Source organism: Lytechinus pictus, chromosome 13 (genome assembly GCF_037042905.1).
Source record: "Lytechinus pictus isolate F3 Inbred chromosome 13, Lp3.0, whole genome shotgun sequence".
NCBI lineage: Eukaryota > Metazoa > Echinodermata > Echinoidea > Temnopleuroida > Toxopneustidae > Lytechinus > Lytechinus pictus.
Window position 1 is genome coordinate 28,551,381 of NC_087257.1, and position 144,179 is coordinate 28,695,559.

General features: G+C 36.1%; 3 protein-coding genes across 3 annotated transcripts; 1 reads left to right on the forward strand and 2 right to left on the reverse strand.

Annotated features, from left to right (window-relative positions):
* Nucleotides 1-12,335: 12,335 nt before the first annotated feature.
* LOC129274215 (sentrin-specific protease 1-like) lies at nt 12,336-38,765 on the forward strand. Its single transcript, XM_064108423.1, has 17 exons — nt 12,336-12,507; nt 17,116-17,186; nt 17,990-18,165; nt 18,559-18,637; nt 19,621-19,774; nt 20,228-20,402; nt 21,132-21,271; nt 21,759-21,988; nt 23,580-23,697; nt 25,283-25,367; nt 26,740-26,772; nt 27,493-27,813; nt 28,498-28,545; nt 29,294-29,449; nt 30,668-30,747; nt 32,905-33,079; nt 35,612-38,765. The coding sequence occupies exons 1-17, from the start codon at nt 12,416-12,418 to the stop codon at nt 35,672-35,674; spliced, it is 2,196 nt and encodes a 731-aa protein (XP_063964493.1). The 5' UTR covers nt 12,336-12,415; the 3' UTR covers nt 35,675-38,765.
* A 2,388-nt stretch (nt 38,766-41,153) lies between these two features.
* On the reverse strand, nt 41,154-45,661 carry LOC129274663 (alpha-2Db adrenergic receptor-like). The gene has a single exon (XM_054911437.2). The coding sequence runs from the start codon at nt 44,232-44,234 to the stop codon at nt 42,849-42,851; it is 1,386 nt and encodes a 461-aa protein (XP_054767412.2). The 5' UTR covers nt 44,235-45,661; the 3' UTR covers nt 41,154-42,848.
* Nucleotides 45,662-46,278: 617 nt separating this feature from the next.
* Nucleotides 46,279-66,162, reverse strand: LOC129274662 (uncharacterized). Its single transcript, XM_054911436.2, has 13 exons — nt 65,886-66,162; nt 63,937-64,141; nt 62,288-62,438; nt 61,866-61,999; nt 56,734-56,872; nt 55,766-55,861; nt 53,696-53,826; nt 52,863-52,948; nt 51,970-52,123; nt 51,304-51,402; nt 50,703-50,861; nt 49,036-49,131; nt 46,279-48,630 (listed from the first exon to the last, which is right to left on the reverse strand). The coding sequence occupies exons 1-13, from the start codon at nt 65,996-65,998 to the stop codon at nt 48,568-48,570; spliced, it is 1,626 nt and encodes a 541-aa protein (XP_054767411.2). The 5' UTR covers nt 65,999-66,162; the 3' UTR covers nt 46,279-48,567.
* Between the last annotated feature and the right edge of the window lie 78,017 nt (nt 66,163-144,179).

The following is a 144,179-nucleotide window of genomic DNA, read 5'->3' on the forward strand; positions in this document are numbered from 1 at the left end:
AATTTGACCGAATTCGATCTGTCAATTTTCTCTGTACTTTACATCGTCAGTTTCTTGTCGGCTTTTGATTTAATTTTCATTTTCACTGCTCACGGATTCTTATTTTCAACGTTTTTTTGTAATTCATATCTTGCGTATTTTTAATTTAATAGATATAACATGATGATTAGAAAGAAAAAAAAAACAACATTATATTCTTTGAATATCAACGTTAAGATTTAAAAAAATGTCTTTAGATTGAAAGGTTGCCACGTTTTCTTTTTAATAATAATAATAATAATATAGAGTATTTCTAAAGCGCCAAATCCACATTGATTATGTGCTCAAGGCGCTGAAATATACTTGGTATATTATTATTACCCCGGCTGTAGCTGAGCGGCCATATAGGCGCTAAGGAATTAAAGGAATAAATCCTACCGGGTACCCATTCACCTCACCTGGGTCGAGTGCAGCACAGTGTGGATAAATTTCTTGCTGAAGGAAATTACGCCATGGCTGGGATTCGAACCCACGATCCTCTGTTTCAAAGTCCAAAGACTAATCCACTGGGCCACAACGCTCCACGTTTTTAATCAAATGGCACTCGAGGTGAATCCGGTGTATTTCTATAGGTATTTCAATAAAGGGTAGGGGCAAGACTTTCTAATTGTCGTGTCATTTTATCTCAGATGAATAAAATGAGATTGGATTGTCGGAGTTGTTGTGGGTAGTATAGTAGTTGTATAGTAGTAGTAGTAGTAGTAGTAGTAGTAGAAGTAGTCGTAGTGGAAGTAGCAGCAGTAGAAGTAGTAGTAGTAGTAGTAGTAGTAGTAGTAGTAGTAGTAGTAGTAGTAGTAGTAGTAGTAGTAGTAATTGTAGTAGTAGTAGTAGTAGTAGTAGTAGTAGTAGTAGTAGTAGTAGTAGCAGCAGCAGCAGCAGCAGTAGTAGTACTTATTTCTTTATTCATAATCATGATGACATACAAAACAAGGCAGTGTAAAAATATATTTACAGTAAAATATACAACGATATACAAACAAAATGTCAAAATGATATTGATATTAACATTGTAATAACAGTTAAAAGTTATGTTATGCATGGCCCGCTAGAAATCAGCTAAATGCAGAACTGGCTACCATGATGGTTAAATAAGAGATATTATCATAATCATTAAACAAAGTATTAAAGATTTATACAGCGTTTATCCCTTTTCTTTCTCCCCCCCCCCTACTTGAAACAAAGTCATATGTAGCGATCAGCCCATATCCCCCTAAGTGACGCCCCCTCTGATTTGCACCATTTACCACGCACCTATACTTTTTATCAGGTTTATTACCCCTTAATTTACATCATTTTTTAATTAATCTCTTCAACTTATCTTCCTCATCTCTTTCTTCCCCCTAAACTGTTATCACTAAATAAAAGCATTTCTTATGTCATTTCATTCTTCATGTTCTTGTGTTAAAACTCTAAAACAATGTTGTAACTCCATTACATCTCCTTTTATCTTACCTTTTAGTCCTCGTACAATAAGGAAATGTAATACTTTCTTGATAAATAAACAGGTTAAATATTTACATGTTCAATTACATTGCAGGAACACGGTACATTCGCATCATGAATATTCTTTGATCATGTTGATGTAGCAGATGTAGACTGAGATTAACCTTGCCTCCGTCAGGACGAGTTTCTAGAGTATCTCATCTGTGTCACCTCCTTCGTATTCAGCTAACTCCCAATTGTAACATGCAATTAATATTATTCATTTTCTTTTAAGGTTTCATAATGGCCTGCTCCGGACTGTAAAGTGCTTGCTGAATAACGGTCTTAGAGTCTGACAATACCTTTTACACGATGCATCCCTAATCATACACCTTTCCCCAATCCTTCGATGACATGCTATATTCCTGCAGTATCAGAAAGCTTACCGCTATCATAGTCAACGTAAGCGCGTGCATGCAGGGCCAAATAATGAACGATGACCTAGTGTGGTATATTTAGGTCCTCTATGCGCAAGAATGTGTGCATTGTTTGTTTTATACTACCCCCTCCCCCATGTTAATGAGTTGCCCCGATTGCTATATTTGCTCTAAACTCTAGATAGTTCTTGATAATTCCAGACCTCGCACTATAGTGCAGGATAGTGCATTTGGTATGACGTCAGAGTGCAGGATAGTGCATTTTGGATGCCTTAGTGCAATTCGCTGAATATCATGTGATCCGATTTGGACCAATCAGATAACAGAACATTCTTGGGAGTTGTATAATTTGGTCTGTTTTGCCATTCCAAACCGGAAAAAATATAAGTGAATGTGAATGTTAATACTATCATGATAATACCACAGTATGAGCTCATACAATGTCACTTAAGGAAGATAATTAAACTATGATGGTTTGACCATGCAGACACCCTAGCATTATGTAGAATGTGGGGAAAGAAGTTTATAACATGCAGTTAATTTATATGTTAGAATAAAAATCTTCCAACATGAATGAACAAATTGAAAACACACTTTACGGACATAGTGCCACACATCCGATGCTTGTTTTGCCTTAAAGACGAGCAGCTACCAGCTTGAAGCTTAATTCAATAACTTCGGGGCGTTATGCAGCTGAACAAGAAAACCCCATGATTGATCCATTTTCTTGATTTGAAACACTCTTTAAAGATTTTGACAAGCCTGATGATGACGAGACAGAGTGGGTGTGTGCGAGTGAGAGAGAGAGAGAGAGAGAAAATGGGAAAGAGAGAGAGGGGGCGGTGGGATGGAACGGGAGTGGGGTGGTGCTTATTTCGTCTTTTAGTAGCCATACGTTTGTCGTTGCCCTTTGCTTTGTGATATTTATGGTGTGATAATTATAGATGAGGTGTAACTTATAGCTGGTGATTGCCCTTTCTAAAACTCGTTAAAAAAACATGGGGCCTCCTCATTGATATCTGGGAATAATCGATCGGCTCTTGATTTTGTTACTTTCTTCCTAATTGTAGCCCTCTTCTTGATTGATTGCTTGAATTTATTCTAACTTCTTCAACATGTTCATTTTTCTTCATTTTAAACAAATAGGAACAAATCAGAATATGAATAACAGAAATGAAAAAAAGTGAACTCACTGGAAAGCATCGCTTGTTTATGTGAATCCCCTGAAATGAATAACTGATTAAATTTATCAAATACAAATAGAAATTAACAATGTTCAATGGAATTAAAAAAACACTAATGGGGTCAGGCTTAGTATCCTCATGCACTATACAAAAATTAATACAATCATGACAATGTAATCATACCCATGGTATGATTTCAGGCACTGTTCCTATCACCCCATTTGAAATGAAGAAAAAAAGGAGTAATTGGTCGTAAAAAAGAAGAATATATAAGATGATGTATTACAAAAAAGAGGAAAAGGGAAGAAGAATTCCTTCATAAAATTACATGGAATTTCACCTGCTCGTCAATGCAACTAAATTGCATGATGTCACCTTTTGTTAGTTCATTCAACATGTTCGAGGGGTGCAATTAACATTTTACGAGGAGCATGCTCAATTCCATGAAAGAGAGAAATTCAAAAGGAAAACACTTCATGTATATTTTATCATGTCAATATCCAATCTTAAAACCTCTTGCAACATAGCGAACATGCGTTCAGGGGGCATCCTCCATTGTTTTAACAGATACTCTTCTCCACGGTTATAAAAAACAGTGTCAATAAAAGATTTTCCTCGATTTTAATTAAATCTGAGTAAGCGTACAGCGCGGAGACTCGTCATTAATTAGAAGTAAAAACAACAGACCAAAAAGAAAGGGCGTCTTGAAAATGTGGGAGACTTTGATGGTAATTTGAATTTCAATTCTTTCCTCATTTTCTCTCGATTTGGACAGAATTGGGACACTGGGAGAAAGTCTTTCTGGAGGACATTGTCATGGGGTCGACATTTCTCATTTGGGCGCCTACCCTATGGGTTGATTTCATTAAAGTGCGTTCACATAACTACTACTGTAGAACGATGGAGGGATCTTGTCAAGAAGATTTTCCCCTTTTTTACTAAATATCGATGGGCTTGGTGCTGAGCTGCTTGCTTCTTACATATAAAAAGGTGCACAAAATTGCGTTGTCTAAAGCATCTAGACTTTTATTCGATATTGAAGTAACAAATATATATATATATATATATATATATCGGCCAGCGGGTACAATTAAACTTTTTTTTCTAAATGTACAACAAATTCATTTGATAGGTTGGTCGTCTTTAATCATAGATAATAGGCCCATATCAACCATAATCATTACAACCGAACTGATTTAATTCGTGATTATTATTTTCTTAATCTGTATTATCCCTATTGATAGGTTCATCCATTTATTAATTCATCCATTTATTCATTCAATCATTCGTTCATGTATTCCTTCATTCAAATATATTTTTCTTCCATTTTCACAAAATATTACTTTTCAATATAAATTATACAAAATCGTTTGTCATAAAAGAATATAAATATACATTATTTGTATTGCAAACTATTTATGTGGATATTTAATTCTACGAAAACAATATGAGGAGTGAAGTAGTTTATCCGTGATTATCACTCGAAAATTTTCTCTCAGTAGCTGATGTCTATTTGTTTCATGGAATGCTCCCCTTTTTTCGGGCTCCGGTGAATTTTATATCCCACAATTTTTACACTGTAAAAAAATAGCACATTGTTTAAGCATGTCACTCTAACAACAAGTTGTTTAAACTATGTTGTAATTGTTTAAACTTTTTAAACAACTTATTTAAAAAGTTTAAACAATAATTGTTAGAGTGATAGGCTTAAACAACGTGCTTAAAATTTTAAACAGCGTTTTTACAGTGTAGCAAAATTAAAATGGTGATACTTGATGTTGATACACAGAAAAGTAAGATATTATGGACACCAACAAACTTCGAAACAAAGAAAAAACTTAGGATAAAGACATGAAAAGAGGGGACAGACTCTTACTTGTGCACCCAACCTGGCAATGGAAACGTGAGGGGCATGCTAGTGGAGGAAACGTGAAAATTTTCAAGTCGAGATTCAATATACAGCTGTCCCTAGAAGAAAAGAGCGGAAAGACAAATATCCTGAGCGTGGAGTTTATTCATTCTCCTTATTTTATCTGTCTTATGTTTTTGATTAAGTATTCTGCCCCCTTGTCGTGTTTATTGGTGACGGGCCTCTATGCACACCTTGTCAATCAAGTGTAATGCTTGTCAATTTAGTCGTGTTTTTCATTCACGCTACCCTGCTATAGTTCACCATATGGACCCTAAAGTTCACGCAGCCAATATATCATTATTGGGCATAGATTGTTAGGTTTGAGCACTGTACGTATACATATGCCCCTCCAAACCTTGTCCAATTTTCATGATTTTGTCCCCAATGGCTCCTTTTACCCATTATGCCATACCAGTTACTCTATCGCTAGGGAAGACCTTACCTTACCGCTGTTCCTTCTCTTTGAAGAGGTTGGATGTCATGGTTTTCCATCTGTCTCTATCCAGTGCTATATTGCAGCATTCGTTTATCTTTCTGCCTGTCATCTCTTTAATATTTTCAAGCCAGCTTTTTCTTTTACGTCCCCTTCCTCTTTTGCCTTCAATTTTTCCCTCCATGATTTTCTTTGACAAAGATTCACGTCTTCTAGTATGGCCATAATATGAGAGTTTGTGTTCTTTTATTGATATCAATAGTTATTTCCGTGTGAAATCCATTAGTTTCAGGACATCATCGTTTGATTTCCTTTCCTTCCATGATATCCGGCACATTCTGAGATAGGACCACATTTCGAAGGCCTCTATTTTCTTTTCCATACATGAGTTTAATGTCCATGTCTCGCTGTCGTACATGAAGATGTGCCATACATAGCTTTTGATGAGACGTAATCGTGTGTTACTATTCCGGTTGGTAAGAAGTTTGATAAGTTTTGAGAAAGTGGTCTTTGCAAGGCAGATCCTTAGTCTAATTTCTTGTTCACATTTTCCATGCTCTGTTATTTGCTGACCCAGGTATGTAAAACGTTTGACTTGTTCCACCATCTTTCCCTCTATTACAATATCTGCTTTCGGTATTTCTGTTTGCCTTGAGATAACCATCGTTTTGTCTTCTTGATGTCTATTTTCAGGCCAAATTTATTCACTTTCATCTTTAATATAGGTTACGAGTGACTGTAGATCTTCTTTGCATTCAGCCAAAAGGACTGCATAGCGAAGGTTATTTACTCTAATCCCGCCTACCTTTAAACCTGGCATATTATCTATATCTTTGAAGATGAAGTCTGTGTAGGCGTTGAAAAGGGATGGAGATAATACACAGCCCTGTGTAACACCTCCCTGTATATTTACTTACCTTACCTTACCTTACCGCAAATACTGGAAGAATGCTGAATTAGCAGTCGAGCTTCCAGGTCTATCTTCTAATTTTGTCTGCTTCCTTCATGCTTCAAAAATTTTAAGGAGGCAGTGGGGCAAGTTGGTGAAAATTGACTTCTCATATCTAATTAAGAGTATAGTGGGAATCATAATGTTTATCTTTCCAGTGTCGGTCTAGCCTTATTTTGAAGGTGTCTACTGTGGGAGCTTCAACTACCTCAGCTGGGAGAGAGTTCCAATCATTGACTACTCGGTGACTAAAAGCTTGCCTTCTCACATTTGTTCTGCATCTTGGCTTTACAAGTTTGAACCTATGACCTCTTGTAGTACTGTCAGCTAGTTGAAAAAAGTGGTCTGGGTTAAGCCTGTCGACTTCATGAGTGATCTTGTACACTTGAAACATGTCACCTCTCTTTCTTCTGTACTCCAAGGATGGTAAGTTCAGGTGTTTAAGCCTTTCCTTGTATGGAAGATGTTTGATCCTGGAGATTACTTTTGTTGCTCTCTTCTGAACTCTCTCGACAGCCTTAGCATCAGCAATGTACTGTGGTGACCAGATGTCATTTCCATATTCCAGGAGTGGCCGCACTAACCCTTTAAATAGTTTGGGGATAGTGGTCGAATCAAGACACTGGAAAGTGCGTCTGATGCTGATCAGTACCCTGTTTGCCTTATTGACAGCATTTGACGCTTGCTTGTGGAATTTTAGATCGTCGTCAATGATGATCCCTAAATCCTTTTCTTCTCTAACTGCATTCAGTGCTGTACTCCCGATGTTGTAGTGCTCTCTTTGGTCACCTGATCCAAGATGCAGAACACTGCACTTGTCAGTGTTGAATTGAAGCTGCCACTTTGAGGACCAGTCCATCAGTGAGTGCAAACTTGCTTGGAAAAGTTCACATTGAATTGGAGAGGAGACAGAAGAAAAGGCCTTAGTGTCATCTGCATAGATCCTTACAGTGGATTCCATAACATTAGGAAGATCATTGATGTACAACACAAACAATGTCGGGCCGAGCACGCTACCCTTGGGCACCCCACTCTTTACCGTGCACCACTGAGATCTGGCATTGTTTACTACTACCCTCTGGGTTCGGCCACTGAGAAAAATCAGCAATCCAAGTTTTGAAGCTCCCTTGGATGTTGTATGCATCTAGTTTTGCCACAAGACGTTGATGGGGTACACTGTCAAAGGCCTTTCTAAAATCTAGGTAGACAACATCAACCTTTTCACCTTGATCCAGTATGGACGTCCAGTCCTCTAGTGTCTGGAGCAGCGGTGTAACAGTTGATCTTCCTGGGACAAATCCATGTTGGGAATCGCTGATAAGTTCATTCTCCATCAGATGATCGACGATCTTGTCTCTGATCAGCGACTCCATGATCTTACAAGGTACTGAAGTCAAACTTATTGGTCGATAATTAGTGGCTTCAGACTTGTTTCCCTTCTTGTGAACTGGAACAACGTGACTTGCTTTCCATGCTGAAGGAAGCTTGCCTTCTTTGAACGACTTAGTGTAGATGATGGCCAATGGTGTACACACTGAAGGTGCCGTTTCCCGTAAAATGCAAGGATGGATACCATCCGGTCCAGCACTCTTGAATTTGGAAAGCAGATCAAGTTTGCGATGTACATCCTCTGGGGTTATGTCAAGAGCAGATAAGCATGTAGCTGACTGTCTGCGTTCAAGCTGTGGGGTGGAAGAAGTGTCCTCTTCAGTAAATGTTGCCTCAAAGAAAGCATTCAAGATTTCGGCTTTCTCTTCATCTGTTGAAGTGAAAGTACCAGCTGTCTTTTTGAGATCAGGATGCCCCTTTCTGTTTTTTTTTAGATTATCAGATGCATATCTTCAGAATGCTTTTGGATCCGTCTTCACATTCTTCGCAAGCAGTGGCGTAACAGGCGGGGGGGCAGGGGGGGCAAGCTGCCACCCCTGGTGGAGCTCACCGGGAAAATAAAAAAAACGGGAAAAAGAAAAAAAGGGGGGGGGGGAAGAAAGGGAAAGGGAAAGGAAAGAAAAAAGGGGAAAGGAAAAGGAAAATTAAGAAAAAACATAAAAAAGGGAAAACGGAAAGATAACGGGAAAAGGAAGGACGTGCCCCTCCTCCAATCGGCTGGCCAAAAAAAAAAACGGGAAAAGGAGAAAAAGAGGGAGAAAGGAAGAGAAACGTAGTGGGGAAAGAAGAAATTCCTGTTCATTATAATGTTATAATTTGTTGTATTACATAAGAAGCATTTTTTCATAACTTTATGAAACATTATTTGCTCAGGGCCTATGTATTCATTGTTCCTGGTACTCGCACAGACTGATTGACGAGATATATAATGGTGTTGTACTAAAACCTCCCGTTTTCAAATCAATATACTGTACACCAAATGTATTTCCTCGCAATTCGAGTTATTACTGTTTTATGTAATGACATTCGCTTCTTTTTCATGACTACTTAAAGTGATTGCCCTGTTTTAAGGTCTTAATATAAATAATTTCCTGTCCGTGCTAACGTTCGCATTAGTTTATTGGTGAGGTGTCTGCTCTTCATTAATTCCTAAAATCAGTCTTTAAAATGTCAATTTTTCTGATCTCAATATCAAAAAATTTCAGCTCGTGCTTCGCGCTCATCATTTGGTTAGTGAAACAGGTACGGTCTTTGTGAATTCCTGTAAACAGGCCTTAAAATGCACCTCTTCAGGTCTGAATTTCCTAAATTATCAGCTCGCGCTTCGTGCTCGCATTATTTAATTAGTTAGATACATATCCGTTTAATGGCACTGCATGTCCTTAAAATGTCTCTATTAGGTCAGTATACCTTGCAACTGAGCGCGCTCCCTAAGTGACTCGAAATTTTTGCTGGTGCCCCCCCCCCCCCCCAATGCCGTGACTCACGGTACGCCACTGAGTGGGGGCTCTTTATCTGTAACCTTTAATGGGTTCTATAATGGGCCCCTATATGGACCCTTCCTGCATTAAGATTTACGTTGAAGCACTGGCGTACCGGGGGTTGGTTCCACAGCCAAGGGGAAATAAAAGAAAATAAAGGAGGCAGCGAAATTAGATGAATGAAACAAATATATATGACATGATATGTGCTATAATGATGTAAAAATCTATCACATAATTAGAAATTCATTTTAACAGGCCATTTCTTTTCTGGCTCGCTTCGCTCGCTGGCGAATTTCTACAAATGTTCCCACATTTGCTTTGGCGTGCCCCTCACAATATTTGGATGATTACGATACACAACTGCATTGAATTTATGTGTTGTGTGAAAGCTATATAAATATACACGCAATTTGATTAAAATAAGTGGCCATCTGTGAGGTCTAAAATGGCTTTGATATCAAAAGGTTCCGGGGCTCTGCCCTGGACCCCACCCATAAAGCACTGTTATATGGATGAGTTTGGACCATGGCCCCCAAAAGTTCTACAATCAAACGAAAAAATGAGGAAAGAAAGGAAAGTGTATTATATTTTTCTGAATATCACGTTAAAATCTATCTTCATGTTAGATTCTCATGAAAAGGTGATTTTTTATCTCGCTCGCTTCGCTCGCTCGGGACCTATATTAAGCTACTTCTTGCCACAAGCGCCATACTCGCCCCCTCGAGCATATAGAGCTTCGCCCTGATACTCACAATCATAACAAAAATCTTGTTCACCTTGGCGTACAAAAAAAGAGAGAAAAAAGGGAAAGAGAGGAGTGTGAAATATGATATCATCTTTTCAACATTATGTCAAAATCTATCACAAAATTGGATTTTTGCAATAAAAACGTCAACAATTTTTGCTCGCTCGCTTCGCTCGCTTTTATATATATCTATATATATTTGCCGATATGCCATATCGCCCCCTCAAAATTGTTGCCTTATGACGCCATTGCCTGTTCCATGATATGACCGGGAAATTTTTGGCTCTTGCCCCCCCCCCCCCCCTGGCCACCGACCCCTGTTACGCCGCTGTTCGCAAGGTCCTTTTCGAAGTTACTTCGCAGTTCTCTCGTGAGGCATTGAAGAGCCTTTGCTAGTCTCCTAGCTCTAGCAATGTCAGTTGGGTGTTTAGTGACTTGGGATTGTTGCCATGCACGATGCTTTTGTCCATGCAGTCTGAGTGCTTGATTGTTCATCCATCTATGCTTTTGCTTACGTCGCCGTGATTCTTCATAATGTCTGTCAAAATTGTATGGAAGAATGACCAGGACTGTTCAGTATCCATGTCCTTCATTGACTGTTCCCACTCAACTGTATCAAGCTCCTCACATATGTCATTGGTTCTGATAGTCCTGTCTCAAAACGTATCCTTGTTTTTTTTTCCAATACAAGTTCGCTATGACTGCTATATATCATTCCCATCAATTCCTATATTTATAAGAGTCTCAATTAATCTCTCGTGATTGACAGTGCCAAAAGCCTTTAAATAGTCAATAAAACATGCATATATGTCCTTGTTCATTTCAATATAATTTTCAGCAAGTATTTTGAGATTGAAAATGGCTTCCCTGGTGCCACTATTCTTTCTGAAGCCAGCTTGTTCTTCTCCTACCTCCCTCTCAATCTTACTGGATCTTACTGGATAGGGAAGACACAGTCGCCTAAAACTTTTAGGGGTTTGGGAATCTATTGAGGAGGAGATGGGCCGGGGGGTCCTATGATTTTACTGTTTTCATAAGGCTTCCTCCAATGCGTACAGGTAGGATTTATTTTTCAACGCTTTATCGCCTATATACATTAGCTGCTCAGCTACAGCTGGGGTATACTAGTATGATATCAAGTGTGAAGCGCAGTCGAGTACTGATAGGCCTAGGCAGTTTGTAACTGCGCTTATATAAACATTGACCATTATTGTTCTTATTATAATTATTTTATTATCATTATTATTGTTGTTGTTGTTATTATCACTCCATCGTTCCAAAAAATACAATTGACAACAGCAACGAAAATTCATGAGCTGACGTCATCTTATACTCCATATCAAGCAGGGGCCGATTGCACGAAAGGGTCTTTCCAAGGACCGTCTTTCGTGTCGCCCATCTTTTATGATACGCCATGTGAAACGCATTTCAAATAAATTATCTGCAAATATATTTTATTTGTCCGTTAAAATAAACAAAATATTTGTTTATAAAATGATATAATATCTCATGAAATTGTATAAAATTTGATTTAAAAGCAAGCTTACGAATTTTATTTGTTTATCATAAATTTCAGAAACACCCCGCTTATAGCGCATCATAAAAGATGGGCGACACGAAAGACGGTCCTTGGAAAGACCCTTTCGTGCAATCGGCCCCCGAGTGCTGCCACCCTGACGGCTCTATAACCATCCATAGCGCTGTTACTTCTACCTAGATCTACAGTTTTGATCTATATTTGTCTTGACAATAAGGCCTTTTTTACGTTTTTACATTAATGATAGGAATAATAATAACTTGGATTCAGCATGGTTAGGGTATCAAGGTTTTTTTTTAATGCTATTTTCTTATCTAAGGAATCTTAGATAACTGGAAAATAATCATTATCATATGATAATAATTATCTTATTTACTCCATACCAGACCTGCCAAATATAGTCCGACAATACACCAGTCGGTGGACTGTACTTTCTCAGAATAAGAAGAAGAGGGATATTGGGAATGGAGGGATGGGGGTATATCATCAGTAAACCCCGCTGTGAATGGTGCTCTTTGAACGCTGGAGTCCCAATATGGCACCCAATTGTGCCTTGGCGAGACGTCTCTTTGACATGCATTCATCGAAGTGCACGTACTAACTTAGTCCAATAGAATCGTGTTCGGTGGTTGTTTCTGAGGTTACCTGTTATATTATATTAATATTATTTACTTAGTAATAAAAAATGCATTTTCAAAACAGAATGAAATAAATATAAAATAGAAATACAATCATATTTGATATTTAATAATCACAAATAAAAATGCTCTTGTTTACGTTAGCAGTAACCAAATTTTCGAATTCATGGAACGAGGTTCTATTGTAAGCCCGCGACATTTTGTACGAAAAGTCAAGTTCCTGTGAGATAAAATACGATATTTCCAATGGTTTCTAAACTTAACGCAGTATTTCGCCATTTCATAGGGTCTGAGAGACATCAGTCCAGTACGGGGTCCAGAAAACGTCCCTCAGAAAGGTAAGATTATTTCTAATATTTCATGACATTTGGGGTTAATTTATCGTCATCGGTCCCATGTGTAGTTATACGCGTTAGTGATTGTATTTTTATTTTTATTTTTTTATGAGGAACGCTGAATAGTTGGGTCAGCAAAATGTCGTTGGGAGACACATTCACGCTAACGTAGTTAAGAGAGTAGCGCAACGTGATTATAAATAATTAGTTTATAGTATACTACTAATTATTTATAATATAATCACGTAGGGATATTAAATTTTAATAGGGAGGCCTAGCCCCTATTTGTGAAATAATAATTTTTATCTAGGCCTAGGCCTAGTACTATTAGTATGATGGTTGGCCCCAAGTCTGCGCACCTAACAATTTGAGTTAAGATTTAACATGAATTTCTTCTTATTTCACAAAATCTTTTGGTTAATAGTGTTCCTTATATTATTAAGAGTAAGTGTACCAAATTTCTCATTAAAAAATGAAAGAAAATATAAGATTTTCTTGAAAAACCTTTGGGCAGTCATTTTCAGATTGAAAAAAAAAATGGTACCCCATATCTGCGCACTCATTCACTTTGCACACGATTCGGGGATTTTGATGACAAAGGCTGCATTTTGAGGCCGTCACATGAAATGCCCTGAATTCATTATTTTTCCACCATTTTGAGTCAGATTTTTTAATGAATACCTGTCTATGTAATGCATGTGTAAAGTTCGTGCTCGTTGCGTATCTTCTTTTACTAGAATCGCGCAGATACGCGGGTGCGCAGACTTGGGAGACCGCGCAGACATGGGGGAACTGACCATATTACTATTAGGCCTAGTACTATTATAATTACTTATTTAGTATATAAATTAATTGTTCTTCAAAACGGCATCGCTAGTCGAAAGTACGTCATCACGTAGACAGGAATAACCGTCGTTTCTGGGGATTTATTCAACAATTTTTGACATTTCACTATCAATATCATCCCCATTCACCGACGGTAGTGTGTCACTGTTTTAGACTTAGTGTGAGCTCGCATATGTTATCTGATCTCATCCTCCCTTTTGCCGATTAACTGTCCACACTTCGATATGCTTTTTTACATCGAATTTACACTCTAAGGATTAATAAACTACAAGATATCAATCTTTCATATATAATCAATGAATAACTTTAAACGAAATACTAGATTAAAAGGTACGAAAATGGTACTTTATGCTTTACCGATGTTTACTTGCTACTTGGACACCAGGGGCCCGTTTCTCAACACCGTCATAAGTCTAACTTCTTGACTAAATCGGAGATAGTGAGCTACTTGTCCGCTAACCGTTTCACGAAGCCCTCTTTACCAAGATCGGGTAAAACAACCTCACTAAATATTTATGACACCTCCGAACCTGTCTTAACTTCTTTCTTAATGACGTAGTGGCATCACGTGGGTAGACTATGACATGCGAAAGTGCCTAGAAATTTTAAAATTATAATCTTACGTAATCAATCATAGAGGTTGAAATTACATCACAAAACAAGTGGGTTAATGCATTCAATGATAATTGTAATACAATGAAACTATAAAAACTGTTGCCAAACGCCACAAAACCATTAATTTTGAAATAGTAAAATGATTTAATCGATAAAGATTCTACCACGTCAGGCCATCCATAACTGAACTCGTATTTGTTGTTTTCAGACCCCTATTAACAGTTGGATGAATTCTATCTCTAATTTATGCATATAATTTGTCCAATATCTTATCTTTCGGTATCAATGATTAAAAATGTTTCGTTAAACTATATTTTGATGACGTTTGGAATCGTAAAAGTCCGTATAATTATCATCATTTTACAAAGAAAACCGTTATGGTTTACTTTCGTAAACTATTAAAATTGGGTCTCCCGGGGGTACCCATCTCAACGTCCACAAGTGATTTTTTAGTCATGAAATGAATTATTCATAATCTAATTTTCTCTGCAATTGAATGCTCCAGTCTTCATGGTCTAAGTATGTATGATGCATAATTCACCTGTGCTATTATTTTGAAAAGATTTATTTCCCAATTCATCATAATATTTGCAATTTTGTAATAATTTTTCTTTTTGAAAATTATGCTATTTTGTGACTAAGGCTACGTCTCGTCTGTTCTTTTTACCGATAGTATCGATATCAAGGTATTCTAGTTAGGAAGCCTTTCGAGAAACAGGTTTAGTAAGATTGGAACTAACTCCGTGGTTGGTGGATAAAGATATGACTAACTTGTCCATGTGTTGAGAAACGGGCCCCAGAATCACTCCCAAAATGGCAGCCAAAATATGAGATATTTACAAACGAACGGAGAGTGCATCAACAATTTACGAATGTGATATCGATATTGCTTTCGATATTAATTATTATGCGATCTGCTCCACATGCGAGCTAAACAGCTACGATCACAGGTAGCAGACGACATTCGATATATCGAGACATTAAAAAGGTAATAACAATAATGACGTCATTCAAGATGGCAACTTGCAAGAAAAACCATCAGCTCAGGTGAAAATGTCTTAGATGAAAGATTTCTCGATCATCCAGAGGATTTTATCAATAACTCCGGTCCAAGGTACGCAATTACTTAAAGTGATTTATATTTCCCTGATAATGGAAACCATGAAACTGTAAATTTCGCTTAAAAACAGTTTTAAATCGCGACCTATAACACGTTAGTTCACTTATACGTTGGCTGTACGTACGGGCCTCCAAGCTCTTCAGTCTATGTATTGGTGAGTGGAGCCAACGTAGTTCAGCGGAACAACCAAAATACAGAGACTGAAGCTTTTGGTCTAGTGGGTCTGGTAAGAAACGTCTCATTTTTACCATTTATAGTGAAATAAGTTGTATCCCTTTATACGCATTAGGCACCTGAAGGTTCATAGATAAATAAAATTTGGACAATACAAACCGATTTCACCCTCTAACTAGTATGGATTTCCTAGGGAAATCCATCTTTGTGTACATGTGGCTCTTATAGATATACTGTATGGACGGGGATTCAAGACTCCATGATGAAGAAAATATATGTCAAAATATTTTTTAAAAACATCATCATCAGTTAGAGGCGCACGGCCAATATGGGAGACTCTCCAATAGGGGAGACAATCTCCCACATTGGAGACTTGCTTTGCAAAAGGACAAAAGAAACAACACCAACAAAAGCATGATTTTTTTCCACCCAAAATTTTGTCTCACTGAGGTCAGAAGCCCATTTGTTTTGTGTGTGATTGACAACAAAAATCCTTTTCAAAACAAAAGTAAACTGTGAATTTTTAAAGTAGACAGTGAAAAGGGGTAATTTTTCATGAGGAATCTGCTTATCACATTTTTATTTGCCGCCAAGGTATTTGCCTCCCTGGTTTATCCAAACTTAATACACAAACATATGGCCATTGAGTCCCTGTACAGATCGAGTTAGAACTTTGGTCTCTGTAATTGGTGAGTGGAGCCAATGGAGTTCAGCGAAACAACCAATAATATATGAGAGACTGAAGCTTTTGATCTAAGACTAGACTAGACTGCAGCGGATTTTAAAGGGCCACATTTACTTTTTTTTAAGAAAAGGAAAGAAAGAAGGAGAAATAAAAATGAAATGAAAGGAAAGAAGGAAAAAAAATAGTAACAAGTTGGCGGTATATATAACCAGGAGACTCCTAGAGATTTAAGTAGTTCGCTAATGTGCTAGATCTCCACGGAGCCAGGGATTCCCTCCCATTCATGTGCGTATACCGTCGATATAACGACACCTTTACCCCCCCTAGCCAGGACAGTGACGCGCTCAATCTCCCCGGAGCCAGGGACGGCTATTCCCACGATTAAACCTCAAAATCCCAACTTCTCTTTAAGATTTATAGCCCTAAGTTATGTAAATTGGCTACAACTCAATTCCCCCCTTTTGGGAAATAATGAACTACTTTTTCCACGAAAATGAATATAGATAGTCAAACATGACTAGTTGCCATTAATACCAAACAGCCAACCACACGGATGGACATATCCTCGGAGGAATGCCTGCAACAGGAGCATTAATAATTATAATGATAATAATGTTTTATTTACCCAAGGTAGACACTTCAGTTAGGAAACTGCTCTACCAGTACTAGCAGGCCCTGTATTATAGTAATACATGTATTTACCAATCTGAATACTGAGCGCCTAGCAAGAATGCAGAAGGTCCACTTATATAAGTCTTTGGCATGTGACTTGGCTGAGGATCGAATCCATGACCTCCTGTTCATGAGGCAGACACTACCACTGAGCCACAAAGGCATAGGAAAGGAGAGAGAGAGAGAGAGGGCAGAGGGGAACAAAGTCTAGTCTAGTTTGATTCAATGTGTAAAGTTTCGCTATTTCAATTTATTGTTTTAAAAACTGCTTATTGATTTACAAGGAGACAAGGAGTGGAATGATAAATACCAGAATATAACCTATCAGTATAATCAGTTAAAATCTACCATGGGTGGGTGAACTCTCTTCCTTTGCCAGGATGTGTACTTTTAGAACTCTTTTTTTTTCTCAAATTGCTGTGTCTTATGCCTGTACAGTAATATACATGTGGACTACCCTTTACACATTTGAGAATTTTTTCTTTGTCTATCTTTGCAGCCTCGATGATGTGAGTGATGATATTCTGGAGACTCCTCAGCCAAAGAGGGCTAGAACTTCCAATCACTCTGGTAAGAATAATCACTTCCTTTTGATAGGCAAACATATTAATTTCTGGGTGATGTTTCCCTTTCGCTGTTAGTGAAGTTTCATACATGTATGACTTTTGCACGACTGGAACATGTTCTTAGGTGTTAAGTCTGCTACACAGGGATATCTCATGCAGCAGAAGAAAGGATCACCAGTCACGACTGGAACATGTTCTTAGGTGTTAAGTCTGCTACACATGGATATCTCATGCAGCAGAAGAAAGGATCACCAGTCACGACTGGAACATGTTCTTAGGTGTTAAGTCTGCTACACATGGATATCTCATGCAGCAGAAGAAAGGATCACCAGTCACGACTGGAACATGTTCTTAGGTGTTAAGTCTGCTACACAGGGATATCTCATGCAGCAGAAGAAAGGATCATCAGTTGTGCATAAAGTCATTCAATACGTATCTTACAAACAGCTTTATGAAACACCCACTAGTTGAAATGTAAAGAACATCATTTCGAGTGGCTGATTTGTATTTACAGGGTTCCCAGCCCATCAGGGAAGTCAGGGCAAATTAGTTTACTTTTTTTCCAATCAGGGAAAAATCAGGGAAATTCTTTAATACTTCAGAAAATGACATGTTGTCATTACTATTGACCCTTTTTCTTCTAAAATTTGATAGTTTTGAGCTCTAAGAAATACTCAATTCTGGTGACTAGACTATATGTGAAATAAAAGATTCTTTCGGTGTGCATGTCGTGAGCTCAACAGTTTCAGATTTCAAATTCAAAAGTAGTTTTACATGTATAAGCGTTATTGTTTGTTGATGAAATAGATGACTTAAATCGGCCCCGAGCAACCACTCCCCTTGTGAAAGTAGCCAATTGGATTCATCGGAAGGCTTCTACTTTTGGAGAAACCTACTTCTTCCGTCCGTTGGATAACCTGGTACAGAACAACTATCCTTCACCAATTCCAGGAACATCAGACAGAAATAATCATCGTTCACAGGTTTGTCAACACACAAATGTACCTCTCCCTCTGTAATTTATTTCAATATTATAATTGTGTTCCTTATTTTTGTAACAGTAATTTGGTGGATTCTATTTACTGCATCAAACCTAAATATAGGACACGGCTAATGTGTTGGAGAGAAAAGGAATCTGTGTTAGGAGTTAAGAAGTTAGAAGAAAATACTCCCATGAATGCAATTTTGGCTACATGGATGCCTGTTATTGCATAGTTTATTAAGATGATAATGGCAAGGAAATGTAATTAAATTTCTGTATGAATTCCAATCTATCAGTTCGGAAGATCTCACCTTTTCCTTGTAGTTATGAATTGCTGCAATTGTTATTTTCAAAAGAGCAACAACAACATATCCTGTTGTTTTCTTGTATACAGGTCATGAGTGATACACCAGGCCCATCAGTAAGAAATAAAACCACAAATCAACCTCCCAAAGTAAACTTCAAACAACCAGGTAATTAATACAACAAGCAACATCCTTGTTGATTTTATTTAAGACAACAAAATCATCTGTTTGTTAAGTTGAATATTGCAGAAGTATGCATTAATACAAAATATTACAAGTACACAAACTGTGGTTGCACTTTCAATATTGTTTGTGTACAATGTACTTGTATGATTACAAAATTCTGCAATATTGATATATGCTATGTATACTTAAGAAAATTCAGGTGGATATGCAGTGGTCCTATGTTTATACACAAGTTGAATACCTGTATTCCTATGACTTAAAAACAAACTTCTATCTACTTTTTAGTAACAATTATTTCCCCTTGAAACAATATCTGTTTACTCTTTAAAGCTCACACTAGTATTGATTTTTCATTTAATGTTGATTTTAGTTAGATTTTTCTTATTGTTATTATAAATTTGTTGCCTACTTAATTCAGATGGTCCCTGTGTGTAGCTTCTGAAAATTACAGATTTTAGTATTATTGGGGGGTTTTCGGTTTAATTTGAAATATAAATCTGTTTTGTAGATAAAATAAATGTTGTGCTACATAAGCACTTGCCCGATTGCCGGGGCAAGTAAAAGTTAGAGTCAGGCAAGTGTTTTGAAGTAAAGACCAAAACTACTTGCCCAAATTGGGCAAGCCAAATTCTCAGTAGTATGAACAAAATTAGGGTCAATATGATATGATATTGACCCTAATTTTGGTCATGGGAGGCAAGATAAAGTCACTTTGGAAAAAGAAATGCAATAAGAAGGTAGATCAGTTCATGTCAAAAGAGAAAAATGTCAATGGTTTATAAAACTGCAAAACTTTCTTTTCAAGAGGTAAAACTTTTTTTTCAAGGATTTTTTGGGGCAAGTGAAATAGATTTTTGGGCAAGTATCTTCCAACTATTTAAAAATTTACTTGCCCGACTGAGCAAGTGCTTCTAAAAAGTTATGTAGCACCCTGATGATTGTACCTGCTTCTTCTATCCTGGTAGATGGAAGACCTCACCATAAGTCAACATCTAACCCAGGTCATCAGCAGGTCAAGCAATCTCACTCTCATAACAATGAACGACAGCTAGAAAGAGAAAGTACTCAGAGGGCCGCAGGAACAAGAACAGGACCAAAAGAACAACTCGCCAATAAAAGGTTTGTGGTTGCATTTATTACGGGTTGGTGTATAAGGTTGTTTTTGTGAAGATTATTTTGATGGGAAAAGTTACGTTGGTACAAGATATATGGCACATCGTATCTAAAGTCTGTATGTTATTCTAGTTTCCATGGACCATCTTGAGCCTACTGCTTGTGACCAACAGACTGTGTAATATTGTAATATAAATATTACAATATTATTCATTCATTCTTGTTGTTATGTGGTTTTTGTGAAATAGACACCACAGAATAGAATCTGGCCAACTGAATTCTAATGAATGTTTATTATTTTAATGATTTTTATTATGAGCACATGTTCATATTTTTAGGTGATCCAAATTTCTCAGCATTGTAATGAATTCCAAATGACTTCATGGTAAATTTATCTTATTTGATACAATTTTTGTATACTGGTATGTGATGTGCGTCTCATTTTGTCTGTATACACAGCTCTGTATCTCACCCTGTGAATTCATCGATGGGAGCCACTAGTGTCTCCAAGCATGATGGCTATACCCCTGTCAGAGATAAACTATTCCCACATCCAAAGAGAAGAGTTGTTGTCTCATACGCCTCTAGAGGGCGCTCCCAACATGTACCAACAAAAAGCCAAACAATAAACGAGGTACGATTGTCTCTATTTCGTTGTAAGAAGTTCTTTGGGGTAATTTTTTTTATGTTGCACATTAAATGCATTGGGAGATAGCCTTGAGTGGGAGCAAAATGGTCACATTCAACATGGAATTTGATTTTTCCCTTTGATTTATTTTGAATAGATTTTATCTGTTATTATATGCTTGTCTCATGCTTTATTAATCATCAAAACACAAAGACTTGTGCAGTAGAAGTTGTTGGAATATAGACTATTAGATAAAATTATTTTATAAAGTAGCAGTTAAGGCCTGTATTCATTAAGTATTTGCTTCTCAGCTTTTACTTGATTATGGACTGAGCTGGACGATTTGGGCAGGAATGGGGGGTGGGGGGGGGCGACTTTCATTTTCTGTCAGCTAGATGGTTTGATAAAAAAACAAATTTTTCAAATATTACATGTACATGTAAATCTTCTGTGCTGATGACATACATCTCATTTTTTTTTTTTTAATATCCATGTGTCGATTTTATATAATCAAAAAGTTGAAAGATGTCTTCAGCTGATTCAATTTCCAGCTCATTGTCATCTTTTTAAAAACGACAAAATAAATACTTTTCTGGAAGATGTTACATGCATATGAAATGAATCATTAGAAAGTAAGGAATAGTTGATAAAAAGTAAACATTTTTGGTCTTTCAAAGACCCATGACGGGAATGGATACGCTTATACTTAAGAAATAATTTTATCTCATTTGACAGTGTGTAAGGTTGAAGGAGAGACAGCAGTACAAGCAGTTATTAGAGCAGTTTACCATGGGGCATGGTATGGGTTGTTTAGGACCCTCTCCTACTGCTGATGCCACTGTAGATGAGAGCAAACCTGAACCTTCTGTGTCGAGGTAAGCCATAGCCATATTAACCCTTTAGCATAGCTGTCAACCATTACATTTTTGATGTAATTATTATGTTTTTGCTACCAAATATATGGCAGAATTTTTTTTAATAGAAAATTGTATTTTATTGGGAAAAATCACCCCTATGTCCTGTTTCATAAAATTAACAGAATTATTTGTAATTGAATGAAGTTTGTTTCAGGTAACTAGTTTATCGATAGTCAAATAAAATACAGAGTTCACCTATAAGATATTTTAATATACTAAAACCTGATGGAAAATGATCTCAGCATTACCAATTACGAATTGGGTCTCATTGAAAATAAAATGCCACAATGATTTTATTAATTTTACCTGAAAAGTGAATAATACTGTTGGAAGCTCTGTTAGAAAATCTGGTTTTGTGTACGAGTGAAAGCAGAAGTTTTAGATAACAATATAAACTGTTACCTCAAAACTATCACTCAACTACTAGTATTCCATCATCTAATAGACCGAGTGCAACGGTGCCCGAAACCAGCATAGCCAGCAGCCGTCTAGAAGCACCAACCAATCAAAGGAGTGTTCAGGAGAGGATGGGGCTCCGTGTTCTACCCCATGAGTACTCCAGTCAACGTGAGGTCAGGGAGGCTGTTCGTCAAAGACTCCATGCTCCTACTAGTAACCTGAGTCCAGTGATGACTGAGGGAGAGAGATCTGTTCCTCCTACTCCTGCTCAACCCGGTACGTGTCTTGGTCCATTTATGCCCCTTTTCAATAGTCAGGGCATCGGCTTTCCTGTAGGAATCCTGCATGCAGCTTTTCATTACAAATAATCACAGTCAACATAGAGCAAATAATGCAGACTGCAGGAAAGCTGCGATGAAAAGACGCACGTCGTCCTTATAGAGTACAGAAGTGTGGCGTTATCAATTTTCACTTTTTGCATTTCAGCATTTTCTATACCATATTTTGGTAGAGCATGATGAAATCCCCCACAACCCAAATTTGGTGAGAATTGGTCCATGGGGCCCCATTAGGAACCAGGCCAGTAATACACTGACTTCAATGGGGCTAATTATGAATTCATGAGGTCATATCCCAGGCCCCCATGGACTGATTCTCACCCAAGTTTGGTAGTGGTTTTTTTTTTATCATGCTCTCCCAAACTATGATATAAAAAACGCTGAGTGAAATGCAAAAACATTTTTTTGTGATGTCATCACTTCTGTACTCCATAGCGAGATTCCTGCTGAAAGACAAGGCACAGACTTTTGACAAGTTGCCTAACAATAAGGAACTTTCGTTATGGATGACAGATTAATGTTTGTACATGGTGTAATAAAATTATTTCTGTGCCATCGGGTGGAACAAGTGTTTCCGCCATGTGAATAAACCTTGTTGATTTTCAAGATGAAGGCGTACTCGCGTTTACCTAGTGAAATGTATCAACTGACCAATTTGATGAAGGTAATATCATTTTCTGTACTGTGATGATTTGCCCTAAAAACAGTCATAGAATAACTGGATGACAGACAAAACTCAAGGTGACATATACATGTAGGTGGTTCATTGTCAATTTGATCGTTGTAGAAGCATTTGTAATCCAAAACAATATGCTGTCTACAGGCGCTCTGGCATTCACCTCACCTGGGTTGAGTGCAGCACAATGTGGGTAAATTTCTTGCTGAAGGAAAGCATGCTATGGATGGAAATTGAACCAACATCCCTCAGAGATTGAAAGACGAGAGTCATAACCACTAGACCTCGACTCCCCCATAATCCTGCATGATTAATTCCTTTAATGCTCTAAGTACTTGAAACTGGATCTAGGGGCCTGTTGCATAAAACTTTTTACCTGAGAAAACTCAGGTATTTTTACCTGCGTTTTTGCCCTGTGTTAAAGTCAATGGCAGAAATCAGACTAACCTTAGTTTTCAGTTTTTACCGGAGTTTTCTCAGGTAAAAAGGTTTTATGCATTGAACTTCCATCCGATTTCAATTTACAAAGTTTTGACTTCAATCATTGCAATGTGAAACATTGACCACTAAGTAATTCCATGAGTTCTCCGACCAGACCCCTGTATCATAAGTAATTGATCGTGGGCCTGATATATACCATTGATGGCATTCATCATTGTGTATGATCAATTATAAACATCACTTCCATGCTCAATCTCTAAGCTTTATGATAAGGGTCCCTGTTTTCAAAATGTGAGTGTTGTGATTTTTTAAATTTTGGAGATCAAACACAACAGCACAAGACTTCCAACACTTTGATTTTATCCTCAACTATTATTTTATCATTTTTTTCTCAATTTTCCCTTGCCATCAGACTTTAATGAGACGAGCCCACCACCTACCATCATAGCAACCACCAAGCCTGGATTGAATGCCTTTCAGAAGAGTTTAATGTCAACACCGTACCTGTCTGAAGATTGGGTACATGATTTGTAAGTTTACCACAGTCATATCAAGTGACAATGAACTGCTATATTTTTGTTTCTATCTTGTTGATAGACTGTTAGAACCCTGGGGCGGTATTTTGAACATTGTCTTTTCTCCATATTTTATCTTATCTCAGAGATATGACAAAATCGGTATTCTGGTGGATGTCATAACTTTTGTCACAAAATCGTCATGAATTTCGTCTCTTCTCTTTAACGCGCACCAAAAATACGCGTAATCCTTTTATACAAGCAAAAGTTATGACGGGGGTAGCAGTCATAAATTTTGTCATATCTTTTGGTACCAAATATCTTGATACCCTGTCGACTGAATGTCAAGCATATGATATTATTTATATTAGATTGTGGTATTAGTTTCACTCGTCATCTATGACAATTTTCAAAATTATTTTTTCATGCTACAATTAGTTAGGCCCCAAATGTTAATTCCCCCTTTTATTCTCTGTTTTCCTTCTTTTTCTACTTCTCCTCTAAAATCCTTTGCAGCTCCCTGTCTCTCTTTGTAATTAAGTGCATCATTATTCGGGTAGTTGTGCTATGCCAGCAACTGTTTTGGGGATACGCCCAACCTGTCACGGGGCCTTCCTATTGGCTAGAAGGGCTCTCTCTGGGAACTAACGATGATCTTGATTGGATTACTTCCGAAAAGATGGGCGGTAACTTTGAGAGATATGACGGAAAAGACAATGTTCAGAATACCGATTTGTGACAATCATAGCGGTGTCACATCTCGGAGAGAAATGACAAAAGTTATGACAGTGTTCCAGAATACTACCCCTGTATTGCAAAATTTTTGAAGAGCACTCTTCTTAGGCAAACGTTGGTTGCCTTATATGTATTTTTCTGAACTATTTTCAAAACTTCATTTAGAAAAATGAGATTTTAACACCCACAAATGTGATTTTCATGTTCATAGAATAAGGGTCATATTAGTCATCTCAATGTTTCAAATTCAAGAGCAGATCAGATCTTGTAAATATGTTAAGATTTCATCAGAATTGAAAATATGTCGTAACATTCACATTTAAGTTTTTATTGCTTCAAGAAAGTAAATGAAGATAGACATTGCCCTATCTTAAGTTTGTATTAGTGGAAATCTGAAAAAAAGAAAAAAAAAGAATGGTAGCATAAAAAATTACATTTTATATTGTGTTACCACTTTTGTTTCCTTAATTCAAATTAAAAAGCTTCATTAAACACCGAGACCTGTATTCTGAACTCAGGTTTAAATTAAACCATGGTTGGAAGATGTGGTTTAACTATGGATAGCCAATGGGGCACAAATCTCTATTAGTACATGTTCAATTTACTAACTCACATGACACTAAAAAATCATTCATAACTGCTTGGAATGATAACTGAAGTAGTTTTCTTCATAATGAAAGCAAATGGAAACAAAACAGTAAGCATATGAAATATACAATGTAAACAGAATTTGTGAATTTTTGGCTCCCCATAATTTTAGCACAGAGTTAGACCGTGGTCTAAGTTAAACCTGACTTCAGAATACGGGCTGTAGTCTACATTCTGTCATGCATTAGAAAGTTTTCAAACTCTCCTTACCATACAGAAAAGCTCGCTTTGAATCCAGTGTACGTATAAGACAAAGAGAGATTGAGGAAGAAAAGTCCAAACTACAAAGCTATGAAGAAAGGGTAAGATATCCCGATCATAAAGTTTTATTGAATGTGAAATGTTTGGAGACAACTCAAGTTAGACAATTGTGTTTCCGGATGCTGATGGCCTCTTACCAGTCAGAATCTGGTTATAAACCGAGAAATGGATGTTTAAAGGCATTGGCTAACGTTGATTTGACTTTGAAAAAAATTCCAGCTGCAAGGTCCCACTTGTCACCAGTGTCTGTGATATATTACAAAAATAAATCCCAGAAAAAAAATCGCGTCCGAAAATCATTATTTATTGCTTTAAAAAAAGTGAAATATAAAGTGACCGGAAAGACTATCTTAATTTCATCACATACACTTGTGTGTTCTATTATTATCGGCACAATAAAAATTAAAAATCTTAAATTATAACGTTCTAAAAGTATTTCTTTTTATTTTTTTGTTGGTTTCAGAGTTTTAGGTTGATAGAAAGGCATCCATGTACATATTTCATCTCTCCTTTGTTTGTTTTTTAAATTACATGTCTTTAACGTTAACTTATGGCTTTAAACATATTTCAAAACGTCAAGAAATCATGGATTTTCATGTTCCCAACAACACATCTGTTGAAGTAGAGATTATACCTCGGTCACATTTACTCTACGGCGGCCGTATGGTGAGTCGGAAACAGCCATTTTAACATTTTTTGTACCAGCTATAATATGGTTTGAATAAAAATGAATAAAACGGCTGTTTTCGACTCGCCGTACGGCCGCCGTAGAGCAAATGTGACCGAGGTATTAACATTAAGTTCAAAAATTTAATCAGTGATATTGATCCATTCAACTAAGATAAGAACGATGTAATTCTTTATTTCATTTTGTCTGAAATTGTTGTCTACTTCATATACAGTACATGTATGTCTGCCATAAACATACGTTGTCATACAAAAGGCACTTGCGATCTGCGTCTTGCAAGTTGAAAAATGAGCTACTTGCTGGAAGTCTTAATCCCATCAGGATTATGTAGCGCATAAAACCTGTGGAGTAAATTCAATATGAATGCATTTCAAGCAGTAGGTATGATATTACGTTGCTGAATAAGAAGCGACTTTATTACAAAACTGGGGGAGGGGTGTTTTACAAAGATAAAGTATGACTTAGAGTCACACTTTAATGCCGACGCGTGCAAGATATGCTACGCGTAATCTTATCGTTTAATACAGAGTAGTACGTGCCCTCTTGGCATGATCTGATCAATGCACTCATGCCTTTTATACCGCACTCAACTAGGCATTTAAATGCATCTCTAAGTCATACTTAAATCTTTGTGACACATCCCCTGGTCGATTCTGTCCATTTTTGTTCGTATTCCTGTAACTCATTACCACGGCTACACCTTGTGATTTCATTTTATTTTGCAGAGAGCAAAGGGACAAGCTGAAGCGAAGGAACTGGTGAGTTTTTTGTTTTTCAAATTCTTCATGGCATTGAAAATTTCTTCCGATGATTAGTAAATTGATAGGAGTGAATAAAATGTTGTTTTCTAAGTGGTTAATCAACTGTGGATGTGTCAGTATTAGTGATACATCTTTCATTAGTGTAAAATTTTATGCTTTTTTAATAATTTCAATGATTGCTCAAATGGTTGTATGTAGCGACTAATTTCATAAGCTGTGATCGGGACAATGATAAAATGATATTTCAAATTTAAGCTTGTTTTCCACAGTCTCATAAAAAGCATTTTATAAATATTAAATTTACCTCAAAATCAGAGATGATATATCACATGCAAGTTCATAAGCTGAAATGGCTTGTATGAATGTCTCTTACGGCGTGTTTCTACAGAGAATTGTTAAATGGTATTACTTGCGTAAGTATCCAGAATTCTGGAAAACTTCTCTGTAGAAACAGACGCAATACAGTTTATTGATAAACTGCATCGCGCAAAATTAGGTTTCTGAGTTTGTGAGTTAATCAGATTATTTGCCCTGTAGAAAAAGGTTGGTTTAAGGGCGATACGGTTTTTCGATTCCGGAAAAGATAAACCATTTTTAATGATTCTCTGTAGAAACACGCCGTTATTCTTTGTAAGTAAGACAGCCTATAGGAATTTCTTTGTTCCTTATATTGAACCAAGATTATCACCGTGACTTTATGGATCTGTGCTTCTGTAGATAAATCAAAGAATAAAGAGAGCCTCAGGATTGCCTGGTGCTGTGGAAGACATCATCTACCGACCAGAAGAGAAGGAACCTGAGGACACAATCACCTTGGTCGAGGATGAGCTTGAAGAGGTTGACGAAGAGGAGGAGGATGATGGGATGGAAGAGGAGGATGAGGAGGAGCTACCGGAGCTGACAGATGAGATGGAAGCTGAGATTAGCGGAGCTCTTAATCCTAATCCATCGAGTGAGGGATTATCTAGTGCATTCCGATTGACCATTACAAGGAGAGACATGCAGACTCTTGCTGGTCTAAATTGGCTCAATGATGAGGTATGATAATCTTCTTGATCTTCTGATCTGTGACTACCATTCCCAAAATGAACAATAAGTCCCAGGTCACCCTCCCCTACCTCCAGAAATCACCTGAAAAAAACTCCTTTGATAAGTGCATAAGACAAGCAAATGAATGTGAAGAGGTGCATTTACTGGATAAAATCATTTTATGTGATGAAATTTCGAAGGACAAAATTATTTAAAAAACATGAATCCACCTTCAGCTACCACATCCTCCAATTGAAATTCCAGCAGGAGTATCTTAAAGGATCAGCTACCAAGTCAACTACCAATAATTCTTTATATCGCCATAAGTTGAAAAAGTATCAATTTCTCTTAGTTATCGAATACAGAAGAATACTCTCTATATAGTTTATCATCGATATGCTTATTAATCTTTTACTTATTTTCTATTTTTGGCTTAGATATTTGTTATATTCAAGAATCATAATTTACAATTTGCCTTTAAAGCTAAGTTTTCATGAGTGAATTCTGTCACCATGCATATATTTAGTGATTGTAAGTTTCTATGGCAGTGGTTGAGATTTTGTGTCCTCTCTTCATATGTTTTCTTAATTGCTTTCCATACTTTTTTTTCGTTTTACATGTTATGCAAATGTACTTTCAAATAGTGAATACACTAAAATTCTGTTTGATCTTTGTTCTTTTGTTATCATACAGATCATGAACTTTTACTTTGAAATGTTGATGTCAAGGAGTAAAGGAGAGGTGGGTGATTAATTGTTGTATTTTGTGACTTCAATGTATAAAGAAAATCAATACAAAACATAGTATTTAGTAATAAATGAGGAACGTAATGTACAAGCAATTACTGTTTTGAAAGTGAAATGGGATAAACTATTAATCTCGAAGCAATTTGGATGTTTCAGAAACAGTGGTGTATCTTGAAAACCTTGTCAGGAGGGGAAAGCTTAAAAAAGAAAATTTGGCAGCTCTGGGACTCATCTCATACAGACTTTTCACTTGTAACTATGGTAACTTTGCCATTATTGTAAAGCCCATGGCAACCTTGATAAGATTGGCTGTTGAGCCCTGTTACCATGGTAATTATCAGAATAGCAATCCCTAGTTGTAAGTCTTTATGAAACAAGCTGCATGTCATTTTCCAAGACAATGACTATTTTTACAAATCTTCACTGAGTCTAATAAGAGCCCCGTCCTTACCTATTATCCTTATCACTTACTTGAACATGCACCTTTAACTTCATTCACTATCACATGTATGTGGCTGGGGATTCATGATTGTGGTATGGTATGGAATTATGCTCAACCCAGGTGAGGTAATGTGATACCTGGCAAAATTAATTTCTTGAATGCACTAAGCGCTGGAAGGCAGCTCTTACTAAAGCCTGGGTCATTTATAGTCCATCATTGAATAGGCAGCTAGATAATCTCATAAATGCTATATTATTATTATTATTAATGACTTATTTCATGCTTTCTCTTCAACATCCAGGACTACCCAAGCATACATTCTTTCAACACATTCTTCTACCCGAAGCTGATCAACTCTGGCTATTCCAGCCTGCGTCGCTGGACCAAGAGAGTGGACGTCTTCACTAAAGACCTTCTTCTAGTACCTGTCCATCTAGGAATGCATTGGTGTCTAGCGGTCAGTTCATGCTTAGACCTTATGCATGTAACTTCATAATCTCTTTAATAGCGCCCTCCCTCAGAGGATATAGGAATATGTGTAAACAGAGTTGTCAGAGATGTGCCAGCTGCAGATTACTAATGCATGCAAGGCGATGGCTTCAGCCACCAAAGGGCAGTGCGATGATTTTAATGCATAACGTGTATACTTCCCTTGTGTACTCTGTTAATGTGTGACATGTTTGATTATATGACACCTAGATAGATCCTTGTGATTTGATTGGTTGTTTGATATCGTTCATTTAGCCCATTTTGCAATGATGTCATCAATATTGCAATTTTTGATCCATTCATCGTGCAATTTTGGATCCATACGATTTTTTCCATTGCATGCGCGCACCGAGACTGCAGCTGCAGGCACCAGCAGTAATGACTTAACAATCAACAGACCGAACTCGCACTGCATGAGCATGTTTTGCATGGAAATTCATAAATTTCATATGAAAAAAATAAATAATTTTTCGGTGTCATATAAACCAAGTAATGAATGTTTTTTCATTCGTGCAATGGACAGAATACTTCATTCGGTGAAAGATGAAATATATGATCCATTTAACGAGGCGTGAGGCGAGGCGTGAATGGATCATTTCATATTTCACCTCATGAAGTATTCTGTCCATTGCACTCATAAACCTTCATTATTTGTATAATGTCTGGCTGGCATGGAGGTGCAATGACTGAAGCACCTTGTTAGAAGTTAGAACTACTTCTTTCTCGCAGGAATCTTGCAAGCAGCTTTTTATAACCAACCATTAAATATCATTTACAAAGTATTGGGTATAATGCAGGGATAGTTGCCATAACAAGACACATTACACCTTTATTATGATAGAACATTTCCAGACCTGCTAGAAGACACTGCAAAGACTTTTGACAAGTGCTTTTCAGAAGCACAATGGTTTCAAGAATATTGGCATCGTTCTGCCAATTATATTTATTGAATATTAAAAACTTTTTTTTAAATCCATGGACACTTTCATATGTATTTGGAGCATTTTTATAATGTATAAGTAATCATTTGTTTCTCACGCCTAAACATCACATGTATAAAAGATGGAGAAAATTCTATCTTGCACATCTCTTTGGTATACCACTCTTGCCAAGTCCTTCCAAACTATTTTAAAGCAATTTTTTTCCCTTCATTGATGTTTTCCACCTTCACTTTTCTACTTGATAGGTTATTGACTTCAGGAATAAAACCATTATTTTCTATGACTCAATGGGTAGCCACAATCAACAGTGTTTAGATGCACTCAGGTGAGTTTTTAACCCATTCATTCCAAGATTCTGAAAATCTCCAGTGACCTTCTACAGTGTCCTTTTGGTTCCAACAGCCAGTAGGTTAATGGTCAATGAATTTCATATGAGCTACACATAGATTATATTACATCATATATTCATTACGTCTTACCCCCGTTTGAAAACGGACCGCAGATCAGATGGCAAACTGCGGTATTTCACCCCATTTTGCATTTGAAAATCTAAAACATCATTTCCAAGCCCTGGGGGTCGTTTCATAAAGCTGTTCGTAAGTTAAGAGCGACTTTAACAACGACTGGTGATCATCGCCAATGGTTTGTACCATTTACCGCAAGACATGATCACCATGCAGTCGCTCTTAACTCACGAACAGCTTTATGAAACACCCGCCTGATCAACCCCGCTTGGCCAGGTAATCCCCACAGGCCAGATTATGAGCGTTGAGCCAAGGACGAAATGATAAACAACAGCTGTGTATTACGTAAGTCTTCTCTGCCTGTAGAAGGACCTTCGGAATTAAATTATTGTATTCGATATTTAATCATGTTTTCAAAGGCATATTGTATTCAGAAATTCAATGCTAGACCATTTTCAATTTCGAACGAAGAAAATCAACCTCGAAATAAGGAAAGTAAGTGAATAAAAAATGGCGACATGTTTTTTCGGACCGCACTCGGGCTGTTGTGTTATCTTCGGACCGAGGTCAAGAAACAGGTGTTTTGATAATTACATTGCATGCCTGTGGCAGTATGGTTTTCGTATTCGGAGAAGAGAATTCATTGAGAAAAAATGGGGTATAGTGTCATCAAATGGAGGTATTTCGTCATGTTATATGACATGTATGCATACATGTATGTGATTAGAACAAAGTGAAAGGAAACTCATCTTCTAGTTCATAATATGTTTTCTTGAGAACTTCTTGGGAGCATTTCATCAACATTTTAGTCCGACTAGTTGTCAGATTTGACTATTTTCCTTGACTCTGATTTGCGGAGAAGCACTGCTACTATGGTAACTGTTGAATAAAACAGGACTTTTCGGATAAAATGTCCAACAAGTCCTTTCATGAAATGCTCCCCTGATATACTTGAAAGATAGTTATGTCATGTTCACCCATAATAGAGACCTGATCCCTGTCTTTACAGAGAGTTGCAGTTGATTTGATCAACCACAACTATGGAAAGACAGTGATGCCAACATGTAGGATGCATTTCAGAGTGTTTTCTTAAAGGACAAGTCCACCCCATCAGAAAGTTGATTTGAATGAAAATAGAAAAATCCAACAAGCATAACACTGAAAATTTCATCAAAATCGGATGTAAAATAAGAAAGTTATGACATTTTGAGGTTTTGCTTAATTTCACAAAACAGTTATATGCACATCCCTGTCTGTAATCAAATGAGGGAACTGATGACAACACTGACTCACTATTTCTTTTGTATTTTGTTATATGAAATATGAACAATGGATTACCATTTTTTAACACTTTATGGTTCAGTCAAGTTGGTTCTTATTGTCAAATCTGTAAAAATCAAAATATTGTATAATTCAAATAATAAAAAAACAAAAGAAATCGTGAGTGAGGGACATCACTGACTCTCTCATTTGCACATCAGTGAGCTGTGCATATAACTAGTGAAAATAAGTGAAACTTTCAAATGTCATGACTTATAATTATTTTACATCCGATTTTGATGAAATTTTCAGCATTGTGATTTTTCTATATTGATTCATATCAACATTTTTCTGGGGTAGACTTGATAATATGATGTACATGTATACTCATACATGCATTGTTAAGCCTTATCAGTATGCTTCTCTTTGTTTCAAGAGGGACATTTTGTGCCTTTCCCGAAAGAAGAATTAGGACGTTGATGGACCTCCACAGTTGAAATTGTTGGATCTATCGCAACTCTTTGTAAGACATTGCCCTGTAATCAAGAAGAGTATAATTTAGAGGTTTTCTTCCATAATTTGACATTCCATTAGTGGAATATTCTCCCTAGTTGAAGTATTGTTTAGAACAGATTTTGCAAAACATTTGGCTTATACCTCTTGGAAGTAAGTCAAAATTCTCCTAAATCAAACAGATTTTTGTGGTTTCAAAAGACTTGACTAAGGCAACGGTACTTCTATTAATTTGTTTATTTCAGAGATTACATTGTATCTGAGCATGCGGATAAGAAGAAGCAGGAGTATAGTTTGGATGGTTGGTCGTATTACTCAGAGAAGGGGATTCCCCAGCAGCTGAATGGGTCAGATTGTGGTATGTTTGCTTGTAAATACGCTGAATATATCTCCAGGGATGCTCCTATCACCTTCACACAGGTAACTATTTTTTATCGATTTGAAACCCTATTCCACAGAGAGCAAGAGAGTTGAAAAACCTCTAAAACAGGGATTCTCAAATGGTGGCGCGCGCGCCACTTGTGGCGCACCGAGCCTTGCGGAGTGGCGCTTGGGAGCCGGTATAAAAAAAGAGAGTAAAAATAAGGAAAAATTGGTGAGAAAAAATGTATCTACCAGTAACCTGGCAATAAGGATTTGGTGATCATTAATAAAACAAAGAGAAAACAAAACTCTTTACTTGACACTTAATTGCAAATTGATTTCCTCAAATTTTGTCCAATTTAGCACTCGATAACCCCTATTATGGAGGATCGATGGTGTTCTCCTTTTTATTTATTCTTTGCTGTACAAAGTTTATGTGCCACACGCGTGATTTGAAAACCCCGTTTGTAGGATTTCTCTTTCAACGAGAAATTTAGCATTCCCAGAGTATACGTTTTGGTTAAGAGTTAAACATAAAATAATATGATATTCAAAGTACATCCTGATCATAAAAGATTATGAATTTGGGACATAACAAGCAGAAACTTTGTTTCCGGAGTCGATTAAAAACCGAAGTTGTAAAAGTGAAATACATGTATGCTCAGATGTATTGCCTGCCGTGATTGCCTGCATGCACTCTTGCTTAACACGAGTTGTAGAGAGAGAGAGGGGCAGTTTGGGGCGTTAGTGCAGTGCAACGCCTAATTTTCAGCCCTTGCAAAATCAGGGAACGTAACTTCTGCCACTGGCGTACAGATGGGGGTGGGTATTGGAGGCCCCCCTCTCCCAGTGTTTCATGGGCCAAGAAAAAAAGGAGAAAGGAAAGGGAAAGAGTGGAACATTGTATTATTTTCTTAATATTATGTCAAAATATAGATTTTTGTATTGAAAAGTTCAATATTTTTGCTTCAGCTACCATATCTAGCCCACCTCATTTTATTTTTACTCATTACGCCACTTGCTTCAGCCAATAGATCTGGTGCAAAACAGTTTGAGCTAGTGGTATCATTGGTATGTTGTGAAAAAGTCACTGGTAATTTTTCTTTTAATATTAATATTGTGTAGTTTGTTGGCATTTGTATTTCTTCTGTTGATATTAATTAGAGCCCCTCTGGGCAATTTAAAAGGCCTCATATTCCAAAACTTCTGGGGCTCTGCACCCTCGACCCCCACCAGGGGCCTCTGGACCCCCTCCGCTGATACATTGCTGGTTTGCGTAATGGATAGTGGAGCATTACAGATTCTCAACAAGAAATGTGGCGCTTCAAAAAAAGTAATTGAGAATGGCTGCTCTAAAAGATCTTTCTTGAACTTTCAATTATCTCTGAGGTAGTAATTCCTGGCCAATGTTCTTAGGGATGCCACTTATACTAAATTCTGAATTTAGACATTTAATTTTAAAACATATTTTCAGCCATGGAAGACACCCTTTTCATGTAGGGAAGGTGTCATTCTAGATGATTTCCAGACTTTGTCGTTATGCCTAAGTGGCATCCGTATATTCTATGGAATGCAGGCCTTAAATACTTCTTCCAAATCCTTTGCAGTTATCATGAGGATCATGTCTTGCAAAGCTGATGCTACCAAAAAATTGTCCAGCTGTAATAAAATAGTTTTTGGTCCCATGCTCATTTTGGGATTTCAAGTTTTGTGTTGGTGATGTTAATGTTGCTCGAGTTTGTGTTGTGTCTTCCAAGGCACCATGAATCTAATCTTAGTTATCAAAATGGTTCATATCCCATTATTATTAGCTCAACACCAATTAAGACTGTCTTAAGGCGACCGCACACCTTACGATTGGTCTGCGACCTGATTTTGGAATAAAATGTAGTAGAATTTGATGCTAATATTGAGACTTGGAATATATTACTGTGTAATGTTCTAAATCATTGTGCGAATACCTATGTTCAAATCTGTGACTATGCTATCATCCTTCTTAGAATAAAAGCGAATTTAATATCTAGTCGTAATGACGTCATAGCAGTCGTACGATTGGCTATGATTTGAAACTAATTTGACCTTTACTCCAAAATAAAGGCTTGCAATCTTTCAAAATGGTTATATTAGTATTCTTTCAATTACTTTTAACCTCAAATAAAATGATATGTTCCATTCACATTTTCAGAAAATGAGCAAAATGCGATTTGTTCACACATAATTGTTCACACATAATTATTTAGCGTTCAGGGGTATCAAGTGTGTGTAGCACATTTCTTATGTTTTATGAAGAGTTTGATAAGAATTTTTGCTCTTATTGTAAACTGTTTTTAATGATGGAGGTGTCAAGGGAGATAGATGATGTTTATTTCTGATTGTAATGCGATAAGGAGGAGAATAAAGAGTATTTTAAAATGTTTTATTAAAAAGTTCCAAATCACACAAAATTTTTTTTGAATTTATAGTAACAATCCGCCAAATAGTTCCTTGGTTGTCACAAAATGAACCACTTTCAGGTATTTTTCATGCCACATTTGATATTCCATCATTTTTTTTCTAAAAACAAAACTTGATTTTTTTTTTCCTTCATAGCATGACATGCCCTACTTCAGGAGGAGGATGGTTTGGGAAATACTGCACACGACCTTGTTGTGACCTTCACTGTACACAGACATGAATCAAACCAAAGTCAGGTAGTGCGTCCTCACTGGGACAGTGACTTTCATCCTGATCTTCATAGAAACTTACAGTGATGTCCATTGTAATTGTCAGAGTAATACTTAACAGTAGCCACCATGGTGAAACAGTGTCATTTCCTGCAGAGCTCACCATGACCTCTTCACAGTGATGCTAGGAGTCACCTTCGCAATGACCTTCACAGTGATGCTAGGAATCACCTTCACAATGACCTTCACAGTGATATTGCACAGTGACATTCCAGCAACCTTCATTGTGATGTTTGTAGTGATGTTAGAGTCACCTTCACACTGACCTTCACAGTGATGTTAGGAGTCACCTTCACAATGACCTTCACAGTGATATTGCACAGTGACATTTCCAGCAACCTTCATTGTGATGTTTGCAGTGATGTTAGAGTCACCTTCACACTGACCTTCACAGTGATGTTAGGAGTCACCTTCACAATGACCTTCACAGTTATATTGCACAGTGACATTTCCAGCAACCTTCATTGTGATTTTAGCAGGGATGTAAAGCAGTCACCTGCACGTCGACCTTCATGGTGACTTTGCACAACGGCCTTCACAACGACCTTCACAGTGAGTCGTTTATCACTATGGATCTCTGTGATAGGAACCCAAATGCTGCAGACATTAGGTGACGTCAAGTAATGTCTATCGTTGACCATCCTTGATTATGATTTGAATGATACAGGAACAGTGAAGCTCAAGCAGGACTGGACAGCGGAAGGAGATCAAGTAGTCATATGAGATTATTTCTTGCATGAAATTTGTATATAATGTAAATCTTGAGTCCAGATATCAAAGAAGTAGTTATCAGATGAAGTATTGAGGCCATAAGCTAAAGCTTATTTGACTCGTTCTCTTTGTCTCTCTCCTACTCATTTAGCATATTCTGTAATGTTCCGTTGTTTCTCTTTTCCTCTCTCTTTCTTCCTCTCCCCAACCTGTCTCTCTTTCTTTGTCCTGGGGCCCGTAACACAAAGATTAACAATGATTGTAGTTCATTTTTTAATGATTGATTGCATTGACTACAATGTACAATCAATCATGAACATCAAGCATATGATTAATCTCAAATTTTTGTGTTACGGGCCCTTATCTATCTATCTGTATCTGTGTCTTTTCTTATTTCATAGGATAGAAATATTGAAGAAAAACAAAATTCTGCTTAACCCTATCTAGCCCGGGGTGGTTTGTGGGTAAAAACAGCCCCCCCCCCCCATTGACAATTTTCACAATCTGTAACGCAAAAAGATTGCGCCACAACATTGCATAACTTTTTTGCTTTAAGGACGTTCCACAGTAATATTTGTGCGCATTATGATCTGCGCATAGTTTACACTCTGCGCGCTGACGTCACAATGGATGAACAGGTATTAATTAGCTGCGGATATGAGCTGATTTTTCTCATCTTCTGCACTTTAACTGCAGATCCGATGCGTTATTTCATGAAGCTAAAAATTGAATTATTCCATGGACCATTCAAAAAAATATTTTCTACAATTTCAAAATACTTTACTCTGCAGTGCTGCCAAGAATCACGAATATTAGCCCGAGTTTGAATAAATGGTAGAGTGGTTTTGATTTTTTCTTCACATAGATACTAAGCATTCGGCCCATTTTTGGTGTTTTAAAAAGCACATTTGCTCTAATAAAAATGCTGATAGTTTAAAAACAAGCACATGAACCCCTATTTTTTAATGTTTCTACCTCTTAGGTATACCTTCCTCTACAACTCTGCAAATTTTGGTGAAAATGACATGGATTTTGAATAAAGTGCAGCATTTATTGTACGTTTGTATTTTGTTACTGAAATTTTACATTTTTCAGATTGGGATTTTGTTATCTTTTACGCCATTTTTAAGAACTGACAGTGCTGTTAAACTTAAAATTGCAAACAAATAGCACTATCTATAGATTCTCCATTCTAACGATACAATTATTAACTCTCTTGCGAAATTTGATGACTTTTTCATGTATTTTGAATGAGTAATGGAGGTTTAAACTCATTGTAGTAATCTTGGGCGGTCTAAAAATGCCAAATTCTTTTGAATGCGCAATTCTTAAGAACATCAATTTGGGTGAACTTTGAAGCTCTATAGCAAAAAATCAAGCACATGGACCTATGTTAATTTTTGCATATTTCGAATATTAAGGTTCTAAAGTATCTATGTGCAAAGTTTGGTGAAAATGACATGGATTTCACTTTAACTGTGGAACATCCTTAAGTCTTGCACAACTTTTAAGATCTAATTCGCAACGTGGAGGTACGCAGTTCCGAAGTTACGTAACATTTTGTAAGTGCATGTGAGAGCAAATATTGCTCAAAAATATTGTACAAATCCAATGCAAATTTTGTGAAGCCAATTTTCATAAATGTATCATTTTTATTTTTACTGATAAAAAGGAATAGATTTCATGTCATTTATGACTGAAATAGTGTTGCCGATGATTTTCATTGAAAAAACAGTGAAAAACAAAGTAAAAATATAAATTAAAAAAAACAATGAAATGCATAAGAAAAAAATTGATATTGCCATTTTTTAAATATACATTTGATGATAATCCCAAGAAGAGTGTCCAGACCAAATTCTAGCACTATTGGGGCTATATTTAAAGATTTACAGCCAAATTATGATTTTATGCATTAATTAATCAGAAATAAATTTGAATAATTTTGGCACAGTTGAATTCTGGAGTTTACATCATGGGTGACGTGCGTGCCAATTTTCGTTCAGTGGCTGAGATCTGAGGGTGGGGGGCTGTTTTTGCCCCCCCCCCCGGACTATATAGTGTTAAATGCATTTACATATGGAGAGTCAAATCAAACATGATAATCATCTTTAACATAATGAATCAACAGTATATATGTTCTCTCATTTCTCAAATGCATATCAGTCAAGCACACATCATTATTTTCAATGTTAAAGATATTGCATGGACAATTAAAAGGAATTTGTGGTCACAGTTCAACAAATCCGGTATGTTTACCTACATGTGTACAGTACAGTTCATTAAATTTGATGTAAGAACTTGCCATGGAATTTTACTTGAATAATTGTGTCCTCAATTTTTGTAAACATTATGCCCTTGAACAGTTGGTTAAAGAGACATGACATGTGTTTTTCTTTAGGGGTTAAAAAAAGCATGTACCCATTGTCTTAAAAAACAGAACTCACTCAATCTTGTGTGTTAAGTAATGGATCATATATTTGATTAAAGTAACAGCTCATATATCCAATTAAAGTAACTGACCATACCTCAATGGGCATCTATACCTAAGAGAGAGGAAGGGTTGTAGGTGTTCACTTGTGTCAAGTTTCAGCTTAATGAAATAATCCTTTTATAATGTGATTATGCTCTGAACATTAACCTATGTCTCTAAAGCTTGAATGATCTGACTCTTTTAGACCAATTGGCTTGTCTATATCCAGTCTGCTAGCACAGACCCTGATTGAAACTAATCAACAGGGAAGAAAAACATCAATTCACAAATGTCAGACTCGGGGCTTTAGACTTCAAATTCAGACCACTCTTCAATTAAGGCATCTTGAATTCTGCTATACATTTCAATCGTACACTGACAATACATGTTGCTTGCGTCAATTAAGAAGTCATCGTGCATTTGAATGTCATATGTCCTCTATGTCGATCTTCCTAGGATTTATGAACTTGCCTCATTAGTATATGTCTCATTGAGAACTGCGTAACATTCATATAAAAATCAGAGAAACTTTTCTTTCATGGCCACAACAGCTATTTCTGCAGATTTTATTGTCTACTGTCTGAGATTAATACCCTATTTCTTGAATTTTTATTTTTTTAAAATACCCTTAGCAAACAAACGTGTATCCTTGAGTATAATCCATACCTGCCAACCATTCCGATTTTGGCGGAATTATACCGATTTTATACCTCCATTCCGAATTCCGAATTTTGAAACCAAAATTCTGATTTTTGGGTTAATCAATATAGTGTTGAAATTATTGAAACGGCTGTATGATGCGACTAACGCATGCACGGCTCATATCAAGATGCGACTAACGCATAAACGACTGGAAATTAAAGTTTTTGAGAGCTCTGCCTCTGGTGAACAAGAAAAATTCATAGATTTAAATGAAAACAAATCACACCTGCATGAAACTGGGTGTGTTTTTGTCACAAAAGTGATATTTAAAGACCTTCTTTTAATTGACAAATGATATTAAATTACATAAAGGTAGATTATGAGGGTATATTTGCTTTAAAAAGTGTAGGGAAATGCGCTACTCTTACATGCTGAAAATGCAAAGAGCCCCTAGGCCTACCGTTAAAACGGGCCGGACACCCACTCGGTGCCCTCGTAGTATTGATACTGATTTTTTATTATCAAAGGTTGGCAGGTATGGTATATGCCTATTGCTGAAAAGGTTTCATTATTTTTATGCATATCGATGCTATACTAGTCTCAACAACACATAGCCCCGACTTATCGTCATGTGTTTATTTCAATTAAATGTACTGTCATATTCTATGAGTCTGATTTTAAAAGTTCAAGTACAATTCATTGAAATAAGTTGATAGAGTCTCCTCAATCAACTATGACAAAGACATGTTTTGGCCAAAGCATGAGCGTAATAGTGTCACTATTGATGATGTGGAAGATGATGTCACTATTGTCGACAAGCAATTTGGCCCATGACATTCTTTGTCTGAGCTGATAGTGGATATATGCTCTTGTAAATGGAGGGAGTATTGACTTTCATTGAGTTTGCGTTCCATGTCAAATGAGTGGGTGTTTGCACATGAAGAGGGTAAGATTTAGATGATTGGGCAATGTAAATAGTCCTGATGGCCCTGAGTGTCATTATGATTGGTGGAGATGACAATGACAGAGGAGGCAATGAAAGGAATGTTCTTATACTCCCCTGACCTCATTTCTTTTCACATTCTAACTACCATGCTATTTTCACACCAACGGCACCGACTCCAGACCAAAAAAGCTTTTACGTTAATTCCAATGCAGAAATAAAATAACATGGGGGCTGGGGGCAAATTAGCCCCCAAAATGCTCAAAGAAGCCCTGGAAACTAAAAAAAGGATCCCTGTGAATCCACATTCTTCTTAGTGTTAAAGCTTATTCAATGTTGCAGATTTAAACAATAAGATCGTTAAGTAGGCCCCCCCCAAAAAAAAAAAAAATAAAATAAAATAAAATAAAATACAGAAATAAATAAATAAAATGAAATGAAAATAATAATAATGAAATAAACAAATTAAAAAACAAACAAAAAAAGTTTTGCCTGCCGCAATGCCATACCATTGGTCGATTTGGAGTAGGTTTTTTCAGTGCAAATGTGGCATTTCATTTACCAGTAACTTTGCTACCATACACAATACAATCAGGTACTACAAAAATATGGATCTCTGATTCTCATGAAGAAAAAGTGGTATTACGATATTGATGAAATTATATTTAGTTTAAGTTCGAATTACCTCATACAGTTTCCACTGTACATGTACACACAATATTGGAAAAGAAATCACAAATAATGAATGATAATGGAAAGGGTAACCATGATTTCTCTATGATAATGTGCTATATATAATTCATGAAATCAAATATATTGTCGTCCCAATGACCCATTCATTTATCTACTGCACATGTATATTGGATGAAACATAATTGTCATTGTTGAATGATAATGGGATGGTTACCATGATTTCTTGTATAAACCTAGCCCCATGTATGAATCTGTTCATTAACTGATAGTCTTACTATCATTTGCTTTCATTGGAGAGTTGGAATCATAATGAAATAATAATAATACGACATTGCTTGTATAGCACATATCACTACCCATGGGCATCTCTATGCGCTTAATAGGAAAAAAGACAGAAAAAGAGAGGATTAAAGCTATTACATGTAGGTGTACACCTAGTATAAACAGGTATTGTCCATTATTACCTTGAGTGGAATGAGTTTCTAGTGACCAATAAACTTTATATTCCACCTCTTGCTTCGATACACAGTAAGAAAACAAATGCTACCATTTATTTAACATAACTTTGCAGACTGTTATTCAGACAATTACATGACACATTGTATTGGTAGTGTTGATAAACCTCAATCAATCTGGCCATCGATTCATAATGGTAAAGTCATAAGGTCACTATGCTAGTAACTGATTTTAAAAATATCCATGGTGGAAGATAGGTACCTCTAGAAATTGGTTTTGAAATGCTCAGATATTTTGATCTCATAAACTGTCAAATTTAAAAAGAACATGTGGTGCTAGTTGATTTTGACAAAGAGCAGAGACCCTGTATTCCTATCTCAAACCATGTGTACATACATTCACTCATGTGATATAATTTGCTAAGTATGAGAGAGTAAATAGATACTGTAAAAATAAATGCATAAACTGATAACATTTATGTTTACACATTCCCTTTTTTCGTACTAGACGTTGATTTTTATTTGCAACAGTTGAATACCATGGACCACAACATAAAACTTAGTGTTGAATTGATCATGCCACTGAAATTTATAATTGATCATACACAATAATCGATGCAATTGAATCAATCATGGCAATCAGTCACATGATTAATCGCTAAGTTTTGTGTAACAGGGCCCAGGGGGGTGTTTCACAAAGATTTAAGTATGACTTAGAGTCGCATGACACGTACATGCAATGCGCAATCTTATTGATCAATACACAGTTGTACTGAGTGTCCTCTTGGCATGATCTGACCAATGCGGTGATTAGGAATTACTCTCAAGTCATATTCAAATCTTTGTGAAACACCCCCCCCCCCCCCCGAGTACTAAGTACCAATATCACTTCTTAATATATACAGTTGTGCTTAAAAGATAGTGAACCCCACCACGAAATGAACTCCTTCATGATGAGTCTTGAATGTAGACAACAACACTACAATGTTTGGCGAGCCCAGAGAAACAAACTTTGTAGAATGTGATATTTTATCACCTGACTTCACATTTAAATATCTAAAACATGGCAGAACTTTAACACTTCAAATATGTTAAATTTTCTGGTGGGTTTCACCAAGTTTTGAACACCACTGCATGCATGTACAGTTTCCAAGAGATGTTATTATTGTCTCTTGCTAAAAGGATGAGGTTAATTTCTCTTGTTGCTCATAGAATAGCGCAGGTATATCAAGAATGATGACTGTTCAGGAATGTCTATGTACCTGCATTTAACCATGCAAATGAGGACCTCCCTAAAGGTAGGATGCCTCAAAGCATATATGATGGGATTGACACAAACATTACAGAGGAACAGAATTGTAAACCAAGGAACAGCTGGATCACTGCTAGGTATGAGATATATTACAGCTGGTGGCATTACGCATAGGGTATACACACAAATGATGATGAATATATTGATGGTTAGCTTGCGTTGCAGCTTGAAGCGAAGTTTCTGTTGTTCTGTTGCGAGGTTATCACAAGTGAGGGTTTGAGTATTGTTTTCCGTCCTACCTGAAGGGGGTATCTCTCTAAACATTGAGCTGTCTTGATCTGTAGGTTCACAAGGTATTATTGAATGTTCACCGTTTCCCGGTTGGTTGTCATCATTATGATCAGCATCTGAAGGTTCCTTTAAGACTTCCTGATCTGCAGCAGGTGCAGATTTGAAGCCATCGCTTTCATCAAAACCAGGATTGACGATACCAATTGATGCAGCATCTGATTGTTCCTTTGACGAATCATCAGTGATCGTTATTCTGACCTCACTCTTCTTGTTCTCATTCCTGACCGAAGGAGTCATGATAGCGTTCATCTCGTGTTGATGACGTCTTAGCATTTTGAAGATGTTGATATAACAAACAATGATGACGACAAAGGCAGGAAACTGAACAAGGAGACATACTGCAAGGGTCAAGAAGTCTGAATTGTCATTTTCAGTGTTCTGTGCACACACCTTGTACTGGAGAGCATAACCCAAGGATCCAACATTTAGAGGAAGTATGATGAACATGAGAACGATGGGGTAGAGCCACGTGAATAAAACCATGATCAAGATATTGCGGGTGCGAAATACATTGTTGAATTTGGGTTTAGGTTTCATGATGCCATAAAGGACAGTGAAGCGATGAAAGGCGATTGCAGCCAAAGTGACAACGCTGCACCCGAGGGTTGTCAAGGTGGCTGCTGCCACAAACTTGCAGAGTAGATCAGGAATATAGCAACTTGATTTACTTAAAAGCGTGGAAGCATGAACGGGTAAGAACAATGCTGTCAAGAAGTCAGAGACAGCCAGGTTTACAATGAAAACATTTGTAGTAGTTTGTAAACGTTTGGATAAGATGACGGCAACAATGACAAACAGGTTTCCAAGGGTTCCGACCAGGAAAATGGCAAGGACAAAAAGAGCTAATATGACACGAGGAGCGTAGTCATGCAGGATGTACTCTCCAGGTTCAATGTTAAATGTCATGTTGCAGACGGTGATGGTGTCCTGCTCTACACCTTCGTCGTAACTTGAATAATCATAGAGTGGCATGGTTGTAGATATCCGTCATCTGCTACCAAATGAGTTATTTATCCAGATCAACGAAGGGGTTTAAAGAGGGTGGCTTTGTGATGGAGGGTTTTGATGCTCACTGCAGATATTGATTCTGAAGTTCTTATATGACTAAGTTTGTGACAGAGAGTTTGGTCTTGACTCTTTTAAGTACAAAGGGAAGACGTGAGATATTGGTTTTGGCTTTGACTGCTGATATGCCAAAGTAAAAGACCTTCAGTGGTGATGATGGTGTCTGTCAAATCTGTCTATGTTCAAATTAGTCTCGTCCTACATAAGGATTATCTGTGATGCGTACTGCAGAAATTGATTCTGAAATTCTTCTCTGACCGTTGACTTTATGACAAAGAGTTTGGTCTTGATTCCAAAAAAAGGTGGATTCTGAAGACCTATGCTGTTGGTTTTTGCTTTGACTGTAGAGATGCCAAAAAATGTCAGTGGTAATGGTTTCCTTTTCAAATTGTTGAAATTAGTCTCAATGGAGAATATAAAAAACTCCTGTCCATGACCATCGGAGGTAATCGTCCTGTGAAGCAATTAAGTGAGATCCGATTAGAGTGGTAGGTGAGAATAGCATTGTACATATAGGCCTACATTATGGACTGCTGCAAAAACAATAGACAAACCTAATCCTAACAGGACTTTGGCATTTTAAATCTGATGATATTCCATTCAGCTCTGTTCCATTTATTTATTTTCTATTGTTGATAGACTAAACCATAAATTGTCACGTGTGACGATGTAGTCCGTTTCCCATGGAGGTAATGCAGGAATAATACTCCGCAAACATGCCATTAAATTCCGGACACTATTGGCAATTATAAAAACGAGATATTAATTGAAGAATCAGTGGCACATTGGTTTACTCTACAGTCCATCGAACCATTGTAGGCAGAGACGTCGGTCATCAAACATATTCCGGAGACATGCAACATAGAAGAGTTGTTCGGAAAAAAAACAACACACACATTCACAGAACTATCCTGTCCAAACTATACCTAGCCCTCGTTCCTTTTTGTTCTCTGAATGCTACCACGTCCCATGACTTACATATAAATTCCCCTTCAGCTCCGGTTGCCTTCTGAAGATAGTGTTCACTCTGTTCGCTTCGCTTCAGGAAATATTAATGTGACACAAATAAAAGAATGATTGTATTCGGGAGCATCAATGCAAAAAAAACGTGCATTGAATTTCTGTTTATTATAGAAACCCCGAAAACCAAATCACAAATGGAATTCCATCTCGCCTCGCTAACCTCAATCTATTATTCTGCTGTGTTGAAGCTTTGTAGTCAGCCACTACCCAAGGGGGCGGATAATTTGATGACCATTTTTTTCAGTTGTCTAATATCTGTCCCTCCCGACTAGGGTTCCCCCGCCAGGTCATTGATGTCAGCGCACGTAATTCGAATGACTGATTGCTAAGAAACGAATTATTATGAATCCAATAATTCTAAATACATAGATGATGCATTGACATTAAAGGATAATTAAACCTTTAAAACAAGTTGGCTTTTGTGGAAACAGAAAAATCAAAGAATAAGATCAAAGAAAATTTGAGAAAAATTTGACAAATAATGAGAAAGTTATGAGCATTTGAATATGCTATTGAGATCCTTTCATTGGCAATGTGACAAATATTTGTGATGTAACATGTGAACAACTTTCCCTTTGATGGATTCTAAAATTTTCCCTTTCTTAACTAGGGTCAGTTATTACGCAATGTTGCAATCGATTACGACATTGCATAATAACTGAAACAAATTTTTGCGAAGCGCGAGTTTGTTTAATACCTCTCTCATTTTTATCATGCCATTTTTTGCTGTCGTGTTCACATGGAACACGTTATAAGTGACATGAAACAAATGCATACGCAGTAGTATGTTGATTTAAAACAAAACTGTGGGTTGGTTAACTATTTTACTTCTAGAGTTTGAAAAAAAAACGACTGTCGCAATCTTACATAAATGTTTGATAAGGTAATAATCACATCCGACATGCCCAGGCAGCATGCACGCTCTAGATTTGTCAGAGAAATATTTCATTTCATTTATTAGTTTCCGATGAAATATTCATACATAATGTACAGACAAACAAGTGATATAAAATAATATCTCTGGTGGGACGATCATAAATCACCAGTTTTAATGACTTCTTAAAAATAATCATCCCCAAAAACTTATATAAAAAACCCTGAGATGAACCACATAGATATATCAAAATGGGGAAACAATATACTGGACAACTACACAAGACATTGAACCTTTATAAATACCAAATGAATGTAGAAATTCAGAATATCAACGTTAAAATCAACTGAAACTGTTTCTCGCAATTCTCTGTTTTTTTTAAATAAAAACTTACTAATTAATCCCAGCGTTGATTTTCCTGTTTGATTCAGAATAGCTAGAATTAAATGCAAAATGTACTCGTAATAATGCTTTCCTCTGGCAGGACAGTTCTATCGGGAGGCACCCCCGCCCCCCGTGATTTTTTTCCTTCAAAAAGTGAAGAAAAAGAGAGAAAAACTACGCATAAAAGAACAATAAAAAATAAGATCCAAAAAAGCAAGGGCAATGTTATCGATCTACATGACCCATGTATTTCAACTGCTGTTAAAATGACATCCCAAATAATAATTTCTCTTTGCACACCCCCCTCCACCACCCTGTTAATAGACGGGCGCCGTCCGTCGGTATAGTTTTCCATGTTTTGGTCGCAACTGCACCATTATACAATTATATACAAACAACTGCCTCAAGCTGGAATCTAGCATGTAAAAAGTGATTGACAAATGCGTTTATACAGCCATTACATAAAATAAGTTAAATAGATATAAATGTTATTAATGCTTAATATATTGTTGAAATATTATACAAGTAAAAAAAAATGGGACACCTTAATAAATGCATAAATATGTCAATGACAAGCAAACACGGATGATCTAAATCTAATACAAGAACTTGGTAAAAAAGCGAATGATTGTACATGAAATGATATGCCTGAATTTCGATGGTTCTGTAGATCTTTTATCTATACGGGTGATAATATGGAGGACATTTCAGATCCAATTCAAAATAACACAAACGATTACGACACACCGTGTTGTATGTGCATGATTGTGATATAAAGAAATATGCTTAATATATATTAAATAATTACAAAATATGAAAAATAAAAATAAGAAACATTTGTCTGGGTGTCATTATCTTGCCATTTTTATTTAATGTTTTCCAATGACTCGGACCCATAATCATGCTCTGTACTCGATATTTGACAAAAGATCGAATTTTAAAAATAAATATCTACAAGCAAAATATAACAATTCCATACGTCATTAACTCATATTTACAGTAAACGTCAGATTAAATGAAGATAAATATTAACTATTGATTGACACCTTGTTATGGCACATTTTTGTCAATTTACTATAATTATTGCAAAGACAACGCAGAGCCTGACACACTCGAAACAATGATCATGTTCGTTTTAAACCTGCAACGGCAGGTTATATCCTAAAAAAGACTTATTTTCGATGTGGAAAAAAATCCGGCGTTATTGGACGGATAAGGCCGCAAGTACAAACACATAAAAATCGACACTATAATAGCAGTACGAGATTAGAATTTGTAAAAATGTCACATTGGTCAAAGATTTTAACTGATTACTTCTTAAATATTAATGTCTTATCCTGTTCCTCTCATCCTCCTCTTACTTTCTTTTCTCATTTTTTCCTTTTTTCTTTTTCTTGTTTTGTTTTCCCTATTTTCTTTATCTTCTTGTTCTTATTCTTTATATTCTTCTTTCTCTTCTCTTTCCCATATCTCCTTTTCTTCTCTTCCTCCTCCTAATTCTTCTCATTCTTCATCTTTTTTTCTTCCTTTTCTTCTTCTTCTCCTCCTAATTCTCCTCCTCCTTCCAATTCTTCTTCTTTTTCTTTTTTCTTCATCTTCTCCCCCCCCTCCTCCTTCTTCTACCCTTACTTTTCAATCCACTTCGCACTGTTTAAACTCCTAACAATTTATTCATAGTATTGTCCATGGAGCTATATCTCCATGATTATACCATCTCTCTTTATTCATGTAGCTATGACTCTGAAAGTAAGGTTTCATTGTGGGTAAATGGCTTGGTTACACAAAATGAGATATCAAACTCAAACTTTTTGTATTGCATGATGATAACTTATCAAATTATTCCCTCCCAGCTTTGTTTCTTTTGCACATGAGGAACGTCTGCAGGCCTCCACGTCAGACTTTTGGGGGGATAATTGTTTGGACAGTGTACAATTTATGATGATTCTTGAATATTTCCCCTCACAGCCTTGTTCCTTTGTTCTTCTGATACCTGAGAAATGTCTGGAGTCCACGACGCCCTTGCTGTTTATGCGAAATAAAAAAGAAGATAGAAATTAGAAAATGGAAATAAAAGGAAGAATCGAAGAGAGAAAGAATGATATTTATATATACACCATTCATAAGAATTCTTCCGCATACATATTTTTATAAGACGCCTGCCAGAACGTGATTGACTTTAATAAGTATAATTTAGTGTTAATCAAGAATCATTGATGAATTAACCTATTTTGTTTATGTGTATCCTCACATGATGAATTTGTTTGTGTATTTTAGCCATTTTCTCTTATATATCTCCAGATACCTGAATAAGGCCCGATTGCCAAAAGCTTTGTTCTGATGAAACCCAGGCAAGTCTAGTCTCCAGCTTTCCTGCTTATTATTATATATATTGAAGAAAAAATGCCTTTAAGACTCGAAATGAAATACCTCTACTAAAAAGTCCAGGTCTTCCTTCTCTGGGCTGAAGTCTAAGGATTTGACATACACGGTATTAATAAGAACCGTTCTTTCAATATCATTGCCCTACAGATGAAATAAAAACAAATAAAATACAATGATCAGAACCTTGATAAAAAATTCCTCTCTGAAACCACTCACTCAAATGTACATGGATATCAAATCTACCACCATCCTCAGTATTGTTGATATAAAGTGTAATTTCACATCTGTAACCTTGTTTAATTTGTTCCTTGAGTTGCTTGTCATTTCTTTTTTACATACGATGTTTAATGTATTGTCTTTGTTAGTTTTTTGTGAAAAGGTAGCAAAAATCGATAAATGATAAATAATATGAAACTAATAAATGTGGATTTAACACTCCTCCATCCTTTTCCATTTTTTTTGCATTGCAATTTTCTTTTAAGGATTTGATAAGTTATTTGTGTTGTTACCTTGACTATTAAGTTTAAAGTTTGGCAAAACACATACAATAAAATAAATCTATGTGTTAAACAAACTCATCAGGTTTCTAGAGACTATAAGCACAATATACGTTTGCAAGGGTAAGGACATCTATCCTTACCTATAATACCCTTGTGGTGGCAGCATTTGTATTGTTTTAGTTTAGAGAAAACACTTGTTACAAGAGGGTAGTAACGATGAAATTACATTGTCAGGTAACATTTATTTCCAAGCAACTATTCTCATACCAGGACAGTCATTGACAAAAGTATCATGCTTTTTTCCCCAAGCTTTTTCCCCGGGGTCATATTCTGGCGACAACTTGTTTAGGGGCCAAAATGTGTAAATAAAGCCCGCGAAAACCTTGTTTTAGGGGGTTATTTTGCACACAGAGAAAAACTCGTTTAGGGGGTGTTTGGAAATAATTTGGCCACGCGTGTGTACAGCAATACATTTGACTGCCCCCCCCCCCCCCCACGGGACTAGTCTATAGCAAACTGATGAGAAAAGAATGTATGGTCAGATATTGGTTCTAAACCCATGCAAATATATCTTTTCTCATACATGTCCTTTGCCGTTGTGTCCAAAATATCAATGTTTCATGATGAATCTCGACAATATGACTGTTCACAGCGTGTTCACATGGTCGACTGTGTGAATATGTGATTCACACTGGTGAAGTGCTCTTGTGTAACAGTGTGAAGGTGATTTCACACCGTTGCACACGATATGGGAAACTGTGTTCTTTCCAACAGAAATCCAAGTACACCAAACATGAATCCTTGTCAAGCTTATCCAAACAAACAAGTGTCATTGCCACTATACCACTGTTCTAAAGTTACTGGCCCGTATTCTGATGCAGGTTTAACTTAAACTGATGTTTAAAGTTGTGGTTTAAGTATGGGAAGCCAAAAGTATTTTTATTAAGTTCTATGTTTCTTATGCTTACTTTGCTCTTTCCTGATTCATCGATGGTGAAGACAATCATCTATTTATACTTCCTAGACAATTATGAATGATCTGAGAGCCAAATGACCTCAAGTATGATATCTCTACTGTAAGTGATTTATGTAACGATTGGCTGTCCATACTTAAACCACAACTTTAAACCTGGGTTTAAGTACAACCTGCTATCAGAATACGGGCCCATGGGTTTATATTGGCACAGGGAGATAGTATCAAAAGTGGTTTACCTCTAGGAAAGCTCTTTTTACATTCATGAGAAGCATTTTGAATATACCAGCGAGATACTCAGTCGTGTTCGTGAGCTCTTGATGTCCTGTTCCAATGTGATGGGTTTGGATTCCTACGCCTTCCTGCTCAGCTAAAGACATAAGCTCGTTGAAATCGATCTAAAAATAAAATAAATTCATAAAACTGTACTATACATTCATTCCCATCATGTCGTTGAGGATCTATGTAACACAACGGAATATTGCGTAAAAGTATGACTTTTAAAATGGGGGGGGGGGTCGGATCTGGGGCATCTCCCCTAAACAAACCCGATTACTGTAGTCAGAGCGGGCTTTCTCTTTCCAAAAAATGAGGAATGGGTCGGGTTTTGACTTCGAATATTGGAACTTATATCAAACTATTTATTCCTAAGGTTCTGAATTCATGCCAGAAAGCGTATATTCTCGTATGGATTACTGAGGTTGTGTAGTATCTACTCTACAATTGGGGTAAGGTAATGCCTTTTTTTCTTGCACAGGGGGGATGTTCCTATCATTTCGTTCGAGAAAAAATAAATGTAAAATGGTAAGCTTCGTGAATACGATGATTTCCTAAACATACCTCCCCATCAGAATTGGCATCAATACTGGTGAATATTTCTTGGACAGTGAGGTCTTCACCGAAGAGAATACTCGCGTGGTCCGATGTGAACTCCTCATTCTAAATGCAATGGGAGAGGCAAAATTAAGAAAGTTTAGAAAAAAAAGCAGACTGGGTAAGATATTTCTAAGAAGAAGAAGAGATAGAGCGATCATAATTTCTTGATTATACAGAATAAGTGTTATCCCAAAATAACACTGATAGAATATGGCGTGAAGAATAAAACAAAAACCAATATTTACCAGAAGATAAATGAAAGATTCAGTCAGTACTGTCAACCAAGCAAATGTCGCGTAACTCGCGTTTCTAGTTCTTAAAACCATGTTTATTCCCGAATATAGGCTAGCGATATTAAGGAGTTCATGTATAAGGAGATTGTAATTTTGGTACTGCCATGTTGTAAAACATGGACCAGATTTTGGTTAAGTAATAAATTACAAGAAAAAAAATGTTTAAAGATATCATTCATATCATAAGGCCCCGAAATTTGATTAATAGATTATCATTGACAAAAAATTATAGTCTCAATTGACTTCTAATATTCGTGTTTATCAGTTTTATTTAACTTCGTGGACTATAGTGTATTTTTATTAGTCTTGGGATTAGTTCAAAATATTATACACTTACATTTTTGAAGGCTTGAAGGAATTCGTTCTTATTAATTGTTGTACCTTCCAAACAGTTTTGATCCAGAACTTTGAGAAATCTCGTCATTGCGTCTGTCACGAGACGATGATGTTTACAATTCAATTCTTTCTTCATTTTTAGATGTTGGTGTGCTCTAGATGGAATAAAAGTCAGTTATACATTAAAATGTATCAGAATTGGAAATAAAGGAAACGACTGCAGCCGAGGAGGGAGACAACTGTGTCGGGTACACATGCCGCAGCCTGTATGCTCAACAGGCGAAAAGAGTTGTGTTTAAAAGCAAAATATTAAGCTCAAGTCCTAAATACAGACACCGGAAATTGAACTGCACCAGGAGGTAATTTTTTACAAAGGAAGACACACACATGTTACTTGAAAACACAGAAGAGTATTGAAGAAAAAACGTTTTTCTTCTTTTCCTTTTGATATCAATGAACAGGCGGATTACTTGAATTAACGTCTCTCATATTTTATCCAAAGTTAGGTACATTTATATCCATATCTAAGTCATGTTGTTGGAAACGAGGATACAAGTAGATGAATAGATAGTTGAAGGTTCTCGCCTTGCTCTGTGTTTCTGTTGCGGTATAAGAAATGCTCATATTCAATGCATGATCGCGACAGATGTCGTATAAGCCCAAGACTCCACTCCCATCATGTTGTTTCATTTTTTAAACTTGAAAGAATAGAATCGCCTTTACCATTTCTTCGAGAAGGGTTTCGATCCAATTACCCCTCTATACTACATGGGTGGCTATTTGAAATCAATAAAGTCCTGGCATAAGGAAAAAAGTGCTCCAGTCGTATTTGAAACTTTTTCAATAAATTCGTTTCATGCAAATTTCCAAAGCACGGTCAATACAAAAACTCACCTGGCAAGTTTTGTGTCTGGTATAGGTGCTACTGGTGCTTCTAAGTCGGGATTGGTCGCAAGTACGTGGGAATCATAATCACTGTACTGTTGACAAAAGAGAAAGGATATAATAATACTTGCGTCTGTGGGGTAGATCTCTGGGTTATTCAAGCATTCGTGATAGGTTTAAATCAATATAAAAAAACAGAATGTCGAAATAAGGGTAGTTTGGTCTATCTTATAGGTACATGAGGTATGCAAAAAATAAAATAAATAAAAAAAAATCAGCTCTCGACTGATCTCTGAGAATTATCTTTTGTTAACCACCTTGTCTTTATCTCACAATAGCTTACATCGACTCAAGAGTATGATCACAATCCCTGCTGGAAAGAATATAGTGTCACATAGTGCGATCACAGTGTGTTCACATTGCGGACCATGTGAAAATATTATTCACACTGTTAAACTGCTCCTATTTAACAATGTGAAGGTATTTTCACACTGTGGACACCTCGACAGTGTGACTGTTCACAGCGTTTTGACATGGTCGACTATGTGAATACGTGATTCGCATTGTTGAAATGCTCAAATTTAACAGTATGAAGGTGATTTCACATTGTATTCCACACTGTGAACACACTGTGGAGCACTGTGCTCTTTCTAGAAGGGGTTATTCATGTTTATCTTCTTCTTCGCTACATAATTAATACCTGACCAATGGCACAAAGTAATTACTACATGTATTTCTTATTATCATCATTATCATTGATATTCAAAATCTATATTTTCTATTCACCTAAACCTCAACGTAATGCCAGCACAAATATGGACAAATAATGATACCAATCTTACTATAATCATTCCCAATGTTTTGTTGTTGAACATTCCGAATCTCTCTTTCTTGGTGAGAAGCTTGGCTGCATCCTCCAGGGGTTGCATTCTCTTCAAGAGAGAGTCTTCAGGTTTCATAGAAAGCCACCATCCTATCAGAGAAAACATGAATAATGTAATTTCTATGAACTGAAGATAGAATTGACAGTTTTCTTTAAATTACTCTTAATGCGTGCTCTATGTATGTATAATTCAGCGCCACTGCATGACGCGATGGTAAAGTAAAACGCTATTGTTCGATCATAAATAACGCTAAAGGGATAAAGCTGCAATATTCTGCTTTACTTACTTGACTGTCTGCTAGCAGCGGCGTAACATGGGTCGGTGGCCAGGGGGGGGGGGCAAGAGCCAACAATTTCCCGGTCATGTCATGGAACAGGCAATTGCGTCATAAGGCAAAAATTTTGAGGGGGCGATATGGCGTATCGGGCAAATATATATATATAAACGAGCGAGCGAAGCGAGCGAGCTGATTTTTTTTTACATTTTTATTGCAAAAATCCAATTTTGTGATAGATTTTGACATAATGTTAAAAAGATGATATCATATTCAGCCTCCTCTCTTTCCTTTTTTATCTTTATTGTACGCCACGGTGAACAGGATTTTTGTTTATGATTGTGGGCATCAGGGCGAAGCGCTATATGCTCGAGGGGGCCGAGTATGGCGCTTCTGGCAAGAAGTAGCTTAATATAGTTCCCGAGCAAGCGAAACGAGCGAGCGAGATAAAAAATCACCTTTTCATGAGAATCTAACATGAAGATAGATTTTAACGTGATATCCAGAAAAATATAATACACTTTCCTTTCTTTCCTCATTTTTTTTGTTTGGTTGTAGAACTTTTGGGGGCCATGGTCCAAACTCATCCATATAACAGTGCTTTATGGGTGGGGTCCAGGGCAGAGCCTCGGAACCTCTTGATATCAAAGCCATTTTAAACCTTACAGATGGCCACTTATTTTAATCAAATTGCGTGTATATTTATATAGCTTTAACACAACACATAAATTCAATGCAGTTGTGTATCGTAATCAACCAAATATTGTGAGGGCCACACCATAGCAAATGTGGGAAAATTTGTAAAAAGTCGCTAGCGAGCGAAGCGAGCCAGAAAAAAAAAGGCCTGTTAAAATGAAATTCTAATTATGTGATATATTTTTACATCATTATAGCAAATATAATGTCATATATTTTTTTTTTCATTCATCTCATTTCGCTGCCTCCTTTATTTTCTTTTATTTCCCCTTGGCTGCGGAACCACCCCCCCGGTACGCCAGTGCTTCAACGAAAGCTTAATGCAGGAAGGGCCCATATAGGGGCCCGTTATAGAACCCATTAAAGGTTACAGATAAAGAGCCCCCACTGCATGGGGTCTTGACTCTTGGACAGAGCCTTTGGAGATTTAGCAAGTTTATGATAGACTTTCATACGACATTATGCTATATACCATCCATGTTTCTTCCCGCTCGTTATCTCAATCCTCGGCAGCCCGGTAGTGTACGTTAATATCTTGTCCCTATTCTTTATTTTCCAATTTAGATTTTGGCTAATTCCATTCTGCCTTTAGTTCCCGCTTTTGTTTGCCTTTTTGTCATCTTTAATTTATTTCCCTGTCTTACTAATCATGGTAATGTATTTGTATATCGGGGCGAATTGCTCTTTCTCACTTGTTCTTTTTTCCTTCCTTTTCCCGTTATCTTTCCGTTTTCCCTTTTTTATGTTTTTTCTTAGTTTTCTTTTCCCTTTTCCTTTCCCTTTCCCCTTTCCCCTTTTTTCTTTCCTTTCCCTTTCTTCCCCCCTTTTTTTTCTTTTTCCCGTTTTTTTATTTTCCCGGTGAGCTCCGCCAGGGGGGGGGGGGGGCGCTTGCCCCCCTGCCCCCCCCCCCCCGCCTGTTACGCCACTGTCTGCTAGGAACATGTTCCAGTCTTGCGTAATGTAGGTACGACAGCTTTATGAAACTCCATCCCAGATCATTGCCCGCTTGGGCTAAGTGGATCCCTGTAAAACCTAACGTAGGACTCTTCTTTACTTGCCATCGAAACAATGAACTGGATAGTTACACAAAACACCACCGTCGATGTAGAGATCGGTCCGGCCCATATGCTGCCGCATGACAGGGACGAATACAACTGCATGCAGAATAAAAAACAATATTGACATTAATAAAATATACACTTTAAATGTTGGGCAACATACTGTCCACACAACTATTGGTTTAAAAAAAGTATCAAACTCTGGGCAGTTTTCAACCAATAAAGTGTAGTTTTCACCCAAAGTACACATTATTGGTTTAAAACTACCCAGAATTGGATAAAGTTTTAACCGAAAGTTGTGTGGACAGTATGTTGCCGAATATTTTTAAGAGTGTGAAATATAAAGTACGAGCTCAAATATTTCCATTGGTTTAAAAAGGAGTTTATTCAAAAGCTTACATGTATATAAAGCGTATATTATATTGTGCTTTTAGTTTTCGAATCATTAGCATGTCCTAGACCGAAGACGTCCCAAGTCCTAATAACCATGCCAATTAATTCCTCCCCTCATTTTAACCGTTTCATATAGAAACTCAATATTTGTAAAAGAAAAAAAAAGTTCCCGTTCGGGCAATGCATCTCAAATTATGTGTTTAGGGTGGGTGGAAGTGTCCCCGGTTAGCTAAAAATGCTCACGTATGTATGTCCGAAAATGAGCCCGGTTAGGTTTAAAATTTTGCGTGTATGAGACGTCACGGTAATCACACGTACGTCAGTGACACTTTGGCGATTGATTTATTGATAAGTGATAGAGTCTCCGATTGTCAAATTACAAGGCAGTGTGTGTGTGGGTGTGTGTGTGAGGGTGATGGTGTGTGTGTGTTTGTGAGATGGTGTGTGTGTGTGAGAAGGAGAGGGGGACGTTTACACACAAATACAAACACACCCTCTTCACACACACCCTCCCTCACATACGCCAACATTCATCAAATTATTCATATTATGTAACCCTGAACTATATTCCTTACATGGAGCAGATATTGACATTCTTAAAGCTGATCTTATGGGCATGTTCGGAGTAGTCTTGACGTGGCAGTACTCCTCCATCATTGTACTTAGATTGGTCACCACTACACATAATTCTTTCCCATTCTGATCGTAAAGGTCCTATGATAATGATATGAAGAGGAATACAAGGAAGAGGGGAAGATAAATTTAATTTTTGGGACTGCTTTGAAACTTCACCGAGATTACACAATGTGCACAACTGCACATCTCCTGCTTGAGTGAGCCCCTAACTTCAAACTTTGTTTTCTCATTCTTTTAAAAGTCTTCGCTTAGTTTCGTCTGCATTTACTTGTGTCGGTTATTGTTGATCGATTTTGCCAAACTAAATATCATTTTAAAGTTAGGATGTGCTTTCAAACAAAATTCGTTTTTAGAAAGTAAAAAAGGGGCCTAAGCTTTCGATCCTAGCAGAATCTTCGTCGGAGGCAAAATGACAAACATATAAAGTGGAACAACCATAATATAGACCACAAACAAGCTACAGCAACACTAGAAACAAGGAGACAAAAGGGGCATTAGTGAGTAGAGAAGACCAATCAGCATCAGGTTAGTGAAGGGGATGAAAGAAAAGGAGTAGGCAGACACAAAGGGAAGTTAGTGTAAGTAAGGCCAGTAAAAGACCTCAAGCCAAGAGGGATTAAAATAATGAGGCAGGCAACATCAAACAGGATCTGGAACAAAACAGTGATAATGGGATGAAAAACAAGAGAATTAGTGAGAGGTGGGTCAAACAGGTTACAAAGAAAGGCTTAATAAACTGGTGCATAAGAGTGGGGGGAAAAAAAAGGAAAAAGAAAGAGAATGGGGAACAACTGATAATGTGCAAAAGACATATAAGTATATATGATAAAGCATTAAACAAACTAAGAGAAGAAGGTAAGTGTAAATATGTATCTATAAGTGATATGTATATAAATATAACCAAAAAAGAAATGTATATGAAAAAATATATAAAAACACATATGGTGTAACTGATATTGTAATCCGCTAGGTGTGACGGGAAAAAAAACATATGACTATATAGAAGGAAAAAAAAAAAAAATAAATAAACAAAAAAAAAAACCTGTATATGTGTAAAAGAGGAAGCAAATTGCCTAAAAAGGTAAAAGCAAATATAGAAGAGAGTGGGTGTATTATGAAGAAACCATAGTATACATGTAAATAAGCAAATGTGGTAAATCTAAAAGAGGTGAGTGGAGAAAAAACAAATATATATATATATATATAATAATTATTATATCGCCTGAATAAGGAAGGAAAAATTGGAGCTAAGCTTGTATGAGATATGGGAGGAAAGTAGAGTAAGAAACTATAATGTAACTATTCAAAAGAGCTGAGGGGAAAAATTATATGTATATATAAATTGAAAGTGGATAGGAAAGAAAAATCAGTCGTTCCCCTCTTGGATGTTCAGGCCATGAGGTTGGGTGGTGCGAAGTCGTCTCATCCAGAGCTTCTCCCTGCTAGTACGGACTGAGTCAGGACGGGTACCTAAAGATTCGATGCCCTGTAGCATCATGTCAGTGATGGAGTGGTTGGGGAGGTTAAAATGGCGGCCAACTGGAGTGTCCAGCTTTGCTGTGTTGACGGTGGATCTGTGCCCGTAGAATCGTTTCTTGAGTGTGGTCTTGGTTTCCCCTATGTATTGTACCCTACAAACTCTGCAAGTGATGAGATATACAACATTAGTGGTAGTGCATGTGATGTTGCCCTTGATTTGGTGAGACAGGCTGGTAGAGTTGCTGGTGAAAGTATCGCCCTCGTGAAGGTGTATTTCACATATGATGCACCTGTTGCTAGTGCATTTGAAGGTGCCATGCTGTATGGGAGAAGAATGGTTAGTGAGGGAGGGCACTTCAGCACGAACAATGAGGTCCCTGAGATTCGGTGGGCGTCGGTATGCTAGAAGGGGAGTATCGGGAACGGCCTGTTGGAGACGATCAGAAGTGTGTAAAATGTGGTGGTTATCAAACAGGATTTTGCGGAGAGGGGGTAGATTGGGATGGAAGGTGGTCACAAGCGGTATTCTGTCGGTGGTCTCCTTGTCACTTTTTGGTTTGAGAACTTCAGATCTGGGGAGAGAACGAACTTTGTTAATTGCCAGTTGGACTGCCCTGGCCCCGTGGCCCCTGGCACAGAGATGTTTCTGCAAATTCCTGGCATGGAAGGAAAAATCAGGGTCCTCGGAGCAGATACGGCGAAGTCTGAGGGCTTGACTGTAAGCGATGCCGGTTTTGCAGTGACGGGGGTGGCAGCTGGATGAGTGGAGGTACTGGTGGGTATCTGTGGGTTTAGAGTATAGGGTAGTGGTGATACCATTATACTTTTTCTGGACTGTAACATCAAGGAAGTGGGTTTCCTGTTGGGAGAAATCAGAAGTGAATTTGATGGTCCTGTGGAAGGAATTAATGTGGTCAATGAATGTATGGAGGCTGTCTTCATCCCTGGTCCAGATTAAGAAAATGTCGTCTATGTAACGCCACCAAATCCATGGGCGACAGGGGGCTGAATCTAACATCTGCTGTTCCAGCTTCGTCATGAAGAGACAGGCGAATGAAGGAGCCATCCGGGTGCCCATTGCTGTACCGAATATCTGTAGGTAGTGCTTGCCCATGAATGTGAAGTTGTTTTTAGTTAGTACCTGAGACATCAGAGATTTGATATCGGATATGGGGGGACTGGAATGGCCACTGGCGGCCAAGGCTTCACATGATGCTTGGATACCTTCGTCGTGGGGAATGCTGGTGTACAGTGAAGAAACATCGAAAGTGCCGATGATCGCAGTCTCGGGTATCTGGTCCTTGATGTCATTTAGTTTCCTGAGAAAGTCTGGAGTGTCGTGGATGTAAGAGGGTGCACGTGAGACAAGGGGCTTAATGTGGTAATCAACAAAAAGGGAGATGTTCTCTGTTGAGGAACCATTTCCTGAGAGGATGGGTCGACCGGGGTTGCCAGGTTTGTGGATCTTCGGGAGGAGATAGAAGCGGGCAGGTTTAGCATTAGTAGGGGAGAGAAATTTGTGGGCCTTCTCAGAGAGATGCTCGTGTTCTTTCAAGTCATTCAGTGTCGATTGGATCTGTAGGGAGAAATTACAAGTAGGGTCAGAATCGAGGAGTGCATAGTGAGATCGATTATTGAGATGTTTCATGGCTTCATCGATGTACTGCTGGCGGTCCATAACAACGACGGCTGATCCTTTGTCTGCAGGCTTGATGATGATGTCGGACCTGTTTTTGAGTGATGAGAGAGCCTGGCGTTCTTCTCGAGGAAGGTTGTCATGTGCTCTGGTGTCGAGGGTATCTGTGGAGCGAACTTGGGATGAGACAGCTTGGATGTAAGTTTCAAGGGAAGGAACTCTATTCTTAGGTGGAATCCATGTGCTTTTCTTGTAGAAGGGCTCGGGATCAGAAGGGGGTGCATCTAAAAAGAACTCTTTGAGACGTATCCTGCGATAGAATGTAGAGAGGTCTTGGCTGAGAGCTATCTGTTCAACTTCTGGTGGCGTGGGGCAAAACTTGAGACCTTTAGAGAGAAGAGAGGTTTCTGCTTGGGAGAGAGGGGAGGATGAGAGATTAACAACCAAATGGGGGGATACATCACTGTTGTTGGTATGTCGTCTAAATCTGTTCGACCGTTGTCGCTTCTTTGTGAGGTTGCCTATTTTCTTGTTCCTGCGTTCAGTGAGGAGAGACCTGTGTTTAGAGAGATCAGATTCAATTTCATCATTATACTGAAGCCATTGGGTTTGGGTACAGCAAGAACGTAGTTCGTCTTCCAGGCTACTGATGTCAGCTGAAAAAGAATCAAGAGAAGCAATACACTGTTCAGAGAGGATGTTAATTAATCGAACTGAAGCTCCATGTAAGGTCTGGTTCCATCGTTTGCGAAGTTCAGGTGTGAGCGTACCGAGACCGGGAGTGCAATGAAGTTGTGGGTATAATGCGATTGAGGGAATAAAATCTGTAATTGTCCTGGTGAAAAGAGGTCTTGAGTGCCTTCAGCTTGATCTTCCTGAGCTGGTGAAATAAAGATAGATGGTTAGTCATGGTAGAAAAGAGACCTAGAATAAAAAAAGTGTAAAACAAAGAAAATGGATATTCATAACAAATCAAAATATAAAGAAGGAGAAAAGTCGAGTAGATTTGAACTGGACCTAAGACAGAATGATAATAAGAATACACAAAGTTAATTAAATCTAGCTGAAAGAGACCTAGAATAAAAAAATAAAAAAGGTGTAAAACAAAGAAAATGGAAATTCAAAACAAATCAAATATGAAGAATGAGAAAAGTCGAGTAGATTTGAACTGGACCTAAATCAGAATGATGATAAGAATACACAACGTTAATTAAATCAAGCTGAAAAGTAAAATCGACCAGACAAAGATACCAGAAAAAAACAAAAAACAAAGTTATGCAAGTTTAACTATGGAAGGAAAGTAAACAAGAAAACACTAAAATACAAATACAGAAAATCAAACATATATGGATAAAACAAGACAAATTAGATAAGGAGGATCACATGGGAGTGATACAACAGCAGAATAGGAGATCAATGGCAAAAAGAAGCTGCTGAAAACTGCTTATCTAATAAAAGAGAGCCAATGGAGTAAATTAGAAAGTCACAAAGGGGCCTAAGCTTTCGATCCTAGCAGAATCTTCGTCGGAGGCAAAATGACAAACATATAAAGTGGAACAACCATAATATAGACCACAAACAAGCTACAGCAACGCTAGAAACAAGGAGACAAAAGGGGCATTAGTGAGTAGAGAAGACCAATCAGCATCAGGTTAGTGAAGGGGATGAAAGAAAAGGAGTAGGCAGACACAAAGGGAAGTTAGTGTAAGTAAGGCCAGTAAAAGACCTCAAGCCAAGAGGGATTAAAATAATGAGGCAGGCAACATCAAACAGGATCTGGAACAAAACAGTGATAATGGGATGAAAAACAAGAGAATTAGTGAGAGGTGGGTCAAACAGGTTACAAAGAAAGGCGACATATTGTAAGTTTTGGGTTGGTTGGTCACAAATCATGTGGTATAAGTTTTGTTTTGAACAAGGAATCGTTTGAGGGTGTATGTGAGTCGAACGACTTACCTTAAATGTGGCATTTTTGTCTCCGAGCTTTTCAGCAATGTCCTCACCAATCACCGAGTAGAAATACCTCCCTGGATGCCAGCCCATGTAACGATACAGGTTCGGTAACAGGCTTAATTTTCCACAAGTTGCATCTTTAAAGAGAAAGACATTTTTAAAGTATTTGAAATTGAATGAAAATCAAATCAAGAATTTTTTCACATGGATAGAATAAAAAGACGTTCCGTTTCTTGCGGTTTTCGCAAAAACGTGGAAATGATATAAGTGAGCGGATCTGTCGTTGGAAAATAAGATAAGATTATGTTTTCGTATAGTGTCCGTGTGTGAGATTTAGGGAAATGTGTTCGAATCTTCATTTCAGAAATAATCTTGTACATACAAAATGACCAATTTCTGTGATTATCTTTCTACATTGATGTTACCTAAGAGATCTTCGAAATGAGGACCATCGTTCACTATAGACAGCAATTTGCTAGACCCGTAGCCCAGAGCAAGGTAACACGCCGTCACAGATCCTATGCTGGAACCAGCGAAACGTCGTATCTTATCCAAAACATTGAGTCGTTCCATTTCCTAATTGACGGAGAGAAAATGTAAACAAAAATTATGAAAATTTAGTAAGTCGTGATAATAGTAGTAGAATTAGGAGTGGTAGTAGTAGTAGTAGTAGTAGTAGTAGTAGTAGTAGTAGTCGAAGTAGTAGTAGTAGTAGTAGTAGTAGAAGAAGTAGTAGTAGTAGTGGTAGTAGAAGTAATACTAGTAGTAGTAGTAGTAGTAGTAGTCAGGTAGTAGTAGTAGTAGTAGTAGTAGTATTAGTAGTAGTAGTAGTAGTAGTAGTAAGATATTGGGGGATTAAATCTCGGCTCTGAGTCTTCGAAAAATTGCGTTGAAGTATTCCGGGTGAAAGATTGTTTCGTTCTTGCTCGAGCAGATCTCGGTATGCACGAATAGAGACGAAAACTTGATCCTATTGTGATTGTGATAATGACGAAGTGGTTGGTTCGTGATTCTTTTCACTTTGGCTGTAAAGTTTACTTTACAGCCTCTAGCGTCTTCTCATCTGTAGTTGGTTGTATCAATTCCTGATGCTATTGTACTTTCCAAAATGGATTTGAAAAAATAACCGATCTATCGTTGAGCCAGTTGGGCACATTTACACAGGGATCTCAGAAAATTAATCAAATTCGCTTGCATTAACCCAGTAAATGAGTAATATCAAATTTTCCTATTTGTTTACCAAAACATATATTTTGTTTCTTCGGTTGCTGTTGTTTCTTTTTTTTTCTTTGTATTTTTATTCACTCTTTATAGAGCCTTATATTAGATATTTGAATCAATCCGTTCATCATATTTATATTACTGAAGTGGAATATGACAATGAATGAAATGAAAATACTGACTAAAGTGAAATAGAATACACATTTGGTTATTGTGACAAATCCCACTACCATGATTAAAGTGAGAAGTTTACCCTGACAAAAAGTTTATTGTACAAACAGCAGAAAAACATAATAAAAAAGTATTGCCAAAGGTTTTAGAATAAAATCCACCAAAGAATAAAAAAAAGTTATTAGAATTTTAATTATTTGATTTGTGACGCCATATGCGAGCAGATTTCCTACATATCGTTTGGTAAAAATCAATGAAATATCATTTTCTCAGAAAATTGAAAATAGTTTTACTGTACCTTCAGTATATCAATGAACAGATCATTTCACACCCGTTTCTAAAAGAAAACTTAAATAAGTCATCACGAACCATAAAAATTCAAATTTATGCATTTTATATTACATAACATACGGGCAGCTGCTCGTTTATGACGTCACAAATCCAAAATATTAAATTAAAATTCTTAATCTTTAATAGGTTTTCCTCAAACCTTCACCAATTTTTTGTTATTATTTGTTCAGCTAGTTTTACAACTAACTTTTCTTCATCATGGTGAACTTCCCGTTTCAGATTAGATTAGAGCAGTACACACTTACGACAGGCTGCATGTGCATTTCTTCGTCGTATTTTACTTTGCTCTACTAGTTTAATACAGAACAAGTAAGTAGAAATCATATCTTACCATAATGGCGCCAGTGTAAGCATTTCCCTGGCTTCCGCCGCCTTCCAGCACGAGGTTTTCATAGGGAAAATAAACATCATCGTCTTCAGAAATACTTGTTAAGGCACCAAGGTGAAAGCTGTTGGTGGACTTTGTGGGCTGACTGGTTGTAGTTGATGCATCGAGCTCGTATTTCTTCTCTAAAAGACTGAGTCTTCTCTTAAATCTGATTTGATAAGGATGAAATTATGCTTCTATAGTTTTGTTTTTAGGGGTTACTGTTATTTTTATTCATAATTTAAGGTTTTCTTATTTCCTAATGAGTGTCGTTAATGTTACAAGAGTGTTTTATCGATATTGATTGTGATCAGTGGTGTCATTTAAGTTAATGTATGGGCTGCAAGGGAGAAAGGGAAAATTATAATCTAAAAAATGACAAGAAAGCTTATAACCGTATGAAAAATCAAAGATGTCTCAAGTGTTAAGTGTTGAAAGGTATGCGATTTTGAGCATTTATCCGATCCGACGTCACCGGGATGTAAAGAATTTTAAGGTTTGCCCATGACGCTGATTTGAAGGGCACACAATACAGCAGCCTTTATAGCCCAAGCCCCAACTTCAAATACTCATATCTGTATCTGCCGTGGTTTAAATGCAACGTTTTGAGCAATCTAGTCCAGGGGCCCGTCTTACAAAGGGTTGCGATTGATCCAATCAATCGTAACTATGGAAAGCCAGCAAAGTTAGCACATAAAATGTTTGTTTGTTCATAAAATTTCTAGATATGATGTATTTTCATAAATTCATTGATTTTTGACCAATTTGGTGTGTTCTTTTTTTTTCTTTACAAAGGACATTCTAAAAAATTCCTGTAGAAAAAGTTATGACAGTGATGGATTTCCATAGAGATACGATTGATCGGATCAATCACAACTCCTTTTAAGATGGGCCCCTGCAATATAGGCCAATTTGACTATTTCACTATCATTACACCATGATGAGAAGTCACAAACCCGTTTTTTAATAGATAGAAGAGTATCTCTACTTATTCAAAGGTGAAGGTTGCTTGAAACCCCTTCATCAACTGTTCGTCTGCATGAGCCTGATAACTATTGCATTATTCCATGGTATATAATAAGTTATCTATGCTATTTATGGGCAATGCTTATTTCGACCTCTGATGGCCTCCCTACTGTTAACAGCTTTGATAGTTCGTGTATTGTGGTCTTTGTACCAATCATTTCAGGGTTTTTTTTGTTCCCTCGGCCTTTGAAATGACCCAATACCTGAAACCCTGATATAGCATTGTCGCAGGTAGTAGGCAGGAGGCATCGACAGTTATGACTAATTTTTTTTTCGTTCGATGAATACACATAGGCATTACGCTCTAACTACATTGCGCATGACATTGGTAGCAGTTGTGTGCGTTATAATTTAAGTTAACACGGTTTCATCATATTAATAATGTTTTAAATCGAATAGTTTATTTCCATTGACGTTCACCCGGGATCGGATGATCGTTCTTTTCCGACATCAGACTCAGACAAGGGGCCTCGGCTAAGGCTCATGAAAAGGAGAGAAAAAAACAAAATAATAATGATACACTAATCGAAAAAGAGAAGCGTAGTCACCCAGTGTATTGCAATGGCCCATGCGATGGCCGGAAAAAAAACAAGGCTACATTAATTTTCAAGTTTAATGGCCATTGTGATCAACTGTCTGGAAGACAAGACAATACAAAACACGTTTTTATCATAATATAGGATTTTAAGACCTTCCCCATTTATCTCAGCCTTTACCAGAATTTTACGAAGTCGTAATTGTGAAAATATATGAAAGCGTGAACATCAAAACCTCAAAACTTTAAAACTCCCACTTAAAATTCCTTGATAATGAACACCATGATCGCAATTTCTTGGTCATTGGTAACCTCTCGGTGACTTTTTGCTTATGATCACATCGACTCTTACCTTAAACTATTCTTCTCGACAAGAACTCGATGTGAATTCCTTTGGCCTGGATCTCTTTTTCCTGTGAATGTTTTATTGGAAGGCTCTGCCTCAGTCGACACATCCGAACCCATCTTTAAAATAGAAATCAACCTTGGTTTGGGACACCCGCTACTACTCTCCGAGATTCCAACAGCAAGTCTTTCATGTACCCATTCAAGAACAAGTGAACGACACCTTAATTGACCTCTGTAGACCTATCACAGATGTCTGTTGGCTTTTTTAGATATGCCTCAATAAGTCCAAGCATAAAATACAAAATGATATCCTTTTGTAACGCTTTCAAGAACTATAATTTCTCATCTATTGTAATCGTCTCGAGTGACGGAACAAAATGTGAATGAAAGGAAACCATACATGTATAATATCACGTTCGCAAACGCGAGAGACTGTTGGATTTGTTCCCTCACCCCCACACTTGAATATATCTATTATAAGGGACCTCTTACCATGTTTTAGCAGCTCACTCATTTTATGCGGATTTGGTTGTGTTATACCACTTTCAATAACCATGGACTTTGTAATAGGTCCATGCTGATCCGGGCCAGTCCCTGGCTAAGTTGTAAAATGTTGAGTTTATGAATGGCAGGGGCTATTCTTGCCCGCGCCATGCCCCGGCAATTAAGGTGCTGGTTTTATCAGCACCAGACCAGCGCCACCCCTTATGCGCCCGAGTATTTGAATGGGTGATCTTGTATATAAGAAGCGAGGCTTTGCTATGTAATTACTGAACGCTTGTGATGCGGACTATTTAAAGGTCAAGTCCACCCCAGAAAAATGTTGATTTGAATATATAGAGAAAAATCAACTAGCACAACACTGAAAATTTCATCAAAATCGGATGTAAGACGAGAAAGTTATGACATTTTAGAATTTCGCTTATTTTTCACAAAACAGTGATATGCACAACTCAGTGACATGCAAATAAAACAGACGATGATGTCCCTCACTCACTATTTATTTTGTTTTTCATTGTTTGAATTATACAATATTTCATTTTTTACAAATTTGACAATAAGGACCAACTTGACTGAACGTTATAGTATTAAGCAACGCTAATTTCACATGTTCAGGGAGGAATTAATTATTGTTTCACTTGAGAATGAGGAGAAGATTAGAATATTTCATATAATGAAATACAAAATATATATTGAGTGGATGATGTCACCAGTCTCCTCATTTGCATACCTGCCAGGACAACGGTTTTGTGAAATTAAGCGAAATTTTAATATGTAATAACTTTTATATTTTACATCCGATTTTGATTAAATTTTCAGTGTTATGCTTTTTGGATTTTTCTCTTTCTATTGAAATTAACTTTTCTGGGGGTGGACTTGTCCTTAAAGTGCGGGCCTGGTGCAGACAAAAAAAAATGAGTTACTGAAAGCGGTATTGCATTCAGGGTCGATAGGGCCTACCCCCCAAAAAAAAAGTACATCCTAAAATAAAAATGTGTACCGTTACCTCAAATATACGACGGCAAGCTATTGGACACTAATAAAGTAACTTTTACCTCGTCATGCTGTAAACATAAAGCTAGCATATTCTTAAAACTACAATCTTAAGAACTACCCTTCAACCAGCTGGCGTATAGATGTGGGGATTGGGCCATGGACCTCCCCCAAAAAATCAAATAAAAATTAATAAATTAAAAATAACTTTCACGATCAATAAAAAGGAGAAAATTAAAGAAAAAAGAAAAGAGAATAGGTGAAATGTTATATCGTGTTTTATGACGCATATAAGTCAAAAATTTATCACAAATTTGTTTATTTTTTGTTATAGTTAACAAACTTTGCTAGTTCGTTTCGCTACCTCGCAGCTTTTCCTAAAATCTGCCCCATACTCCATGCCTTTCCCGTCATATTTTGTTCCTCATCACGCCTCTGACCGCCTACATACATGGCTTTGTTTTGTGTTTGGGTTGCTCCCGGTTCTATAACTCAATTTTCTGTGAAAATGCATCCAGGACGGCAACGGAAAGAGGGCGGCTATGGCCGTCTTCCAGTGATTTTCGAGGTGGTGAAAGTACATAATAATGAGGGGGGGGGGGATGATAGAGAAGAAGAAAGGGTAAACGGTATTAAAAGAGATTTATACCATGAACCATTATTATAGTGTGAGTAAAATGATGTTATCATTGGGTTGTCTTGACACTCCCTCCCTCTTTGAAATGTACCGGCCCCGCCCCCTACCTGTTTATACGCTAGAAATTGAAATGTTAAATTAGGAATTGAAAAGTGGAAGGAGTGTTGACCTTTTCAAAAACTTGCATTTACTACCTTAAATTATTTGTTCATTTTTACTCTTGGATTCGGCTTTTACCAAAGTGGGTATAACATTTGAATAAAGTAGCCACTACTCCATCCTTTAGATGACTAATTTAACATTTCATTATTTAGCGTGTATACTCCTAGGCTGGAAGTACACCAGATTATATTGCACGAAAACTAACACGAACAAATAAGAAGAATATAAAGAAGCATGATTTAAAGATAAAATTTTATTTGCATGATTCCCAATTTTCACTCCACAAACTTTATCAATAACAAACAAATCATAATATTACCATGCCCCAAGCTATACATAAAATGATTTATAAGGTCGCACGTTAAAACAAAACACCGGGACAAAATCATTTGATACATAAACCTAAGATTGTTTGTTGTCTTCGTCTAAGTTTCACCTCTTCTGTTAGAACTGGGGAATCATATGGACATCTTATTCTAGGGGCTTAATGCGGGAAAACAATTCGTACAAAAAGATGCCTTATATAAAGAGAGAGTCACGAAGATGTCCCACAAGCTTGAAGTTGTCTTGTCTAGAGTATGCGCATTTAATCGTTGACTTTAATATTGACATATCAGGATACAGTTATTCTCCCCTCTTTTCTGGTACCATTTTCATATGCATCTTTTCATGCTTGACTGACTATACCAGACCAAAAAAATCTCAGTTGCGTCTACTAGCTGGATGAGGAATAAAGCAAATTTTGAAAATAGCTAGTAACTCATGTGCACGCAGAAATGCACATACACCCGCAAACACACGCGCACACACACATTCACCCATGGGGATCTCGGGGGCACCTCAACTTGTAGCATTCAGCCAAAGAGGTGTTGCAGGCAGTCAGAAACGATCCTTCGCCTGTGCGCTGCGTGTCCACCATAGGTGTCTGATCTGGCTATTTCACTGATGCCAAATCAGGCAATCCATTTTGAACGCAGTTATAACAATAAGACATTTGTCCACTGTCGACCACCGAAAGACATAACCAATGAGATAAGGGGAAATGTAAGGACTGCTGTGTGAAGTGTTTCGGAAGCTCGCGTGTGAGTAGGAGGGATGAAGGTGTGTGCGAGAAGTGACGCGTTATGTGTGTGAGGGTGTGGGGGTGGGTGTTTGTGTGTAAGGACAGGTAGGTGTATCTGAGTGCACACAAGTTATAACTTCTTTTCTTTGTTTTTTTCTTCATCCATAGGCTCAACTGAGTCCGTTATGCATGTAAACGTCCGTATGAAAATGATACCAAAATATGCAGCGAGGATCGATCACTCTACCAAGATATAAGAAAAAGATTGATGATAACACATTCATACTTCACACAAGACAGCTTCAATGTGATGGGATAAGTCCTCTGACAGACTCTGTATATCATATTGATAATACTAATGATATCCATTTCTTTTTAGGATTACATAACATCTGGATTTCTATGCACTTTTATATACGAAAATAGCAATCTAAATAAAGACAAAATGTAGATATTACCCCCATGCAAATATGTAGCAGCATTATATCATCAACTACATTACATTGGCGTTAATGGTTGGATTGGACATAAAAATAACAGACAACTTAAGAAATTTGAATAAGATCATTTCAGTTCATACAGGTTATCAGTGACTTATTTACTTAGAGATTTAATAAAACATCGCCAATCGTAATGTGTGTTTTATCTTTGCTTGGAAAGACATCTCATCTGTACAACTAAGTACATGAATAGCTGCCGTCTGATGCAATTTCAACCAAATGTAAATGCTTTTTCAAACCACATAGCCCCCTCTTGTGACATAAGTGATGACTTAAACACTCGTTTGTTAAGCGCCAAACTACTTGAATGTTTTAAGTACTATTGGTAAAATTGCTTCCAAAGGCAATGCATGCGCCTTTTGAGAAAATGTAATTATGACATCAATACAATCTCCAGACAAAACCACTTTTCTATCGTTAATAACAAAAACAACAAACACTGAATAAGGTTTTGAGACCAATAATGAAAATACCTCCCTTCCCATAATTCATTTCCATAGTCTCCTGTACTCATTCAGATTTAAACATATTTATTAAAACGCGAATTTTCTTTCGTAACATGAATTGGAGCATTTTGGAACTTAGCCTGTCATTATTTTAGGTAATGAACAACGTTACAGCAAATTAAAAACAAATTATTTTTTTCGATGGAAAATTATCTATTGAGGGTGTATTTAGTGGGTGGACCCTTCTCTCTCCATCCATCCCTCCTCATCTCCCCCCTCCCCCTCTCCGCTCTCTCTCTCCCCATCTCTGTTTGCTCATTCCCTCTATCTTTTCAACCAATATTTATCTCGTTCTCCACAGCCCCTGAGCAAGTTCAACTAGACACGATTGTCAAATGGACCAACATGGCATGTGCTTTGTACACATCACTTTGCAGCTGATCAATTTAATAGAACAATTGGGTATTCAAGTTCGTTTGGATCTTAGTCGTATTGCTTCAAAACACAAATTTGTTGTATTTTTCGATTAAACATTGTCTTTGCAATTACCTGTTTTAATGGTTTACGTAGATAATAAGACAAACAGACTGGTTTCTGGGTGTTATCAAGGATGGTAGCAGACATTTGTCACGATTTCGACATTTAAGGGTGTTTTCCTTTCATTGAAATGGAGAAAGGTGATACAAGACGCTCATTACGATACTTAACGAAAATTAGCAAATATGGTAGACACATTTTAATTCCCAAACAGTATGATAGCACGATGTGTTTGTGATAAGTCCTTTGTCATATATACCATATACATGTACATGTATTTATTACCATGTTTTAACTTTGTTATAAGCATTTGACAGAGAAACTATTCTTTTGTGAGAATAGGATTTTGATAATTTGATATGCCTATCAAATTGGTTCAGAATAGCAAGCTATTTACCCTTTTTCCAAATGGTTATATTGTTTACCCTTAATATAGCAAATTCTGAAAATAATCACTTTTGACACAATGATGAATGTCAAGAGGAAATAAACCAAAGCGTACAGAAATCTATTCAAAATAAATATTCAACCTGTGACTCGACTCTAGCACTGCAAGTCTGCGAAATCACATGCATCAAACTCGGAAAGCTAGAATTGGCAGTTATTTGAAAAAATAAATAGATTGGCAAGAAGTCTGGACATAGGCTGTCTCTGTCACAATCAAATTTATTTTGGAATATTTACAAGGCAGATATCACAGATTGGACAACAACGACAGAAACAAGACCCCAGCATGACAAAATAGTAATACTTGGCGGATAATATTATTTGTCTATTCACTTCACCAGAGGGACTAATGTATTTTCAATCTCTCTCAACTTGTGGATGGTATGAAATAATGTCCTTTCCGTGCCTGAATCGTCTATACCAACTAGATTAAACGAATTATCATTGCAAAAAACGTGTTCCCGAATCGACGAGACCTGTCGTATATGCGATTACAAAATGACTGTCACGTGGAATGCATCGGGATATTATAACAAGAATTAGGGCTCTTCATCTAATGTTAAAGGCTTACTTTGCCATTAAAACAAATGTGTTTTTGGAGAAAAAAAACAATGGCAGTAACAGGAATTACTTACAGATGTGAGCAACATAAATAACATTTTGCATACCATATGCCGTATGTTTAGGAATATAACATCAATGACATCTATCATATGTTAATATTTGAAAAGAGTTATTTCAAAAGAATAAACGGTGACATTTTATCAGATCGAATTAGAAAAATATTATCGTCGGCAACTTTGTACACTTTGATGCCATCAGAATATTTAAGTATTGTGTACCACCACTGGTAGAAGGTCTTTTATGACAAACGATGTGCAATACTATGTCTTGAGCTGTTGGTCTATATCCCGCACATTGCTTATGTATAAGAAAGTTCAAATTTCTATGAATGTATGTGATAGAGCAGCGCAATGGCAGTGGTCCACCAAATAAGGTAAATTTTACAGTCATTTTTTCACATTTCCTGGGTAAGAAGATTATTATACACTCTCTAGGAAAGCTGGAGATACGATACTTCATGTAGATACACCATTGATTCAGACCGTCTGGACACTTTTCCCTCTTTTTGCTAGTGCGCCCTCATAAATTTACTTTTATATACATGTAGAAAACTATAGCAAGGGGGTTGAAATAGAACTTCCTTAGTGGTACAATGAGAAAAAATCCGACTCATAAACACTCCTGTGATAACATCACAACTAAATAACAAATGATTTTCAAACAAAATAAGGAAAGCTAAATGTACAGTCACGTTCAACACGACATGAAATGAAACATGATTGTCCGGTCGTTCATGCAAACGATTTTGCGGCAGAATTCCTTCGAATATTTCTTGGACACGGGTCAGAGTGAAGAGCAAGTTGTGGCCGATTCAAGAAAAGATCCTTTGGTCCAATATGGTTTGGTTCTTCCCCATGTTGCTAGAAACTGAAATGCCAGGTTGTACTGTTGTTGTAAGTTGAGAAATTTGAAGATCTGTATTGTAAGAGAAAGAGAGACACGAGGAGAAAAATAATGGGTTAATATTAGAATAGTTGATTTTAGAATAGTTGATTTTAAGTATACATGCACGACCTGGCATGCTACAGGATCTGTTGTTGGAGTATGAGCTAAAAGGCAACAAATATGTTCTCCTTGCAAAACAAAGAGAATAATTTCATTATATATTCTGCCTTAATTTTAATAACACCCCAAAGTGACAAATTATTGATGGCAACAAATGCATTAAACTAAACCTGCAATACGCTTTGATTAATCCTACAGATTATATTGTCAAAATCAATTGACAATAATATCATTTACATGTATTTCGAGGTGAGCAATTAAAATAGTTTTTCTTTGAGAGCAATAATGTATTAGTCAAATTAAAAGACATCTAGTCATACGTGATAGACTGGTTTTCCAAACCAAACTAAATTCTACGAAAAAGGCAGGATAAGAGTGAAAAACAGTCCTTCATTTGTGGATTTTTTTAAAAATCCAATTTCGTTAAGATTTCCAACGTAGTGCTTGTTCTATTTGGTTTTATATGTTGAGAATACATAGAATTCAAATCATGTGTGGGACAACCTATTTAGGAGCAATGGTATTTGTATTATTGCTATGTCTGTGCAACAACGGGGACCTGGTTTTCCTTCAGATATCACGAGGGGGAGGTTTCTGGATCATGAATTTACATGGACAATCTATCTCAACAGGAGTTTAAACTTTAAACTAATTTTATACTATTATCCTTTGGAAGCTAGGAAAACCTATCTCACACCTACGCACCATTGATCACCACCAGCACCAATTCCCTCACATAAATCAATTCAACTTATAAACATTTATTCTACGATTCCCGCCCCCTTTATTGTTTTCTTCCCTTCCCCGCTCTATATCAATCCATAGTTTGATCCACCATCTCCATCTCCCGGTGCCCTTTTAATCTTACAAATTCTCACGATTTTAAATTAACCCATCTTTCATTTGCCTTCAACAAAAGGTTTTACACATTCTCTTACATTCTAGTTTAGTTTCACCTTGCCCTTCTAGATCCTTGCCTATCGAAGAAAATTCTCAATCATGAAATCTAACGAATTTCATTTCAAGTAATTGATAATAAATTGCATTGTTGCAAAGCATGTCTAGACATTGGAATCGTATTATATTACATCCTGATTATCATACAATCTATGTCGTCCATCAAGCTTTAGTGGATCATGAAACCTATATAGACATACAATTTATCACAAGAAAAGTTAAAAACGAGAATGTTATTTTGGTTCTCAATAATGAATCGCCTCACACCTGACTTACAATTCAGACTTATACGCTCCATTAACTTCATTCATATAAAACAATCAGCACCTAAACATTTATTCTTCGACCACCCCCCCCCCCCGTCCGCCCCCACTCCCATCTATCCTCTCCTTCATTCACCCTTTTAAAATTTACCAAATCCCACCATTTCAAATCAATCACTGGTCTTTTTCCATTTGCCTTCAACATTACATTCACCGATACATTCTAGCTATTTTCTCGCTTTTCATATGTTCGCGATCATCTCAATGATGAATTAACTTGGCGTACCGCGGTAAGGTTTCAATCAATCTTAGCCTACTTTCATTAATGATAAAGAACGTGAAGAAGTCTGGCTGAAGAAATGAATTGATTTTTTTCCTGGCCTTCTCCCTATACAGCAATTATCAACATCAGGCAAAAATTCAACACTGATTGATATAATCCCGCGGGCGTTTATTTTTTGTGTTATTATTATTTTTTAGCGCATGTAGATAAACGATAATCATTACCATTATCTCTTCGTATCACAATTATCGATGAAATAATTGAGTGCTCTCTGCCGCATATAATAATGATAAAGCAAGTAAAGAAAATTATATGGCGTTTTAACAATGCATTAAAACCACGCATTTTGTGAGTGTGGTCTGCCTATGCAACGTCATACAAAACAATGCACATCACCAAGGATATTAGTAGGAATTATTACCCGCAGGGGAGTTACCTTGGAACAGTTATAACACACCCGAATCATTGGCGAGGGTGTTTAGACTGTTTCCATGGTAATGGCTGTAGGTAGTTATTCATTATAGGACGAGCAAAATTATGTGTGTATTATGTTTTTATAAAATAGTGATGCGGGTTCTTGTTATTTGATAAACCTTCCTCATCTCAAAACCATGAACGGTCATTATACTTTGGCAATGAGATCCATCGTTATAATATGATCGCCTTAGGCAAACCATGGACCTACTACACATTGACCGCCCCCAAGCGCGTGCGCAACCAATCATATCAATAGGATCCACTACGTCATCTTCAAACAGAGCATGACACACCCAAATCTGCAGAAAGTGGGATTAAGAACAAAACTCGTTGCATAATATATACATTGTATCACGCTGCATTGCTTGGTATGTACATATTTGCGGAAATGCTTGGTATGTACATATTTGCGGAAATGCGCAAAATAGATAACACACAAAATTAGCAATGCAGAGGTCAATGGTGACGTCATAAAGAACTTTCTGTTTAAGTTAGTTGCATTTGCATAATCAAAATGATTCCATGAAGATAGGCCCTATTAAATGAATGCGATTAGTAGCATGATTTTTTCAAAAAAAAAATTCTCGGATATGGATCATTGTATGGAATGCTTTATAAATATAATAGAGGAACTTTACTGATGGATTTGAACCCCATTAATGTAGATCTATATTTCTCTGTATTCATTTCACATAGCGGTAATGAACGCTTTAGTTAAAAAAAAAAACATGTGAAACTGCTTTACAGCTGTACTTTGCAGTTTGCATCAAGATGCAAAATACGTATCAATAATAATAAGGTAACTTTAAGGATAATCAACATCAAAGTATGGATAAATGGTAATCAAACAGTGCTCAATGGGGTATTAGTGTTGCTAGAGATGAACTTGATAATGGGAATCCGATCACAAATTCGTGAGTGATTCAGCGCAGGATATTATGTATATACCACATGATGAACAAAGATTATTTGGTCAGATTTGAGAAGAGATGCCTTTAGAGTTCCAGATATGAAGGTTTATTACCAATCCCCCCTGTTCATTACTCGCAACAATTACTCGCTTCCAAGTCGTATCAATATCTGAAAGGTAATACACGGATCGGGAAATGGAACATTTATTAACCCAGCGCTGTCTGAAGATGGTTGGAGGCAATGGTCTGGTGTGACATCAGAGGCAAATGCCGGTTGTGATTGCCAACATCCCCCCTACCGCTCCGGGTCATCCAATGCTTGAATTAGTGCAGTGAAGAAGCATGGAGTAACAGAAGAAATGAGGACACAATCTAGTTAGCTCGTGCTATCAAACCAATGATTAGGAGGGGTACTGGTGCAATTGAGTTTTTTTTTTCAATGGGCGTGAGTGAATGTTCAAGCATTTTTGACAGCCAAGTCTTGATCTTCAGGAGGCCGTTTCATAAAGCTGTTCTTAAGTTATTCGACTGGTGATCCTTTTTTACGAGCGAACAGCTTTATGAAACACCCAACAGGAGTCTCTTTGAAGACCCTACTCACTCATAAGGGGGGGGGGCATTAGAGACACAACCCCAAAAGTTCAACGACCAAGAAAAAATAATTTTGAGGAGAAACAAAAAAGAAATTAAATGAAATGAATAGTTTTGCCCGCAGGGATATCATGTCAAATCAATACAAAAAACAGATTGTCAATAATTTCGAAGTGTTCAACATTAATTTTAGCTCGCTTGCGACTTTAAGATTTGCCCATACGCTACGGTGTGCTCGCTCAATATTTTTTACGCATTACGCAGCTGACTCAACTCAAAAGGCAATGGAAAGAAAGTCACAAAGAGAACATTTCCTTCTTTTTATTTTTCAATTACGCCAACGCCAAACTTTTTCGAAAGGGCTTGCCTAACCTATCTCTAAGCAAGAGCACACTTAGTTCAGTTTAAAAAATAATTCGGGCGATTTTTCCTAAAACCATCAGCGAATGCTCAGTGAAAATAAGCTCCCTAATAATTTTATTTAAAAAGAAAACATCTGCGCATGCTCATTAAAAAAAATCCCTAATAATCGAACTATATAACTTGTATTTTGCCATTATTGGGCACACTTATCAATATGTGTAATCATAATCGTACTCTCAGTACTCTAAATGACATACAGTCAGACAGAACTTTTGTTTGAAATAAAATCCTGTCGGTTTCTTAAAACATGTGCTTAGCTGAAAGGTCAACATCTCCGAGAAATGCTTTCTTTGTGGCCTCCGCCAGATCAACACGTGAGCTGTGAGTTGTAGTATTCATACCATCACAAAATTCTGGACCTGATTTTCCTTCAGATATCACGTTATGATTAACCTCGACCTTTCTTATATCGTCGTTGACTCGATGTATATACAATGTCCCCACCCCCACCACCACCACCCCCACCCCGACCCCCTACCCCTTGTGACAGGGTAAAGGGTTTACTCCGATGCTTCTGTGCCTTGGTAGAATTTAGCTAATCATAAGTAGAGAGACTAATATAATGATTCATAGTGTATAAAGATTCCCAAAGCAAATTGATTTTTAGGAACGTGATAGGTCAAGCCTCAAGTAATATTATTCTACGTCACAATAGTTCACACCTAGTAGCTGTGCCGTTGGCTCGTCAGAGTAGCCTGGCTGGTACGCACGTGACTACCGGGGATTCCCCCTAATAACGATTGCCTATTACCCCAACCAAACACCGCTTAGTGCGTGCCTTCTATCCCTCTATTGCAAATTTGCCGTGTTTTCATTTCGCGTAATGGGACGTACAGTTTTCATCAGATATCTCCTTTTTTTCATCTGTCATAGCTAATATCATGGAAGATCGATCATTCCTAAACCAACCTTTTATTTTTGTTGCATTCATTACTATTTCTCTCACAAAAATAATCAACGAAAACAGTTGTTTAACAACCCCATAACTATGATAACTTGATTATTTGATTATGGATTTGCTTTGACCACCACATCCCCATATTAATATATTCTTAATAAAGGTGTACGTATTGCTGAAAAAATACACACATGCTCAGTATTTACTGATTATTTCGGTTTAAAAACTGACTTATTGAGTTGTGCCTTATTGTAAGTTTTAAAATCGGTTATATCATTTTTGTACAAATGATTTTATCGTTTGCAAACTCATTAATTGAAAGTCATTAAGATTAATCACATTCCTTGAACATTAATAGCGACATGCTAAGATGTTTCACTAAATGATTTATTTTCTCTTAATTAATCTATTTATCGAAATTGAGTAAATTGTTATGGATTCACTTTTATTAGTTTACTCTGTTCAAACAAATGTATTGAAGAATCCGTTTGACTGATTTTAATTTGCAAACAATACCACATGTGCTCTTCCTCACATTCGTGCAAGAAGAACATCCAGTATCTCAATATAAATATTATGCAAAGCATTGTTGCTTTGCATTAAAAAACAATATAAAGTACTGATAGTTTTCACTCTTTCTTAAAGAGATCTCCCTGTTTATTCGTTGCTTGTTTTGTCATATCTACATGTATATATCAATCACTCAATCGTATAATGAAATCAGCTCTAACGCAACATGCTGAAAACAAGGTGTTTTCCCTTTTTATTGTAAATCATTTTGTATCTAAATTCCGATCACAATGGGGAAATGGTAAACCTACACGTTGAAGTATCGATTGCTATCTTGTGCAATCGATAACCAACAACTGACAGAGATGATAGCGAGCTACTTTAGCAAGCTACATGTATCTTCATTCGTCCCATATCTAGTGGACGATCGTAATTAGGGAGCTGTCAAAGTTTTCTGAAAATATAAATTAGAGTGTTTGTTTTTAAATTTCTATGGGAGGAAATTGCCTCGAGCAATCTGATCAGATTGATTTAGTCCAGATAAGCAGGTGTAAAAATTATAAAGGTAGAAATAAAATATATTGATGCCAACTAACCCATATCATATTGACGGTGTGTTACGTGTGACAATGTGTTACGTGGTAAGAGTGTTTTTTCTGACTGTTCGATTTAAGACAGATGAGGATGTGTGTGTGGGTGGGTGCATGCGTACGTGTCGATATGGTTTAGGGCTATGGGTGTTTGTACGCGTATGGGTGTATGGGCGTGTGTGTGAGAGAGAGAGGGGAAGGGTGTGTTCTAGTGAGTGTGGGGTGTGTGTCACAGACGGAGTATGTAGCGGTGTGGGTGGGGGAGAGGAAATGCCGACGATTGAAAGCAAGTGGGGATGGGGTTTGTGTGTGAAGGTTTGGGGTGCGTGTTTAATAGTATGTGTGGGTGTGTGATAATACTTATATAGACAAATATCTTCAAGCCTAACGTTTGAGGGGCTGTCTAGACTATTTCCATTTACATGATTCATAATACCATTGATGATTGATACGCATCTTGTGCAGATAATTCTGCTAATAAACATCCTTAAAGGGGAAGTCCACCCCACATACAAAAAAAAAATCAGAAAAGAAAGGAAAAATGAAGGGGGAAAATCAAATAAGCATCTTGCTGAAAATGTCATTAAAAATCCGATGTTAACTAAGAAAATTACGTATGAAGTAAGTACGAAATGCTGTCAAACTGGCTCTTTATTGTTTCAGATTTCTAACAGAGTAAGATATACATACTTAAACTATGTACTTAGACCGGACATTAAATTAAAAGTGATTTCAGAATAAGGGCCTATGTGTACGAATGCAGTTTTACTGATGTAGACTTGTTGACTATATAATACTAGTAATTCAAAAGTCAAAAAGATGGCATTCACTGAATCCTCTTTTTAATCTATTCATGAATATCCGTCAAGATCTAGTTTATTTTTATATTAAGGATTACGATAACGGAGGGGGTATTAATAGTCGAATAATTGGAAGATTCAGTGTTAGGTTTGACGTGTAAGACACACATTATGAATACCTCTTGTTTTTACAGTTTTTTGCTTTCGAAATCAGAGGCATAACTTGATTTAGAGGGACGGAAATACTGCTCTCATTCGATCAATTACTCAGACGGTGGATCAACCAAGAAATGCAACGTGAATGGTAACTTAATTTAACCAGGAAATACTCTCTGCAACGGAGTTTGTTTCGCGTCTTCAATACTGATTGGTAAATTGCTTCTATACCAAAGGATTTATTTAAACAGAATACAAACAGGAAGTTCTCCCTCATCAAGACGGTGAAATTTTTAACAAGCAAAAAAGGATGATGAATTGATAATTCTTACAGTTGAAGTAGTAGCAGTAGTAGTAGTAGTACTAGTAGTAGTAAGAGTAGTAGTAGTAGTAGTAGGGTAGTAGTCATGGGCGGAAATCCCAGGGGGGACAGGGGGGACGTGTCCCCCCTACCAAAAATAGTAGGGGGGACACAATATCAAATGTCCCCCCTACTATTTTTGGTCTTTTATGATGGAGAAAAATGCATCATTCACATTCGAAATAATACGTGTATTTTGGACTAAATGACCTTACATTTTGGGCGAAAACCTTTGTTTTTTTTGCTTGTCAAATTTTTCAGAGTGAATAAAATAAGATGAGGGGAAAACTTGGAAAATAAAAAGAATCTTTAATGTCACTATATAAAATTTTCGCTCGCGCTTCGCGCTCGCATTGCCTGTTGGGTGATTTTTCAATATGGAGCTTAAATATCATGTTTGGAAGTCAATATACATTATACATTTCACCTCGGAAATCAAACTTTCATTATTTTGTGTGATTTACAAACGGATTTTTAAAAAAGTGATCTGTAAAAGTTACAGCTTTAATGGTCTGAATATTAACATTTTCTACTCGCACTGAGCGCTCGCAAAATTCGATTTATTCAGTACCTATTATTTTTGTGTATTCCATTTAGTTTGAAAATATCCCTTTTCAAGTCTGATTGTCAAAACGTAGCAGATAGTGCTACTCGTATTTTGATTGGCGATTTATGTATGTCTCAATATTGATTTTCATGACAGTTTATCAAAGATTTTGGCTCGCGATTTGCGCTCGCATTGATGGTTAAAATGTTTTAACTGATGCATTCTATTCCTAATTACAAAAGTGCTCGAAATGTCCAGTTTTCAGGCCATAATATCATCAGATTTCTCGCCCGCATTATGCATTAATAAATAAGATATCAATTTAATGATTAAATTGTCCCTTTTGTTTCATCTTGCGCTTAGTAAGAGGAATAGGAAGATAGTCATCATTTTCATATGACTTGTCCTAAGGATGTCCCGGTCCTATGTCAAAACTCAAATAATAATGAAAAATATCAGCTCTTTATTAAGTGTGATCCATATCCACCTCACAATTTTACTACAAAGTGCTTGAAATATATAGCTGAAATTGACTCTTTTTTTCAGATCGGAATATCAAATAGTTTAAGCTCGCGCTTCGCGCTCGCTGATAGATGTGTAAAATGCCGAGATTCTAGGTCTAAATCTGAAACACGATCATGTTTATTCAGATATTCAATTTGTTCTCTACTCAAATCATTATCCAGTTTCATATCACAATATCAAAAATTTTCTGCTCGCGCTTTGTGCTCGCATTATTAATGTAGAAAGATCCCCTGTTACTCATCCTTTTCATGATTTACAAAACATGAGTAGAGTGTCCCGTTTTTAGGTCTAAATCTCGAATTTTTCAGCTCAAGCTTCGTTTACATCAATTGTTTAGTTATATAGCTACCCTGTTCACGATTACAAAAATTGATTAAAATTTTCGATTCTTTTTGAAAAAAATGTCAAAAATTTTCAGCTCGCGATTCGCGCTAGCATTGATTGTTGAAATATGTAAAATCTTCATGGCTAAGTGCAAGCAGTCCTTAACAAGTACCCTTTCGATCAATTCAAATTAAACGTATATGAACATTTTCTGGCTGCATTTTGCACTCGCTTTATTAATGTAAGGACCGGGTGAAAGAAAGACCCCAATTACTCATCCTTTTCATGATTTACAAAACATGAATAGAGTGTCTCGTTCTTAGGTCTAAATCTCAAAACCTTCCGCTCGTGCTTCGCGTTCGCATCAATTGTTTAGTTATATACCTATTATATGTTTAAGTTACAAAAAGTGCTTAGAATTTCCAGTCTTTAGGTAAAAATTTCAAAAAATTTCAGCTCGCGCTTCGCGCTCGCATTATTTGATTGTTGAAATATGTAACGTCTTCATGGCTAATTGCAAGCAGTCTTTAACAGGTACCTTTTCCATCAGTTAACCTCTGCTCGCACTTCGCGGTCGTAGTAAATATTTAGTTGTATATACATCTTTTTCAGGATAACAAATATTGCCCAGAATGTTCAAATTTTAGGGAAAAAATACATAAATTTTCCAAAAAAAATTTGCTCGCGCTTCGCGCTCGCATTATATAAATAAGGACAATGATATCATATATTTATGTTGATTTATAAGGATAAAGCTAAAAAGTGACCATGAGGACTACTCCTTCAATGAAACAGACAAAAATTACCTTCGAGCTGCCGCTCGGGGATTAACATATGACTGAAAATGTTTTCGCCCCCCCCCCCTATTGGCGAAGGCTGGATCAGCCCCTGTTGTCCCCCTACCTTTCGGGACAGATTTCCGCCCATGGTAGTAGTAGTAGTAGTAGTAGTAGTAGTAGTAGTAGTAGTAGTAGGAGTAGTAGTAGTATATGTAGTATAGTATTAGTAGTAATAGTAGCAATAATTGATAGCATCATGGAAGTTTGCGAATCAAACTATTTCCTCTTGCAAGTACCAATTTTTTTACATCTTAATTGTAAGTACAAATAAACATAACAATAAGATCAAAGTTCACTGAGCCTCTGATATAAACAAAGAAGATATCAAGACGGACATATGTGGATGGGTATCAGACCACCTTTCCACATTTTCTGAGCCGGTCTTTTGGGGATATGATCTGAGATGTTTATCTTGTATTCTTGTGTGTGCCAAAATGGACGCCGAAGTGCAATAATCCTTTTTGCAGTATGAAGATGTTTGTTTACATTGAATTTCTTGTTGTTCTTTTAATTCAGATTTATGGCATTACTGCATCTAATATCGGTGCTACGTATCTACAATACCTCTTTATATACTCAAGAGATTTTCCAAAGCAGATTTCGTGGTTTTTCAATATTCAAATGTTTCAGTTTCATGCACTTATTTTTGAAACACTTTATCCAACCATATATCACTGGTAGCTTACCATAAATTTGTTCATTGTATTGACTTGTTTTCGGACAAGATGTTAGGTGATATAATATGGGTTGATGAATTCTAACTAATGACATCAGTAATCAAACTAATGATCTGAAAGACAAGATCCTAGCATTCACTCGTCAATTACATCTGGACTTTCCTCTTTATTCTCCATTTCATTTTATAAAACATGTAAAACGCTACGTTTTCGCCACGCACGCTCTGCGACGGTAAGCGATATTTTCTGGGTTATTCGATTGAATATCAACATCTCTATGAACTACAAAGAAATAGTAAGTAAAATTAAAAAATTATTTAATTGGTGGAAGCAACGTGATTTAACATTAATGGGAAAAATTCAATTAATGAAAGTATATGGTTATTCCAAATTGATATATTTATCATCATTGATGCCAGTTCCAGAGTGGGCACATTGTGAGATTGAAGAAATAAGTTTTGATTTTTTGTGGAAAGGTAGAAACAAAATTAAAAATACCATAATAACTTTAGACTATTCGCAAGGGGGGCTCAAAATGATGAATTTCAGACTGTTTGTGAAAGCACAGAGAATAATGTGGATAAAGAGGCTTGTTACAGGAAAGCAAGGTATTAATTGGAAAAAATACTTCAAATATTTGATGAGACCAATGGGAGGTAATTTAATTTTTTATTGTAACTATTGGGATAAGTTTGTGAATATCAAGCTACCTACCTTCTATCAAAGTTTAATAGAAACATGGACGGATATGAAAAATTATGTTAAAGCAGAAGAGAATTACAAGGGAAATGAAATTTTGTATAACAATAAATATATTCAGCTCGATGGCAGAACATTATTTGATGAAAATTTGTTTTTGAAAGATATATATCGACTACACCATATTTGTGATGAAAAAGGGCTATTGAAAAATGACGCTTATTTTATTTTAAAGGGTTTAAAGTAAAGAAGAAATTACAAAAATTGGAAAAATATATTCAATAATTCCTCTTGAATGGAAAAGAAACGTTCAGCCGGAAAGGAAGTCTATCCACTGTGGCCTCAGCCTAGAAATAGTATTTACAAAGAAGAAATAAATGCAAAAATGGTGTATAGAAGTCAAATAAGCAATAACGTGGAAATTAGCTCTGCTTTTTATAACTTAATGGAAGTTTATAATATAACAGTTAAGGAAGTGGAAAAGATTTTTGTTCAGCCAAGGTTGTGCACATTAGTTAGCAAATTGAGAGAGTTTCAGTTTAAATTATTGTATAGAATAGTCTATACGAACCATCATCTACACAGATTCAAACTTCGGATAAATGGGTTGTGTTCATATTGTAATATTTTAGAAGAAACATATCAACATGTATTTTTTGAGTGTAATATAATTAAAAGACTGTGGGAGAAATGTGCTGATAAATTAAACTTACCGTTTCTTAAGAGAATAAATTGGAAACAAATTCATATTGGAATAAATGGAACTAATGTAAAAACAGAACAATTATTAAACCACATTATAATTTTGATAAAATTCATGATCTTCCATGGTAGAGAAAAGGGGTTACCTCCAAATGTAAATGAAATTAGAGATAGATTAATTGAAAATAGAAAAGAAGAGAAACGGCTTGCAACCGAAAGGGGAACTTTGGCATTTCATTTAAGAAAATGGGAGCACTTTGACGAATCAGCCTCACAGTCTTCAACCACTTAGTAGGTTGTTTTTTTTATTTATTTTTATTACCTTTATTTTTCTTATTCTTTATTCGTCGTTTATGGGGGTTGGGGGGTTTTAAGCGTAGCTAAGGTTTTTTTTTAAGTTGTGTGTATGTTTGTTTGTTTGTTTGTTCTTTTTTTTTAAATATAACTTCCTCATTAATCAGTTTGATTGAATAGTATAACGAGGGAGAAAAAAGAATGTTGCATAACTTGAGTTTTATATACAGATTATAAGTGTATTTCCGTAATTCGGCTATGTTGTACCCGGATTCTGTTCTGTATTAATCCCTTTCGTTATTATAAGTTTAAATTTGAAATTCATATATATTCCTTTTCTCACTATGTTAAAAGGTTCATGCGTAAACTTGAAACAATTATGTTAATGATGTCATGTTTATATTCATTTTTTACATGTGATATGAGGAAGAAATAAAATATGATTAAAAAAAATAAAAAAATCTTGTAGCGAGGTTTTTATCAAAATACCGCTGATTGTGAATTAGGATATGATCGGGTCAACAGAAATAGAAATAAAAAAAATACTTTGGCGGTTAACATTTACATGTACATAATGCTTTAGATTGAGCATGGGCCTCAGAGTAGGAGGTCCATGGTTCATTGAGTAAGATTGCTTTTGTAGTGCATTTGCAAACTAAGTTAGTAAATGCGATTCGCTTGTTTTCTATTCAATAGTTCAAAGAGAGATAGAAAAGGAGGTTAACTTAAATAAAATAAATAAAAAGACAAGATTGTGTCCGGTTGCCTAACAAAAATTTGTCGTACATGTGACTGTATGAATTTCACCGTAGTATAATATTGTAATTATATATTCTACTCTTTTCTTTCATTTTATTATAGAATAATTGACTACGAAGAGACTAAAATATGAGACTGAGTTTAGAGTTAAACACATTTAGCGATAATATATATATATATATATCAACATCTCTATCTTGTAGCGAGGTTTTTATCAAAATACCGTTGATTGTGAATTAGGATATGATCGGGTCAACAGAAATAGAAATAACAAAAATACTTTGGCGGTTAACATATATATATATATATATATATATATTTATTTATTTATTTATATATATATACACACACTGTAAAAAATGAAGTGCTAATTTAGCACTTAAAGTGCTTGTATAGTGACTGCACTACGAGTGCTGATTTTCAGTTTAAATTTGAACTAAGAAATCACCACTCGTAGTGCAGTCACTATACAAGCACTGTAAATGCTAAATTAGCACTTCATTCTTTACAGTGTAATATATATATATATATATATATATATATATATATATATATATATATATATATATATATATATATATATATATATATATATATATATATATATATTATAAGTATATATTCATATACATACATATTATATCTATGTATATATAGTGCATGACTGTGTGAATAGATATTTCTTACCAATGTAAAAAGAAAGGGATGAAGAGAAAGCAAGACAGGTGTACTAGCATTCTATATTCATCTGTCTGCACCATAGGGCGAATTTGACCATGTCTTCGGCGTAATCAATCGACTTGGATCCACCTCGCTTTTGTGCCACACCAGCTGGCTCGAAAAGCCTATCGTCTGTGTTTTTACGCTGGAAGGAAGAAGAGAGAAGATAGAAATATAGTGTATCATTAAGGGACAAGTCCTCTACCATAAAGAATCACTGATACATTGTGTGATTTCTTTTTGTAATAAAAAATCAATATATTCATGTAAAGAAACACAAACAAAAACATACATATTTGATGACATAAATTCTTGACATTAACAACTGTAAAAAATTAATAATATAGAAGATAAAAGACAAAATGCTAAAGACAAAGAACGGTTTGAAATTATTAACTGCACTGATTTAATTGAAAAGTATGACTTTCTTAGATAACGAAACGATGTCGTGAAAGTTCAACGTACAATAAGAAAATTATAATATAACACATTTTAACTTTGTTCATTTTCACAAAACAATCATATGCGAGGAAGGGATGCTGATGGAACGAGGGAAACGCTCATGAATCTTTTTCATTGAATTCTATGACAAATGATATACTACAGTTTTTCTATTTGTGAATAATAATCGTAAAAATGCTTGTTGAACACATGGGTCTACCAACATTGTAACTTATTATGAATTAAACGCGGATTTGTATTATTACATCTTGCATAAATTGTCATACAAATAAGAGCGGCATATGTTAGGATCAAGAAATGAATTAAACTGGAGATTTACACTAGTAGGCTGTGAGGAAAAAAATATGGCGGCGGTCAGTTTAAGACGCGTGATCACTCCATTTCACTTGACTCAATCTAAACCCCCTGTTCTCTCTCATTGGCCTCCCAGTCACTAGAATATCTTATTATGCTGAGAATGCCTCATTAATCAATCCTTAAATAAAGCCTAAGAATAGGCCTAATAACTAAATATTTTAAGACTGGTCGAAGGATGTGCAACCAGGAAGTCCACTATTAAATCTTAATGGTTGTGCATTTACAATTTGTCATCTTGTCGTAGTCGTGTGCCTGGTAACAAAAAGTGTTCATGTGTGACAGGATAACGGCGTATGCAATTGTAAAAAATGTGCGTGTGGGGTGACTTGTTTGTGTGTGAAGGTGTGTGTGCGTGTGTTTGTGAAAGCAAGAGAAAGAGGTGAGAGAAGACTGGCAGACGGGAAAAAGAGGATATCAGGGTTTCGAAAATGTGACATGAAATTACATGATTTTGTTATACAATTAGAGTGAAGATAAACAGTATATACTTTAAAGAATTGATATCGTCCCTGCGCAGTGTACGATGCCGTTCCTCAATAATGGTCGTTTAACGTGGGCTAATAATAACACACTCTCAATTGGCGACGGAATGAAAAAAGAAGGCACTTTTTAAACATGCAAATTGGAAACTTTTCATTAAAATTAGTATTTTATCATTGATATTATATCCATATTGCATTTAAGAACAGTTCACAGCCTGAAAATGAATAAAGAATTTAATAATTGTTGCCGATTTGAGGAGTAAAATCAAATTTAATTTTGTCATTTGTGAAAGGTATGTACCTGTATGGGTTAAAGTACTAAGATATAATTAATATATATGGGCAGTATGCCATTCGCTACAATCTATCACTGCGGTCTTTGGGAAAATATTTGACATTTCAGGTCACGCTAAAGAATGATATTACATGTTTCACTACCATGATTGCAAGCATTAAGGGCGGTCAAGAGTGCGTGGGCGGGAGGATGTTCCCCCAATCTCGATCTTCGGATTTTATACAGAAACCTTTGGAAAGGGGTCGTCCCCTTCCCGCCCTAGATGGAAAAAAATTCTTACGAAATAATAAGGATAATTATAATAATAATAATGTGAGTTATAAAGTGCCAAACCCTCGAGGCGCATAAAAATAAATCGTCGTATATGATTACAGGTCGTCATCATCTCCTTTAAAAAAATACCTGTGCTTCTACCTGTTCTCCAGTTTTATAGGACAGTGATTCTTATCGCTGTTTTTTCTTTCTTTCTTGTTGTACCCCACCCATTCTGTAATAATCCTGCAATTAAAATGTAAACCACTGAAGGCTAGATTTCCGCTACATTGACAACGTCAAATAGGCCTATATACTATCATGCATTGTTAATATTGATATTTCATTCATTCATTCATCCATTCATTCATTCATTCATTCTACATAATAGCAAGTTCCGTAAAAAGTGAGGATTTGTAAGTTTTAATTTATTCATTTATTGACTTTGGTAACTGCCTTTGATTGTTTTATTTAGCGGTATATATCTGCATTTACTCTTTTCCACATTACTCGTATGATCGTCTATTTTGCTCAATCAAATAACGGTCATATGAGTTTCAAGAAACCTTTCTTTTTCTCTAACAAAATAACCAAACCAGCTCCATTTACCCCCCCCCCCCCCCGCTAGACTTTGGTTGACAATTTATTTCAAGCCATGTTAACTTCACCGTTGATAGGAAAGGAACATCCGGTTTTTAGCTTCTTTTCTTTTTTTTTACTGAGTCTGAGGTGAAACTTGAATTCCTCTGTGCAAAGTGCAGTCCATTTCATTTCAAAATGACAGCTAGATCATGTTGATTGAGGATGCAATTGCCTAAGGCGAAATGCACCTTTTTTACTCCTCAGGTGACTCTGGCATTTTGCTTGTCACAATATAGACCTATAACATATCATCATACTTCATACAGATGTATAAGCATCACTGGCATGAAATTTATAAAGAGAGTTCTAAGTGCCCACTCAGATGGTCATGATTGAGGGGGTTTCAAACAGGGGCAGGGAAATGCCGAGCTTGTGCCTTGCAGTGGCAAGACGATAGTATTTCAGAACTTGATCTCCAAGCAGCATGGATGTAGTGGCATGCCCGCATACTTCAAGGCCATCATTGAACCTTATAGATTTTTCTTCGGAAAAGCCTCTTTTCTCAAGTTCAAAAGCGTAATGGTGGTAATAGGCTAGATTGGTTGGAGAAGTAGGGTGAAAGTGAGGATAGAGCACGATTGAAAATTTAGACGCCGTCGGAAGGGAATGGACGAAACTGTGAAATGTTTGGACATTGTCTTTTTTTATGATACCGCGTTAGTACCGCGTTAGACAATATACTGAATGTACTGCAGAAAGAAAAACAGCTTCGGCATACAAGGAATAAAGTAATCACAATTTGGTTATTAAAATGCCGTAGTACTAAAATCGAACACTTTAAAAGGAGCCTAGAAAAAACGTGTTTTTCATGACTGTTTCAGAAACGGATTTTGTATTCTCTTTTTGTCACATCATGGGCACTGACGAAGAGTGTGACTTTACCTTTCATTATTGAGAGGTACGCTCCTTTTGATATATACAATTTTATTTCTTCGGCAGTTTACTTAACCATTTATTATTATTGTTACTACTACAATAATTATTATCATCATTATCATTATTATTATTATTATTATCATTATTATTGTCACTATTTTCATTATTACATATATACATAAGTTCTGATTGAATGATATTCATACTGATAATATAATTGATGGGTGATTGATAGCGAAGTTTATACCATTTTTTCACCAGATTTTAAATATGATTTCGACAAACAGCATTATTAGAGATATCCTTTTTTTAATGCACCTTACTACTCTGTTCCCTGATTTCATTTCTTTTTTCATTTACGTGTATAAGAAAGCGCTTTCTCTATTTGTTATAATGATATAAAAGAACCGAGTATTATTACGGTGTTATTGATTGTAATATGATATAACAACTATAGTTGGTATGCTGTCAGCATGTTCAGTTAATTAGTCATGTTTTACAATAATCGTTATGATTATCGATGGGTCTAATGAGCTTGTATTTGTGAGCGGAATGCGTACTGCCTAGATGAAAAAGGGTATAGACGTAATGCATTTCCTTATCACAAACCATTGTTAAACTCTTCTAAGCAGGAAGAATAGTTGATTTAACTGACTAAAATTGAGGAAAGGGAAGAAGGTGTAAAATAGAGACTCTCAGGAACAAAACAGAAAATATGTATGCAAAGAATGAATTTTCCCCACGCGGTGAAAATCGTTATTGTATAATGAGGCATGGAAAACATGAAGATAATATTGGTGAACGGGCTACGCGTATTGAGCGCTGAGTAAATCAGGCGTAATGCATTTTGTGCAATTATCGTTCGACCATATCTTTTTTGTAGGAGTGATATATTCATTATTTAATGATCATATTAACTTCATTTGGTGCTACAATGATATACATACAGGCGTTAGTTCTACTTTGTTCAGTTCATCGGTGTTCACATAAGATTCGCATTTTCTTTATCCCTATAGATTGTACAGAGAAAAGTGATATCAAATTCTCCAGGCTGTAAAAAGTGAAGAAATAAGACCATTGTTGTGGGCATGGAATTTGAAGATTAAAATCAATGTCAGGATATGATAGTTTTATGTATATCTAGAAACTCCTAACATAACATTATCTTTTAAACCAGGATTTTAAGAAGTTCTTGATTTGAACACTAATTTGCTCAAATATCATCATTCAAAAATACCCATAGACATTTTATTCTGATATTTTAAAGATTGACCCTTTGTTGATGAAAAACATATAACGGTGGTTATACCAATTCCTATTTAACAAATTAATTTTTAAAATCTGTATAGATACATCAACTTTAGGTCGATGTGTTTTCAAATGCAGAGCATTATGTTTTATAGAAAGATTAATTACTCGCCTGCGCAAATAAACACATCAGAAAGCTTTCTCATATAAATTAATCACAGGTTTTACTCCTGACCTTTATCATGTTTATTCCATACTTCTACGTAATACCATGAAGCCAATAGCTCCATGGTAATACTACATCTTCAATAGTTTTAATTCGAAATAATGTAGAAACTTACTCATTCAATTTCATTATAAAAATCATTCTTTTTTCCGTATATAAAGTTTAGAGAGAGTTTAAAAACACATTTATTTAGCATTTTGGTAGACAATTAGGAACCCAGTGCTCTCCACTTGTAAAAAGCGCTTAGAGACCTACAATTTTGTCTATGTATTTTGAGCTGTACAACAACGTTTCATTATTATTAACATTATTATTCCTTTAATTTTTTTTACAAAAGTACTTTTAACCGTAGAATGATAATAATCTGGTAAATTGGGATTACAATCGGGACTCCAGGTGTGGTGTACATTTATCCAATCGATAATAATTATTCAGGTTGTATGGAGTGTGAGCGTCCGTATGTTTGGATCTTTACAAAATACAAGTATGTGTCAATAAAAACATATTTCTGACTGGATACACATTCTAAAAAATAAAGTTCTAATTTAGCACTTAAGGAGCTTTTATAGTGACTGCACTTCGGAGTTCTGCTTTAGTAATTTGAATTAGGAAATTAGCACTCACTATACAAGCTCCTTAAGTGTCAAATTAGCACTTCATTTTTAGTGTAGATATTTGGTGTCACTTGATTGCCGTGATTCAGTTTTGAATCTTCATCCTCAGCCCCATGCTTTCATTACAGGACAAAGCTAAATGTCCAGTATTAAAGGAAAATATCAAACATCTATTAGCAAAAGATGTTGAGTAACTTCGGAACAGTATCCCCATTTCGATATCTTTACCAAATAAAAACTAATTAGATCATGATTTTTTTGCCAATCAGTAGAATTCCCTCTTGATTGTCATCTTGACCTTTATCAAACTCCAAAAGGAAGGTCGTTTGATTTTTTTGTTTCAGTGTGATAAACTCTAATTCAATACATATGGAATTAGAAAAGGGATTAGATTTGAAGTTGTTTTATATTCACTAGACAAAAATCAACACCTTCGTCTAAACATTGTCATGTTTCTGACACATTAGAAGGCGATTCGTCATAGACGGAATTGAAATTTTTCCTCATAGTCTCATTCTAATTCTTAATCCTACATTTCTTCTATCAATTGTTCTCTTTTATCTATTTTTATCTTACTGCTCTTGTTTCTGACAATAATCATGATACATATTACATTCGTGTTTGATATAGAAGATAAATGTATGGGTTGAGTATTTATCACTGTAAAAAAAATAATGAGATATACAATTTTTATGTTGCAAGTCTATATGGCACACAAGGGCTGGATATGAGGTATATGTAAAACGAGTCCTTAGCATTTGATGTCGACAGTGGAATTAAAATAAAAGGTTAGTGTTGGATATAATCAATATTGAAGTGTGGTGATAAAATCGAAGAATAATGTAAGATTTCGAAATTTATGGTTAACATAATTTATCAATGGTAGATTCAATGGAATATTTTTGGTAAATGTGAAATACATATGGTAAGTGTTTGATATTTAGATGGGGGCGTCGTGGTCTAGTGGTTAAGACTCTCGTCTTCCAATCTGAGTGACGTGGGTTCGATTCCCAACCAAGGCATGTTCTCCTTCAGCAATACATTTACCCACATTGTGCTGTACTCAACCCAGGTGAGGTAAATTGATAAAATTGCTGAAAAGCTGTGAGCGCCGAAATCGGCAGACTAGCTTAGCTGGGGTAATATAGGAGAGCCTTGAGCACCTAGCAAGGTGGATACGTGCGCTAATACACATACTATATTATTTATTTTATTTATTTTATATGAAAAATATATGTGGTAAGTGTTCCATATCTATGGTAGATGTGAAATATATTATATGGTAAATACTCGATATTTATAGTAGATGCGATATACATTTGGTAAGTGTTCGATATCTATGGTAGATGTGAAATGTATGTGGCAAATGTTTGATATCTATGGTAGCTCTGAAATATATGTGGTAAATGTTTGATATCTATGGTAGATGTGAAATACATGTGGTAAATGTTTGATATCTATGGTAGCTGTGAAATATATGTGGTAAATGTTTAATATATCTGGTAGATGTGAAATATATGTGGCAAATGTTTAATATCTCTGGTAGATGTGAAATATATTTGGTAAATGTTTGATATCTATGGTAGATGTGAAATACATGTGGTAAATGTTGATATATATTGTAGATGTGAAATACATGTGGTAAATGTTTGATATCTATGGTAGATGTGGAATATATGTGGTAAATGTTTAATATCTATGGTATATGTAAAATATATGTGGTAAATGTTTAATATCTATGGTAGCTGGGAAATATTTGTGGTAAGTGTTTGATATCTATGGCAGATGTGAAATATATGTGGTAAATGTTTGATATCTATGGTAAATGTAAAATATATGTGGTTAATGTTTGATATCTATGGCAGATGTGAAATATATGTGGTAAATGTTTGATATCTATGGTAGATGTGAAATACATGTGGTAAATGTTGATATATATTGTAGATGTGAAATACATGTGGTAAATGTTTGATATCTATGGTAGATGTGGAATATATGTGGTAAATACTCGATATTTATAGTAGATGCGATATACATTTGGTAAGTGTTCGATATCTATGGTAGATGTGAAATGTATGTGGCAAATGTTTGATATCTATGGTAGCTCTGAAATATATGTGGTAAATATTTGATATCTATGGTAGATGTGAAATACATGTGGTAAATGTTTGATATCTATGGTAGCTGTGAAATATATGTGGTAAATGTTTAAATATCTCTGGTAGATGTGAAATATATGTGGTAAATGTTTAATATCTCTGGTAGATGTGAAATATATGTGGTAAATGTTTGATATCTATGGTAGATGTGAAATACATGTGGTAAATGTTGATATATATTGTAGATGTGAAATACATGTGGTAAATGTTTGATATCTATGGTAGATGTGGAATATATGTGGTAAATGTTTAATATCTATGGTAGCTGGGAAATATTTGTGGTAAGTGTTTGATATCTATGGCAGATGTGAAATATATGTGGTAAATGTTTGATATGTATGGTAGCTGGGAAATATATGTGGTAAGTATCGGATATCTTCACTCTAGTTCAAATTTGAACGAGAAAAATCAGCACTCCAAAGTGCAGTCACTTTACACTGTCTTTAAGAGCTAAATTAATACCGGTGTGTTGGCTCAGTTGGTAGATCGTCCGTCTCACAGCCGGGAGGTCGCGAGTTCAAACCCCAGCCGCGTCAGATCAAAAGACGTTAAAAGATAGGAGTTGCTGCTACCCTGTTTAGGGATAGAGCCTCGTCGATCTGGCGCTGCACAGCGGCTGCTGGGATCACGATCAATTAGGCAAAGCATATTTTCGGAGTACTTCATTTCATGTCCAGTTCGAACAATACAATATGGATTTTCATTTCATCTTTTTCATATGATGTAAAGAATAAAAGTCCATTATCAGAGATTGCTAAATTCAATTGCATTCATTCCAATTTGAAAGCTAATAAAATACAATAGAGGAAACGAATACAAAGCAGGATGAAAACACCATTTACCCACTATATCTGGTACATACCACCCTCCTTTCTGAGAATGCTTCATTGTTGGTTGTGACACAAAATATAAAAAGGAAAATCTACCCATAATTTTAATGATAATAATAATACGTCCATCTATATAGCGCTATCACTATGTGCATATGCTCAACCGCACTTTGATACGTGGTATCAAATTATTACCACGACCGTAGTTGAGCTAATTTTTTTCTACTCTTATTGCATTATTTCTTATTTCGAGTTCTATGATGTTATAATTGTGTGTCATAGACTTCATGTATTATGCAATTTTTCACTTTTTCATAAAAATCATCGAGAGGGATTTGTGAATGTAATTAAAGTGATCAATTTTCTAAGATGAGATTAAAAAAAAATCCCCTTATCAGCCTTTGAAAAATCTTAATGTCATATTTCGACAAGTATCACGTGACCTTCACGAATCTAGTTCCCTCCTGTGAACTTATTTTTCCTACGACTTTTTGTCCCTGTTCCTTTCCGTTCGAAAACGTCGTAGTAAAAGCTTAAATCTATCAACTGAGGTTTAAACAATCCAAGCTGCTTTTTGTTAATTTTTTAAATGTCGTCCACTTGTATATTAATATTTTTGTGCCCTTTTCCAATGATAATTTTCATTTCAATACTATTTGCAAGACAATTGGGGATGCTTAATAAATCTTCCGAATGGGGGGGGGGGATCCGTACGAAGACATCTATATAGAAAAATAAACCCGATCTAATAAAAGTTCCTTTTTCTTTCTTTATTCATTTTCCCATGGCGTTCACATGTAATTTTGTTTTCATTTGCTTCTTTTCCCTAAAGATTTTAATTTGAATGCAGTGTGAAAAACATTGAGTGGGGGGTTAATAATAAATCTTTCGCAGAAACTTTGGGAATTGGATTTGAACTCGTGAAACTGCTCATACACATTGCTTGATGGAAGATTCGATGATATTTTCTAAAAATATTCCAGTGTCATTGAAAAAAAAGGAGCACGTCTTTGTATTCCATTGCATGTCAAAGGGGGCGAACCTTTAATCAAATATTCCGTTCGTACTTAACATCAAAATCATAAAGTACGATTTGGGTGGAAGCAGGGGAGAATACAAAAAATAGGGGGTAATCTTGTTATATTCATAATATTTGAACATAGGGTTGTTTTATAGATTTCCTTTAAAACGTACGGACGAATGATGTCTCAAGCAAACCAGGACTCTATACGCGCTAAAATAAAGAATTTCAGTTATCGTTTACATCTTTCAGTTTATCAAATGTGAATACAAATGACTAATGAAAAGTGTTTTCTTCCCATCAACCATTAGTACCCCCACCACACCCCCCCCCCCCATTTTCTTTCCCTCGAAGCTTATGACTACCTTTTCCTCCCCCAAGGACTATATTCTTCAAAATAATTTGAGAGTTAAACATGTTTATCTAGCTTAAATGGGCAATTAAGAAATCGTCTTCTCTACCCATCCAGGACAGCTGTGTACAGACATTCAAGCTTTTTAACAAAATCACTTGACACGCTAATGCAGTTTGTACCCACTATTAGCTTTAGGATCGTCTTAAATTTCTACCTCTCTAGTATAACACGTGCTCAAAAGCGCCTGACGTGGGATAAAATCAAGGTACTGGCCGTATAGAAAGTTATGTGATATGCTCCAAATTTATCCACAATTTTAGACGAATCGTCGATGTTAAGATGAAATAAAGAGTGTGGTAAAGAGGGGTAGGTTCCAGTGATATATGATTGATATGTGTCCCTCCGGACATGCCATCCTATATAAATTCTTATGCTTTATCCTGGCTTCATGGGAGTGTAGAAGATAAAAGAAAGTAATATCTTAATTGATCCGCATCAACATTTTAGATAAATCCTACTCGGCCTTATATCAACATAAGGCATGAAACGTGTTTATTGTGCAATCAGATTCCGGCGACATTTAGTAATGCATTTCCTATTGGGAGTAGGAAAAGCAATATCCAATGATTGTTAAACTTTTAGAGTTGTCTACTTCCTTCTGCATTCTGCTTACATCATGTTTTGAAATTGATTTTCGCTTAGTCAGAATCACAACATCCATGTATACAATGGCTATCTTTACCCTACACTAATTGTAAAGATATACAACCCCACCTCGCGTCGTTTGACGTCATCAAATGTCGAGATGATGGCAATGTTCTTCTGTTAGGTCTCCTATCATTACACATTGCTACTCTGAATATCTTGTTCTCCGTCAATCTTCATATATCCATCCATCGTTCGATCGATATATGGGAATGAATACTTGTCCAGACAAAAGATTAAATAGGTAGCCTTAACCCACTAACCATTCTAATGAAGCCTTCCTTTTATTTAGTGAGAATAATTATAGCCATGATATGGAGAGGAAGTTTATTTTCATCTTCTGAAGTTCAAAAGCGTCCTATTTTTAGCTGCTCAAATAATGACCGAGTTTTGTCAAATTTCGATTTTTTTTTTGCGCTGCGTGTAAATAAATGTTTTCTCTAGCCTCCTCTGACAAGCAAGTGTTTGTTTCTTTGAGAGCCGGGGGTGTTTGGTTATGCAGGCTCACTTATTAGACGAATTTGAGTGGCGGAAAAACTCGGTCCCAATTTTGCTGTCTGCCTCAGAAATTAAGGTGGTTTAATGCACGTCACCTAACCACAGTCGCGTTAAACCTAATCAAAGATTACTTCTAATACTTGTGGAAAGACGCAGATAGGAGAGAGGACGATAGACGTTAAGAGAGGGAGATAACATTGACCATTATCCCGGTTGATCTCTAAATGTGCGCTAGTATTACATACCAATAGGAAATCAGATCAATAGCTTCACGAGGACCAATCGTCTTGATAAAACCTAGCACAAATTACATTGACAAGCATTGCTAAGAAAGAAGTGAAGAATAGCAATCTCTTACAAAATGAAGACAAAAATTTCGACAAAAATATGCTTCAATATATAATTGAGGGTATATTTATTATACTTGCTGTAATCGGTACTAAGAATCATACTTGAAGGGTTCCCCGTTTAATCAATTTATCTATGCATTGTAAGAATTTCATGAATATATGAGTTGAGTCTGACTGTGACCTATAACCTTAAACATCAAAAGATCATGTAATATAAAATAGAATCCTGCAAACAATAGCCATAAATTAGGATTTATACTTGAATGTGTAATTAACTGTATACGTGAGAATCCCCATTTATCTGACTGGCCTTCATTATCTATTAAAAAAATGCAAATATTTAATTACCCCAAACAGACATCAAACTGCGAACTGTGGCGTCTGCCTGAATTTCATCAACATGTAGAACCTACAAACCAGTTCAGAAATAACTTTCTAGGGGTTGCAATAAAAAAAAACTCCGATTGACACTAGTTTTTACAACTAATTATTACTCACTCACACACGCGCGCGCGCGCACACACGCACATACTCATATACTTATAGTCGCTCCGATGCCACAATAATAGAGCATTCCATACACGCCCCTCGTGACACGCTTAAGAGACCCTTTCTGTCAATGCAAAAGCTTGACACCGAATAATTGGTTACTTAACTTCAGATTTATGATCCCATTTAAAAAAAAAGAGAGAAAAGATAATTCTTGTAAATTTGCCACACTGTTCCATGGAAAACTTTGAACACTTTTTGAATGCGTCACAACAATTGTGTACTGAATTGAGATTAGCTGCAGAGTCCTGTAACCATTGCCAGCAAACCCGGGGTTGACAGGGGAGGTGACGTCCACTGACTTTCGAGTTTTGTACAGAAGCACATGGAGAGGGTCATCTCGCCCCCCCCCCCTCTTTTCACTGGACTAATGATCTTACGAAACCGCCACCTTTTACTGTTGCCACGATAGATGACACAATGACAAAATTACAATAGTTGTGACTCTATGAAACGGGGCCCTAATCTTCTTGCATCATTCCGCGTGAATTGTCTCTCGGGATAAACCATCGAGACAGCCAAGGAACTTCTAACTAGCCCTGGATTGATGGCCGATTGAGCAGAGTGGGAATAATCAAATCAGAACCGGGTAATTGATCGTGTAACGATGAAATCATTAACGTCAGTGAACGAGTGATGCATCCTTAATAATGGCCTAGCTCCAGCCCCGTGGCGTCGGAGAGCGCGTTAACAGCTTGTTAACATGGGCGGTACATCATTATCGAGTTATCATTAATTGGGCATGTCATGCTACCCCCCCCCCCTCCTCCAACACACACACACACACTCACACACACCCACACATAAACCCCATACACACACCCATTTAAATCAATCATACCGTGAACTAAATAATAACTGTCAAATCTTCTGAAATAATCTAGAGGCCTTAATCTATCGTTCAGCGTGTGTGTACTGGCTGCCTGATCAAATATTATGCCTCTTTGATATTGATTTGTATAACATTGATAATAGTATTTGATCCAAATATCCAAATGAAAGTTTTCCGTACAATATGAATCATGACGATCAAATATCCGAAAATGATTGTGTAGTTTCTATTTCATATCTTAATGACAGTGAAACGAAAGTAAAATTTTGATTTCGAATACTTTGCAGAAAATTTGGACCAATTTTACTTTCTGATTCTATACTATATACATTATCATTTTCGTATGACCTTCATGTCTGATTTGATTTTGTAGACTTGATATTTCTTTCTGAGTGGGGGGGCTAAATATGGGCGTCATACCTCTGAATCTCAAATAAAATTCTAAATATGTTATTATGTTTACTACAATAATTTATGGTTCATATTCATATGTCATACTTATTTAGGTCACGCTTATTAATACTATGTCGTAGCCCATAGGCACGAGGTACTATCATCATTAAATAATTATATGTGGTAACCTAGGGTAGACGGGTAACGATTGCAATCTTGTTACAAAATTTGCCTACTTCAAATGCATTTTAGGACTTCCTCCTACTTTCAGAAAAGGTTTATAAATGTAAACGAGTGACCTATTTGTCGTGTCTGAATCCCTCTAGCAGCCATCACAGGATAAACACTACCGACCTACCAAATCATCTTATCTCTCGCGATTACATGTTAGCCGATACACACGTTCCGGAGTATCGGATTTAAGAGGGAATCGATAGTAATGTAGAATAGAGTGTACAGTCGTGTTTGGAGACAGAGTTAGGTTTCTGTAGCGACCAGACACGCAGGAGAATTCCGAAGGGTATTCTGCAGGTTCTCAGACACTAGATAGCCGTGAACGTAGGACAAATACAAAAACGTCTGTCGGTTTGGTGAATAATGGCAAATAATGCATCTAGATTGAAGATATTGTGTGCATGAACTGGTTTACGCAAATACATATACAAAATAAAATCATTTTCAAATTTTGGACCTAAACTGAAAGACGAAAAATGACAAATAATATACATGTACGTCACTTTGTTGGTAATCTTGGCACATATCTTTTTAGGAATTAAATAACAATATCCGCAGACTGGTCTGACGGGTCTACATCAATTCCTTATAGGTAATCATAGGTCAGGCACTCAACGATCACATGGAGAGCTCTCTGGTGTGGGTTACCGCATACAGAGTGTCCGTTAATACTGCATATTGAAAACCTGGTTTGATTGATCCTTGTTCAAACATGGACATTGAATTAATCATTTGAATTTGGACGATTTGCTTACCATAATTAATGATTTAAGTGTGTTTCGGAGTGCTGCGTCCCTCTTTTGGAAAGCTCCCTCTGCCGTTTCCCTCTCGTCAAGCATATTCATGTCGAAGGCTCGCGCATGCGTACTCCTGCTCTGTAATAGTAAGACCAAGCACGCCGTTGCCAATGTGAGGAACAATACTGAACCGGACTTCATGTTGGATGAATGTATGTGGTTGTGGGGGTAAGGGGTAAAGCGAACAGGAAAATTCCCGCCTTCTTCTTTCTCGTTCTCCTGGTTTCTCGATTTATTGTGTTCTGCAACGAAAACAAAGAGAAATGTACAATCATTTCTTTATTTAAGGTATTTGCTAACTAAAATACGTCTCAATATCAATTTCAAATAAATGTCTAGAACACACATGAATATAAACATGGAAATGTATAATTTGGTAGAGTGTTTTATACATATACAGATTACCTTTTATAATGAAAAACTTTAAGCCGTTAGATAAGACCCAATGATATTTTCTCAGCTGGTTTTGATCAGGAACATTGTTTCTTTCCACATACAGGGATTTTTTTTTCAAAAGAAAAAACAGAGCTGTTTTGGAGGGGTGATTCACCCACCTCTTTTCACACATATACAACCCCTTGAATTCGCAGGAAGCGTAATATTAGTCGAAAACATTCGATACCCGATAATATGCACACCTCTAGACCTATACAGCGGGCATCAACCATCGTTGTTACTACATAACAAGTAGAAGTGTGGTATTAATTAGGATAAGTCTCAATCTCAGTTTCCAATCATGAAGGAATCTAACACTTTGAGATGTTCCGTATATTTAGCGGAAATATTTGCTTGGAATGTAGGGTTGTGTAACGAGAGATGATACAAAATGAGAACACGTCGCCTGATTTTCCCGTGTTAATTTGATGCTGTTCAGCGAGTCAACATACTGCCTTCAATGAACACTGTGGCAGATAATCAATTGAGCGACACAAGATTAGGCTAACACCAATTTGGCATTAAAGCAACACCAATTGCTTTTAAACCAATATCGGTTTGATTCTTAACTGGTGTTGTTTCAACGCTTCTGTGGTGTATATAGATACCGGGCTGGTGTTATATCAACACCGGTGTTTTTGCAGTGTACGAATCAATACACTTTCTTCCAGAGATGAGAGAGGCAAGAGTTTTAAGGTTATCGGAACGCCTGGAGCCAGTCTTTACCACATCCATCATTGAAAGATACAAAAGAGTGTTTAGAAACGTGGAGTTAAAAAGATGAAGAAAAATCTGCACAGCACATACTAAGTATTTTTTAAACTCTTTCAAGTAACAAAGTCGTATTCACCGTAATACTCTCTATTCGTATGTACATCACCAAGATAAACGACATAAAACAAGAGAGAAAAACAAGAGTCTGGGTTTTATGAAAATTGTGCATGGGATTTTGCACCACGGCTATTTTTGTATCAAGTATAAGTTTGGCTTCATGTCATGTACCTTGTCCTTACTTTGTTCAATACAACATATATTCTTGCCTTTATCGGCTTTCAAGCATTGGTCAGCTAATGACCGGTAAGTTTTTACTATATCTCCTAACTGCTTGCGTTTTTCCAAAACTAAAAATTGACTATGGGAGTTTGGTCCACATTGACTCGCTATGAAACGCACGATATGTCTTTTGAGTCCAAATAATTATTATGATTCTTTTTAGCCCACTTTTTAGTTACCAAACTAAATCGCACATACAGACAAAATAGCTGCTCAAGAACTGAGCTTATGATTATGTTCCGAATCTGTACTCTATACAGCGACCTTAACATGAGATAAGTATAATATAAGTTATAAAAGATAAGTATATTTAAAATTCGAAATCATCTTCCATTAAGGACATCATGTTATAATGATTACAGATAGACAGTCTTGTTCTGATTCGTATTTCATCAGCATGTCGTTAATAAGGGTGTCCTTGCACTACAGTCCTAAAACTAAACATAACATGATTTTTAATCTGTAATTTGCACACAATGTGGGACTTAAGTTTAACTTTCAGATGTGTTAAAATGCCGGTGTCTCTTCGATAGGCCCCTATTCTATTCTTGAATGTTACTGAATGGGCAGACGTGTGTTTCTAGAATTGGATTCTTGAATCAATCGTCCCCTTACACGTGCTGCAGAGACCGTTCTCTGTAAACAAGCTACGAGCGTCGTGAGGGTAGGAGAACTCAGCTAGAAGATATACCGTGTCAGTCAAAATACCTGACACCTTACAAATACCCAATTCAAGGAAAGAGATGCCATGAACGCAAAATCATTATATGGCTGGAAAGAGTATTTTGTCCCAAATAATTTGATACCATATGTGGTATGTCTTCACGCGTGGATAACCAGTAGGTATTCTTTGCAGTGATGTAAATTTTGATTGGCGCCAAAGTAAGGCCTGACTGCAATGAATGAACCCAGATGCCAATGATGTCATAATCCTACATGAGGTATAGTAAACATATATGCAAATCAATTTTCAATAAAAATAACTAGAAAATTGATACTAAAAAGTGTTTATTAAACAATTAAAATGTATATTATTGAAAAGCCGTTTTGAAATGGATTTTAATGCAACCCTTATAGGATTATGACATCCTTGACATTTGGATTCATTCATTGCAGTCATGCCTTACTTTAGCGCAAACCAAAATTTACATCACTGAACATAATACCTTCTGATCATCCAAGCGTTGACACATACCTCATAAATATGGTATCAAATTATCCAGGAGAACATAGTATTTTGTCCATGTATAATAATTATGTGTTCATGACATATTATTTCTTTAAATGGGGGATTTGTGAGGTATCAATTTTCTTTTTACTCTCACGGTATATTCGTTCTCTTTTAATTTTGAGAAGATACTGCACCCTAGATCAGCCATAGTTTGAAATATTCTCACTTTTCTCGCCAAGGATTATTAATGTCAATGTTTCTCCTGTTCTTTATAAACCCCAATAGGCATGATAATACATATTTCAGTTATTTTATACTGCGCAAAAGAAATCTTTCTTTCATCATGTTCTAGTCTAAAAAGGTACAAGGTCATTTTCCAGAGTGATATCGTATGTCGATTAGTATTAGCACTGGATTACGCCAACATTAAACTGTCTCTCCACCCTCCCCGCATTAACTCTATGCCAAATTGATATCTTACCAGTTACGAAGTAATTTATATGTAAATTCGGGGAGATCAAAAGCGATTTGGATAATGAGAGGATTAACAATTGCTGAAAATTGGAAAGTTTAAATAAGTAACTAAAGAGAGGAGTTGATTCATATTTTATGCAAAATAGGCATTTCAGGGAAAATGTGGGTTTTTTCCTTGCAGAAGATTACAGTAAATATTAGAAATGTTCATCTGAAAGAAATTATATCTCAACTGAAAGGGGATATTTTGACTTGTTTATAAGACCTTTGAATTCAAGTTTAGGGGAACATTCCACTTGTTAATGACCCCTTTAATAAAATGATGACGATGATGATGATCATCATCATCGTCATAATAACAATAAGACGCACATTTGTTTTACTCAATCAAAATGCATATATTTTACTCCGCTTAACACTCGGTATACTATTATCCCGACAGTATAGCCGAGACTCAAAAGGCCATACATGCCATATAGGCGCGAAAACATTCAAGGAATAAATCCTACCGGGTACCCATTCGACTAACCTGGGTCGAGTCCAACACAATATGGATCGAACCTTGCTGAAGAACAATATCCCGTGGTTGGAATTTGAACCCATATAGGACCCTCTGTTTGAAAGTCTGGATAACGATCCACTGCAACCTCAACGTTCTCCGTTTAGTTAACATGCAGGTGAGCTGTCTTAGGTATACATCGGGGGGGGGGGGGGTTCAACACGTCTACGTGCCATTTTCATTTTGTTTAAAATATTTACAATAGAACAGGAACTTTCAAAATATTTGTCTTTTGACAGATAAAAGTGCAAGTATGGAAGTTGACTGACCATTGTTTCTTATTTTTGTTTAGCTTTACGGTTTTCAGTTTTCAAGTGTTTTCGGTGTGACTTAACTCTACCCGGGTTTTATTTTTTATATATATATTCTGTGCTTAATAAATTCACGTCCATTTCTACCGCGCAGAACAGATTTCGAATGCATCGCTTAACAAACACCATAACCAGTGCCACACGAAAATCAATCACTGTGATTCCGAAAGCATTTTCAACATGTTCAGACGTTATTCCAGAAAAAGATTCCTGCTGCGATGTTGCATTTAAGCAAGTTTTTGTCAGCATTTAGCTTTCGAATCCTAATCTTTCTTATTTCATTTAAAACATAAGAAAAGGTTTAGTTTTTATATTAGGGGAAGGGATGGGACTGCAATAAAATCGCAACCATATTTTTCGCAACCAGTTTATATATAAAACGGACCATCCATTTCAACTCAACCAAGGAATAATGAAATGTCCATTTGACATTCAATGTTTGCTTTTACAGTAGATAATTTTAGGCAAGATTTGTTCTGAAAATGTTCAAAGGCATTCGACCTTGGAAAATCTATTTACCACCGTCTATCATCACAATAATATTCGCCTCAGTGCATTAATGCACATGTATTTCAGATTAATCAAATAATGTCTGTAAGAATAAATTGATTTAATTTATAGATATACATGTATACATGTATATAGACATATTCAATTTTTTTCCAATCTATTTGAGGTGTAAGACCAAAATCAAACTGGTGTTGTTTCAACACTTCTCTGGTGTGGACGTAATTTCCTGGTGGTAAATTAGCACCGGAGCTTTTGCAGTGTGTGAATTATCTACTGATGGAACTGGTTTGTAATAAAAAGTAAATAGTAATAACAACTCTGGGTTTTTTTCGAATTAGGGTTAGGAAAAGTGTAAAGGAACAGTGGATGTGTATACAATGTGTGCGGGGGTGTTTGAGAGAGTATTTGTGAATGGGGTATTGTATGAGGGTGTTCGGGTGTGTGCGTTTTTTAATTGAAAAAAATATTGTGTAAGGGAGGGTGTGTGTGTGTGTGTGTGTATGTGCGTGCGCTTGTTCGTTTATCCGTCGGAGAGTCAAAAACAAAATAATAAAGTAAACCTGTCATATTTTACGTAGTTTAATGTTACCTATTTTTCCCATTATATTAAAATACTGGTGATTAACATTCGAATTGCTACCCCACCCCAAACTTTATGATACTTCAATACGAGAGTACTTTCCTTGGTCTTGATTTATGGTTTATGAATGACCATGCTGGTGGCGTTGATTGGCGTGGTTGTTGGTGATTAACTTTAACTACATGTTTGTATAAAAATCGCCATCTATGGGGCGCCAACGGGGTCGTATTATTATCATCGCGAGTCCAAGACCGTCCACGTTTTCACGTCATTGCCAGAAGTTAATCTATATCCTCTTCTTCTCTTTCGCTCAACGCCTCGTTTTAATACGGACCGGGTCATCGATCAATTAATCTCCCATCGTTGTAAATAAACACTTCCAATATTCCGTTTTTTAACTGCGACAACGCCAGAAGACTTGGCCAAATAAACATTTCATGTTTGGGGTTGTCCATTTATCGTTCTTTCTTACTGACTCATCCAGCCAAACTCAAACATATATTATTGGGATACGATCTTTTATAGCATAAACAATTAATGCATGTAATCTTGAGGTGCCATTCGCATTAAAATTGAATACCTTTCCTCGAAAAAGACCTCTTCGTATCAAATTGATATGATGGCTATAAGGCCCTACTCTGCAAAGCATTAGTCAATTGAATAAATGAATGTGAACATCCCAAGATGTAGTATAAGGAAATCGTATCAAGAGCATAGGCAATGTCTTTAAGAACCCGCTTAATTAGCTTAATATACATATAAAGACTTGATAAATTTGACAGTAAATAATACAATAAAATACTATACTTCCTTTGATTTTCAACATGTGATACAAAAACGAAATAGTAATAATGAAGAGATAGTAAGTTGTTAAGATATATACACAATTCAGCTTGGATATCAATCATTTTACTCAAGTTATCATTTATTTAAAAATATAGGTTAGATTATTTAATATCGTTGATTAAAATAATGAAAGATAGCGTTAAAAGACGAAATGTTATTGAATAATAATTTTCCCCATTACATCTGAAGAAAGCTCCATTTATTCATACCGATACTCATGATTCCATGCTTATGGGTGGAATATTGCCTAATAACGTTCAGGTTTTAATTTTATAAACTTATCAAACGCTATAAGTGAGGCATATTGGAAATTATTTGGAAACATATAAAAGTGAGATGTATGTGTACCATGTTTTATATATACAATTTTGTCCAGTCAATCGAGAAGAGTATCAGATGAAGCATTCACAAAAAGCGTGCAACGTACTCGCGTGAGGCGAATTAAGGCTTCCCATTGACACCAATAATCATTCAGTCTACTTTTTAATATAACATGATATCTCTTTACCGTAGTTTACCTATACCCTGATCACTTCAACGGTGTGCACGTTACGAATTTAGAACAGGATTTCCTTAACCAAAGGACTCTGTCGAATGTGATGTGGGAACTATACTGCACTCCGCCCTCCATATTTTATTGACATGACTGATACATAACACCGTTGATCTGCAAAAAAGAGTATCTGTTGGAAGGATTCTATAAATATTTGTGAGACTAAGGCCGTGTGTATGCTTCCACTTTCCAGGCCGGAATCAGCGTTTTCATACGTGAGTTGCGTCCATGCTTACTTTCATTTAAACGACGTTTCAGAACGCCGATCGTAAACTTACAAAAAGTTGCGTTTCTAAACGTCGTTTGATCAGAATCAGGCTTTCTTGGTAAGTGTAAACAGGACTGCGATTGTAAACGTGTTTAAATGACGTCATTTGGTAAATTCTTCCGGTGAGATGATAATCCGCGGGCAAAATAGTCGCATGGTTCTAACATGGACTTACCTTCACGGAATTACCTCTCGTCTCCCTGATTCTAATAATGAATGACCAATGTAAATTTGCATGTACGATTATTAAGTTAAGTATTATCACTATTACTATTCCCCTAATTTGTCATCACGATAAATGTTGAGGGATTTACCCAAAAATAGAACATGAGCTTAAAGCGTATAGCATGATATAACCAATCGTAACTTCAAACATCATTTACCCAACATTATCAGGGTTTTTGGTGATAGTGGTGGGTTCAATGAGCTAGTAAACATGAAACTTTCCTTATTTATATTCTACATTGATTTTGTTCTTTTCAAAGATCATATGCCTATGAAAGTGATACCCTATCTAATATCATTGAAGGTGCTGTTTTATGATAGTATCATCTACAGTTCCATGGTTGTTGTGCTTAGAATCACTAATTGTGAAGTCACAAATACACTGGGTCATTCTATTTTGCAGAAAGTTCATCATCCTCACTCCTATCTGCATACTTGGACAAAATTGAAGTTATCCGTCAAACCAGTGGCGGATCCAAGGGGCACATCCGGCCTATGCCCCTATTTTGGAAAAAAAATCCTGGGTCCGCCCCTGCGTCAAACGGTTATTTGGTTATTTGCGAGAAGAAATCGGGATTAACGGACAAACGACCTAAAAACATGTATCCATGCAGCAGTCTGCTATACGGTCGGCGGTGGCATAACAATTAATTTTATTCGATGAATTCTCACAAAACTTTCATTAATATTTTTTGTCATTAGTTTTTTTATTCTTGAAAACAGATCGAGGTAATGAAGGACTTCTCTTTAGCAGTCCCCAATAGAACATGAATTATTAGCGACGCAGAAATGTAATAAATATAAATTATAAAAAGAAGTCGTAATTCTTGTTAGAATCTTGTAATGTCTTAATATAGATCAATACATTGAGTTCTGAACATTACCGTAAGAGAAATCATTACAATATGAAAGACTAATGAAATAACAATTTCTCTACGAATAACCTGGAGAATGTCGCCTGGATCTTTCTGAATAATTGTTTTAGTGCTAAAAATTGGTTTATAAACTTGCGTATTTATCAAAGTCACTCATTTGTTTCTTGCATACTGGAATTCAGGCATCATCAAAATATGACAATTTCGCTCGCTCCGTTGAAAACCCCCGCTTTTAATACAGAAACCGTCTTTTCCTAAATAGGTCCTCCAATTTCGCGCTTGCTTTTAGTTTATCGATTGGTGGCTATATTTCAAGTTCACAAGTCTGTCGTTCTTAATACGAGCCAATGGGTGGAAATTAAACTCGTGGAAATTTAAATGACGAATCAGATGGGTTAAAATCTGTCGGTTAGTGGTTCAACCAGTAAAGACTTTGATGGACTGAAAGGCACTGTAAGCGGATCAGATTTCGGTTGCAAAGTGGAAAGATGCAAAAGGGGGTAAATTGAGAGAAGTGAAGAGAAAAGGGAAGGAGAGTGAAAGAGTAGCGAAAAACGACACTTGAAATGAGAAGTTCTGCTTCTTCGAGTTTCTAATTGCCATCTTCGAGGAGTTTTCATCGGCTTATCAATACTCTACCCTATTCAGTGTCAAATGCGATTATGAAACAAAATGGATATCTTAAAAGAAATATTCTAATTTATCATTCCATTCGACATGGTCATATTCACCAACCGTATTTCACTCGTTTATCTCCCAATAAATATTGATATATGTTAAATAGTTCATGGATATTCTGTATGTATGAATTAATTGTTCAGACTCACCGATTGTATTCAGTTATGTTTAGATTTAAAAATTTCGGTAAAATTTACATTTACATTAAGCAGTTACTAACTGGAATGATAAAATCTGACGTAGGCCTTCATTGCCATCAACAAGATTCTAGAGATGGAGTTTGAATAGTTACGCATATCCTTTTCAAATATTCATCTAAAGTTGAGTTTCAATATACTTTGGTCAAATTCAGTTACAATAGTTATTAGTCGGTCATACCTCATACTACAAAAATATATTTTTAAAAATTAAAAAACGCATTAGATAAAACGTATATGTTCATTCAGGAGAAAAATATTCTGTGCGGTTTTATCAACTTAAAATAGCCGAACCGATAAGGGAACGCTTCCGTGAAATTTCAAAGGTTTTTTATTCTTTTTTACTTAATTGCTTGTGGTAGATCTATTTTTAAATCGTGAAATCTTGAAATAATAGAACCACCTTATTTATATTTTCAAGATCAATTATCTGATTCAAATATCACTGTTCCATCCCCATATTAATCTTGTTGTTGTTCTGAAAAGTTGTCTTTTTCTATAATAATCAAGATTTCGTCCTAAAATATATTCTACTTCCTTGAAAGTAAGTAAATCCCAAAGCGACAAAAAGATGACAAGTTTATTCCCACAAAATATTCTTTACTCAATATGAATTCAAATCACCTACATGAATATAATAATGGTGACACTGCCATAACCATACAACTAATGGGAAATATTATGAATGACAGAAATATGTATTTATACACGCATAGCGATGCTATTAAATCGCTGATCACAATAAGCTTATCACGAGGCCTAATTGTTAGAAACCTGAAACTATTTATTTTAGTCACGTGGAAGGTAAAACTTAAAAACCTATCATTCAGCTTACATGTTAATGAGACCATGTGAGGACCATGTATTAAATAAGCGATAGTTCATGGTTTTTATTTCTTTCTTCTTCTTCATCTTTTTTTTTTTGCTTTTTCGACCCCTTTTCAGACGCACTAACTTATCAAACAACGTATGCATAAACGATAAGAGAATAGTGAATGTTCAGACCAGATGACCCGTTATGAATTCATCGTATAAGAACTTCAATACGCAATGGTCCAACGATGTACGTCCCATCAAAACGACATTAACATAAGAGCGTATATTATCAATACATAATATGTCGTATATCAATAGGTCATACAGTATATCTATGCGTCGTATATCAATAGGTCATGTATCAATATGTCCTATGTCAATAGGCCATACATATATACGTCGTATATCAATAGGTCATACAGTATATCAATGCGTCGTTAATTGATACGAGAAACTGACTGCAGCGTCAGTGACTTGAAATGAAGTCGTACATGATCTCTGAAAGCCATACAAGCTCCAGTTAAAACATGTGAGTTAAAATTAGTGTCCATTCAATACATCCGTAATTAAAGCAAAAAAAATATGCAACTCTCTTTAAAATAGTTATAGTTTTGCATAATCGGGTAGTTACTCCTACTATTATGATTTGAAAATGTTTGAAAATAGAGATTACTTGCACTTGCTTTAAGACAACTATAAACAATGGAATGGATTGTCTTGCGTGAAAATTCAGGCTTTAAATTCTATAACACTACGAAGAGCATTTTTTTAGTGATTTCCCAAATAGCACCAAGTACTAGCCCCTCTCCCATTCAATAAAATCCTGTTGCTAAGGAATAGAATACGGGAGGATTATTCAGCAATGTTGGGTTGATTCTTAGGAAAGAGAGTCGGAAGAGAATATACCGTAATACCTGAGGCAATCCTGTGTGCTACGGTTAAGCAGTCATTCATTACAACCCCAGGTTAATGTGACCGATTTCAAGGGAGGACTACCGCGATACATTCGGATAGTTCGGCTGAGATGAAAGGGGAAAGAAAGAGAGAGAGAGGGGGGAGTCAAAGACTTATATGAAAGGAGAGAGTAACAGGTAGAGTAAGGGAGAGTGTAACAGAGAGAGAGAGAAGGAGATAGGAATATATGCACTGTTAAAAAACCGTGATTTTACAGGGGAAAAAAGAAGAAAAAAAAGCAATAACAGAATCATTCATAAAACATTCATATATTCATAAAACAGGACTTTTTCTGCAATTTAACAGAACAGGTCTGTTTAAAAAGAGGAAAAGGGTGTTTTATTTAAGGAAATTTGTAAGATTCCATACACCAAATACCAATTTCCTGTAAGATTACGCAATCTGGTAAGATTACAGGTGTTCTCGATACTCTGCTGCAGGAACTTCTTTTATTTTAAGGATAAATTTTCTGACAGTGTATAATTATGTACCTTTACAACTAAGAGAGGATTTGGAATCGCCATGTGTCCATGACAGCTAACAAGACCATGTTAAAACAAAGTAGAAGGAGAGTATATGAAACAGGAGCATGATAAAAAGAGGGTTTTACTATAAAAAGCTTATCACAAAGATGAGTTGTTCTTTGCTTCAAACGTATTCTAACTCAGGTGCTGTTAGTTAAAACTACTTGATAAAAACCTGAACATAATTAGAATGGCCGAAAGGAACAATTTTATTTTGGGAATGATTTCATTATTTGTTTGATTATTAAATCAAACAGCTGCTGGAGATGATGAAGAGATACGATGAAGTTTAAAAAAGGGAAGAGAAAAATCAGTGTGTTCATTGCCCTGGGTTGCCAAAGATGTTAGCCCCGCAGGAAAAGGTCGGCTCCTTTGCCTACGCAGACGGTTAAATACGAACAGTGTTTGTTTAATAGAAATTTAACATAGCTTAGAATAGCGTATCATCTGCACGTATATCATATATCATTATTGTGTCGCATAAGATCACGCAATTGAATACACTATAGCCATAATTTACTGGTACATTGTTCTACATCGAATACCGGTACACTGGGTAGAATAAAAAATTAACAATTTGTTTTCGTTTCATTTTAAACACAAAATATGTATATGTAAAGAAAATAATATCAATATCTATATCAATGATAATTTGGATTAATATAGCGCTAAATTCATCGAAACGACGTCTCTTATAACCCTGGTCTCCAGACCTCGGCGTGCTCACAGGTAGTGCATGTATGTACTTTTTCCACTCCATGCATGGGGAACATTGCGACAATATTTTCAAAACTACTTAGGGACTTCGCTTCGCACTGTTTTGTGCCTGGGTGGAGAATGACTAGGCACAGTTGGATTCGATAAGAACCATGATAAATTTGAACGATCGACATGATCAATGCATTCAAGATGGTAATATAACCTCAATGGGATCAGAATAAAAAATAGAGCGACCCAACGTAATGTAAAGCTTTTTTTTTATGGCCCATAATAGTTTCCTTCAATGGAATGAATAACATTATGGCAATTCAGATAAATATTTTACCAACAGATATCACTATGGCTACTTGGAATACATCACATATTCCTGCCCAGAATATTTTTCTTTTTAATAAAGCATGACAAAACTTTTGAATTGAAATAAAATTGTTCTTCTGTTTTTATATGTACAATATGTGTAAAAAATATCAGAGATATCAAAACGTCTCTCAAAGTCGATATAACACAAAGATAGTGTAACAGGTTAAAACAAGGATAAATGTGATATGTAGTAAATTAACATAATGTTGTCATTGAGCCCTATTCATTTTCATTGCCTGCCCCAATCTCTCTCCCCCTACCCCCCCCCCCCCTCTCTCTCTCTCTCTCTGTATCTTTCTCTCTTTCAGTAGGTGTCTCTAGGCAATATAAATACGAAAGACTTCCTGATAATTCATATTAACTGGAAGATTAAAAATGCCTGCGACGCCTCCGATAATCATGGTCATCATGGTCACACATTAAAGAGTGTTAGTGTATGGTATTGTCCATAATTCCAAACAAATATAACAAAACTGCAGTTTAATGAAATAGGAGAGATATATACTGATTGGTCTGGAGAAGCTAGATGGTGAGGGAATAAGTATGATGGGATAAATAAGCATGAACCTTACAACCTCTGTAAAGACGACTGCTTATTTTCTTTGTCAGGCCATCTACTACGTCTTCTACTTAGCAAACAAGGTCGAGTAAATGAAGATAGAAGCTATCCACACACACACACCATGCAGCGCATGGCATCCAAACCCCGGGTGAAAGGCAAATTAGCAATAGCGTACATCAAGTGTTATCACTGGACTTGAAGCTATTTGCTTCCTAGAAGAACAAACATAGATCTGTTCCTTTCTCCTCCATTCGAGGTCCGAAGATTTGTTTTGAAGAATCCGGAAGCGTTTTGTTATTGATCCGATATCCAGAGGAAAGGGTCAGAGATAAAGACTTGTGTCGGGTACTGATATGGGCAAAGGTGACAAACTAAATTTACAACATATCGAAGTAGTGCTCCTGGTTTTATAATGATATAAATATTTTCTTGAAATACAGCTACATGCCAAAGACATAGCTTTTACCTTATCCTACACTTTTCCTAACAGCCTTTACTGCATGTGATTTTCCCCCCTAAAACAATTTCATTCCTGAACGAGATTTGGGAAAAGATTATCGACACCCAACGAGATTTTCGCCCCCGGTATTCTTGACGATAGAGAGCAGTATTTATTAACCAACTAAAACTGAGTAAATAAAGCTTATTCTCAAAGTGTATAGTGTTAGTAGCTGGACAGGTGGCGCTTTGATAATTAAAATAAAATTTGTTACAAATTGCTGACATTCAATTGAGCATAGTTTGTTCGGAATTGGTTATAAATATAGCATATTGTCTCGCACAAAGACATTCCTTTGAAGAACACTGGGTGATTTCAAGTTCAGTGTTGACCTTTTGGTGTTGGTGTTAGGTCAATTTTTACACGATTATAACACCAAAAATAACATGAAGATGGTCCCGAAAAGTCACTCACTAGTTATTGAGATGTCAATCATGTAATCTGGATAAGTTTTACAAAATCTGAATTAGTTTTGGAGCTAGGGGAAGCAATCCAAATTCCAACACTAACACCAACACCAAGGCCAACACCGGACTTGAAATCACCCAATGTGATTTACTGTCATGTTAGTATGTGAGTGGGCGATTCGTGTGGTTGAAAATGACTGAATCTTAGAAAGATGATGAAGTATTACTTGCCAAAAAAAAACTTTAGATATATTACCCACAGTATTGTATATTGCAATAAACTAAAGATATCTATAGGACCAGAAAACAAAATATTGATAGCTAGAAAAATGACATAAATCATCCCAATCTCATATTTTGTTATTATTAGTATACCTCACAACCGCCTATATCGATCAGGTATGATCAGAATATACAAGACTTGTTTTGCAGTTTTGGAGAATGATTTTCCTTGATTGTCAGAATGAAGCTTGAGTAGGGGATTTAATAATGAGCTTAACGTTGAGAAGAATGCCGTTGGTAATTTAAACTAATCGTCTTAATACACGTTTATATCAGTGCGTAGGAGAAAAAAATGCATTTCAGTGTTTGTTTGGCAGTGCTAATGGATGCAAATGAATCTTGAATTCTTTACGAGAAAAAAAAAACGTCACCATTTGCATGTAAATTATTTTTCAAAGGAAAAACACACGTACATGTACACCCATACCCATGTACACCCTGAGGTCACACACCCACACGCACACCCACAGTTTAATTCAATTTACACACACTTCTTCTCATAACTTTTTTTACACTATTTTTATGCTCCCTACTTACACTCACTTAAGATTACGCATTGATTTCTACAGTTTAATTGTCTCCTCTTTTCTGCCCATTCCAAATCCACAGCAATCCAATTCGGCACTCGGCTCTCTCTCTCTCTCCCTCTCTCTCCCTCTCTCTCTCTCTCTCCCTTCCCCAATCTCCCAATGTCTCTCCCTCTCTCTTTACATATCTCTGTTTTATCCCCAATCATTTCAAAACGAGTAATTTCAATTACAGATTCTTTGTGCAATCTCTAACTGTTCCAACACTCTCTAATGCAATTAAATTGGCCCTGACATTTACAACTGGCATTGAAAATACATAATTTTGAATGGTTGTCTCGAAGAATAGTTACGCCAGGAGGAGAGCAGTAACTCGGATAACCACGTCCATTCTTTGTTGAAGATTTATTCTATTGCACTGGAAACATTCAACGGAACAATAATTTCAAGAATTTTTGCACAGAGAATAAAACCAAAGTACAGTTTGTACAGTGAAAGTGGTACGATTGTACGGCTTATACAAAGCCATTCATTTAAAATTACTGTGCGCATGAGAGATCAATTGACAGATTATGTGGGAGGATGGCCTACACTTTATAAGTCATATTAAAACTAATTGTGAATAGCTTATCAGTAAACCTACTTTTTCAGGCGTTGATATATCAAAAAAGAACTTTAATCATAATTGTTAAAATAAGACGAGGATCCATGTGAAAGAATCTTTCTAAAGCTAATCCTATGTTTTGGAAAGTTTATCGTGTAATTTATATCCATTTGGAATAATACCACGGGGGGTGATGATGGTAGATTCTCAAAATTGCATGTGGTATACAATATAACACACCAACGCATTGATCTGACTATCAACAGATAAGTCATACTAAATCTTTGCGAAACACCCCTAGCCTTATTTCTAGATCTCGTTAACAAATTTACCGCTTTATCAATATTGTTTTTTTAATTACATGAAATCATTAAATGGGTTAATGAAATAAGGATAATAAGTTTTGAGAAAACGGTTGATAAATGGTGTCGGTTTAAACCACGACGGATGGGACTCAACGGGAAATATACAAGTGACAATACACAGTGATATAAATGTACTAAATTATTTATTCTAGGAGGCCATGGAGCAATTTGAAGGTGTGTGTGGGGGGAGCCTGACCTCCGGTTCAGCAGCCCCTGTTTTTATTCTGTACACTATTCTACTTGTACATGTTTATTCACCAGAGGGCTGCTTACCTTACAAACGTTTCCTATTAATCGGTAGAACACTCTCAAAAGTTTAAACTCTTATTAGGTATAGAGGAGGGACATGTTTGTATCCTGGAATGTTGCCTAATGTTGGGTTAAAATTAAACTATTTTGAGTGAAAAAAAAGTGTTGCGGTTACACCGACGAAACCGGCTCCAGTCTGAAGTTATTTCGTTATTTTCAATGACTTACCGTTAGTCGGTTGGGATTCGATTAAATTTGTGTGACGGCGACCTCTTTGGGATCTTTATCCGGGATCTTTACAGCCAATAAATGGCAGCAGGTGGACACTGGGCATACTGATTAGCATCCACTTCATTATTAGATCATATCAAATAACGTCTAAGGTGGTTCGTAACTGGTAGTATAGCTGCTATCTTAGTAAGAGTGACATGTTCAAGAATAGACACGAACTCTTGAAAAAATGAAGTTCTAACAGCTGATAGTCGGATTACCATCGCTAATAACTAACTCAAAAGCATTTGCTTGCATGTAAAATAAGGCGTTTAAAATTGTGTCTTATGCTCTCTGTTTGAAAATGGTAGCCATATCAGTCGTTGTGGTGACAGTTTGGTTGTTGATAGATGGCATGATAGCTAGATAGAAGTTATTGAACCATATGATCAGCTTCGGATAATTAAAAGAAAAAAGTGAAACATACGATTCACTGTGTGCATGTTTGGGTGTTTGAGGATGTGTGTGTGTAATTTTGTATAGAATAAGCGAGTGTGTGAGGGTGTGCGTGTGTGAGGGAGGGTGTACATGTACGTGGGTGTACACAAGGGTGCGTGTGTGGGTGAGGGTGCACATGTGTGTGGGGTGTGTGTGTGGGATACAGATAGAGAGTTTAATATTACATAAAATTTAGAAATATTAGAGATAAAGCCAGTGACGTGGAATGGGGGCATACGCACAGGGGTGGTGAAGAATGAAATAAGATAATGTGGAATAGAACTACAGTTTGTCATTCGGCTAACCTGACTGAATTTCACTTTTCTCTTCAAATTGCATGAAACTGAAATGTAACCATTACCATTATGTCAAAATTACGTGGTTTCATGCATTTTTTATTTTCTCTTCTTTTATCTTACACCTTGGGGAAGGTCAACCTCGAAGATTTATCATGACAACAAATGGGTGGGGTGTTCCAGACATTGATATCAGCGTCTATCAATCATTTTGGATAATAAAGATAATCTGGAAGAACTGAAGCAATATGCAACATGGTTAAAGATTGTAAGAGAAGCACTTGACATAGCATTTTGTATTCTATATTTTATGCTGTAACGTTTATATTTCACATGTGCATGTGTGTGATAGAACACTTGATCTTGACTAAGAAATGTTAGAACTTCACTCAGATACTTGTTATGCTAGTCAATGCCAATGTCACGTGACTATTTCTGATGGAAACACACATCGATGAAATTCACATTCACCGCTGATGCGAAGATACAGTGCATTTCTTTTCTATTGATTGCTTTATTACGACTCGGTAGCAAAAATATTGTGATTGAAAATTGAATAGGCTCAAAATCTTCAGGGGTTTTCCTCGTTGCCGTTAGCTTGGATATCATAAAACCATAAAGGCAAAAAGGTTCATATTTTTTACTCAGTGGACAAATGTAATCTCTTATAAGAATTGCATTTCACAACTTTTTTACAGATCACGTTAGCTTTAACTCAATTCATACGCTTTAATTGAAAAACACCATCATCTTTTTTTTCATATCATTTATCTATTTATGTATTAATTTATTTATTTACTTGCTTTGGGGTTTTTTTGTTGGGGGGGAGTCGTTGCATGTTTTCTTATTATAATAATATTTATTGTTTACCAAGGTTAGCCACTTCAACAAAATGAACTGTTCTTACAGCGAGCCCGGCCTTTCAAAACATAAGGTTATTATTACCATTCTCCATTCCCATACGTCGACCTCCTGACAAGAAGTCAAAAGTACACATTTTTGGGTTCTTTGGAATGACTCGGCAGGGAATCGAACCCACGACCTCCGTGAGGCGGGTACTCAACCACGGAGCCACAAAGTCCGGTTAATGTATTTTGTCGTGATTCCCTGACGACTTTTTTTTCGCTTGTGAGTTTTTATTGGGGGCGTTCTCATATAATCTGTAGTTGCTCCATTTTGTATTTCAGAATTCATTTGACCACCACGTACAAATAAGTTTGATTATAGAATATTAGAATGAAATTTTAACCATTTGGGGTCAAAATGATTGATGTCATCGAAAATATAATGATCTGAAATGACATTAATTTCATGAGTCTGTTTAAATTCTACTCATGGATATTCAGTGCTAGTTATTACAACGTGTGAGAGAAGTCGAGGTTCACGTTTAAAACAAATATTGGTTAAGGAAGAAGTTCGCCTTTAAAAGCTGTCAAATTATCCTACAAGTGAAATACATGTGTTATATATTTCTCTCCCTCTCTCTCCCCCTCTCTCTGCCTCTCTCTGTCTTTCTCTCTTTCTCTCGCGTGCCCAATGGCCCTCTATTGTATGCAGCCTGATCATTTTCCTAAGCAAATGTACACTTCAGAATGAAATAAAGCCGAAGCACGCACTTCACATAAGCCATCCCCAAATGTCAAAGTACTCCTAACCAAATAATGTATCAATGAAATGAATGTGTGACAGAGCTCTTCACACGGGGACGAGGTTGCGAGTCAGGCGTAAAAGAAGTATAAAGTCATGTTCTGACAATGATGCCCTATTTTTTTCCATTCGGAAATTGAAAAAGTACTTGTCTTGAATTACTTCTACGTTGGCCATGGCACGTTGAAATTAGATTTTCAAGTAAAATTTTATACAAAATTAAACATGTTATGAGTAAGAATACATAATTATTCTGTTTGGACATTTCTGTTTATTTGGATAATTGATCATGGGAGCGTTAAAGCTTACACCAAGTTTTAAATTTAATGTATATAGTATCAATTTTATACTATTATCTTTGAATGCATAAAGAATCAGGTAGTATGATTTGATAATTTATAATTATTTCCGATAAAAGCACTATTTACTGGAATCAAAGTAAAATGTGCCCACCTGCCCTACAATGCTTACATAGGGATTATCTATCTGTTTATATTATTGGCTCATGAAAAGTTAAAGTTTTAGCACAAATCAAATGTGCAAAACTTTATCATAAAATTTATTTTTTATCAATCAGAAAAAGTTACATTATCTGGATCAATGAAAGTATCCAGATTAATGGAAACTTTTCCAAGTATCTTTAAATTTGAAAGCAAAAATTAATCAACTTGGTGTCGATCGTCGAATGTTTTACCCCAAATTAGGGAGAACAATATTTTCAGAACATTAAGTATCCAAACTAAGCGTACCTTCTTAGATACGTTTTGATGACTTGGATGACCCCTTGAAACTGGCAAGGCCAGTTCGTACTATTTTTCTTTACTAGTGCCACTTATAAAATGTATAATGATTTATAAGTTAACATAGTGACAATTTTATCTCCATCGAGGCAATACAATTGAACGATAAGTAATTTATCAATGGGTAATAGTATTGATGTTATTCGAATTTGACAACATATAAAGCTACCGTAATATCACGATACGAACATTGATTTCACAAAGGGTGCTAAACTGATTCGAAAATGTTGGGGGCGACCATAAAAAAAATCACAATTAGGTCGTGAGTTTTTCGTTTATCATCACAATTTTTAAATACCTCGGAAAAACCCTCACTCTCCCCCCCCCCCCTTCCGTTTTATTTGGACTATAGGTGAAAGTAGGCGCTCTTTTGTAAGAAATTGTATTATTTTAGTCACATGTATTGTAATTTTCTATTGTCCTTGACTTAAAACGACTTATTACTTAATGCGCGTTACTACGTTAATAGTTGAAAATAATGCCGTGACAAATGGTTCCTTATCTTTCGTGGTACCCTCATAATATCCCCATGATATAACCAACAGTGTTTCCCCTGAGTTTGGAAACCCATTTGCTCGGCAAAACATTATTGCATATCGTGCTAATCTGACAAACAATCTCAAATAAAATCGACGGTAACATTTTTTCTCACAGCTTCTATCTTTTCCATCTTTTCCTTTCTTTCTTTTCACCAAAATGATGGCTCTAAAGGTTATCTATCCTCTGCCCCTTCGACACATCTAATTGTGCAATATAAACGTGGAATTCAAGTCTAACATAAACTTTGATTAAGAATGTTGAAAGAAGATGGGATGTATTCCCCAACGTTTGAAACTCTAATCGCAAGAGTTCCCACATTGAAAGTCAACATCTTGTTCCTTATTTAATCACGTCAAGATAGAAATTCAAAATTCCGCGCTCAGGAGAAGAGGTGTCCTTGAGTTTCATACTTGATCAAGGGTTATCTAATAGAGAGAGAACTGTTTCAATCTCGCTTGCATGTTAAGGGTGTAAATTGAAAAGAAAATCTGAAAGGAAAACTCTGAATATTGGTGAAGAAACCTAAGCCGAGTGTTTGTGGAACTGAAATAACTCGTGTCCGTTTGGTAAAGTGTGATACTGTATTCTGGATTTTTACAATCTTAGGTAGAGAAAATCTTGGCATATGCGCTTCACAAAGTGTCACATTATCTATTAAGGTTTTGTATATATTTTTAGAGTATTCCAATTTGTTAGATTTATATTCATCACTTATCTGATCCCTGAACCTGAATGATCCTAATGGACATATTTGTCATTAATGGTCAATTAGACCTACAGCTCATATAATCATGATGCTTCAAATAGGACAGTCCAGTGAGACGATCCAATAGTAATATTTTTAAATATGTAATAATCCGTGAGTTAACTACCTGAAAAGTCATATTAAGAAATATTTGAAATAACAGCAGGTAGCTCAAATTATTATAGCGTAACCAAGGTAACCACGAATTACCTCGCTTTCGAACAAGGACACCAACAACTTATGGAATAAAGCACATTAACGCCGGTGGGATTATATGAAATGTCCCAATATCACATACATTGTGACATTTCATTGAAACTCCACAGCGTGGCACACAGTTTGAATGTGCGTTTGTTCTATTAAAAATTGGCAGTGGACCGGAATTTTATCTTTACTCACACTTTGACCATACTTATTAAAAGATAACAAGAGTGTCAATTGTTTTATACATATTTGAAGTTTGATACGAACTGCAATACTACTCTTTTCTTCAAATGTCTGATCACAGTTTTGTAGTGTGCAGAATAGTTTTTCATGTTGCGAAAAAAGAGGTTGCGCCAACCCCAAATAATGTGTCATAAAAATGACACATTAATAAGGCCCATCGTCTTAAATCTCATGAAATATTAACCAACGAGTGCGTGTATAATTGTGGTTGTTGTAGTCTTTCTATGCCCTTGTCAATGCCATCGAGTACCTGTCTAGAAACCAACATTTGATTTCAGCTTTGTTTATTTGAATCGAAAATGCAAATTGTCTTCCTTACAGAGTTTTTATTCGATTTGATGCGCCTCCTGAGAATTTGAAAACAAAACGCAAGTGTAACTGAAGAAAAGAGGGATGTAACACCCGATAGTGTATCCTGAGGTCTATGTTTACTGTCTCACGTATTTGAGTCTTTCATGGTTTTGCCAAAGAAAGGTTTTGAACCATTTGGAGGATCGCTGCATAATCTGTTTCCATTTGCAGAATAGATGATATAAGCAGCGGAAGTATGTTCAGTTAAATTCATCCAGTAAATTGATTTCGATAGAAAATGATTTTTCGCTTCGAGACGTACGGATGATTATAAAAAAACAATGAATGTATTGAAAATGCCAGTCAAATGATAAAGAACGGCATGGGGTCTTTGTCGGACATAAGTGAACCGGAAACAGTTCCGTCCTAATTTTTCGGAGCTGAAAAAAATGTTATGCCGTTTGCCCATAGACCAAGACGGAAGTGCTGTTTTGATTCACCAATCTTCGACAAAGACTTCTTAGTTGTCCTTTGTCACGAAGGGCATCTGACAATACATTTTCTCTGTTCATGGCTCCTCCGCACACTGCTGTGCGAAAAAATCCCTACTGAGACGACAGTTGCTATTAAATAAAACAAGAGCAAAATACAAAATCGAATAAGAAAATCCAGATTCTTTTAAAATTCCAGCCGCTATTTTCCTCTACTATACTGTTAATTCTAACAGCAAAGTCAACATAATTGTTTACTTTATTGGTAAGGGTTGAATCTGTGGTTGCTTTCCTAAGCACATTAGCCTTGAAGAAGACTTGAGTAAAAATTTGGAAAATAAAGAAAGTGTTTAACTAGCTAAAACATGTTAAAGAACGTTCCACGATTTCGCGGGTTGTACCCATAGCCAAAGGACTTTTTTTTCAATGGATGTTGAATCATTCTGAATGTCTAAATGTATTTACTCCTAACCACACAGTGACAAGCTTATATCCGATCAGTGATATATTACTACAGAGGAAAAGACTGTACATCAATCTTTCATTATCTACCTGTCTCTCGCAAGGATGTCCCATTCATGATTTCGTTTTTCATTAAAGAGATGGTATTAAAGAGAGTTCTCATTCGACGGACACGTATGTAAGTGGAAACCAGTTTTTAAATGAAAGCTTTCCTGCTTGATTGTCTGTTTGAAAGACACCATAATTACAAAGTGTCCCCTAAATTGATGCTAATAATTTAAGGCATTACTCTAAAAAGCATAATTCTCTGTAGTTACACACTGCTCTATACGGCTAACGACAATTTGCAGGTTGCTTCAAGGTTGGTGGCCTATAGTCCAGGTTAATCTATTCTATGTTCATGTAGTCCCATTCATTATGTTCTGTGTAGGTACGTCCTTTTATTTTTGACGTTCTAAGCCAGATAAGGCCCTCTGATTCACACGATTTAGTTTCTTGTTACGTTTCTTTCAACCAAACATACATACATACATACATACATGTATATGCTACGGCTCATACAGAAAGGAATGTGTAAAAGAGCAGGAATGTTTCTTCTGACTTTTGTATTATGAACTTTAAGTAAAAAATGCTGGCGTTTCTAGAATGGCAATTTAGTCCCAACCGTAAGTTAATGATATCCATGTAATTTTATCGCCATCCGTTGCCTCATTAAAACTTCGCCATTATTTCAGCGTATCCGGATAATAAATTCATTGACAAAGCAATTTGTGTCACGTCCCCCTAACATGCTTAAATAAGACCATAAACCTAATGAAAGTTAAGAAATAGTGAATAGCGGAGGGCAAACATGAAGATTTCCAAATGTTCTGCTCTCCAATAATTTGTTCTAGGCCTATATATATATATATATATATATATATATATATATATATATATATATATATATACTCTTTATGTATTTCTTTTCCCTATTATTACGAAAATTACATTAATAAGGATCAAATCGAGAATTATAACGATAATATTAATCATTGAAATCATTTACTATTCAAATCATAATTTCAGTTTTGTATTTCCTATATACACTTTATCGGTCTACTCATTGCAAATCTAGCGTCAGCTACATGAAGTCGTATTTTATTCAATTTTCATTCATTTGTATCACAGTATCTACACTTCCCTCTCTTTCTATCCATAATCCTTATATAGTATAGTCTTTAAAATTTAAAGTTAATTATTTGAAGTATTATTCCGTTTTGATGTTGATGACTTTCAATGATAATGCAAATGGCTCTGTCTGTTTCATATTTGTACATGCTTTTTATTATTATTTTGTTTTCTTGCATGTCGTTCATTTTGGTCTTTCTGTATTTCTTTTGTACAATTCAACACACACTGACTGAAGTTTTATCTTTCTATTAAAACCATATTTATTACTTTATGTGACCTTGCTTGAAACCAATCTTTTCAATTACCAATACTATTTAAAAAGATATTGGTTCAACTGAGGGTAAACGGACGCTGGAACCAGACACATCAATGTCAAACTCCATCCATTATTTATATAAAAAGAAAAAAATTACAGAGGATTTCATAATGCCTTACGACGAATATAGACATAAAATGATGACGCAAGCCCCTTTCCTAAAAGCTCATTTATATACCAATTAGTTGTAATATTATTTTAGGCGTCGTCTACGGTATAGCAAATGCAGGTGATATAATAATAATAATAATACGACGTTGCTTATATAGCGCATATCACTACCCATGGGCGTCTCTATGCGCTTAATAGAAAAATAGACAAAGAAGAGAGAGGATCAAAGCTATTATGTAGACTGTCTCAATCATAGAACCGCTTAAACAAATAAGTTTTAAGGCAACTTTTGAATGCAGAGCATGTAGATGCCTCCTTAATGGAAGAAGGGATCGTATTCCAAAGTTTAGGGGCCGCATGACAAAATGACCTCTCCCCATAGAACTTGGTCTGAACAACTGGACACTTAATAAGCAGATATCTCTGTGAAGATCTCAGATTATGTGAAGGGACATATCTTATTAATTCTTATTAATTCTTATTAATATGACTCTTGAAATGTAAGACATGAAATATTAAAAACCAACTCTTTTTTTTCACTGCTGTTTAATTTTTCGCTTCGCTCTGATATCATAAAGCGTAAATATTGTGAAGATAATAGTGATCATGAAATTAGTGATAGCTAAGTGAAAGGTTTTCTCTAACCCGCAGTCATGTTCTGTTTTGTCTCGTTTCTAACTTGTCCCCCAAACATTAGACGTTTTAATTTTCAAGGAAATGGTCTCGTTTTAATGACCGAATGGTCTTCCCGCAATTTAACATCTGTGTCCACGGATGAATTATGACCGAGAGAGACATACCTCTTCATAATAGCTGAAGCTAATGCAAGCACTTAATGCAACTTTATATGGTGAATCAAAATCGGCGCTTCTCGCCTTACACAAAAACTCGATTCGCACAGTAACAGTATACTGAAATGGCTCTCTAAATTGAAAACGAGAGGGGTATGACTCGTAGGTGTTCTTTGTTCTGGAAAGAGTTTTGTTCGGTTCATTTCGTCCACTAACTTAAAAAGCCCCCCCCCCCCCTCCGTCTATTTTAGTATTTTTCCGTCTAACATACAACCCTCACTTGGTATTGCCAGCGGTGCACTCACAAATACAAAAAAGATATACATAACATGCTCTCGTATTATCGTTTCGCAATATCATAATCAGCTTGTATACATTAGCTTACGAGTTATAAAGCAAAAACAAATACATTTTTAAAAGCTAGCTGTCTACACACACACGCACACACACACACACACCAAGTCAGATAACCAAACATCACCATCCTGTGTGTCATCGCTCGGTTTCTTGGGAAAAAATTGTCAGTGTTATGCTTGTTGCATTTTTCTATTTTGATTCGAATAAACTTTTTGTTGGGGTGAACTTGTCCTATAAATTAATCAAGCCACCATCTTCAGCTTAATAACGCACACATTAAAACACATCAAGAACTACATCAATAGAACACTTTACTTTACTAAAAACCCTACCCTAGATTCACCGACTATCTCTCTACCCTTGATGATTGAATTCCTGTTAACCTTCACTTCTAATCTTTGGCCATCTACCTGTGTTTTTCTTTTCTTTTCAATACTCCGGTGTCGACAAGTTGACCTGGGATTTATACAGTAAAGATCCATGGCTATTCCACCTTAAAAGCTGTGCTAACAACTAAATCAGTGCCAAATAGATTGCGTTCATTGCATCGCCCCCACAAATACTACAGCTCGGATTAAGCTGGGTCATTCAAGTGTGTTCAAAACCCACTCAAAATACATTTAAAAAGAAAATAATGGTCCCACTTCTACATATAGTAATCCCTTTACATGAAAGCTAATGAAAGGTTTGACGAGATAAGCCTCGTTCAGACTTGGGTTTCTAGTAAAATTCTATCATGCATGGATCAAAATTCCAAAAATATTATCTATTTAACCAGTAGGAGTATCTTGGTCGGAGGAAGGTGGGAGTATCTCTATCCAGATGGGCACTATTCCGATTTTTCCTCCTACCATAACTGTCTATGTCTCGGGCGTGATAAGATAAATGTTTTTTTTTTTTTTGAAATTTTGATCCATGAATACAAGAATTTTACTCCTGCTAGGATCCCACGTCTAAACGAGGCTGTAGTTCATGTAAACACGGCCCTCTATCCAGCTATTATTGTTATTTTTATTATTATTTAATAGGTCATGTATAAAGGCCCCTGATACATAGTGCGTCGTATATGTGTTTCTCCACCCTAAGACAATTCGGTGTCTTGGGCACAAGTTATGGCCATGATTAGCATTAGGATAAAGATTACCTAGCTTCGACAACAGTCACACCAATGTAACCGACTCCTAGCCGACCGATGGTATGTCATAAAAAATAACGCAATGTTGGTCGGTCAGGAGACAGTTCCACCGGTGTGACTAAGGCAGTGCCCCTAGTTTGTGGAACATTATCATTGGGTAATAAAAGAAATGTGGAAAAATTGGTATCAAGTACACACGGATGGTGTAAATTGAAATATATCTTATGGTTGGTTAGGTAGAAATAGATAAAGGGCACAAAGGTAGATGGTAAACTATTAAAGCGTGAGAGATGATGAAAGAGAAAACGAAGACACACACAGAGATAGATATTGTGAGAGAGACATAATGGGTTACGACCGGAAGTTGAATAAGTTTCTGATCAGACAAGAGAAGGTTCTCCATCGGCTGAATCGTAAAGGGAGTTCTTGACAGCTTAAAGCATCATCTTCATCATGTGGTTTCCTATTACCAAGACATGGTGACAGACAGTGATTCCAGTTCAATGTCCCTAAAATTACACAATCTGAAATCAAATGATCAAAAAACTTAGGCGACATCGATGAATGATCTGATCTGGCTTGATGGTGATTAGTTCCTTGATTGTTCTTACTTCATGTATATCTCATGACATTGATATTGTCTGTAAGGGTAGAAGACGATGATCTCTTTAGGGGATGCACCTGTTCAAGACAGTGTTTCAAAGGGCTGAAAAACATAGGAAGGAAGTGACGACATACCCCTCTCATTGATATTAAGAATGACAATGTGAATATAGCTCGCGGGATTATGTATTATGAAAGCAAAAGAACTTACCAGGGATAAAAGTGAATTGCATGAACATAATGATATTAACGCGTCGATCGCTGAATTTTGTACTTTCCGTTTGAATTTTCCTGGGACTACCAAATTCCAGGAGGGAACATGTTAAGAGGTAAATAATGTGGACATTGGTCAACTGCTTTTTTTTTTAGGATAGCCTTTTTCCTAACTCGTACCCTATAAATAAATCTTAATCATGAGCGTGGTAATAGGAAAACGGAAATTAAAATCCTAACCCAACCTAATCATCGTTATAAAACGACAACATATACTTGATAACAAGGAATGAAATTTGGATTAGAAACTATCACATATTGCGAGGTCGAATTATGAGCTTAATTGGAAGGGCGTTGTCCTTTGGAACAAAATTCCTTCTTTTCATCACGTTTTCCCACACTGCCAGCATTTAAAACATATTTTTGTTATCATTGAGTTTTGTTTTGTTTTATTTCTTAATCATATGACGCCAAGAATGCTCGAGGGATTCGACGAAAGTTCAGGGTATATTGAAAAATATGTTTTTAAGCGCCCCCATACGACATATTGATGACGTCATGGTGCCAGCGATTAAAGGAGATACATCCTACTGATAGCCAATATACTCGAGGTATTATCAAGTTATGAATCCACTTGAGGGAGCCAATGGAAAGAGCTTACTACTTCAGGACAGATAGAGAAAAAGACGGAGACAAGAAACACCTGTGGGTTTCGGATTACACAGTGGCTTTTTAGCCACTTTGCTGCCATTTTTGAGGAATTTTTTTCCAATCGATGGAAAAAAATGAGAAAGATTGACGGCCGATTTTTGGAATCCATGCGAGAGAAGAAGAAGGTTCTATAAAAATAAGATTCTAATAGAATCACTGTTTATTTCAATAATGATGATAGTTAAATTAATGAAAATTCATAATTTCTTAATGATAATGAATAACTTGATTTCTTGACTGTATATGCTTACATTCCGTTGTAAATTAAATCGATCTTTAAACAGAGAAGATAAGAACGGTGTATGGTAGTTTTTAGGAGAAAATTAAAAAATACATTTGATATTCAACCAGCCTTGTCAGGTTTTAAGATAAAATATAATTATGATAATGCATTGAAGTTGCAGATTGGCATTAGTGGAAAACCGTGTCAAAACTCAAACAAATAAAATTGAAAATTAATTCTAAAAAATTAATAGAATGGAACTAAATTAAAGTGAATCATACTCTTTCACATATCCTTGCGATGTTGTATTGTCAACCTGATATTCCAGTAACTTTGATACGACAATCAAAATTGATATTTAGATTGATATATTGCCATGAAATATTACAGTTACAGGTACATGAATTAAAAGACCGGAAAGGGAAGGTAGAAAACATCAAAGTTACATTTGATTCTGGTGTAAAAATCTTTGATACGTGAGTAGCGTGAGTAATCATGGGCCTGAATTTTAAAATGCTCCACTGCTAGAATGGACGTGACTCAGGAAGTTCGGTAGCAACTTGTCTGAAGGAAACGAGCAAATAATTAAACTAATGTAATGACTTTTAATTGGTTTGTTTTTATATTGGTAGGTGGGTATGTTTGCATACTTAAAAATATAAAATGACAATAAATTAGCAGAGCAAATTCCAGAATTAAGAAGGGTTTGAGAACCAAAACGAAAGCAAAAATTACTGTTTGTACGAATACTTTATGACGACATATGGGGTAAAAAAAAAATTCGCCAAACTTTGTTACAATACGAAATTCGCCTATACTCTTGGGTACCACCCCACACTCCCCCTACACACACACACATACGCACATCCCCACACTCACCCGCCCACAAACTCGTAATATCTCCATCACACACACACACCTTTATGCTTAGAATGCTAACCCTATCTTTGTTCATGCAATGGCAGTTTCAATAAGTGAAATACTACTTTTATATCTTCATAAGACGAGGATTTCGAATCAGCCAATACACCTAAACCGGACGATATATTGCTTCGATTTACAAAACTGTAATACCACAAAGTCAGCAACAAAGACCAGCAACAATGAAAGTACATCCTGAGAATAACATATACATTTTGGGTCCTCTAGATTTACAGAAGACGTCGACTAGCGGAAGACTACGTTCCTGCAAAAAATAGATTTATCTTCATAGACCTTCAGTGACATGATAAAAAATGCTTCGAGATGTCCAACATTTGTTGGTTCTTATATTCGTAAACCGTCTTATTATCAAAGGGTTTAATACTTTCATATCTCCTGAAGACGAACAGGTGTAAATATCCTAAATAGATTTACAGACCAGCCATTACAGTTTTTTCATTATAGTTTGGAAAAAGAAGCGTAACTACGTACTTGGTAGTATCGACCGTCCCTCGTTTGGTAGGGATGTTTTTTCACATGGTACTCTACTTTTCTATCTAATGTAGACGAACGTCCGGAAAAGTTTTTAATACCATGAAATTCGTAGATTTACAGAATTGCGATGATATGTGTATTTTAAATTACATACAAAACAAGCTTCTTAGAAAATATTCGCAAAAATTTGATAGGCTTTTTCGAAGGTGGCCATTGGTTCATTCCGGGCGGGTCATACCAAATATTCAATATATGCCATCCCCTGTCTTCTAGCCAAGTGAGCGGCTCCTAAGACACAGAAGGGCAAAGATGGTATATTATGATATGCGGGAGACCAGTTCATTTGACCTGAAGTAATTACACTTTCTTAACACGGTGATAAACATTAGATGTAATTAGTATCGATTGTTAAGAAAAGAAAATATATAAGAGGAAGAAAATTACGCATGCTACGAATTCATTGCATTGCTTTGATACCTTTGGGTAAAAGGTTGAGGGAATGTGCAGTAATGACGTACAAACAAACTGCCTCGAAGGCAAAGATTGCTTTAAAATCAACACCAAGAATCAGCCATACTCCTAGTTTCTAAATACCAAATTCATCAAATATGAGTTTTCTCCACGACGATTATTACTGTCGTTCTAAAGGCTCGCATTCGTTATGCGTTCTTTGTCTGAGAAAAGACAGTTCCCCAAGTAAGGCTGTAAGATTCGTTTAGCCAATTTAATTAATTTAGAGTCGAAGCCTGGGGCACGTATTGTATTTTATCTGCCCTTCTACAAAACAGCAACTTTAGATTGAATTTGCATTTATTGTTTGACCCGGAACAACAAACTTGATTGTTGTCTTAACTTCTGTCTTATTTCCGTGATCATAAATATATATTGGGGAAAAAATGATTTAGGAATCTCCGCAAAGGATAATTTGCCATTCAAGAACGAAACTTCATTGTTTCATGTTGAAGACGAGAAGCCTTAAATACTCATTAGGACGATTGAGATACAAAGAAGATTGTAGAATAATAAGACATGGCTAAGTATAATGCGACCTTGTCATAAACGATAAGATAAAAAGTGATAAAGAGGGGTATTCAGTAACAATTCGATACGATCATAATCTTATGTTCTTCACTGATTTTGCGGGGGCTACTTCAATTAACAACACATATTTTCTGAAAGCGTCATTTCAAAGACTGGAATTATTCACTTTTTTCGTTTAGATTGCTGATATTGAAAAAAATTGCCGTTAGTACCGAAAATTAATTTTGCAACATGTTTTTTTTTCTTTGATGGTTTTTTAATTCTTTGATATTTCATATCAGAAATCGAAACAATGTTTACACTTCAATTTTCAGTATACTTGTAGAGCTATAGAGAGAGTATGATCAGATAGATATGGGATGTCAGTCACATTCCGCCCGCAGAGACATCCGGGGTGATGGTGGCAAGGTCCCGGAGACTCCTCCAAGAATTCCCGCCCAAGGGATTGTATATTTTCATAAGGCAAGTGATGGATACATTTGAAAATGATGGTCAAAGGATAGTGAACTTAAGCAGGGGTTATTCTGCGATTGACAGGGCACGTATCTATTAGAAAAGGAGATAGGTCATACATTTTTCTTCTGTTAGTTTCTTCATTGTAATTGGCATCGATGAACTGAGTTTGATGAAAAGATAATCCCGGAATCATGTTCAAAGGGAATACTGGTGTTTTCTTGATATTTTGATACTTTCAATAGCTTCTCTTCTAAATACTATTGGATTTGCTTGCTTAGATCGGATCCATAATTGATTACTGTTCAAATTGGGGGCAAATGACAGATGTGAAGATAGAATAAAAGATAACAATACGAATGGGCGCATGACTGTGTGAGAAATTTAGTTCTTTAAATACAGGTGATGAAAAAATGGGATTTTAATTACATCACTCCCAGATTTTATAGAGGTTATGAAGAAAAGAAAAAAAGGTATGATTTTAATTCCTTTTAATGAAATTCAAGCTAAAGAACAGTGGCTGGCCTAATATGCCAAAACATTAAGAAAGGTGACAACGGTAGAAGAAAGGTCGGGGGAACTACGTCCAGACGGGTTCTACTCCGACCTTTCCTCCTACCTTACCTCGTCAGAAATTATGCATGAAAATTCCGGTGTTTATTGCTCTGAAACCTCTTAGGTTGTAATTTACATATTGCCCTTTCAAAACACTAAACTATTTTTTTAAGCTGCAGTGTCACACATATGGAATTGTTATAGATAATATTTCTGAATGCAGTATGTTTATTTAGTGTATGCCGATGATGTTTCATATTTCAAGGGCGCAAGTTTAATTTAGATATCTCAGCGTGATAAAAACACATCAGACGATAAATTGCTTCATAACAAAACACATTTTTTTATCTTGTGGTATGCTGGATAATCAGTGTGAAACCCACGCACATCGATTTTATGATGGTTAATTTTCTCCTTCATTTTCATCAGTGTACATGTTTGGTAACCTTCCTCAGATATTACCGAGAAAAGAGAACACATACTTGACATAAGAATTCAAGGTGCTTACAATTTTACCATTTTATTGCTCTAGTCCGTTTCATGATATCAGTCGAAAAGAAATTGCTGATAAAATGTCTTTTCCTTCATCATATCGTGGAGAGAAAAAAGCTATTAAATTTCAAATGAGATGCTTCGAAAGTATATTCTACGATCTCAATACCATATCAACTGTGAATATCACTTTAGGTATATGTTGCTGCAATGAAAAGAAAGTATAACAGTTATGCTTTAAATGTAAAAAAAATAATCTATAGTGCTATCATCTGGATTTTGTTTAATCAAGTTTGAGATATGAAACACAGAAAATAATGATAATTTAGCAGGAAAATGAAATACTTGAACAGATAGCAATTTGTTTCTTCTCATAGTTGAAAAACTGTCAAGGGTAAAGTTGTAAATGACTTGCATAAATTGACGAGTATTCTTCAAGAATAATATTGTGGAATCCACGATGGTTTGAACAACAGCCAATGTTTACTTTAGTCTTGGGTTTCAGGGATATGTTTGTCTAAATATTAATATAGCATTGGCAGGTCTACCCGAAGAATACATTTTAGACTTTTTTCAGTAGAACTGATCTTTCATTCCTCAGAATTTGAAAGCCATTTTCAAATTGGAAATGTGCAACATGCTTAAGGATATTGAGATATGCTGCGTTTCCTAATGGGAGATGTGTTAATTATATTTTCAGTCAGGAGATATGAACCAGCCTTTCAAGTTGGGTGTTGGCGTTGGTTTTTATATTAATGGTCTGACTCGGGCCGCTGAAATGAACGTGCAATTGTTACCCTTGTAGAAGTGCGGAAATGTTCATAATAATTAATCAAGCAGTGTTCAGCACATCAAATAAGATTTGAAAAAAAATCAAAAAGTCTCTAATGAACAAATATTATTGATACAAAGAATAAACCTAGCAAAATATATCTTATGGTAAAGGCATTATCATAGGTTGATTTATCAAGAGCTATATTTCACCATCCTATTCATGATGAATGTGATTAACCACATTTTTTTCCGAAATGCTAAAAAAACAAGAAAAATAATTTCAAGAACTTGAGACATATCTTCGCTCTGTGACTGCATTTATGATATCTAGGTACTTTGAGGAAAGGGGCACAGATTTTTAAGATCTATAAACCTGAACAGATCTTTTAGTGAAGTGACACTGGTCCCTCAAACAACATGTTTACTGCTCGGTGATACGACATTACTGGTAGAACTGGCTGGAGAACTACTACAGCTACAAACCTGAACAGATCTATTAGAGTAGTTCGACCAGTCCTTCAAACAACAGGTTGAATGCTCCACCAAACGACATAACTGTCTCAAGAAAATGCCTCAAGACTCGAGTACTTCCGACTACTCAAGAGGAGAGGAAAAGATGCGCTCCAGACGATTATGCCAATCTCTTGCTTGTCTGTCCTTATTTTTCCCGCCATTTTGTGCAAATGGATCCAGGATCAGATGACTGTGGAAATGTTTGCTTATCTCTACAGAGCGGAAAAAGTCAAATACTTAAGCACGCCGATAATTATGCCGGCACTTCGCATGGTGGGGTGTAACCTAAGTAGGATTGTAGGTTTACTAAAGGATCGGATATCGCTTGGTCTGGTTAGTACACTCTTGGCACAACGAGTGCCTCTGGAAATATTTTTCGTTGTCTATGCGTATGTCACGTTTGTGAAGAATTCCCCTTTTCAAAATAATATTTTAGGGGAGTTTTGTGGGTCAATGTCAGGTAAAATTACAAGAATCAATTTCCATGATTTAGCTCTGCATGGACGTACTTTTTAGACTTGCATTACAAAGAACATGAGGTCGAACTCAATGAATCCCTGTACTGCTGAAGGTGCAGCATTAGACAAATCAACCAGTAACAATTGATGCCGGGATACACTGTGAAAAACTTTGGCGTGTACTGACCCCCCCCCCCCCCCCCCCACACACACACACACACACACACACACACTCGTAATCATGGTCATGACAAACGTATACGTATTTGGTCTACATTCATCTGGAGAAAAAAAATACTTGCAGTTAAAAAAAGGCTGGCCCTTGTCGAAACATTAAGCATTTTGGGAACAGTGACCCACTAAAAAATTGTACGTAGTATGGATGTCGGAATATTGGGGAACTCATTACTGATGTAACTTGTTGAATATATCTCAGAAAACAGCCGATGATGTAACGGAAAAGGACGTTAAACGTACCTTTGGTCTACTAATGTAACTGATAAATCCCAGTGGTAAACGATCAGTTTCATTTCAAGAGCAACATACATGACTACTACAATTTATATTTCTTTGACAGCTGTACAAAACCAAAAGTTCACGTGACACTTTATGGCACTTCTGTGCGCTGACGTCACATTAAACTCTACTTCAGTTGAACCGTTGTAAATGGAAATCAATTACCTCTTGAAAAGTACACTTTAATGCCGTTAGAATGATTGAGGATTCTTAATGAATAAATTAGGGTTCATTATATGTTCTCTCTCAACAGAAGATGGTGATACATTTTTAACGTTAACACGATCAAGCACGACAATCATGAACATTCAAAGCGTACTAGAAAACAGTTCTAATGGTTCAATTTAAAGATAGCAGAAACTTTTAACTAATAAATGTTAAATTGTACATTATCTCTCCATTCTGTTGACGACATAGGTAACGAAATGTGGCGCTTTAAGCACTTAAGGTGATAAAGGAAATGTTGGTACTCAATAGCCAAACTCGATGCAATTTCAGCCATGCTAGATAATAGTGTTATAAAGTGATATAACTTCATATAAAGAGTTTGGCATGTCAGTTCACATGGCCAATGGACTGTGTGGTACTAGATGGTCTTCTTAACATCCTAATTCAAATTATTAATGATGTTTCTAATACATGCTCACCGTTTATCAAAATGAACTAAACGTATATAGAAGCAATTATATAGGTTTCCATCTGTTCAAAATCTCTGAGGAGGTGTTGCCAGCAAAGTATATGCAATCAATTTCAAATGTTTGCTGCAATGTTTAATTTGATTGATCGTTTCTAACCACAACATGTCACTTCGTACTCCCTGATGCAAGAAACAGATATGTAACCTAATCCAATTATTGAATCAATTTCAAGACATAGATAAAGATAGATAGATAGATGGGTAGATAGATAGATAGATAAATAGATAGATAGATAGATAGATAGATAGATAGGTAGAAAAATAGATAGATAGATAGATAGATAGATAGATAGATAGATAGATAGATAGATAGATAGATAGATAGATAGATAGATAGGAAGAGAGTCAGTGAGAGAGATAGACATATAATTGTTTAGGAGGAATGATATATTGGTAGATAGTAGGCAGGGTTGGGCTCAATTACTTTCTTCAATACAATCATAATTACAATTACGTAATAGAAGAAACGTTCAATAGCAATTACTTTTCAATGAAATTACATTTTTCCAATTACAATTACGAATTACTTTTGTCAATTACAATTTCAATTACTTTCTAAGTTAGAAAAGTCATGAATGAAACCAATTTTTATTTTGTAGATCTACATAGTACCACCTATTTCAACATAATTCTAAGCTACGGAGAAACTGACAAGATAAAAGTTTTTACGCTTAAGAAGAGGGATTCTGCCTGTTCTCTTTGATGCTGAATCAGTTGACATGAAAAGGGTCATGAAATTAAATCATACATTAAGTAAGTTTATTGTAAAGTAATTGAATGTAATTAAAAGTAATTGACAGTAATTGGAGTCAATTACATTTTTTCAATTACTTTCCTTTCAAAACTTCAATTACAATTACAAATGATCAAAAAATGTAATTGATTACGAAATAGATCAATTACCTTGTAATTGAGCCCAACCCTGATAATAGGTACAAAAATATTACAGATTAAAGCGATGTATGCGGGAATCTACCATGATCATGAAGATGTAATGACAAACGAAGTAACAACAAGAGACAAGAGGATAGAAGATGGATGGGAATATTGCCTCACGACTTCATTGTAGGAATGAGGTAAGGACGATTGGCACTCCAGTATAAGCCATACTGATGAAGAGTTAAACAAACACAGAGATCACACCATCATTTGATGATAATGATGTCCCCTATCTCTATCCTTAAAACCCGCTTAAGGTTACACGATGCTATGACCCCAAGGTCTCGTCTTCGTATCCTTTCTTGAAGCCACGTCTTGATGTTTGACAAGTGGCCAGTTGCAGCGTGAGTTAGAATCAATCGCACATTTTAAGAATCAAATGCAACTTGATTTTTCACCAATCAAAAGTTCGTAATATGGACTTGTCGCTTTCTTATCTTAGTATCCTTCAAACGCAATGGGGTGCAATGGGGTCTATCTTAAAACGTTCACTTGATCTGAATTCCCAACGACAGCAACGAGTATGGGGCAGTTTCCCCAGTCCCTCCCCAAACCCTTTTCTCTTGAAATTCCAAAAACATCAAATTGAAAATATCTAAGTTCCGTTTGTGATCAGCTCGGTTTTGTCTCTCGCTCGCATTCATATTTCTTGAAAGTTATAATTCATTAAAAGTCTGTTTAACATTCCTGGATTAAAAGTCCTTCTAATCTAATGTTAATACAATATATGTATAAATATCTTTCCAGTTGCTAAAAGAATCTTAAATTGTTTGGGGAAGGAATTTCGTGCACCTTATCCCCAGTAATTGTACATGTGTGTCCGTGCCAAAATCATAAACGAAGAGAAAACAATCTGTAGTCATTTGGAAAACTTATCACGAACAGCCAGATTCTGTAATTAAATATTTGATTTGAATGGGTGAATTGAAATTATAACGATTGTACAACGGATATACAAAATCATCAATGGCATGTATAGGGAATTGAAAATATGTAGCTTCAATCAGGTAACAGTATATTTAAGTGCCATTATTGTGCATCGTGTGGCCGTAACGGATAGCAATCATGGGAATTGAACATAAAAGTAAGGAGGAAATCGAGCCGCTTTGCATGGAATTCCATCCACAGGCATCGTTTGCGTTAATATTCCCACAGTATTGGAATGGATTATTATTTTTTTGCAGCGTTTACATATCAAGGTCATAAAGAGCAAATCTGACAAACAAATAAAATCAAAATGGAAATGAGAACGAGGGCTCCTTTCTTGAGGCATAGTGTAATATCAAATCTTTATGAGACATGATATTTCATGCTCCCTGTTATATTGCCCGAAGGAAACTGTTATCGGACAGAAACACACTATAGAGTTGACCTGTTCAAGAGAGTTAAGGTTGACTGTCTGAATGTAATGATAAGAAAGGAATTAGTAACTCTCATTTTCAAACTGTTAAATCATCTAGCACCTGATCTTATATGCTCCAGGTTATGAACAAAACTAGTTCATACTCATTAAGAAATATAGAAAGAACCTTAGTTTTAGATAAACCAAATACAAACATTTTAAAATTAAGCACTTTTTATAACGCATCGCCCATTTTTAATGAACTTCCTAAACAAATTCGGAACGAAGTAAATCTAACCTCTTTTATCAGAGGCATATCAAACGTATTTTCCATGGTGTTTCAAGCACATTAAGATGATGTATTTTTTTTGTGTATGCATTGCGTGGGTGTGTATGTTTTTATGTATATATGTGCCTGTAACGAATTATCATTATTGATGCTGCTATTCAAAAATGTATAAATTTGTTTTGTTGTTCTTATATATTTTGTAACTTTTTGTTTTACGGACTTGCTGAAAAACAGCCCTTGTTGGCTGATGGCAAGTTTTTACCCGTATTGAAATAAATAAAACAAACAAACAACAGAAATAAAGCTCTGATCTTGAAAGAATTTGGCGATTTGGATTTCTCTACAATATTTATACTTCACGTATTTTTCATCTCTCTCTTGAGTCCATAACCTGAGGTAGAATAATAAATTTCGTTTAATGTTAGCACAGAGTGACAAAAATACCGTTTCAAAATGTGACGGGTGTAAAAACATTTATCTGAGATATCGATATTTCTTGACAATCTACAAATAATACTAGATTACCCTTGAATGTATCAAACCATTCGATTAACACAACAGTTTAACTTGAGTAGCTTCCTAAGACAATCAGGGATCCGTAACACAAAGCTTTGGAATCGTCGTAGAATGTTTTTTTTTTCTCGATTGATTGCATTACAATGTACAATTAATCGTGAAAATCAAGCGTATGATTAATCGATAACCTTTGGGTTACCAGACCCAGAACATGGAGGTAATTGGTTTAATGGGAAATAGACATTTGCCTCTCTTTCTCTCTTGGTCTTTGTTTCTGTCTACCCTCCTCTCCTTTTGTCTTTCTTCTAACCACTTTCTCTATCTGTCTCTCTCTCTCTCACACACTCTCTATATTCTTACATACATTCTGCGATCATCACCCCCCCCCCTCAAATGCCCTTTTCTATATCTCTCTTTCTCTCTCAACCTCTCCCCCTCTTCCTCTGTCTTTATCTCTCTTTATTCTCTCCCCTCTCTCTCACACACACACAAACCCTCACATCCTCTCCAACCCACACCTCTCCCAGCAAAATCCCCTTTTCTCTCATTTTATTCCTCTCAATTCTCCTTTAGTCTTCCCTATGACTTGAATTATGAACAAAACTATTGATTTCTGCTTGAAACTAGGCCTGACCGCTTCCAGTCTTTGTGGAAAACCGACTAAATGTGCATGACGTAATGCGAATGTGGCGTGATGTCAGTTGAAATAGTTTCTCTTAAAGATTATGCCTGTCTCAGCCTCTCAGGGTATCCCGAAGCTACAACAGAAACTAGAACATGTGCAACGGAGACAGCGGACATAATTCTTTAATTCAGGCTATATAATATTGTATTTAAAAAAGTTGAACATCCCATTAAAAAGGTTACTAGATCTCGGGCCAACTTGTAATCAAAGAGACCGCAAAAAAATCAATGATATATTCTCATCGTTCAAAAATATTTACTTTACGCCTCACTGTTCTCTTTATGAATTATGTTTCTTCGCAGTTTCAAGGCATGCCTGGCCTCCTTCGTTTGATAAGTAAGTCACATAACATAGAAAAATGGAGGAAAATAGCCTCAGGGAAATCATACTTCTATGATAGGAATTTCCCAATAGATCGCCAAGGGGGAGTGGAGTCGATAACACGTGACTTACAAGCAAACCATGTAGCCACATACACAACGATATGCATGCAGATGGTGATTACAAAATCATGTAACAACTTCAGTTTAAGTAACATTTAACTAACTTTACTGATAATAATTTACCGCAATTAATATATATAAACGTCTTGCATTAACAATTCGTCATGTGTGTTAATTAGGAACTAAGATACTTCCGTATATAGGTCTGATCGACATTAAATACGAAATTTAGTAACCATCCCCAAGACTGGTTAAACTATGGACCAACGAACTGTTGATAACAAAAATAACAATTCGTTTTCCACGCAATGCTGTTTTGATCAGCAGTTCATATGTTCGAATTTGAACCGAATTAAAGTTTAATTAAAACACTAGTGCACCGACGCAAGGCAAGACTTAGTCTGAGTGGTATGAACACGGCATGATAACTGTAATGTGGGGAATATCTAACGTAGATATGAACAGTGCTATATTCCCCACTTTTAAACCATATTAATGGATGTTCATAACGAATACATGCTTCAATGTATTATTCTATCATGTTCATTTACCTGCATTCTCGAAAATGTCTATTGACGAGAATGTTTCATAATTCTATGAAAACTAGAGTTTCGTTCTGTTCTATTCAATTCACAATCGAGCCAATACATCGTTTGTCCCACGCAACTACATTATGTTAATTAATGTTTTATATTCGACGTTTCTGAATTCTTATTATTACATTCTATATTTGTTTAACATTATTTCTTTAATATTTAAGTTATATTACCTACAAAAATCAAAATATATTATTTGCTTAAGGGTACAACTTTAGTTACCAAGACTTGCGTCACATCGACATAACGTGCAAGTATTATCACCCACCCACATAAACATATTTTCAACGGATATTAAAAACCAAATCCAATCGTAGCATTTGTTTATGAAGTACCCAATCTTAAGCTAATCTCTAGGAAAATGAATATGAGAAAATGCACGGATTGAATCGGTATGTCATTGACAATAAATATATTTTTCTATTCCGATACATTAGGTGGAAATTATCACAATATCTATTCCAAGTGTTCGAGGTGAATTTATGAATGAACAAGTATTTTGAAAGAAGCATAAATTATTCGTCAATGTTATCATTTTTCAATGTTAACTTAAAAAATCAAGTAAATATGAAACTAACCCAAAATAAAAAATAAAAAAAAACAAGACATTTGTTTCATTGAGGATTTTTTTCACGTGTCTAGGTAATAAAATGACGACAAGGGTCGTCGGAAAGTATGTGTTCGCAAGGACACGTGAAAAAAATCTTTAGATATATATATATCCTCTCCTCTTTTCCTTTCCTTTCCTTTCTTTCCTCTCTTCCTTATTCTTACATTTTTATTTTGTTTTCTTGGATGCAAAACCAGTTTAAAGGTGCTTCAACCAATCAAGCTTTTAGCTTATGTTGCAACACCTGTATGTTCATTATTTACTTGTGTTTCATATATACATTTATATATTATCTGTGTATTCTTTTACATTGTACATTGTGAACATGCATGAATAAATAAATGAATAAATAGATAAATAAATAAATAAAAATATAACGTTTAAAAACTTTTAAAAATAAGATTCCTATGGGATTGTTGAAAGCACACTTTAAAGCATCACCCACTGTTTGGTGAATTATTGATCCCTAATCCATCATCTGTGTCGGTTTGACATCTCTTTCGGGGCAAGACGTACCCCTCCGGCTTTATTCTCATTTCACCCCTCACTCTCAGCTATAGGAGAGGGGATGTATTCCAGTTCATTGGTTGTAAATCGACTTGGGCAAGATTGCCGGTTTCTTCGCCCATCATGTATTATGATGTCTTTCCCGCGCTCTACTAGCAATATTCACTTGTGTAAATTACACGTCGTAAAATATTACTTTTAAAAAAATGCTCTCAGATTCTCTCTCACTATTTCTCTCTGTCTGTCTGTTTGTATGTCTGCCTGTCTCTTTCTTTCTTTATCTCTCCCCAATTTCTATATTTGTCTTTGTCTTTTCCCATTTCTCTCTCACGTTCTATTTAGCTTTCTCTTTTGATCCGGTGTCTTTCATTTTGTTTTATTTCTCTCTCTCACACACACACACTTTTTTTTTATTCCTCGCATTTCTAAAATTCTGCTTGATATCAATAAACAGCATATTCCTTTTCCAAATTATTGTTTTTTATATAATTTGCTTAAGTTCTTACCGTCTGTTTTGTATGTTTATTTGAAGTTTGAATCTCTGACATAATCATCACATGTAAGTCTGTTTATTCTTATTTTATCATGGGAGAGGGGTGATGTGTCGCAGTATGTAGTCATTCTACTGTAGTTAATTACTGAAACTTTGTCTTCGAGCCAAAGTCAACGTTCAATTTTCCCCATGAAAATTCAATCTAAACCATTGGCTGAAGGGTGTGTGGATTTAATGGGTGTATTTCATTTCGTGTAAATGAATTAAGTTGACCGCGACACACGTTACGATTCAGGCATTTTCATCAAGGGATTTGAAATCTCAACATCATACTCCAATGCTCGACCCTTGAGACCAAATTAAGAACTCGCTATAACACTTCAAGAATCAATTTACCAGGACCCGAAGCCACAAGTTTAACCATCTCGGTGTTGCTATATAAAGGCAGGAGCGACTGACTTTGAAAAGAAAATTATATCAAACATTTTATACCTTAAAATAAATCGCTATGAAGCCCTTCGAGTATGTTGGGATTCTTTCTACAAGTGCAGAGAAACAAAAAAAAAGCAGTATTGTATTGTTTATACAACATAAATAAATATTTTACACGCAAAGAGTATGTTTTATATAACCGCAGGGGAAAAAAGGAACGCTATCTGGCGATGCTGAAATTGAGGTAACAATAAATGCTAATATTTAATTTAATTTAATTCTATTTCTGCATTCATGATTAATTTAGAACATGAGACATACAAAGGTAATAAATATTTTACAAAACAATAATACAACAGTCATAACATAAGTAATGAAAAATAGATATTAACAAGATGCATTATTTACTTGAAAGAAAATATCATAGTTTAAACGAATGCAGGAGACCGCCATCGTGAGCGATTAAGCTTAAAAATGATGACGGCCTCGTAGATATAAATGTAGATATAAATGTAAAGCTCTCCATGGACTTAGAACAAGAACCTTACATTAAAAAAAATATTAATTCATTACCCCCAAATCAAAATGTCGCTCTTATTAGTTTACTGCCATTGTGATCATGATGATTGGGTTCATTGTAATATTGCGTTTATATCTTGTCAAAGACACAAACTCAAACCCTCACACTCACATATACATATCATTACATGTACAATGATTATCATGAAATCATACGTGCATGCATTGCAATGGTTGCAGTGCCCCGAACATGATTTGATACCTGTCGATACTAAACTATAGCTCATGTAACGTAACGTAACGTAAAAATATCATAATCACTGCAGTGAAAACTACTCAACTAATAAATCATAGATTGAAATTCAGTCCTTCACTCCCACACTCATAATCTCATTCACTTACATTTCATCATTATTATTATCATTTGTCCCTCACTCTAGCTTAAGCATCTAGGACATCCTTGTAAAATTAGTCACACCCGATATGGCTCCATGATGAATTTAATAGTTCTTTTAATCTACCTCGTAAAAATCCGCCTGAATATTAACAGCCTTTGCCAGCGAGAAGGACGTTACCATGATGATAATTAAATGTTTTCAAGGAAGTAACGCCGTTTTAGCAATCGGACTGAAAGGGTTGAGCGTTCACTATAGATCCAGAGCTTGCGATAAATAGCCTTCGACGATACATCAAAGCTCTCAATATGCCTATGCTTTTATCCATGAAATTAATTATTACAGAATCATATACAAACCAAGGGCACGAAATAATTTGGATAAAATCCTTTTATTTCCACGCACAATTCAATAATCATTTTGATGGAGTACATCCTACCCATCCACACAATTGGCTCTTAATCAAACTAATACATTTTTACTACAATAGGCAAGTTCTAGATGTGAGAGTGCTCTAAAGTAGAAACTAACATAATTCTTTTTCGCCATTTTTGGGGGTAAAATGACGAGTCTATTCGTTTTGCAAAACTTTATTTACATCAGTAATTTTGCACCAACTTATAAGCAATGAGCTTGCCACGTTTTTTTTCTTAGCGAAATTAAATTTGTCGATGATAATTATGTTTCACTTGTTTATTAAACTTGCAACTACGTGTTGATCATGATGATCATTCAAATATGAGAATTCGAGGAATTCCGCCCCTTCGTATGAATAAAGTGGGCCTATGGATGACTCTCCGAATATGTTTAAATCAAATTTCCCTTGAACATCAGGGAACCTATTCGATATTAAAGATAGACCCACCTTCTGACCTAGATTTACTATGTTGTAGAATTTGCCCCCGTTGCAATTGCAAAAACCCGCTATTACTTTCCTAATGAAACAATTAACTTATTTATCAGGAGCGCATGTTTGATTGAAGCTCGGTGGTGAGTTCATGATTAATAGATGCATAGTCAGAGTCTGTGTCGCTAGACTAGGGGAGAGTGGTTTTATCATTGAATCTTGATGGGTAAGAGCCGTTTGATTCACGTCACGGCTAACTCAAGTAAACCGTTTCGTCACGTATTGCTTGCTTACCAAAAGCCGTGATTTGACCGGATCTAATGCGACGGTCACACCAACGAAACCAACTCCAAACCGACCGATGATCTGTCATTCGAAATAACGTTATAGCTTTGATCGATACTTGTCTTAGTCGGGTCGGTAAGTGTAACTTTAACATTAGTGGCGGGTATTAATGGCCGAGGCTTCAGAGTCCTTTTGTCTGTCTTTTAAGGAGGAAATTTGGATGCCATTCAGGAGAGAAGTTAATGGTTCTGTCATCTACATAATGATAGGATATATTTCGTATTTCGCTCACGGCTCGTCTGGTCGTGATGTTTAATGAGATCTTTAAAATTTATCCATGGAGCTAATAGCTCTATATGATTTAACGAAACCCACTCGTTTGGTATTGTGCTTCTATTGGCAACATTTCGCGTGAAAATACAA

What these genes read in the sequence shown, in the direction of transcription:
- LOC129274663 (XM_054911437.2), bottom strand. Translation starts at nt 44,234, where the DNA reads ATGCCACTCTATGATTATTCAAGTTACGACGAAGGTGTAGAGCAGGAC.
- LOC129274215 (XM_064108423.1), top strand. Translation starts at nt 12,416, where the DNA reads ATGGTTTCTAAACTTAACGCAGTATTTCGCCATTTCATAGGGTCTGAG. An exon ending in TACAAAGCTATGAAGAAAGG is followed by an intron (nt 25,368 to 26,739) that starts GTAAGATATCCC and finishes TTTATTTTGCAG; the next exon opens with AGAGCAAAGGGACAAGCTGA. An exon ending in CAGTGTTTAGATGCACTCAG is followed by an intron (nt 30,748 to 32,904) that starts GTGAGTTTTTAA and finishes TGTTTATTTCAG; the next exon opens with AGATTACATTGTATCTGAGC.
- LOC129274662 (XM_054911436.2), bottom strand. Translation starts at nt 65,998, where the DNA reads ATGGGTTCGGATGTGTCGACTGAGGCAGAGCCTTCCAATAAAACATTC. An exon ending in ATGCCAATTCTGATGGGGAG is followed by an intron (nt 50,862 to 51,303) that starts GTATGTTTAGGA and finishes TTTTATTTTTAG; the next exon opens with ATCGATTTCAACGAGCTTAT. An exon ending in TAAAAAGAGCTTTCCTAGAG is followed by an intron (nt 49,132 to 50,702) that starts GTAAACCACTTT and finishes TTTCATCTGTAG; the next exon opens with GGCAATGATATTGAAAGAAC.